The sequence below is a fragment of the Prionailurus viverrinus genome, chromosome B2 (assembly GCF_022837055.1).
Source record: "Prionailurus viverrinus isolate Anna chromosome B2, UM_Priviv_1.0, whole genome shotgun sequence".
NCBI lineage: Eukaryota > Metazoa > Chordata > Mammalia > Carnivora > Felidae > Prionailurus > Prionailurus viverrinus.
The window spans coordinates 5,683,668-5,827,846 of NC_062565.1; positions in this window are offsets into that span (position 1 = coordinate 5,683,668).

Below are 144,179 nucleotides of genomic sequence, written 5' to 3' on the forward strand. Positions count from 1 at the left end.
TGTCTCCCTCTCTCTCTGCCCCTCCCCCGTTCATGCTCTGTCTCTCTCTGTCCCAAAAATAAATAAACGTTGAAAAAAAATTTTTTTTTAAAAATTTAAAAAAAGAATCATGTTGCCATTAGTTTCTTTTTTAAGTTTTTTTTTGTAAATAATCTTCATTAAATTGAGGAAATTCCTCTTTATTTCAGTGTTTGTGAGAGTTATCACGAATGTATGATGAAGATACTTTTTCTGTATTGATCATGATTTTTTTATTTTGTTGATATGGTGGATTAAATGGACTGATTTTCAAATATTAAACCAAGTTTGCATCCCTGGAATAACCCCACTTAGCCAGGGTGTATATTTTTCTATATAGATTATTCAATCCTAATTGCCATTTTTGTTGTTGTTGAGAATTTTTGTGTTTAAATTCATGAAAGATTTTGTTCTGTAATTTTTTGTATTTTCTTTATCTGATTTTGGTGTGGAGTAGTAATCAGTTCATAAAAGAAACCCCTCTTCTTCTGTTATTTGAAATAAGTTGTGTACAATTGATGTTAATTCCTCTTTACAAAGAATTCTCCAGTGAAGCCTTCTGGGCCTGCAAATTTCTAATTTCTAGTTTAGAATGATTTTTAATGAATAATTAATTCATTATTAATTCAATGTCTTTAATTTTTTTAATGTTTATTTACTTTTGAGAGAGAGCGAGAAAGAGAGAGAGAGCACACACAAGCAAGTAGGGGAGGAGCAGAGAGAGAGGGAGACCCAGAATCCGAACAGGCTCCAGGCTCTGAGCCTGATGTGGGGCTCGAACTCACAAACCGTAAGATCATGACCCAAGTGGAAGGCAGATACTTAACTGACTGAGCCTCCCAGGTACCCCTAATTCAATGTCTTTAATAGTTATAGGGCTATTCAAACGAACTATTTCATACTGGGTAAGTTGGAATAGTGTATGTTTTTTGGGGCAATTGTTCCATTTTGTCTAAGATGTCAAATTTCTGTGGTAGAGTTGTTTGTGATATTTTCTTCCTATCCTTTGACATTTTAGTGGTCCACGGTGGTGTCTCCTGTTACATTACTGAATTGGTAATTTGTGTCTCCTCTTTTCCTCTTTTTTTTTGGTCTTACTAGAGGCTTGTTAGTTTTATTCATCATTTTGTTCCTTGGGTCCTGAGTTCTCCAGCCAGCCTGCCTTCTTCTTGCTGACTTTTAGGTTTCTTTTAGTTGTTTTATGTATCATGCCTGGGGTTGACGGTTGTACCTAGTGGGAGAAATAAGAAGTCTATCTGTTGCATCTTCCCAGAAGTGGAATGACAAATTTGATTTTATGATGTATTTCTGACTCTTCGAAGTAGTGCAGGATACTGATGGTTTTCCACTTGCCACCGAAACAAGGATGAACACTTCATTTTCGTGGCTCAATAAAGAGAAGCCAAGAAGAAAAAGTGCTTGTCCTCAGTCCTTGTATTACTTTTGTAGCAGTTGTGGGGCTCTGAGTTTCACACCAGATCCTCTCTTGAACTGGGCAGCGAGAACTGCCTGAAATTATAGAGTGACTTCAGGAAGATTGTGGCCTTTCATATACCAGATATAAAGGACCACATGGCATCATTTCCAGAGGTAGGGCTAAGCAATCAAAGTCACAGTGCTGAAGGGACTGTGAGAGCCTACACAGGAAGTTTCCTCTCTACAATACCCACAATTCTCCTGAGCTCTCACACTAGGTAGAATTTTGTGATTAACATGTGAGTTTGCCTAAATTCTTATAAACAGACAAATTAAATAGATATTTAACAGTGAAGCAAGTGATTGAGAGGAGAAGGGAGAACACAGTGGAAAATTGTGAGTGACATTCAGGAGAGGTAGAAGATAGAGACAGGCCTTGATAGCAATGGCTGATGCATAACTGGAAGGCTCTAGGTTATGTGCTCTCGGAAGCTGCAGAGGAAGGAGGGGCAGGAGGTGGTACTTCAGTCTGGGGAAGAGTGAGACAGGACTCAGCAGAGAAGGAGTTGCTTAATGAGTAGAGAGGAGACATCCTAGTGGGGCAGAATGAAGGTTATGTCAGAGTGTCTAAGAAAGAATGACGAAATACGTTAACTTAGCAAGTATATAGGCTATCTAAGGAAATTGAGAGAAGAGCTGTTACACAAATGAACAACAAGAACAACCACAAAAAAACTTTGAAATGGAGTCATCGAAGTTGATTGCAGAAGACATTTGGGGTTATAAATAGGGAAAGAAAGCAGTTTGAAAGCAACTTAAAAAGAGCATGATGCCCCAGGACACTAGAAATTAGGCTAACAGAAACAACATAAAGGACAAAAGCAAGTTCTATGCCATTGAGCAACTCTGCATGTATGTGTTCAAATACGTGTAAGATACTGCTGGGGATGCAAAGGCGTCCTAGCTTCCTGAGCAAGAAATTTGTAACATGAGGAGAACTGAATAATTATAGAACAGGTGAATATGAAAGTATCACAAAAGAAATGAATAAAGGGAGAGAGAATTTTAGGAAGAGAGAAATGCAACCCAGTCGGAATTCACAAAGAAGGGGATGTTGGGGTTGGGTCTTTAGATGTGAGTAACTGTGAACAGGAGGAAAGAGGGATGAGTTGCCGTAGGCACTGGGGTGGGCAGGTGCAAGGGCACAGAGGTGGGAGGTTTGGGAGATGCTTAGGAAGTGATGATTAGTCAACTAGCACCAAAGTTCCTAAGGAGGAACTTTGGGGTCACTTTGCAGATGTCCTTGAGTGCCAGCACCCCATACAGCAGCCAGTGACCTGCATAAAATACAGATAGAGCCTTTGCCGATTAAAACGCTCAGTCTCCCCACAGCAGTTGTGAAAATGGCAGCTTTCTACCTTGGTCCACAAAGCCCCGGCATCTCGCCTCTGTCTTCCGTTGAAACTTACCTTGGTCTCTTCCTTTTCATTAAATTCTGGCCCGGCTGGCTTTATGTGTCTTCAGGGATGGTTTCCCAACCTTCAAATCAAGGTTAGGTCCCCCTGTGTCATACATATTCTTATAGCTCCTCTTTTTTCCCCCCTCATACCAAATGAATGTGCCCTGAAAGAAAATAAAGTAGTTTTTGTTTTACTACCTGTCTGATATCTGTCTCTCCCCCCTGGACCCATGAAAACAAACGCTGTGTCTATTTTGAATTTTGTCTTCCTCATTGCCGTATCCCTCACTCCTCACTTGGCATGCTGGCGGGCTCCAATAAAAAGCAATTAGGTGAATAAACGCCAGGTTAAAGAGATGTTCTTATTGAAGTAACTGATGAACAAACACACACAAAACCCTCTAATGAGGATGACAAAAAGTTGAAAGGTCGTTTCAGATACACTACAGGCACCCCAGAATTACAGACATCGGTTTACACGTGAGCCTCTTCCTAGCCCCACATTTCCTCCACCCCTTTCCCACTGAAAGTCATGCTCACTCTTGCCCTAAAGTTGCTGTGGCCCCCGCTGCTCCCAGCCCCCACGTTTGCTTATCCTGCCTACTGTTTCTCACATTGAGATTGAGGTTCAAAGACTTTAGGAATGTATTGTAGGAAGTGGTAAGTTTTATGAGAATTTTAAAATTTGTGCTCCATTTTTATATGTAATCTTACATATCGGAATACAAAATTCTAAAATTCTGATACTTCAGAGTACAAAATTTCTGTTTTGGGCTGTGGTCATTAAAAAATTGAAAGATAACTTTCTAGAATAGGAAGTAAAGTCCTTAAGCCAGCATTTCACAAACTAGAGTATACAGGTTTTTTCCTTTCTTTTTCTTCCTTCCTTCCTTCCTTCCTTCCTTCCTTCCTTCCTTCCTCCTTTCCCTTCCCTTCCCTTCCCTTCCCTTCCCTTCCCTTCCCTTCCCTTCCTTTCCTTTCTCCTTCCCTCCCTTCCTTCCCTCCCTTCCTTCCCTCACTTACCCAACCCACTCCTATCTTTCTCTTCTCTTCTCTTCTTATTTCTCTTTTGTTTCTCCTTCCTTCTTCCTCTCTCTCTCTCTTTCTTGCCCACCTGCCTGCCTTCCTTCCTCCCTCCCTCCTTCCCTTACTTCCCGATCCCCTTTCTTCCTTCCTTCCTTCCTTCCTTCCTTCTCTTTGATGGGTCTCCAGATGATTCACATTTTGAGAAATAATGCCTGCCCAACGGTCAAGCCAAAGAGTGACACTGAATGCACAGAGAGAACTATTATATGATACAACAGTGATCCATAACAGAAAAGCAAGTTGTAGTTTGGTGAATGACAACAACGGGAAGAATCTGAATCATGCCAAATTTTTTTTGAAAGATAAAATTGACAACCCACAGATAAATATATCAATTAAAATAGAGCAAAAATAAGACCAGTGCAAGAAATATAGAAGCACCAAAAAAATTGAATAGCACCTGGATTTTTAAGAGATGACTTTATCAAATTTAAAGCTTCCTTGGTCATCCATAAATGTCTCATACAAAAGAAATGACAAGAATCAATTTTCTTAGCATGTTAAAAAAAATAAAAAACAAGGCCAGAGATGAACTTATTCATAGAAAATATATGAATGAATCTCTAAAAAAAAAAAAAAAAAGGAAACAAGACATGTAAGTTGAAACCCTTCTTTTAGTAGGGAGTAGAGACCGTGTACAATGTTCCACTTACTTAAATATTAAAGATGTGTTCCCCCCCATACATGCATCAAGAGTGCATGAATTTCCGTTTGGCTTGTGACCCACCAGCTGTTCCCACTGTCCTCGTGGGTGTCTTGTTGGCTGGTTTCTGGTTGGCACATCTCACTGTCCTACTGTCACAAAAGTCCCCTAACTCTTTTGGAATCAGGTGCTGCAGCTGCAGTTTTCTGGGGTTCTTCAGCCGAGCGGGTCCCCATTGCTGAGAGCACGTGGCTTCCGCAAGAGCTCCTGGGGACTGTAGGAGGCGCTAGAAGGTAGGATAGACTCCAGAAGGGGCATGTTTGTCTCTCACCCTTGTATCCACTGAACGTCCTATTGAAGAGTAGAGTAAGAAACGCGTTTTTCTTTTTCCTCACATTGCTTCAAGATCCACCTCCTTTATTTTTACTTTGATAGTCTCTAAGCGAGGGTATTACAGAGATTTGGAAAAAACAGATTGCTGTCTGATTAGCAGGGGAGCAGGGAATATGGCTTTAAATTTCTTTTAACATCTTTACTCTCAAATTGGTAAGTATTTATGCAGCTTCTTGTCTCCAGAGGGCAGCCCCAAACATCAATCATCAGCATCTCTGTAACATTTGCCTTGTGCAGGCGGTGTCAGAGTGTGAGCGGCTGGAAATCTGTTACTATGGTTACCACCTATAAAAAGGTCACCTTCAGGAAATTCTTTCCGCGAGCAAGATAATACTGGCATAATGAAACTTCCTTTGGAGAGGATAAAGAACAGAGTTTGTCATGCGGGCCTATAATTACCTGGGTGGTTTTGAAAATCTGTATATCATATATTTTTATTTAATTTTTTTAAAGTTTATTTTTGAAAGAGAGAAAGAGACAGAGACAGAGCATGAGTGGGGGTGGTGGCAGAGAGAGAGGCAGACGCAGAATCTGAAGCAGGATCCAGGCTCTGAGCTGTCAGCACAGAACCCGATGTGGGGCTCGAACTCACAGAATGCGAGATCATGACCTGAGCTGAAGTCAGACACTTAAGCAACCCAGGCACCCCGGAAATCTGTATATTATAATTGGTGCTCTGTATTTCAATAGGAAGAACTATATCAATCAGGTATTACATATGGGAGGATTCCATGATTATACCAGCAATAATGTTCCGATAGGGTGAGGAAGCTGTGATGAGGGGGCCATGGTGTGTTCCTTCCATGCTAAGTTTATTTTCGCCCGTGCAAATCGCTTGATTGTTTTAAGTCAACTAATAAGTGTCTAAGGAAAGGAGCTCTTTACTGAGAAGGATTAGGTTTCCTATAACTACTGAAGAGTATTTGGCTGCGTGTGCAAAGTGCTCTTTCTCCGTCAGATGTGACTGAAGGTCTCTAAAGCAGCAGTAAAACTGGAGCTTGTAAAATCGGGGAACCTTTCACATTTTCATCCTGTCACATGCCTGTACAGTCTCTTACATGCCTCTCATCAGAGATTTAATCTAACATTCCACACACCGTGATACCGGGCAGAGAGCTTTCTTAACCACTTGGTAACTTCTTCCCAGCGTTCCCATCAGAGGTGCATTTGGCCCCAGTCACAAACCTGCTGTGGGTCAGTTTGGTATCTGTGAGTTCACCGACCGAGGGCAGGAGCTTTGAGTCCCCTGTGCATGGATGCAGGACATCTCCACTGAGCGGGCGCCTCTGCACTCTGCTGGGGCTGCCTCTCCAGTTTGTCCCTGTAAAGTACGTCCTCAGCAAAAGCTGCTCTTACTTTGAGCCTCCCCGTGGCATCATGGGAAGAGGCCCGAGTGATGCGAACAGGTGAAGGTGTCTCTGGGGGAATTAGTGATGAACCTGTGCCTTTTCTCTTTGCAACTATGGTTGAAGAAACATCAAAGTCACTTTGGGAGGACCGCTTGTCCCCCATGTCATGTTGTAGAAATCTTCAGTTGTCCCATATGAAAGATGCCATATTCGTAGGCAAATTCCTTTTACAGAGTTCCTTTTTTTAAAAAAATTTTTAACATTTATTTATTTTTGAGATAGAGACAGAGCATGAGCAGGGGGTGGGCAGAGAGAGAGGGAGACACAGAATTGGAAGCAGGCTCCAGGCTCTGAGCTGTCAGCACAGAGCCCAATGTGGGGCTCAAACCCACGAACCGCAAGATCATGACCTGAGCAGAAGTCAGACGCTCAACTCACTGAGCCACCAAGGTGCCCCCCTTTTGTGGAGTTTTAGGGCGATTCTGTTCTTGCCCAGAAAGCAATACAGACCTTGACAATTCTGGAAAGCGAGAGGCTGGTATCGGGATGCAAAACTGTGCATGCACTCTGATCTCTGGGCAGTGTTTCATGTACTGAGTAAACTTCCGAAATACATGAGGCATGCATATTATTTTACTGTTTTCTGACTCTAAAAGTTCAAAAAGCGCCTTTCTTCCCAGCATTAGTTCAAAGATTACTAGTTTTTAAACCATTTCTCATTTCCATGCCTCCAGGGATTCTACCCATGAATATCCTTGTAATCTGAGGACAGGCTAAATCCTTGGGGCCTGAATGTGGTCTCTGGGGACAAACACATTGGCAAAGACCTGCCACCAGCTGTCTTAGGCTTATGAGCTTGGGTAGCAGTAGGATGATATGAGGAGAGGAAAGAATCCCAGAAGAAGGACTTTACACCACATATCCTTAGAGGTTGACTCCAACGTTTGGACCAGCCATGTATTCCTAGAATCTTTCACACAACAGCTTGGTAATGCATCTGATGGATCAGCATTTCTTCGTACTCAGGGCTTGTCTGGAAAATTTTACAGTTCCTAATGTAATCATCACAATCCTTTGCTTTCTTCCCTTTCTTCATCATCACAGAGTTTCGTTCTAATTCAGTAGCCTTTTACTTGTTTAAAGGTCACTGGCTAGTCGTTTCAGCCATTTAGAACCACCAGGAACATAATTGAGAATGTATAAATAAGTTTAAAAATATGTATGGAAACATGGCCATTGTAAATCCCAGGCACTAAAGCAAACCTTTCAAGCTTCTGCTCAGACTCTGTTCTCCATTTATGTTTTCCAAAAACCCCAAGGCCCCTGTCATTTCAGATCAGAGGCGGACAGTTTACAGGCATGGAATGATAGCTTCTAGAAACAAATAGCTAGTAGAAGAAAGCAGTATCTAGGAAGCACTGATCTCTGAATAGTGAAGGAATAAAAGAAATGGTAAAGAAATAAACACAGGGGCAAGTTGAGGCCATTCAGTATAAGGAAAAGTGACTTGAAATGGTACAACATCTCTCAAGGACATTACTTTTACTTGCGTGGTATGATCGAGGACATATATCATGATGATTTCATAATGATAATTTTGCATTAAGAAAAAAATAATTCAGGGTGCCTGGGTGGCTCAGTCGGTTAAACATCTGACTCTTGGTTTCTGCTCAGGTCATGATCTCATGGTTTGTGAATTCAAGCCCTGCATTGGGTTCCGTGCTGACAGCACAGAGCCTGATTGGGATTGTCCCTCTCTCTCTCTCCCCCCCTCTCTCTGCCGCCCACCCCGGCTTGCACACATTCTCTCTCTCTCAAAACAAATAAACTTAAAAAAAAAGAAAGACGAAGAAAATAATTTATTACATTTCCTCTGTCTAAAACACCATTTCTTGTGTTTACCAGGTTCTACTGAAGAATGTAAGTAAAGAAATGCATAGAATTTATTTTTAAAATTCCATTAAAATTATAGTTTAAAACATCACACTCACAGAGATACATATTATTTATCAAAAAACATTTGCTCGTGTGAATTATTTGCCCATTTGTGCTGGGCATATGAGTTTTTACATAAGTCATAATGAGAGAGTATTAGTGAAGAACTAATTCTTTAAGAATATGGCGCTCTCTGCTCTCCCTGCCCTTCTAGTCCCTAAACAACGCAATCTCTTTTTCCATACTTTATGAGAGGTCAGATTCATTGTGATCAAGGCCCCTAAGAAGTGTCTGGGCAACAGCAGGATAGGTAGACTGGGCCCGAGCTCATACATTCCATCCACCTATCTTCTGTTTGCCCTCTCATCCCTCTCACCTGTCCACGTGGGTCTTTGTCATCAGTGAGGCCTCTCTCTCTTGCCAGGTGGGGCTGTGAGCGGGGCTGCACACACGGGCCTCAGGAGGGCAGCAGAGCCGTCAGCAGCGGCTCAGGGAGCCCTCAGCACCCCCACCCCCGCCAGCCTCCCTGCAACACGCAGGACCCAGCGTGTGGCGCCCCCGCGTTTCGGGATCCCAGCTGGCTTTCTAGCCTCTGGGCAGCTCTTAGACTCGCACCTGACTCCGCAGCTGCTGTTAGGCTCCCCCGTGTTGGTGCCAAGCTGGGCCACTCTATCCTTTCAGCTTTTGTGACCCAGGCTAGTACTCCGAGATTAAGTCCTCTACCTTCTTAAGTCTTCCTTCTTGTCCCAGTTCCCCTCTTACCTAACTGGTGCTGTGTTTTGGCTTCTGGCAGGGGTGGGGGAAGAGGCGGTCGACTCTTCAGAGTACTCCAAGGGCGCCTCCACTCTGGTAAGAATGGCAATAGCAGAAACAATAGAAAATCAACAGGAAAAATTCAGGAACAGAAGGAAAACACACGAAAGCCCTGATCAGTGCTGAACAGAACCGCCTGACCAGCGCACACGTCACTGTGTCTCTGGTTGTTGAATATCCATATCCATTGTCTCCCTTAATATCCCTGCGTCCCTACGAACTATTATCCTTATCATCGTCATCCTCTTCAGATGATCTAGAAGCTTTTCGAAGAGAGGCTCAGCGACTTTCCCAAGGTTGTGTGACTACATAGCAGAATCAGGACTGCAAGCACTGCGTACCTGACTCCAGAACTCATGCTGTGGGTGTAGTGCTGTGTTGCCTGTCCTTTCCGGATGCTGTACATAGGATAGAGGCTGTCGTGTGCACACGACATTCCTTCTATAGTAGACTCTAAGTTCTTTGAAAGGACTTGTGGTCTACTGTAGGGACTATGTGATTTCCTATATCCTGTTTATACTTTGCTAAGTGAGTTATTGAGAAAAACATGCTAACACACTTAGCTGTTTTCTTGAATGTTTATTCATTTTTGATAGAGAGAGACAGAGCCTGTGCAGGGGAGGGGCAGAGAGAGAGGGAGACACAGAATCCGAAGCAGGCTCCAGGCTCTGAGCTGTCAGCACAGAGCCCGATGTGGGGCTTGAACCCACAAACTGTGAGATCATGACCTGAGCCAAAGTCGGACGCTGAACCGACTGACCCACCCAGGTGCCTCAGCTATATTTTTAATGTTTATTTATTTTTGAGAAGGAGAGCACGAGTGGGAAAGGCACAGAGAGAGAGGGAGGGACAGAGGATCTGAAGCAGGCTCTGCGTTGACAGCAGTGACCCTGATGCGGGGCTCGAACCCACGAACCGTGAGATTATGACCTGAGCTGAAGTCAGATGCTCAACCGACTAAGCCACTCAGGTGCCCCCACTTAGCTATTTTAATGTTTGAGAGAAGTTAACGGCCGAATAAATATGCTCTGATATCATACAGAACAAGGTTTGAATGAGTTTCTACCATTCAATAACCTGTATCCTTTGGCAAGATACTTAACCTGAGACATGATTTTTTTTTCAGTTTGATAATGGAGATGATAATTTGTACTTCACAGACTTTGCAAAATAACATGCAGAGGTTAGTGCGACGCTTGGCACATAGAAGCGCTCAGATTGTTGTAGTTACACCTGTGCTTATAATGCTTCAAAGTGCTATTGCAAACGTGTGTGTTACTTGTGAGTTTCTTTTTCATCGTTTAATTGTATTAATGATCTATTATGACCATAAAAAATAAAGCAAGTTTATTGTGGAAATGATAGACGGGTATAAAGAAGATGCAAATCATCCATGATTTCTATACCCAGAGATAACAAGGGAACCCTCACAGACACACACTGTCAAAGAAAAAACATATCTGGGCTATTCCAATAGAGGAAAAATATCTCTGTTTAGAGTGGAACTCAATTCTGAATATAGTGTGGGCAGGTGGGAACTTACAGCCAAGGAGCAGGGTGGGTCACTGGGTGAGAAATCACTAAGAGGGAACATCGGGAGTGAAGGGGAGTCTGGCTGTATCTGCCTGACAGACCAAGGTGATGAGCCATCTGCTGGGGGTGGTGGAGGATGAGGACATTAATCCGAAATCAATGGCGATCAGATATAGAGGGTGGGGGTCCATTTAACTTAGCGGAGTTCTTATTAAAATTGGATTTACCAGAAAATGGCCATATGAGTGAGGCCTACAAAGAAGGTTCAGGAGCTGATTCAAGTGTGGTCAAGCAAAAACACACACACATGCACACGAACGCATGTACATACCCATCTATTTATAAGTATAATGTGTATTTATAATGGTACTGTAAATGCAATTTTCTCTGGCTTTTCTTGCTCACTATTATATCAGATACTTTTGATAGTATCACTAATTTTCAGTGATGTGATTTTAATCATTGCTTGATTGAATTGGACTTAATTTATCATTTTAAAAATTTTGGTTAAATTACTTAAGTTGGTTATTTCCACATTTATCTACTTGTTTCGTTGTTTTGCTATTTATTGTTGGCAAATTATGTACACGTGTGGTCATGTCTTTGATTATTTCTTCAGATTAGAATCTCAGTGGAGTAAAGGGCGCAGGATATGTTTAAGGCACTTGCTTTTTATTTATTTATTTATTTACTTACTTACTTACTTATTTATTTATCTGGTGGCTCCCACAACCCCTGGTATTTCTTGGCTTTACAGACTCCAATCTCAGCCTTCATCTTTACATGGCCTTCTTTCCTGTGTGTTTCTATCTGAATGTCTCTTTCATCTTTATAAAGACACCAGTCATTGGGTTTGGGGCCCACCCTAAAGTATGACTTCATTTTATTTATTTATTTACTTATTTTTTATTATGAAATTTATTGTCAAATTGCTTTCCATACAACACCCAGTGCTCATCCCAACACGTGCCCTCAATACCCATCCCCCACCCACCTTGCCCTCCCACCCCCCATAAACCCTCAGTTTGTTCTCAGTTTTTAGGAGTCTCTTATGTTTTGGCTCCCTCCCTCTCTAACCATTTTTTTTCTTCCCCTCCCCCATGGTCTTCTGTTAAGTTTCTCAGGATCCACATACGAGTGAAAACATGTGGAATCTGTCCTTCTCTGTATGACTTATTTCACTTAGGAGAACACTCTTCAGTTCCATCCATGTTGCTACAAAAGGTATATAAACCACAATTTCTTTATCCATTCATCAGTTGATGGTCATTTAGGCTCTTTCCATAATTTAGCTATTGTTGAGAGTGCTGCTATAAACATTGGGGTACAAGTGCCCCTATGCATCAGTACTCCTGCATCCTGCGTCATAGTGTAGGTCTATTTTTAATTTTTTGAGGAACCTCCACACTGTTTTCCAGAGCAGCTGCACCAGTTTGCATTCCCACCAACAGGGCAAGAGAGTTCCCGTTTCTCCACATCCTCTCCAGCATCTATAGTCTCCTGTTTTGTTCATTTTAGCCACTCTGACTGGCGTGAGGTGATATCTGAGTGTGGCTTTGATTTGTATTTCCCTGGTGAGGAGCAACGTTGAACATCTTTTCATGTGCCTGTTGGCCATCTGGATGTCTTTAGAAAAGTGTCTATTCATGTTTCCTGCCCATTTCTTCACTGGATTATTTGTTTTTCAGGTGTGGAGTTTGGTGAGTTCTTTATAGATTTTGGATACTAGCCCTTTGTCTGATATGTCATTTGCAAATATCTTTTCGCATTCCATTGGTTGCCTTTTAGTTTTGTTGACTGTTTCCTTTGCTGTGCAGAAGCTTTTTATTTTCATGAGGTCCCAAAAGTTCATTTCTGCTTTTAATTCCCTTGCCTTTGGGGGTGTGTCAAGTAAGAAATTGCTGCGGCTGAGGTCAGAGAGGTTTTCCCCTGCTTTCTCCTCTAGGGTTTTGATGGTTTCCTGTCTCACATTCAGGTCCTTTATCCATTTTGAGTTTGTTTTTGTGAATGGTGTAAGAAAGTGGTCAGTTTCATCCTTATGCATGTTGCTGTCCAGTTCTCCCAGCACCATTTGTTAAAGAGACTCTCATTTTTCCATTGGATATTCTTTCCTGCTTTGTCAAAGATTAGTTGGCTATACTTTTGTGGGTCTAATTTTGGGGTTTCTATTCTATTCCATTGGTCTTTGTGTCTGTTTTTGTGCCAATACCATGCTGTCTTGATGATGACAGCTTTGTAGTAGAGGCTAAAGTCTGGGATTGTGATGCCTCCTGGTTTGGTCTTCTTCTTCAAAATTACTTTGGCTATTCGAAGCCTTTTGTGGTTCCATATGAATTTTAGGATTGCTTGTTCTAGCTTCGAGAAGAATGATGGTGCAATTTTGATTGGGATTGCATTGAATGTGTAGATAGCTTTGGGTAGTATTGACATTTTAACAATATTTATTCTTCCAACCCATGAGCACAGAATGTTGTTTCATTTCTTTATATCTTCTTCAAGTTCCTTCATAAGCTTTCTATATTTTTCAGCATACAGATCTTTTACATCTTTGGTCAGGTTTATTCCTAGGTATTTTATGCTTCTTGGTGCAGTTGTGAATGGGATCAGTTTCTTTATTTGTCTTTCTGTTGCTTCATTATTAGTGTATAAGAACGCAACTGATTTCTGTACATTGATTTTGTATCCTGCAACTTGGCTGAATTCATGTATCAGTTCTAGCAGACTTTTGGTGGAGTCTGTCAGGTTTTCCATGTATAATATCATGTCATCTGCAAAAAGTGAAAGCTTAACTTCATCTTTGCCAATTTTGATGCCTTTGATTTCCTTTTGTTGTCTGATTGGTGATGCTAGAACTTCCAACACTATGTTAAACAACAACGGTGAGAGTGGACATCCCTGTCGTGTTCCTGATCTCAGGGAAAAAGCTCTCAGTTTTTCCCCATTGAGGATGATGTTAGCTGTGGGCTTTTCATAAGTGGCTTTTATGATGTTTAAGTATGTTCCTTCTATCGCGACTTTCTCGAGGGTTTTTATTAAGAAAGGATGCTGAATTTTGTCAAATGCTTTTTCTGCATCGATTGACAGGATCATATGGTTCTTATCTTTTCTTTTATTAATGTGATGTATCACATTGATTGATTTGCGAATGTTGAACCAGCCCTGCATCCCAGGAATGAATCCCACTCGATCATGGTGAATAATTCTTTTTATATGCTGTTGAATTCGATTTTCTTATTGAGAATTTCTGCATCCATATTCATCAGGGATATTGGCCTGTAGTTCACTTTTTTTACTGGGTCTCTGTCTGGTTTAGGAATCAAAGTAATATTGGCTTCATAGAATGAGTCTGGAAGTTTTCCTTCCCTTTCTGTTGTTTGGAATAGCTTGAGAAGGATAGGTATTATCTCTGCTTTAAATGTCTGGTAGAACTCCCCAGGGAAGCCATCTGGTCCTGGACTCTTCTTTGTTGGGAGATTTTTGATAACTAATTCAATTTCTTCTCTGGTTATGGGCCTGTTCAAGCTTTCTATTTCTTCCTGTTTGAATTTTGGAAGTGTGTGGGTGTTTAGGAATTTGTCCATTTCTTCCAGGTTGTCCAGTTTGTTGGCATATAATTTTTCATAGTATTCCCTGGTAATTGCTTGTATTTTTGAGTTACTGGATGCAATAATTCCATTTTCATTCATGATTTTATCTATTTCGGTCATCTCCCTTTTCTTTTTGAGAAGCCTGGCTAGAGGTTTATCAAATTTTTTTTTTCAAAAAACCAACTCTTGGTTTCATTGATCTGCTCTACAGTTTTTTTAGATTCTATAGTTTATTTCTGCTCTGATCTTTATTATTTCTCTTCTTCTGCTGGGCTTAGGGTGTCTTTGCTGTTCTGCTTCTGTTTCCTTTAGGTGTGCTGTTATATTTTGTATTTGGGATTTTTCTTGTTTCTGGAGATAGGCCTGGATTGCAATGTATTTTCCTCTCAGTACTGCCTTCGCTGCATCCCAAAGCGTTTGGATTGTTGTATTTTCATTTTCGTTTGTTTCCATATATTTTTTAAATTTCTTCTCTAATTGCCTGGTTGACCCATTCATTCTTTAGTAGGGTGTTCTTCAACCTCCATGCTTTTGGAGGTTTTCCAGACTTTTTCCTGTGGTTGATTTCAAGCTTCATAGCATTGTGTTCTGAAAGTGTGCATGGTATGATCTCAATTCTTTTATGAAGGGCTGTTTTGTGACCCAGTGTGTGATGTATCTTGGAGAATGTTCCATGTGCACTCGAGAAGAAAGTCTATTCTGTTGCTTTGGGATACAGACTTCTAAATATATCTGTCAAGTCCATCTGATCCAATATATCATTCAGGGCCCTTGTTTCTTTATTGACCGTGTGTCTAGATGATCTATCCAATGTTGTAAGTGGGGTATTAAAGTCCTCTGCAATTACCACATTCTTATCAATAAGGTTGCTTATGTTTGTGAGTAATTCTTTTATATATTTGGGGGCTCTCGTATTTGGTGCATAGACATTTATAATTGTTAGCTCTTCCTGATGGATAGACCCTGTAATTATTATATAATGCCCTTCTTCATCTCTTGTTACAACCTTTAATTTGAAGTCTAATTTGTCTGATATAAGTATGGCTACTCCGGCTTTCTTTTGACTTCCAATAGCATGATAAATAGTTCTCCATCCCCTCACTTTCAATCTGAAGGTGTCCTCAGATCTAAAAGGAGTCTCTTGTAGACAGCAAATAGATGGGTCTTGTTTTTTTATCCATTCTGATACCCTATGTCTTTTGGTTGGAGCATTTAGTCCATTTACATTCAGTGTTATTATTGAAAGATACGGGTTTAGAGTCATTGTGATGTCTGTAGGTTTCATACTTGCAGTGATGCCTCTGGTACTTTGTCTCACAGGATCCCCCTTAGGATCTCTTGTAGGGCTGGTTTAGTGGTGACGAATTCCTTCAGTTTTTGTTTGTTTGGGAAGACCTTTATCTCTCCTATTCTAAATGACAGACTTACTGGATAAAGGATTCTCGGCTGCATATTTTTTCTGTTCATCACATGGAAGATCTCCTGCCATTTCTTTCTGGCCTGCCAAGTCAGTAGAGAGATGGGTCATGAGTCTTATCGGTCTCCCTTTATATGTTAGAGCATGTTTATCCCTAGCTGCTTTCAGAATTTTCTCTTTATCCTTGTATTTTGCCAGTTTCACTATGATATGTCGTGCAGAAGATCGATTCAAGTTACGTCTGAAGGGAGTTCTCTGTGCCTCTTGGATTTCAATGCCTTTTTCCTTCCCCAGATCAGGGAAGTTCTCAACTATTATTTCTTCAAGTACCCCTTCAGCACCTTTCCCTCTCTCTTCCTCCTCTGGAATCCCAATTATGCATACATTATTTTGCTTAATTATGTCACTTAGTTCTCTAAGTCTTCCCTCATACCCCTTGATTTTTTTTATCTCTCTTTTTCTCAGCTTCTTCTTTTTCCATAATTTCATCTTCTAATTCACCTGTTCTCTCCTCTGCCTCTTCAATCTGAGCTATGGTAGCCTGCATCTTATTTTTCAGTTCATTTATAGCATTTTTTAGCTCCTCCTGACTGCTTCTTAGTCCCTTGATCTCTGTAGCAACAGATTCTCTGCTGTTCTCTATACTTTTTTCAAGCCCAGTGATTACTTTTATGACTATTATTTTAAATTCATTTTCTGCTATATTGCTTAAATCGTTTTTGATCAGTTCGTTAGCTGTTGCTATTTCCTGGCATTTCTTTTGAGGAGAATTCCTCCATTTCGTTATTTTGGGAAGTCCCTTGAGTGGCAGGGAACTGCAGGGCTCTTCCTCTGTGCTGTCTGGAGTAACTTGTGTTGGTGGGCGGGGCCACAGTCAGACCCGATGTCTGTCCCCAGCCCACTGCTGGGGCCACAGTCAGACTGGTATGTATCTTGTCTTCCCCTCTCCCAGGGGCAGTACTCAGTGGAGTGGTGTGGCCCCTGTCTGCTACTTGCACACTGCCAGGCTTGGGGTGCTGCTTTGATGGGATCTGGTGTCTTAGCCCGGGTGGATCTGCAAGGTGCACAGGGGCAGGAGGGGTAGGCTCAGCTCACTTTGCCTTCAGTGGTCTGCTTCAGGAGGGGCCCTGTGGCACTGGGAGGGAGGCAGACCGGTGGGATGGATGGATCCACAGAAGCACAGTGTTGGGTGTTTGCGCAGTGCAAGCAAGTTCGCTTTATATTTAAAATCACTTTTTCTATAGGTTATACCGTCTAACATTTCTACGATTCATGTTTACAGGATCAAAACTACTACTTTGTGTTCTGTGTTTTACAAAGTACTTTCATAGCTATTATCAAATTTATTCTCTCAACAATGTTTTGAAGAATGTTAGCAATATTCTTCTCCATGCTACAGAAGAGATTTTATAAAGTAATAAAAACAAACATGAAGTTAAGTGTCTTAGACAAACTAGCAGACACAAGACTGGAACCATGATTCCCAAACTTCTATAAGGCACAGGGGAGGCATTAAGAATTTCCATAAATCTCATTTAGTGTCTGACGCTCTATAGTATAAGATCTTATTTCATGTAAAGCCTAAACAATGGCACTTTTGCCCTGGGTTTTACTGCTAACTAACAGCAAAGGGAAGCAAGCCAGAGTGGGACTTGAGCATTTTGTAAGACTGATTATTCTAGAAGTAACTGAGTTTGAAGACCACTTGGCTAGGTTCAATGACAAGAAGCTAAGAGAACACCTTTCCCACTTCTGTAGACACTTCTATGAATCCAGATCTTGATAGCAAATTTCTATCCCCAGCTGATATTCAGACTCTGTGTTTCACTATGAAGCCTTTACAAATAGAATCTTTTAATATACTTTCTGATTTAAGAAATATTAAAATATTTTTGGGTGCCTGGGTGGCTCAGTTGGTTGAGCATCCAACTTCGATCAGGTCATGATCTCATAGTTTGTGAGTTTGAGCCCCACATTGGGCTCTCTGCTGTCAGCACAGAGCCTACTTCACATCCTCTGTCTCCCTCTCTCTCTCTCCCTCCCCTGCTCATGCTCTCTCTCAAAAATAAAAATAAACTTAAAAGAAATATTAAAATATTTTAAAACTAATTAAGATACAAATATAAAAATATTAAAACTTGAATTATTATGTTAAAATATTAAAATTTGAATTATTAAAGAGAACAATTTCATAAGGAAAAATAAGCGTACATAATTTGTCTTTACATTTTTTTAATGCTTTTATTTTATTTTTGAGAGAGAGAGAGAGAGACAGAGTGTGAGTGGGGGGAGGGGCAGAGAGTGGGAGACACAGAATCCAAAGCAGGCTCCGGGCTCTGAGCTGTCAGCAGAGAGCCTGATGTGGGGCTCGAACCCATGGACAGTGAGATCATGACCTGAGCTGAAGTCGGATACCCAACCCACTGAGCCACCAAGACATCCCTCTTTACAGTTTTAACTAACAGTTGTTCTTATGGTTCCTGAAGGAATGACTTTCCATGTGGTTTGACCTGCCTTCCAGTATGAATCATCCATGTCAGTTTTCTTAGTGTAGTCATGAAGTACTCTTCTCCTAGGAAGCCCATCACAGCTAGTTCTTTTATATATTTTATGATATATATTTATATCTATTGTATCTATATATTTATATCTATATTATATCTATATATATATCTATATATTTATAGAAATAAATGGGGAGGTACATGCCACCGCACCACCCAACAAAAAGCTAAAGCTTGGAGAATTCTTGTTTTCTAGTTTTTGGTTGTGATGCAGGAGAAACATTTTTATCTAAAGAGAAATAAAACATCAGGGCCCATTGGCATGATGCTCATCTGAGTAGAGCCTGAAGGCATCAGGATTACAGGCAGCTGAATACACACTGTCTGTGTTGATAGAAAGCATTCAGTGAAGGAAAGAAGAAAGGGACGTTGATGTTTATGCCTGCTTCTATAGAAACAAGTGTTTGGATAGCACGCCAAGTTGTCACGCACAGATTGCAAATGTTCTAGAATATATGTGAATGTCTGAAGCACTCTTTGTAACCATTCATCATCAACTCTTGTGGAGAAAGGACAGGGCAGGGTTCCTAAGAACTGGATTCTGGTCCTGTTCTGTGTCTCCCACAGGCTGCTTAAGGAACTACAGGCAAATCTTAGACTTTTATGGCCTCATTTTTCTTGTTGGTAAAACTAGGGATAGATTAGTCTTGCAAATCCATTCTTGCTCTGTAATTCTACAGCTAAAGAAAAAAAAAAAGATAACTTCAAATTTTTGCTCAGACTAAGACAATTCAGCTGGTGCAACTAGAGCAGCAGCAAAAGCATTTTAAAAACTCACTTTAAGATGCTGCTGTTTTGGAAAAAACTCTAAAATCTTCTATGTAGTGAACGTCAGTGTAGGCAGGAGGAAGAAACATAGCATTGTTCTCAATGTTACAGCTTTTGGGGGCAGACAGCCCTGAGTTTTTCTACCCTGACTCAGTGCTTCGACAGCTATGTGACTTTGGAAAATGCAATTTTTCTAAGCTTTAGTAAAATATGGAGATGATGCCCTTCTGTCTGCGTAGAGAGGAATGATGGAGACACACCGATTAAGCCTCATGACTTTCCCACGTGTTAATTCAGTCTATTCTTATTCTGTTCCTTTCATGCTGTAGATCAAAATTATTTTTACAAAATGATGACCTGTGTTTTCCAGGTAGAAATGGCCATGACAATGAAGATGCCAATAACCATACTTCCTTTTGATTCCTTCCACAAGGTGCTTGTGTGTGTCACGTGCACAGGGATCCAGTGTGTATTACAAGTAGGATGTTTTCAGAGTAATTGGTGTTGATGGATGGCACTTAGAGTTATGACTCATATAACAAGAAGTGTTGTGTCCACGAAATTCTAGCCAACCCCAACAAGTCTAAGTACAATCAGTTGAATGGCAACATTCAGAATTGTTTTCTCCCTTTGAAAGAAGAACATAATCATATTTTCAAAAGACAGCCATCAAGTAAACAATATTTGTCTCCCTTGAAAATATGAGGTTGACAGCTCTGAAGGCTAGTATCGCAGTTCTCACCAGAACAACTGAGGTCTGGTAAGAATAAGCATCACTATTGCTTTCCTAATACACCTTACACTTGAATGACTAAGTGCTGTAAATCACTAAAATGAGCCAAGGTCTGGGAGTGTTTTCCTTTTCTGGAAGATTTCTATTTGTCTTTTCTTGTGAAAATACACTGTTTGTACAAAGGTCACTAGGTCGTTGGACTGCCTTAGACAACCATTTCATTCTATGAGAAGTCTTAACGTTTGCCTACTAAAACATCAATGCTTCCATTTTTAAAATGCACAGATTGGCCAAGAAGTCCTAAATAGGTGAGTTCCATTTCTCGTGGAACTTTTAAATTTCAAAGTGTCTATGCAAATATGTTTATCTTGATATGGAATTTTTGTGCATTGATGTTGCCTTTATCTTACCTGCTTGTTTAAATTCTAATTCTGAAATCTTTGGAGGAACTAAAATGGTATTAATTCACTCAAACAACGTATGCAGAAGTGTGTGAAGCTCTGTACTTGAAAAGTTATAATCTGTGCATCCAACTCAATCTAGACCCAGTCAGGGTCAAAATGAAAATTTATTTTTATTTTCATCATTTAGTCCTTTTATATATTTATTTGTGTCCTTTTATATTTAATTTTGTATCTATTACTATAACTGGTCTTATTCATGTCAGTTCATTTTATTTTTCCTTTGTAGTATTTTCTCAATCTTTATTTTTTGTTAACTGTGTTTTCTTTGATGTTTTTCAATATTTTGGATTGTCTGTGTGCTATTCTTAAAATCTTCCTTTAGTCTACATTTTTATCATTGCCAGCCAAAAATAAAATTACATATTTTTTGAATCTTCACTCTTGAAAGCAAGAAATTTCATGTGCTTTCCTTCCCCCTTTCCATTCACACTGTTTTATTTTTTATCTGGTTTTAAAATTCATATTATTCCTCCTCAGTGAAATATTTTACTTAGGAATTTTTCTTTTTTAAAAATCATTTTTGATATTTTCATTCCATTGAGTCACAAGATTAAAATAATTTTTAAAAAACTTTTTTTAATGTTCATATTTATTTTTGATACAGAGAGAGACAGAGCATGAGTGGAGGAGGAGTAGAGAGAGAGGGAGATACAAAATCCGAAGCAGGCTCCAGACTCTGAGCTGTCAGCACAGAGCCTGACACGGGGCTCGAACTCATCCACTGTAAGATCATGACCTGAGCTGAAGTCAGAAGCTCAACTGACTGAGCCACCCAGGCACCCCTAAAATAATCATTTTGACTCAATTTGATGTCTGGCCAGCTTGAGTGCTCAAGATCCTTTCATGCCGTCCCTGTCTTGAATGAAAGTGTCTTCATTCCAAGATCAAAGCACATATTCAATTTCAAAAGTTTCCATGGGTGAATATTTTATGAATCTTAAAAATACCTCCCTTTGCCTTTATACACTGGATGTGCAGTCTGTTGACCGCCATCTTTCCTTTGGGAATTCCAAGGAAGTTGTTCCATTGTTTGTAGACACTTACTTTTACTTGCTTGGTTGCCCATAGTACATTTTCTACATCCATGCTATTTCAAACATTTGTCTAAGAAGTAGCTAATTATTTGGAGCAAGGATTTCTAGTGTATGTTTTTATAGATCTTTTCTTTTTATTTTCTCTATTAAGAATATTTAACATTGGAAATTATTTTAATGTAACTCATAGGTGATAACATGATTTTTGTCATGTCAGAGTCCCATAAATGACTTGATAAAATTATCACCCATTTCTTTTTTATCTTATATTGCATATATTTTATTTCAAAAATGTTGTATTATCCAATGTTTGTTACCATATTTTATTTTATTTGTAATTAATTAATTAAATTCAAGTTAGTTAATATACAGTGTAGTATTAGTTTCAGGAGTAGAACACAGTGATTCATCACTTACATACATACATACATACATACATACATACATACATTCATCACTTACATACAACACCCAGTGCTCATCCCAAGTGCCTAAATGCAGGGAGGCTTTTTCCTTTGTACAGATCGCAGCTTTCTGAGTCAGAAGGGAGATATGGTTCTTAAATCTTGATGGACTCTTTTGAGGTCTTGTGACTACTTTAGGTAGGTTTCTTTCTATCTGGCTCCATTTGTTTATGGAATTTATTTATTTGTATTTATTTATTTATTTATTTATATTTTAATTAACATTAAAAAATAAGATAAAATAAGTTAATATATTATTTATTCATCTTGATTATCTGTGGATTTATAAACTCTCTTGTGTTTATTGTGTTTTCATAAGCATTTCTGTGGGCTTCTAGAAGACTCTGTATTGGTAGCTGATAGACTGATATTGTTTTCTGGAAAGGAAGCCTACACATAATGAATATGAGTGAGCTGTAGACAGAAGGGCAATCAGAGTAAAGCAAATGGAAATTTTTGCATTTTCTGGTTTCTTCTTCTTCTTCTTCTTCTTCTTCTTCTTCTTCTTTGCATTTTCTTATTTCAAGATGTCAGCTTTCAAATAGAAGATTCAATATTCATCCAAGGTTAGAATAAGCTTAATGTAAATGTTATACTGAGCCAATTGAACAGCAGAAGAATGCAAATGTAAAATTAATTCTTCCCTCTATTCTTGTGTATCCTGAATAGAACCACATGGGAGACCTCCCTCTATTCACTTCTATCTGAATCAATGTAGGTTTTCACATTCCCATCAAACCAAACTACTCCTACTATTTCCACCAGGGACTGGTAAACTTTTTTATTTTTTATTTAAGAGACAGAGACAGGGAGGGAGGGAGGGAGGGAGAGAGACAGAGACAGAGAGAGAGAGAGAGAGAGAGAGAGAGAGAGAGAGAGAATCTTAAGTAGGCTCCATGCTCAGCACAGAGACCAACACAGGGCTCGAACCTACTATCTGTGAGATCATGACCTGAGCCAAAGTCAAGAGTCAGTTGCTTAACTGAGACACCCAGGTGCCCCTAAACTTTTAAGAGTCATTAAAAAGTTAGAAATAATTTTATTTCTTATTGATCCCAAATGGACAATAATATTTTACTTTTTATTATAATACATTTTCTTAGAAGATTGAAAACTTTCAATGCAAAAACTTCTTTTTTTGACTAAAAAAATAAATAGCTGAATATTCCATAATATCATCACTTAAGGAACTTCTTCAGATTTATAGTCATGCCAAGAATAATAAAATGCTTTGGTAAAACAACTAATCTCACATAAATTATAATCTGTATTATAATTCTTATTCCTAGAGTTAGTCCTGAATCTTCGAAGGTAGCCTTTCTGGATCCTCAGCCAAAAGCCCAGATGTTGATGCAGTGCTCTCCTAGCTTGGCTGAGTCTGAACTCCAACCTTCCTCAGGCACCGTGTGGCATCTCAGATCTCTTTCCTCCCAGGCTCTGGTGTTCAAAGTCCTTTGGCTTCTGCACTTCTTTGTTTGAGAGACGTGGGAAGTATGGATCCCCCTACCTTTCTGCCATGTCGGCCAACTCACATCTCAGGTCTGCTCCCCAGGCTCCCAGGTACTGTTTTCTGCTGCTCCATGAGAGTCTTTTCCTGCTCATGTGCAGCTTAGATGGTGCTCTAGGACCTGAGGGAAATTTTTATGCTGATATTAATGGCTCCTTTTCTGCAGTTCTTTCCCTCTAATACCCCATCTCTCAAATCTCAGATGCATGGCGGCCCCTAACTCTGATCTATATTTCTTTCACTGAGTGAGAATATCTTTCTCTGCCCTCAGGGAGAAAGCTGGGGGAATGAGACTTGGGAATCACCTCCCTTATGTCCCTTCTCTTAAGGATCGTAGTCCTGCGCAATGCCTACAAATGATTTTTTTGTATATATTGCCCAGTTTTTATGGTTGTTTATGGCAGTAGTTAAGCTCTATATCAGCTATTTCTGAAAGACTTTCTTTGAGCATGGATTTGGAATATTACTCTAATCCTGCCTGACATTTTCCATCTTCCTGCTAGCATATTATTCTGGTTTATATTCTAATAAACCACACCACTATCTGAAGTTATCTCAATTATTTGTTTGTTGGTTTGTTTCCTCATTCATTTTCTGCCTTCCCCACTGGAATGTAAGTTCCATGAGCTACATCTCCATGGATTATGTCCTCTTACCTATCCTGTTAAATGCTATAGCTCCAGCAGCTAACAGCACACCTGGCAGGTAGGAGACACTAAAGAAATAGTAGTTGAATGAATGATTGTTTATTCTTTTTATGACTACTCAAGTACTATCCAAGTTGCACAGACTAAATCTGAGTTACAAACTGGATAAATAGCTAGCTTCATTATTTATCATATTTATGTGTTGAAGACAAAGCAAAAAAACCCTTATTTTTTTTTTTTACCTCCTTCCCAGTCCTTATTAAAGCATAACATTTTATCTGAGGAATTAAATGTTGAAATACGTAAATACTGATATTTTTATTTTTAAAAATCTGAGTAAAGGTCATTTCCTTGCAGAGCTAGTCTGTATCTCTTTTATAACAGGAAGTAGCTCTTTAACTTTACAACTAATACTTTGTATTTTGATTTTCCATACTCTCCTCCAATTTGGGGGTATATGAAAGTAGCTTTGTCAGGACCATTTGGATCCACTGTCATGATTTCTGCCTGTGCTGTGTTTGTTGTATCTCTGCACATGTGGAAAGATTTGTAGATGAAACCCTATATGGAGAGTTTGGCTGGAAACGTATACCTCACTGGCAGGCAGAGGGAAAGAATAAATCAGTGATATTAAAATCTTCTTACAATGTGTTTCTTATGTCAGAAAGATGAGACCCAGAATAAAGACCTTTTGCATTGAGAGAATGCTCCCAGACCAGTATTCAGCTAGAAATTTTAATAGGGAACATGCTCCTTTGGTAATGGCAGTTGTTGATAAAGAACAAGAGAGCACAGATTGGTGTGTTCTGTTCTGTTTCTGGAAGAAGAAAGTTCCTGGAACAGAGTCCCTATGAATGGGCTGGATGGAATTGCTGATAAATGCTGGATAAGTGGAAATAAATGTGACCAAGTACAAACCTCCTGTTAGAGGAGCAGTTTATCAATCTGAAGGCGACCGTGGACACGGAATGGAGGACGAGCTACTGGGATATCATGTCATGATTATAAATTATAGACTGGTATGGAATGGATAATTGTGATGGTGCTGAAGAACCTAAAAAAGAAAAAGATGGGCTAGGTCTTGAACTTTCAACTCAGTAGTAAGATTTTGAAAAACAAAAATCTTTATGGTGATCTTAAAGGAAAGGGCAGACTTAAGAGATAAGAAAGGCCTGATTTTATGTTTTCTTTTTAACCATGTGTTAAGTTAGGGCATTGCTTGGCAAGAATGGGACCTTATGATGGAACACATGGGAATATACAGATAAGATTGAGACATTTAAGCCCATTGCTGTCTGATGCCGGTGGTGGAAACATTGCTTTCTTACCCTTCCCTGGAATCAACCATTTTTTATATAAAATATTGGGACAGTTGACTCATAAGCAAAATGACACCTGTTCTACTAAAGATCCTCACTCACAATGCCATTTCCCCTAAAGTGTCAGTTTATGTAGCCCCTTGAAAGTGGTATTGAGCCATACAGTAGTCATTTCCTGCAGCCTTTTCCCAAAGGCACAAAATACAAACACAAAGACAGTAATCATTGTGATTACCAGAAAGTTAGATTTTCCTTCTTGCAAAAAATTTTTTGAAATTTGTCAAAAATATGAAGTTATTTTCAAAGAAAATTATATAGTTGTAGTGATCATCTCAACTCTGACCCCAGGCGGATAGTCTATCTTCTTTTGAATTTAATGCATTTAATTTAGAATTCAGCTTCTTTTGAATGGCTATGAATAACCTGATCCAAGGCAGATTTTTCCAGGAGCAGCAGAGAGCAGCAGCTACTTGAAATATTGCCTAATGATCTGCAGTTTGGGGATCCCCTTGGTTTATTTTGTGTAATATTTCAGCCATACACTGTAGGTACACAGAGTAGAATTTCCTTATGAAATACTTACAAGGTATCTTTCATACTATAAATAAATAAGTTGGAGACCAAATTCATGAGATGATAAATTATTGTAGATGTCTTTGTGTAAGAAACTTTCTTACTGATTAAATTTATTTTTGAAATACCAACGTATAATGTCAGTTCTTAGTTTAAGACTATTTTATTTTCTGATGTGTACAAGAAATAGAGTTTTGTTATCCCAATGTAAACAAGCAAGAAAGAATATATTAGAATTAATAAACGTGTGCTGCCTTGAGCTCTTTTGGAAAGCCTCTGTAAAGCTGATAAAGCATATGCTTATTAATTCATATTTTTCCCCTTAACAAAACACTTCTGGAGCTCTTTCCGTATATCTTGGAGAAGTTTAGAAATGACAAAAGCTTGAAGACTCAACCATCAAGGATGTTTAAGATAGTAAAGAAGACAACATGGGAGCATGTGAAATGAGTGGAGTAGTAAGTGATGTGAAGGGAGTGGAAGAAACTACTTATCTTATTTCTCTGAATTTTGCATCATTCTTTTACCTGTTTTTGAGGGAGTTAGGTTATGACCCCTTGGATGAGAAGAACATGGATTTCAAAAGGAAAGGCAGGTAGACTTGTCTCCCTAAAATAAAAACCTCTGTAAATCAAATAACAAAGAAATAGAAGGAAATTAAAAAACTTGGAAACTGTTTACAATGAATCTTACTATAGACTTTATAACAATAATATAAAAACATCCTTTATTATTCCTAAGCAGACACTAAAACATTACTAGAAGTTCAATAGAAGACGTAAAGAAAAATTCACTGATCAGTTTCAGCCTATACCATTACACTTAGTCAACTTATTAACATAACAATGGAATACAGGTTTTTGCTTATGAAATCAATATAGATGTTTTTAAACATTTTTTAAAGATCATTTATTTATTTTGAGAGAGAGAGAAAGCATGAGTTGGGGAGGGGCAGAGAGAGAGGGAGAGAGAGAATCCCAAGCAGGCTCCACACTGTGAGTGCAGAACCCAATGCTGGGTTCGAACTCATGAACTGTGAGATCATGACCTGAACAGAAGTCAGACGCTTAACTGACTAAGCCACCTAGGCACCCCTATTTTAAAACATTTTTTAAGTTTATTTATTTATTTTGAGAGAGAGAGAAAGAGAGAGAAAGTATGAGTTGGGGAGGGGCAGAGTAGATATTTTTGATAAAAAATTGCACTCAGTATTGACAAAGATGGGGTTAGGTAAGTACCTCTGGGTGGGGGGAGAATTCCTATAACATTTTAGGAGATATTTTGAATATCTACTTAGAGTATAAAATTTTCATTTCCAGTAATTATGCTTTTTTCTCACGTACCCTAAGGAATGAATCATGAATATGGTAAGATTTATACATAAACATGTTTAAAGCAGGGGTGTTTATAATAGGGAGTGATTACAGAAAGCATAAGTGTTCAACAGTAGAGGAAGTGCTTAGCTAAAATGTCAGACAGTCATTCATAATGCATGTGTGTGTGTTTGTGTGTTATATACACACATAGAAAGCAAAGAATAAACCATACATAACTGATGCATCTTCATTGTATTTTGCCATAAGGCCCTAATATGCTTATAGTTTCTTCTTCCACCACTTGTGTTATGTTCCCATCACCCTCAACAAGAACCTCAGCTAATTGGTATTCTTTACTCAGTTGTGTGACCCAGACTTCACTACTGAAGGGTCTGAATCCTCAGGGGACATTCCTCTTTTGGTTGGTGTGGGGGGAGTTGTTGTAATTCCTCATTATCTTTTACTTGTGGATATGGAAGTAGTAAGAGGTACTCCATAGAAGACCTTGGCTTCCATACCTAGTTCTCTTGCCCAATTTCCTTGGTTATTGGGGTCAGCCATCCTAGCCACCAGTAATGTGATCCCTCTTAATGTAAAGTTCAGTTGCATGTTTAACCCAAATGACCAGGTAGCAGCCCTAACTGGTAGACGCCTTCTGGACTTCTTTCTGTGTCATGGAGGGAACATTGCATTCTTAGAATAATAGACAAACTCTCCAAAGTAGGAGAGTTACAAAATTCCAGGAGAGGAATCAGAAACTCTCTGAATGGGGTTGTAGGTATAAGGGTGAAAGGAGCCACTCTCATCCCTTGATTCTTGGACCCATGCATACCAGAAATGGGAGAGACACCAGACTTCCAATAATTAGAGTTCTTAAGGAATAAAGCAATCTATTTGGAGTGTGTGGGCATCACTGCTCACAACACCTGTACCACCTGAAGCTTCCTCATGTGGAGAGGTGGCCATCTCTGTGCAGAATAATTTCAATAGTTTTGATAAAAAATAGGAGATAGGTTTTGATAGGAATACATACATAAGGAGAAAGCCTTCATTTCTATAAGAGTGATTTTTGAATCCCCTTCTCAGTACTCAGATATAAAAACTTCCACCCAGGTTAAATCTATGTCCTTTTCCTGACTCAAGAAGTAATGCTCACATCTGTTCTAAATTCACCTTTCTATATTCTTTCACCCAAATATTAAACGCTCTCTTTTTTAAGTATGTGGGCCACCATTCAGAGTTGCTAGGATTAGCTCTACTGTCAAGAGACCAGATAATTTTTGTGTCATAGTTGAACCGTAGGTGTCTACACAATCTCTGGGATAAAGTACTACCTTTCCCTTGGCAACTCCTTCCTGTTGTGAAGTGACACTATAACAAGGTAAAAATCCTACTTCTGTTTCCACTGTACAGTGGAATTTACCTGATCTGGTACCTCAGTCTTTCTCTTGTGGTGGTACTAAATTCTGAACCTAGTTCTGATATAGCTGAGCAACTGCCAGGCTTCATCCAAAGTATTGGATCCAATGTTCCATTTCTCTCTAGCTAGAGTGCTGCCCTGAAGGAACCGGTCTATCGAACCCTGGTCGTAGCCTGCTTCACTTCCAGCAGGGCTTATAACCTGGGATTTCCCAGTGCTGTCTGCATCAGCTAGATCCATCTTTTTGGGATCAGTGTTCGCCTTTCCTGAACTTGAGCTTAGCATATCAACAAAACATTTCATATGAGAAATTTACTTTCCATAACATGCCTATTTCACTGGTCTGAGGTTGCTTCCCAAATGGAAGTAAAATACAATTAGCCAAAGAAATACTTTACCTGATGTACAACTCATTCTTTACCTAGCCTTTCTTATTAAATAGTTTATCTTCTTTCAAAACTAAAGAATCCTACTTCCTGTCATAATTTCTTCCCAAGTCTTGATTTCCAACTCTTAAATTTTCTCAACAATTTAGGTTCTCCTTTGCCCAAATATAGTTATGCCATATGACTTCACATAATGTCTCTTTTCAACACAACCTGTGAAATTATGTTTTCTGGCTGGCACTGGCACACAATCAGTGTTTCCATCATTTGTGAGATATAATACAGAGCTGCTAAAGCTAATTCTCTGTTAGGTGATGTCTCACTGCCTGCTTGAAAAGTGCAAAAAGATTAGCATGTTTAAATTAAACTAGATCTACTCATAGAAGATTAATTATTTGGCTTGCCAACAAGAAGTCATCACATTATTAATGTAATGAACAAAGAAAATTGCTTCTATAAGAGAGAATGATAATAAACGGTACTTTGCTAAAACATCAGAATATAGTAGAGGTGAGTGATGGCAACATTCATAGATGTTATCCAGGTATAATTTTTTTAAAGAGTTGGTCTCAATTATTATCCAATTATCCTGCTATTATTTTTAATAATTCTGGAAAGAGCTCATATTCAGAGATCATTGATAGATGTAAATGATGTCAGAAGACTAAGTGTATATTGAGAGTACTCCAGACACTTGTCATCACTTTCATTAGAATACTGTGCAGGCTGTCAGTTGTCATGGCCCAGAAAGCTTGGTGCTCATAACCTTTGCAAGAGCTTAAATATTCATCATGGGCTCATCCCTGTGGCCGTACCCAGAGATATGAAAAGATATAAGATGCATCAGAACCAACTTCTCTCAAGAAAATGTTGTGACAATCTGACAGCCATAACAACAAATGAGTCAGCAGCACAGGTGAACATAAAGAGAAAAAGGACTGTCACAACTATACTGGAGAAAGGAATAGTGGAACAAATTGTTCTTTCATCAAGCACACACAAAAGATTTACAAAGTCACTCTTCTTTTAGTTGAAATTTACCTTTTCAGTTACATTATGATTGGTTTCTTCACTAAGTTTTTAGTGCAGAAATTTTAGGAAACTATAAAGAAGAAAATCAAATTTCTGTATTCTCACATCTTCAAGAATGTTTTCTATTTTTCTTTGTAATGTGCTATGGATAAATAATTTTATCTTAGAAGGTAGCTATATAAAATATATTTATCATGAAATTTCATTTCATATTAAATTGTGAACACTTTATTAGGTTATAAAAGTTACTGGAAAATATCACTAATAATGACTATATGACATTCCAACAAATTGATGCATTCTTCTCTGCTTGTGGAACATTAGATTTTCTCCAAATGTTTTTTTTTTAATTTTTAATATTTATTTATTTTTGAGAGTGAGAGAGAGGGAGGGAGAGAATGAATGAGAGCAGGGGAGGAACAGAGAGAGAGGGAGACACAGAATCCAAAGCAGGCTCCAGACTCTGAGCTGTCAGCACAGGGCCCAATGTGGGGCTCAAACTCATGAACTGTGAGTTCATGACCGTAGCCATGTTGGATGCTTAACCAATTGTGCCACCCAGGCTCCCCTCTCCAAACTTTTTCTATTACAAGTTACTTTGCTTTGAACATCTTTGTGTCTAAATTTGTCTATGTTCATATTATTTCCTTATGATAGATGCCCAGAAGTATAATGACATTAAATACCATGGCTCTTGATAAATATGAATTTTAGGCCAAGATCTAGAGCAGATGGAAACCCAGGAATTTGAAGACTGTCATTGGGGTTGTATTTTTACTGGGGATATTTGGTGATTATGGGAGAGGTAACTGAGAGCCAGAGGAGTTGAAAAGTGATGCGACAGCCTCTCCAGGATAGAGAAAGATAAAAGACAATATTGAGAAACGTAGCAGGGAAATAGTATCTCAGAAAAAAGGGACAAAATATATTTGAGTAAGAAAGTATCAAATTTTAGAACTGAAAAAAATAGAAATTAAAAACACAATGGGTAAGCTTAACAGTAGATTACAAACAGCTGAAGAAATTGTACATGAAAAGAAAACTCAGTCTAAGAAAATATCCAGAATGAAATAGACACAGTGAAAAGACAGGCAGATGGAAAATACAGAAGAGAATACAGATCTTCCTCCACTATGATGGGTTCATGTCCCAATAAACCCATCATAAGCTGAAAATCTCATAAGTTGAAAATGCATGTAATACACCTAACTTATGAAACACCGTAGGCTAGCTTATTTTAAATGTGCTCAGAAAACTTACATTAGCCTATAGTTGAGCAAAATCATCTAACACAAAGTTTACTTTATACTAAAGTATTGAATATCTCAGGTAATTTATTGAATTTTGTACTGAAAGTGAAAAACAGACTTGTTCTATGGGCACAGAAAAGTTATAAGTGTATCAGTTGTTCACTCTTGTAATCCCGTGGCTGACTGGGAGCTGTGGCTTGCTGTCACTGTCCAGCATCATGGGAAAGAATAGTATTAAATATCACTAGTCTAGAAAAAGATCTGAATATCAAAACTTGAAATATGGCTTCTACTGAATGTGTATTTCTTTCTTACCATCATAAAGTTTAAAAATTATAGGCTGAACCATTGTAAGTGGAGACTGTCTGCATAAGACTTATTGATTCAAACTCTTTAAGGAGATCTCTGTCGAATACATTAACTGACCACTCAGCTGAAAAGAGACTTCAGTGAGTGCACATGACAAAGAATAAAGTCTTAACAGAATTCATAGAGAATTCACTAAAATAAACACTATTATGTTATTATTTTTTTTAAATAATCAAGTAGAAATTCTGAAGTTGAAAAGTACAGTAACTGAAATGAAAAAAAATTCACTAGGGAGAGCAAATATGTTAGCAACCTCTCCTGTAAGAAGTACTAAAGATAGTCCTTTAGGCTAAAACAAAAGGACATCAGGCAATAACTTGAATAAAAATAGAGTAATTGGTAAAAAAGTAATTACATAGTTAAATATAAAAGATATTAGAAAGGTATTTTTGTTTGTAGCTTATTCTTCTTATTTACAAAACAGCTGCATAAAGCAATAATTTAAAATGCAGGTTGATGTACTTATAATGTTAAAGCTGTAATTTTTATGACAGAGAATGAGGGTGGAGGAAGAAATTGAGCTGTATTGGCACAAAGTTTTTTATATATTAGTAATTTAGGTTGGTATTAAAGCTAGATTATTTTAAGATACTAATTGAAACTCCCAAGAAAATAACTGGATAATAACTCAAAAATATAGAAAAAATGGACAGTAATAGAATTAAAACAGCATAATATAAAATATCAATTTAACATGAAAAGGAGAGGTAGTGAGAATTGAGAGAAAAATGCATAAGACATACAGTAAAAAAAAATGTGAAAATTACAGACATAAATCCACTTTTTTTTGCATCGATTCAACATTATACTAGAGGTTCTAGCAATGGAAATTAGACAAGAAAAAGAAATTAAGGGCTTCTAATTTGGAATGGAATAAATAAAACTATATTTATTTATAGATTACATACCCTTGTTTATAGAAAATACTAAAGATACCATAAAAGTAGCTAATAAACAGGTTCAGCAAGAGTTCAGAATACAAGATCAACATAATCAATTGCATTTTATATGATAGCATAAAAAGTCTGAAAACAGAAGAGCATGGGGGAAGGGAAGGGGGAAGAAAGTTACAGAGAGGGAGGCAAACCATAAGAGACTCTTAAATACTGAGAACAAACTGAGGATTGATGTGGGTTGGGGGAGAGGGGAAAGTGGGTGATGGGTATTGAGGAGGGCACTTGTTGGGATGGGCACTGGGTGTTGTATGGAAACCAATTTGACAATAAATTATATTAAAAAATTAATTAAATGATTGCATTTACAATAATATTTTAATATCTTTTAAGAATAAAAACTTAGGAATAAGTTTAATTTAAAATTTCAAGGCATGCATAATTGAAAACTACAAAACATACCTGAAAGAAACTAAAGAAAATTTAAATGGAGGAATATACCGTGCTCATGGATTGAGAGAATTAACAGTTTAAGACAGCCATGCTTCCCAAACTGATCTACAGATTCAGTGCATCCCTGTCAAAGTTCCAGTTTTTTTTTTTTTTGAAAATTTACACTAAAATTAATGTGACAATACAAAAGACCTAGAGTAGCCAAAATAATCTTGAAAAAGAAGAACAAAATTGGAGGATTCACACTCTCAAACTTCACAACTTACAGCAAAGTGACAGTAAGTAAGATAGTGTGATATTGACATAAAGGTAGACATACGGATCAATGGAATAGAATTGAGAATCCAGAAATATACACTTAAGTTTATAATTACTTGCTTTTAGATAAGTGTTCCATGATACTTCAATGGAGAAAAATAGTCATTCAACAAACAATAACGGGATACCTAGACAGACACATGTAAAAGAATGATGTTGGATCCATACCTCACACCATAGACAGACATTACTTGAGAATGGATCATAGAACTCAATTAAAAGGCTAAAGAATGGATCATAGAACTCAATTATTCCATTCCAAATTAGAAGCCCTTAATTTCTTTTTCTTGTCTAATTTCCATTGCTAGAACTTCTAGTATAATGTTGAATCGATGCGAAAAAAGTGGATTTATGTCTGTAATTTTCACATTTTTTTACTGTATGTCTTATGCATTTTTCTCTCAAAATTGTTAGAAAAAATCATAGGAGTAAATAAATCTTCATGACTTTCAAGTTAGCAAAAATTTCTTGATATAATGTCAAAGTACAAGCAACAAAACAGAAGTAGATAAATTGGATTTGATAAAAATTAACTCTTTTGTTTCCAAAGGACATCATCAAGAAAGTGAAAAGACAACCCATGGAATGAAAAAAATGTATTTGTAAAGAATATATTTGATAAAGGAATATATTCAGAATACATAAGGAATTCTTACAATTAAAAAATGAACAAAGAATTCAAATAGACATTTCTCTTAAATTATATTAAAGTGGCCAGTGCACACATGAAAAGATGCTAACATCTTTAGCTACTATGAGAATGCAAACCAGAACTACAATAAAGGAGGCTGGAAACATGGCAGAGTAAGAGGACCCTAAGCTTACCTAGTCCCATGGATGCATCTCACATCAGTGTAAATAACCCAGAAAATGACTCAGAGACTGGAAGAACAAACTTCTCTACTGAAAGTAGAGGGGAGTCCACATTGCAGAAGGTAGGCAAGATGGTGATGTGGTTTGGGGGCAAAGGGGACCACAGCAATCTCGTGAGGAGTAAGCTGAAGGCACAGTAAAGGGTGAGAAATAGACTATTACACCTGGTAGCCTACATGGGGAAGATGAATTCCCACAATAGTTGGCCCTTAAGACTAGAGTGGCTGATTTTCATGCATTCTTGCAAACAGTGACACTTAAAACCTAGAGAGACAGCATTACAAATAGTTCATGGAGATAGAGCATAGAAGTAGCAGTTTGAAAAACCCCTGGAGCACACAGGAGGGAGAGTTATTTAATCTTCTCAGAGCATGGCCTGGAGATACAGGGATTGCAGGGAGACCCCTCCAGGAACAAAGGAGCTAGCAGGCACCATTTTCCCCACACATATCCCAGCATAAATACACAGCTACCTGTGAGAACCAGCATGGCACAGGCACTCACTATCTAACGCCAAGCCCTGCTGCCTTGTGCTTTGGTGGATCCACCCTTTCCAGTTACACATGCCCTAGTCCTGGCACTGCAGATCCCCTCACCCAGAAGACCAGCTCAAATCCTGCCAACACCATGTCTCTGGAGCCAGGGCATCAGTTCTGGGAACATTGGTGGTGGCAGGTCTCATTTCACAGGAGACCAGGACACCTTTGTTAAAATGTGCTCCACCAAACTGAGGACCAAATGCTGCCCACTACAGGCAGAGAGCCTCTCCAGATGACTGAAGGAAGAAGGGGCCAGGACACAATAGCAGGGCACACACAAGACACATAGACACTTCCTGAAGCAACAGGTCTTGGGGGACAGAAGACCCTTCACTGAAGGGCAGTAGAGGACCTCTTCATCATAAGGCCATTACCTTCAATAGTAGGAGACATAGTTAACTTTCCTGATGTACAGACAAAGATACAGACACAGAAGAGTTAGATGAAAAGGGGACACAGGAATATGTCCCAAATGAAAGAACAAGACCAAACCACAGCAAGAGACCTAACTGAAAGGATATAAGTAATATGCCTAATAGAGAATTTAAAGTAATGATCATAAAGATACTCACTGGACTTGAGAAAAGAGTGGAGGATATCAGTGACATCCTTAACAAAAAAGATAAAAAAGAACCAATCATAAGAACACAATAGGTGAAATTAAAAATACACTTGATGGAACAAATAGCAAGCTAGAGGAAGTAGAATGAATTAATGATTTGGAAGACAGAATAATGGAAAGTAATCAAGCTGAACAAATGAAAGAAAAAAATGTGCAGAATGAGAATAGATTTAGGGAACTCAGTTAATCCATAAAGCATAATAATATTTGCATCATAGGTATCTCAGAAGAAGAGAGAGAAAAGAGATAAAATTTATTTGAGAAATAATAGCTGAAAACTTTAATCTGGAGAAGGAAACAGATATTCAGATCCAGGAGGTATATAGATCCTCTAATAAAATCAACCCAAGGAGATTCACACCAAGACACCTAGTAATTAAAATGACAAAAAGTGGTGATAAAGAAAAGCACTTTTTTTCAATATATGAAGTTTATTGTCAAATTGGTTTCCATACAACACCCAGTGCTCATCCCAAAAGATGTCCTCCTCAATACCCATCACCCACCCTCCCCTCCCTCCCACCCCCCATCAACCCTCAGTTTGTTCTCAGTTTTTAAGAGCTTCTTATGCTTTGGCTCTCTCCCACTCTAACCTCCTTTTTTTTTTTCCTTCCCCTCCCCCATGGGTTTCTGTTAAGTTTCTCAGGATCCACATAAGAGTGAAAACATATGGTATGTTTTCTCTGTATGGCTTATTTCACTTAGCATCACACTGTCCAGTTCCATCCATGTTGCTACAAAGGACCATATTTCATTCTTTCTCATTGCCACGTAGTACTCCATTGTGTATATAAACCACAATTTCTTTATCCATTCATCAGTTGATGGACATTTAGGCCCTTTCCATAATTTAGCTATTGTTGAGAGTGCTGCTATAAACATTGGGATACAAGTGCCCCTATGCATCAGTACTCCTGTATCCCTTGGGTAAATTCCTAGCAGTACTATTGCTGGGTCATAGGGTAGGTCTATTTTTAATTTTTTGAGGAACCTCCACACTGTTTTCCAGAGTGGCTGCACCAATTTGCATTCCCACCAACAGTGCAAGAGGGTTCCCATTTCTCCACATCCTCTCCAGCATCTATAGTCTCCTGATTTGTTCATTTTGGCCACTCTGACTGGCGTGAGGTGATAATCTGAGTGTGGTTTTGATTTGTATTTCCCTGATGAGGAGCGACATTGAGCATCTTTTCATGTGCCTGTTGGCCATCTGGATGTCTTCTATTGAGAAGTGTCTATTCATGTTTTCTGCCCATTTCTTCACTGGGTTTTTTGTTTTGCGGGTGTGGAGTTTGGTGAGCTCTTTATAGATTTTGGATACTAGCCCTTTGTCTGATATGTCATTTGCAAATATGTTTTCCCATTCCGTTGGTTGCCTTTTAGTTTTGTTGGTTGTTTCCTTTGCTGAGCAGAAGCTTTTTATCTTCATAAAGTCCCAGTAGTTAATTTTTGCTTTTAATTCCCTTGCCTTTGGGGATGGAAAAGCACTTTTTAAAGCAGCAAGAGAAAAGAAGACAGTTACACACAAGGGAAACCCCATAAATCTGTCAGCAGATTTTTCTGCAGAAACTTAGCAATCCAGGAGGGAGTGGCATGATATATTCAAAAGGCTGAGTGGGAAAATTCTGCAGACAAGAATACTCTATCCAGCAAGACCATCATTCAGAATAGAAGAAGAAATAGTTATCAGACAAACAAAAACTAAATGAGTTCATGTCCACTAAACCAGCCCTACAAGAAATTTATTTGAGTGGAAATGAAACACCATAACTGAGATATGAAAAGTAAGAAACACAAAAGCAGTAAAAGAATGTTTATCTGTAAAATCCAGTCAAGGGACTCACAAAATAAAAGGTTGTACAATATGACACCATATACCTAAAACAAGAGGAGAGAGTAATAAAGAATGGGTACATTAAATGACCATCAGCTTAATATAGACTGCTATATGAGGAGGATGTTATATACAAACCTAATGGTAACCACAAATCAAAAACCAGTAGTAGATATGCAAAGAATAAAGAGAAAGGAGTCCAAGTATATCACTAAATAAAGCCAGGGAAACATGAAAGAGAGCAAGAGAAGGATCAGAGAAAGTCTATAGAAATAACCGCAAGTAACAAAATGGCAGTAAATGATTACTTTGAATGATAATGAATTAAAGAAGCCAATCAAAAGAGGTAGGGTGATAGAGTGGATGAAAGGGCAAGACACTTCTGTATATTGCCTATAAGAAACTCATTTTAGACCTAAAGACATCTGCAGATTGAAGGTGAGGGGATGGAGAAACACTTATCATGCAAATGGATGTCAAAAGAAAGCTGATGTAGCAATACTTATATAAGACAAAATAGATTTTAAGACAAAGACTGTAACAAGAGACAAAGAAGGACACTATATTAAGGGAACAATCCAATCAGAAGATAGAACGGTTGTAAATATGTATGCACCTAACATGGGAGAACCCTAATACATAATGCAGTTAATCACAAATATAAAGGAACTACTCAATAGTAATACAATAATAGTAGAGGACTTTAACACCTCAGTTACATCAATGGACAGATCATCCAAACAGAAAATCAACAAAGAAACAATGGGTTTGAATGACACAATGGACCAGATGGATTTAACAGATATATTCAGAACCTTCCATCCTACAACAGAATACACATTCTTTCCAAGTGCACATGGAACATTCTCCAGAATAGATCACATATTAGACCACTAAACAAGCCTCAACAAATTCAAAAAAATCAAAGTCATACCATGCTTCCTCTCTGACCACTACACTGTGAAACTAGAAATCAACCACAAGAAAAAAATCTGGAAATAACACAAATACATGAATGTTAAATACATGCTACTAAATAATGAATGGGTTAACCAGGAAATAAAAGAAGAAATAAAAAAGTAAATAGAAATGAATGAAAATGAAAACACAATGGTCCAAAACCTTTGAGATGCAGCAAAAGCTATTTTAAGAGGGAAGTTTATAGCAATACAGGCCTACATCAAGAAGCAAGAAAAATCTCAAATAGACAACCTTATACCTAATGGAACTCGAAAAAGAATAACAAACAAGACCCCAAGTGAGCAGAAGGAAGGAAACAATAAAGATTAGAGTGGCAATAAATGATCTAGAAACTAAAAAGCCCAGTAGAATAGATCAATGAAACCAGAAGTTGGTTCTTGAAAAGATCAACAAAATTGATAAACCTCTAGCCAGAGTTGTTAAAAAAAGAGAAATGACTCACGGGGCACCTGGGTTGCTCAGTAGGTTTTGTGTCCAACTTCGGCTCAGGTCGTGATCTCATGGTTTGTGGGTTTAAGCCCTGTGTTGAGGTCTGTGCCGATAGCTTGGAGCCTGGAGCCTGCTTTAGAGTCTGTCTCTCTATCCCTCTCCAGCTCACACTCTGTCTCTCTCTCAATCTCTATCTCTCAAAATAAACACAATAAAAAATTTTAAACAAAGAGAAATGACTCAAATAAAATCATAAATGAAAGAGGTGAAATAACAACCAATACCACAGAAATACAAACAATTCTAAGAGAATATTATGAAAAATTATGTGCCAAAAATTGGACAATCTAGAAGAGATGGGTAAATTATTAGAAACCTATAACTGATAAAAACTGAAGCGAAAGGAAACTGAAAGTGTGTAAAGATCAATTACCAGCAATAAAATTGAATCACTAAGCAAAAAACTTAAATTAAACAAAAGTCCAGTACCATATGGCTTCACAGACAAATTTTACCAAGCATTTGAAGAAGAGTTAATACCTATTCTTCTCAAACTATTCCAAAAATTAGAAGAGGAAGGAAAATTTCCAAATTCATTCTGATGCCAGTGTCACCCTGTTAGTAAAACCAGATAAAGACAACACAAATAAATAGAACTACAGGTCAGTATTCCTGATGAACATAGATACAAAATTCCTCAACAAAACACTAGCAAGCTGAAATAAAAAATACATGAAAACAGTCATTCACCATGAACACATGAGATTTATTCCTGGGATGCAAGGGTGATTCAATATTTACAAATCAACATGATATGTCAGATCAATAAAAGAAAGGATAAAAAGCATGTAATCATTTCAATAGATGCAGAAAAAGCATTTGACAAAGTACAAAATCCATTCTTGACAAGAAATTCTCACAAGGTATGTCTAGAGGGAACATACCTCAACAAAATAAAAATCATATGAAAAAACCACAGCCAACATCATACTCAATGGTGAAAAACAGAGAGCTTTCCCCCTAAGGCCATGAACACGACAAGAATGTCCACTTTCACCACTTTTATTCAACATAGTACTGGAAGTCCTAGCCATAGCAGTCACACAACAAAAAGAAATAGAGGGCATCCAAATTCGTAAGGAAGAAGTAAAACTTTTACCATTTACAGATGACATGATACAATATATACAAAACCCTAAAGCCTGTACTAAAACACTACTAGAACTGATAAATGATTTCAGTAAAGTCAAAGGATACAAAATCAATGTACAGAAATCTGTTGCATTTCTATACACCAATGATGAAGCAGCAAAAAGATAAATTAAGAAAACAATCCCATTTATAATTTTACCCAAAATAATAAGATACCTAGGAATAAATTTAACCAAAGACATGAAAGACCTGCACTCTGAAAACTATAAAACATGAATGAAAGAAATTGAAGACCACACCAAGAAATGGAAGGACATTCCATGCTCATGGATTGGAAGAAAAATATTGTTAAAATGTCTATACTATCCAAGGCAATCTATAGATTCAATGCAATCCCTATCAAAATACCAACAACGTTTTTCACAAAACTAGAACAAACAATCCTAAAATTTGTATGGAACCACAAAAGACCTTGAAAAGCCAAAGCAATCTTGAAAAAGAAAAGTAAAGCTGGAGGCATCACAATTCTGGACTTCAAGTTATATTACCAAGTTGTAGTAATCAAAACAGTATGGTACTGGTACAAAAATAGGCACACAGATCAATGGAACAGAATAGAAATCCCATAAGTAAACCCATAATTGTGTGGTCAATTAGTTTTTTACAAAAGAGGAAAGAATATCCAATGGGAAAAAGACAATCTCTTCAACAAAGGGTGTTGGGAAAACTGGACAGCAACATGCAAAAAAATGAAACTGAACACTTTCATCATACATAAAAATAAATTCAAAACTGATTAAAGACCTAAATGTGAGGCCTGAAATCATAAAAATCCTAGAAGACAATACAGGCAGTAATTTCTTTGGCTTTGACAATAACAACATTTTTCTAGGTGTGTGTCTCCTGAGGTAAGGGAAATAAAAGCAAAAATAAACTATTGGGACTACATCAAAATAAAAAATCTTCTGCCCATCAGAGGAAACAATCAACAAAACTAAAAGGCAACCTACTGGATGGAAGAAGGTATTTGCAAATGACACATTCAATAAAGTGTTAGTATCCAAAATATAGAAAGAGCTGATAGAACTTAACACCCCAAAAACAAATAGCCCAATTAAAAATGGGCAGAAGACATGAACAGACACTTCTTCAAAGAAGACCTACAGATGGCCAACAGATACATGAAAAGATGCTCGACATTATTCATCATCAGGGAAACACAAATCAAAATTACAATGAGATATCACTTCACAACTGTTAGAATGGCTAAAATCAAAACCACAAAGAAACAACAAGTGTTGGTGAGAATGTGGAAGATAAGGAAACCTCATGCACTTTTGGTGGGAAGCAAACTGGTGCAGCCACTGTGGAAAACAATATGGAGCAAAACCACCAATTCAAGGGGATGGTATATGTGTATATATATATGATATATATCGTATATATATGATGTATATCATATATATAAAGATATAATATATTTTATATATAACTACATATATAATATATATTGACACATATATAATTATATAATATATGTGTGTGTGTGTGTGTGTGTATATATATATATATATATATATATATATATATATATATAGGATATTATTCACCCATAAAAAGGAATGAAATTTTACCATTTGCAATGACATGGATGGAGCTAGAGAGTATAATGCTAAGTGAAATAAATTAGAGAAAGACAAATACCATGTGATTTCACCCATATGTGGAACTTAAGAAACAAAAGAAATGAACAAAGTAAAAAGAGAGAGAGAGAGAGAGACAAACCAAGAAACAGACTCAACTACAGAGAACACACTCATGGTTACCAGAAGGAGATGGTGGGGGTGGGTGAAATAGGTGATGGAGATTGAAGAGTGCACTTGTGATGAGCACCAGGTGATGTATGAATCACTGTTGTCCAACTGAAACTGATATAACACTGTATTTTAACTATACCGGAATTAAAATGTAAAACTTAGTAAAAACTACAATGAAATAATTTTTACATACACTAGGATAGCTAAAATTAAAAAAGATAGACATTAACAGGTATTGGTGAGAATGTAGAGAAATTGAACCATCGTCATACATTAGAACAACCATAAAATGATGGAATCACTTTGGGAATCAGTTTGTTACTTCCTCAAAAATTCAACAAAGACTTACTGTATGACTCTGTAATTGCACTCTTCACCATATGTCCAAGAGAATTGAAAGGGTGTGTCTAAAAAAATTGAACTCAGATGCTCATAGCAGCGTAATTAATAGTAGTCAAAAAGTGCTAACAACCCAAATGTCCACCAACTAAAGAATAGTTAAGTAAAATGGAATATTTTTATAAAAAGAAATGAAATGCTCATATAGATGCCCTAGCATGAAAGATTGAGTCTTAAAACCATTATGCAAAGTGAAAGAAGCTAGATACAAATGGCCATAATGTGTCATTCCATTTATAGGAAATGTCAGGATAGGCACATCACAGAGAATGAAATAGATTTCTGTTTACCATGCACTGTGGAAAAAGGAGGGTGTGAAGTGAGGACTAATGGGCGTGGTGTTTCTTTGGGGGATGATGAAGTAATGCTACATTTCATACTGGTCATCACGGCCCAACCCTAGGAATATAAGCCTTACTCAATTGTGCATTTTAACTGGGTGAATGTTAAGGTATGTGAATCAGAACTTAATAAAGCTGTCACAGGGGCTCCTAGGAGGCTCAGTCGGTTGAGCGACTGACATGGGCTCAGGTCATTTTCTCAGGGCTTGTGAGTTCCAGCCCTGTGTCCGTCTGTGTAGGGACAGCTCAGAGCCTGGAGTCTGCTTCAGATTCTGTGTCTCCCTCTCTCTCTGCCCCTCCCCCACTCACATTCTCTCTCTCTCTCTGTCTCTCTCAAAAATGAATAAATATTTTAAAAAATATTTTAAAAATAAAGCTTTCATAAAAATAAACATGAAACAAAGATTTTCAAATATCAGCTGAAAGCACCAATTATAAATAACAGGTGGTGATCAGATAAAAATAAAATGCTCCTAATGGAAGCATTGATATGCAAAAAATAATAAAGAGCAATGAACAGAGTAATTGCTTAGTTGTCTAAACTATATGAAACAAAAATTTCCTTAGGCAATTCAGTTGTATACGACAATAGTATGCTAAACAATCATATTTTTAAATTTAATCAAGAGGATAAGGGTAAATGTTTATTTATGTAAGTCTAATTTGGCATAAAACAATAGAAGGTCTTGAAGATAAATCACATTTTATAATAGAAATTTTTTTGAGTTTCAGATTGAATTTATAAGGTAAAAATTATGTGTAAATTGGGAGGGTTTAATGTATCATTTCTAAAAACATGTATCATAGGAGGAATGCAAAAGTATCAATAAACATTATTTTGTAAGTCTAGGAATATCTGAATTTTCAAAATTGGCATAAACTGATAAACAAGGGAACATAGCAGTAAAGTTATTGAACTTCCAAGATGAAGACCCTATGAGGGTCTAGGCAAATACATATCACTCATAAAAGAGTGAAAAATCAGAATGGCTCTGTAATTTATACAGTTTCATTTAACTCCAATATTTTGCCAAACAAATGTAACAGCCATCCGAGAGAAAAGGAGAAAAGAGGGCCTGAGAAAACAGGACCTATGACACAGATTTAGTATCCAGTTTTAAGGCAATAAAGTAAACATTCTCCATGGATACATCATTCATTATAACTTTATCATTTAAAGATTTCGATGACACATTCAGACGGTTGATACCTGACTCAAAACAAAAATAACAAGATGTGTGCATCGGTTTTGAAGTGTCAATGCCACGCAGCTGTTGAGATGGTCAGAGGATAAATCTAAGTGTGTATACAGTTACTTTAATATTAAAACACAACGTTACGAAAATCAGATGGGTAAGAGGTTAGACAGGTGCCAGAAGGTTTGAACATGCTAAATTCTTTCTTTACTAAATAGAAGAAACAGTGGATTTTAAGTTTCCCAGCTGAAAAAGTGAAAGTGAATGCACTTCTGCTTTCATAATTTCTAAAGGTAAATTAGAAAAGCTAGGCCATATATATGCTTTCAAATTACTATTAGGAAAAAAACCCACAAAACCCACAAAACAAAACACACCACACCATGTAGACATCTTTATTTATTTAAAAAATTTTCTAATGTTTATTGTTTTATTTTTGAGAGAGAGACAGAGCATGAATGGGGGAGGGACAGAAAGAGAGGGAGACACAGAATCCGAAGTAGGCTCCAGGCTCTGAGCTGTCAGCGCAGAGCTGGAAGCGGGGCTTGAACCCACCAACTGTGAGATCATGACCTGAGCCTAAGGCAGACCCTTAACCGACTGAGCCACCCAGGTGTCCCTAATTATCTTTTTTTTTTTAATTTTAAGTTTATTTATTTATTATGAGAGAGAGAGAAAAAGTGAAAGTGGGGAGGGGCAGAGAGAGAGAGGGAGGCACAGAATCCGAAGCAAGCTCCAGGCTCTGAGCTGTCAGAGCAGAGCCCAAAGTGGGGCTTGAACCCACGAACTGTGAGATCATGACCCAAGCCCAAGTCGGCTGCTTAACCAACTGAGCCACTCAGGTGGCCCTAGAAATCTTTCTTTAAAACAGAAAGCAAAGTATAAAGTAAAAAATGCTTTGATATTATATACATAAATTTAACTAGGAAAAAAATTAGATTCGGTCAAACAAATTTCACACTCCATTAAACAGCCTTATAAACTCTAAATCAATATGGTTCCAAAATGCCAGATTTCAAGTATGAGAGAAAAAGAAAGCAATCCAGAGAAACAAAAAGGAAGCAGAAATCAGATTAACACAAGGCAAGTTTGAATGGATGTGAGGGATCAGCAAAATGAATAGTGAACTAGAGAGGCACTTCTGAGTGAATGAAGAATACAGCCCAAACTGAAAATCTGATTGTCCTGTGTCTTCGTACAACAAATAACACAGCATCAAAATACTATTGCCAAAATGATAGGACAGTCAATACAAAATTTTAATAAAATCTGACTCTGTTTTTGATATGTGACTCCCAAGAGGTCTCAAGTCCCTCATTTCCCTTTCCCCTTCTGTCCCAAATCCAGGCACACTGATCAGAAAGCCTGGTGCCCTCTCCTTCAGTGCTAGTGGACAACTCACTGCAGGCAAGCCCCAGCTCATGCCTGTAGGAACCCACACCCCAGCCCCAGCCCCTAACCACGTTAAAAAACAAGCTGGTTTCCTGCCTTTGAAGTCATTTTTGGGCCTGCTAGGGATCCTGCCCTGCTCTCCCAAGAGTGCCTCATTATGTGAGATGTGAACCTTTTTATACCCATTGATACGGTACCACTAGTCTTACTTAACATCTGACCAGAAGTTTGAATTCGTGTGTTACTACAGGATGGTTACAGCAGAAATAGACAATTGTGTTAGAATAATTTAAGTTGTATCTCTCAGCCCAGACAAGGAACAAATGAATGTGTAGAGGGAATAAGTGGTATAAATCGATATATTAAATGAAATGCATACACATCTACTTGATTATATGTTCATATTTTATGGAATTAGCCATAAATAGATATAAAATGTACATAGATATGCAACATACAGATATACTCTCATATACAATGTGTATGTATGTATATATTGGTGTGTGTGTGTGTATATATGTCAACATACATATATATGCATGCAAAAAGGAACCTTATAGAGAGTATAACTTCTTTCAAGTATCCAAGGAACATTTAAAAATGACTCTGTAGTAAGGCAAGTCTGCAAAACAGAACAAAACAAAACAAAATCAAGAACAGATATGTATTGTCTGATGATTAACAAAGACTGGAAATTGATAAGGAAAATAGCAACTGGAAACCACAAACCACTGGGAAATTGACTTCATTTCTTCTTCTCCCCCATTATTTTCTACAAAAATTGGACTGTGATTAAATTTGAAGAGTAATTCTATGCCCAAGAGCTATTGGGATTTTCCACCTCCTTGTTTTGGGAAGAGGGTTAGAGTGTAAAAGCCCAAGTATACATTTTTGTTGTTGAATGGGCATTCAACAATTTGTACGAGGGCAGGTATAGTACTGAATTGTCAAATGGGTGAGCTCTGCCAGTATTGTACTTTTGTCTCTCAGCTCCAAATCTGCTCTTCTCTGTTTTGTTTTATGATTCTGGGGCTGGTCCTCCCCAAGCCACATCTCTCTCTCTCTCTCTCTTTCTTTCTTTCTTTCTTTCTTTCTTTCTTTCTTTTTCTTTTTTTCTTTCTTTCTTTCTTTCCTCTTTCTTTCTTCCTTTCTTTTTCTTTCTTTCTCTTTCTCTTTCTTTCTTTCTTTCTTTCTTTCTTTCCTCTTTCTTTCTTTCTTTCTTTCTTTCTTTTTCTTTCTTCTCTTTCTTTTCTTTTTCTTTCTTTTTTTCTTTCTTTCTTTCTTTCCTCTTTCTTTCTTTCTTTTTCTTTCTTTCTCTTTTTCTTTCTTTCCTCCTCTTTCTTTCTTTCTTTCTTTCTTTCTTTTTCTTTCTTTCTTTCTTTCCTCTGTCTTTCTTTTTCTTTCTTTCTCTTTCTCTTTCTTTCTTTCTTTCTTTCTTTCCTCTTTCTTTTTCTTTCTTCTTTCTTTCTTTCTTTCTTTCTTTCTTTCCTCTTTCTTTCTTTCTTTCTTTCTCTCTTTCTTTCTTTCTTTCTCTTTCTCTTTCTTTCTTTCTTTTTCTTTTTTTCTTTCTTTCTTTCTTTCCTCTTTCTTTCTTTTTCTTTCTTTCTCTTTCTTTTTCTTTCTTTCTTTCTTTCCTCTTTCTTTCTTTCTTTCTTTTTCTTTCTTTCTCTCTTTCTTTCTTTCTTTCTTTCCTCTTTCTTTCTTTTTCTTTCTTTCTTTCTTTCCTCTTTCTTTCTTTCTTTTTCTTTCTTTCTTTCTTTCCTCTTTCTTTCTTTCTTTTTCTTTCTTTCTCTTTCTCTTTCTCTCTTTCTTTCCTCTTTCTTTCTTTCTCTTTCTTCTTTCTTTCCTCTTTCTTTCTTTCTTTCCTCTTTCTCTTTCTTTCTTTCTTTCTTTCTTTCTTTCTTCCTTTCTTTCGTTGGTTGGTCTCCAGTTAAGCTCTGACGACTAAGCTCTGACGATACAGACCACGAAACTACTTGATTGACAAAAGGATACTTCTTACTTCCTGTTTTCTTCCTTTGCCTGTCATTGTATCACATCAGTGGTTCTTTATGTTGGCAGTGGTTGATTTCAGGTTGCGGGTGTTTTACCTTCTGGAACAAGCCTCTGTGTACCCCCTGAGAGAGGCCAGTACCAGATGGTTGAAGCTCCTTAGAGGTCTGGGTCCCAGCTCCATGGGACCCAGACCCCATCTCCTGAGGTACCAGATAATTAATAGACAGCATCTCTGCCCCAGAGGTATGAGTCCTAGTTCCTCTGCTCCACTCCCCCATTCATCCCCTTACCCCTTTGGGTTATAGCTTCATCATACAGTGACTACTTTTGTGATTTCTCAGTGTCTTTAATTGTTATTAGTAGTAGTAGCAGCAGGAGTGGTACGTTTTCTGTTCTCTGATACCTAGCTGAGAAATGTTAGTATTAAATTCTCTTTGTTAAAGTGATCGCACTAGCTTCTATCTCTGGCAAGACCCTGACTGATAACAGAAATCCCTTCTTGCTCCTCCAGATACTTAATCCCCTAAACATAAGAAGCCAGTTTCCTAAGTGTATCAAACACGTCTACTAGTTCCTGGGATTTTACATGCAAATTACTCTGAAGCTTATAATCACGGATTCCCCAATCACTTTCCCCAGGGAGGCGTTGCATTTAATCATGTCATTGTCTCTTATTGTAAAAGTCAGAGCTCATGTGACATGTCTTATGTACTTAGATAATTTCTGAACACCAAAATAAATTTGATTAACCAAATGCCCTTTCCCTGATTATAGTAGAAGACAGAGAGCTGTAATAAGTTCCTGAAACCATTTCCCCTGAAAGCAATACTCATTCCTGTGGTTCACTTTTGGCCTAAAAGCTATTATACTAGATAAATAGATGCTTTTGTGGTTAAGAATCATTAATTATTTTTTTCTTGTTTTTGTGCTTATGAAGGCCACCATAGGTTTTTTAAAACCTCAGAAAAATATTTAGTATTTACATTTTAAAAAGTAAGATTCTTGAACTACTCTTTGATATTATCAAAAGAAAATGTGGGCAAAATGTAATTATGGAAGAACATTTAAGCATGATGATATTGGCTTCCATTTTCTTTTATGAGTTGTCATCTTGGACCATCAATGTTGAAATAAAAAATAGTTTAGTAGAAGGGATTTTAAATAGTTACCTGTGTCATTTAAACAAATCTGTGTCCCACTTATATTGATTTGGCCAAAGTTTGAGGGTTAGAGTTTATGATCCTCAAAATTTCACCTCTCCTATATCATTAATGGAAGGTTCCCTAAAGTTTATTTTTATCATTGACACAAATTGTATACAATTAATTCTTAATATTTTTTTAAAAAAGAGTAGTTATTATTCAGGCTTCAGTTCACTTTCAATTGATTCTCAGCAAAGTGGGACAATTTTACTCTAATTTAATATATACAGCTGAACTGAAATAAACACAGATTTTTGGGAACTTCATGTATTTTGATACATGATCCTTCTGGGATGGAGATTAGCATAGACCTCTGTGGTCAGTTTTATTTTCAATCTTCCCAGTTTTTGCTGTTGAGAGAGCCCTGAGGAATTTCATTTTGTGGCTTGTCAAAAACATGATAAACAAACATCTCTAGATTTTTAAATATAGCAATGAGTATTCCACATACTTTAATTTTTCTTAAAAAGGGAAATGCTATCTGCTGGATTTGAATCATTTAATGACATATAAGAAATATGGAAGCTTTTCTACATGCTTAACTTCCTAGAGAAAATACATGGACTTTAATTTCATGGCTAATGATCTTCAGTAGATAAAATAGTCACGAAATATATGCTTACAGAATATATTATATGTGCTTACAAAAGCTGAAGGAATTTGACCTTCAAACAAATTTGTCTTTCAAGATATGAGACCCAACCTCTTTAAAAATCTAAAGTGTATATTTTGCATTACTGTGAGTAAACAGAATTTGGATGAATTCCCCCTTGTTAGTAATCTGTAGTCCAGAATAAGAGAACACTAATTTGAATCATTTGACTTTATACTTCCTTGTATTATAAAAATAATACAAAATTATGGTGTGATATTATGTGTGTGTTCATGTATAGGTATATGGTATGTCTATGGTGTGTATACACACACACACACACACACACACACACACACACACAAATTTTCTACAGTGAAGTTTATTTGGTTTAGTATTCCAGTGTATATATTATATTGATATAATTCTCTATGAAATTTAATTGTTTCTCATCTTTTTCCTATTTAAATGCTGTAATTAAATATTTTTGCCACTGGTAAGGTTATCTCTGAAGATAAATTTCAGAATTGGTATTGCTAGGTCACAATTTAAATTATGATGAATTGCCATAGCTTTCCATACAATTATGTGTTAATGTCTCTATCTGTGCATATCCTATGACAGTCCATCAGTTTACTGGATATTTTTCATGTACAGAGCATTGGAATTGAAAGAAATTGGAAAACCTTCTCCAAGAAAGTCATTCATTGTTTGAACTTTGTTCATGATATTTTTCACCATAAATTTTCCACTAGAATTTGGGATTGACTTTGTATAAGGCATAAACATACAAATCTAGCTTCGTTTTTCTTCTAAATGACTAGGATCCTACCCAAATCATGCATTTAAATAATATATTTTTCCCACTGATTTTGAAATGCCATGTTTATTGTATACTGGATTTTCTATATCTTTGAGTTTGGGTTCTCTCTTTTGTTTTGCTGATGTCCTTACCTGTTGCCCTGCTAGTGTAACACTAAATAAATATAGTTTTATGGAAGTATTTTCATGCTTTCCAAGCCTTGTTCTTCCTTCTTCTTCATTTCCAGAATTTCCTTGTCTACATTTCCATGCTTATTTTTCCATGAAAATATTTCCCCCCTCTACTACTGAGTAGTTTAAATAACACTGGAAATACATGGTATCTGAAAGTCTGAAAATTATCAGCTTTGAAATTATGTAGGTCTGGTGCTATTCTTTGATAACATTATTTAGCACACTTCCTTTTTATGGTTGTTTTAAAGTAAATTTTGGTTATTTATGTCTTTCTTACATATATCCAATTCATCCACATTTTCAAAGAGGAGTATGTAAAATTGAGGAAATATTCTTTTTTCATATAATTTATTTTTTAAAAGTTATTTTAATTCCAGTTAGTTAACACAGTGCTATATTAATATTAGGTATACAATAGAGTAATTCAATACTTCCATACATAACCCAGTGCTCATCACAACAGGTGCTCTCCTTAATCCCCATCATCTGTTTCCTCCATTCCCCCACCCACCTCCCTTCTGGTAACCATCAGTTTGCTCTCTAGAGCTAAGGGTCTGTTTCTTGGTTTGTCTCTCTCTTTTTTCCCCTTTACTCATTTGTTTTGTTTCTTAAATTTCATATATGAGTAAAATCATATAATATTTGTCTTTCTCTGACTGTCCTATTTCACTGAGCATTGTGCTCACTAGCTCCATCTATGTCATTGAAAATGGCAAGATTGCATTCTTTTTTATGGCTGACTGATATTCCATTGTGTGTGTGTGTATGTGTATATATGTATCTCCACATCTTCTTTATCCACTCATGTATTGATGGACCCTTGGGCTGCTTCCTTAATTTGGCCATTTTAAATAATGCTGCTGTTGACATAGGGGTGCATGTATCCCTTTGAATTAGTGTTTTTGTATTCTTTGGGTAAATACTTAGTGCTTAGTAACTGAGTAAATACTTAGTTCTTTGATCATAAGTGATGATGAGCATCTTCTCATGTTTCTGTTGGCCATCTGTAGAGAGATGTCGCTTAGTGTTTTCTGCCCATTTTATAATTGGGTTTTTGTTTTTCTGAGTGTCGAGTTTTATATGTTATTTATATATTTTGGATACTAACACTTTATCAGATATGCCATTTGCAAATATCTTCACCCATTCTGTAGGTTCCCTTTTGTTTTTGTTGATTGTTTCCTTCGCTGTGCAGGGCTTTTTATTTTGATGTAGTCCCAATAGTTTATTATTGCTTTTCTTTCCTTTGCCTCAGGAGACATATCTAGAAAAATGTTGCTATGGCTAAAAAGAAATTACTGCCTGTGTTCTCTTCTAGGATTTTTATGGTTTCATGTCTCACATTTAGGTCTTTAATCCATTTTGAATTTATTATTGTATATGGTGAAAAAAAGTAGTTTTATTCTTTTGCATGTAACTATCCAATTTTTCCCACACCATTTGTTGAAGAGACTGTCTTTTTCCCTTTGGATATTCTTTCCTGCTTTGTCGAAGACTAATTGATTTTGATCTGTGTGTCTACTTTTGTGTCAGTACCATGCTATTTTGTTTATTACAACTTTATAACATAACTTGAAGTCCAGAATTGTGATGCCTCCAGTTTTGCTTTTCTTTTTCAAGATTGCTTTAGCTATTCAGGGTCTTTTGTGGTTCCATACAAATTTTAGGATTGTTTGTTCTAGTTCTGTGAAAAATGCAGTTGGCATTTTGGTAGGGATTGCATTAAGTGCTTAGATTGTTTTGGGTAGTATAGACAGACAATGTTCTTCCAATCCTTGAGCATGGAATGTCTTTCCAGTTCTTGGTGTCATCTTCAATTTCTTTCATCTGTTTTATAGTTTTCAGAGTAGAGGTCTTTTACCTCTTGATTAAATTTATTCCTAGGTATCTTATTATTTTTGTTGCAATTATGAATGAGATTGTTTTCTTCAATTCTCTTTCTACTGCTTCCTTATTGGTGCAACAGATTTCTGTACATTGATTTTGTATCCTGTGACTTTACTGAAATCATTGATCAGTTCTAGTAGTGTTTTAGCGGAGTCTGTAGGGTTGTCTATATATAGTATCATTAAGTTATTAACTCTTTGTTTATTCTTTCCTTATTTGACTTTATTTTCTCTTGATTATGCTAATCCCTTTAAATTGAGGGCATTTTGAAGAGGTGCTCTTTATCAAACCAATTGTTTCCTAAATCTCATATAATTTTTTTTTATTTTATATCAATTATATATTACTATATTATTTTATATAAAATAATTATATATAATATATTTTTCTCCTCTACTTATTTCATGTTATTGTTCCTTTCTAATTTCTGGGGTTCAATGTATAATTCATTTTACTTTTAACTTTAGAAATTTTTAGTAAATATTCTATGTATACTTGAAAAAATATATAATTGCTATTATTATGGGCATGATTTCACAAATGTCTGTTGACAAATGTGTTTGATATTATTTGGGTCTCTATTTTCTTACCGATTTTCTGCCTGCTTTTTCTACTATTACTTAGAAATGTTGAAGTCTTCAATTATAATTGTGGATTTGTTTATTTCTTTAGTCATTTCTATCAGTTTTTGTTTGATTACTTTGAAGCTCGACTGTTAAACACAACTTGCACCATTAAGATTGTTATGTCTTCTAACAAGTTAACCCTGTTAAAAGCTCTAGTTCTTTTTTTAAAATTTTATGTTTATTTTTGAGAGAGAGAGAGAGAGAGAGAGAGCGAGCGAGCGCATGAGCAGTGGAGGGGCAGACAGAGAGAGAGACACAGAATCTGAAGCAGGCTCCAGGCTCTGAGCTGTCAGCACAGAGCCCGACATGGGGCTCGAACTCACAAACCGTGAGATCATGAGCTGAGCTGCAGTCGGACACTCAACCGAGCCACCCAAGTGCCCCTAAAAGCCCTAGTTCTAAAGTATTCTTTGCCTAATATATTGTTACTTCACCTTTGTTATATTTATTGTTTGCACGTTACAGCTTTTCTCACAATTTTACTTTTAGTATATCTGTCTTTATATTTAAAACATGTTGTTGCAGACAACCTTTAAAAAATCAATCTAACCTACTCTGCCTTTGTATTGGAGTTTTAAATATTTATATTTGGGGCGCCTGGGTGGCGCAGTCGGTTAAGCGTCCGACTTCAGCCAGGTCACGATCTCGCGGTCCGGGAGTTCAAGCCCCGCGTCAGGCTCTGGGCTGATGGCTCGGAGCCTGGAGCCTGTTTCTGATTCTGTGTCTCCCTCTCTCTCTGCCCCTCCCCCGTTCATGCTCTGTCTCTCTCTCTCTCAAAAATAAAAAAAAAACAAAAAAAACAAAAAAAAATAAATATTTATATTTAATTTTATTGTCAATATGGTTGCTATTATGTGTATTGCTTTGCTGTTTGTTTCATGATTACCCATCTGTTCTTTGTTCCATTTTTCTGTTTTCCTCGTATTTTAACTATTTTATTTTTTTTTGTATCCTTCCTTATCACCAATGTTGGCTTATTAGCTATGCCTCTGTGTTTCTACTTTTAGTGGTGTCTCTAGCATTTATATCTCCAACTTATCATAGTCTGCCTACAAATAACATAACACTACTTCTCATATAATATAAGGACCTTACAATATTGTGGTTCTGCCCCCCATCCTTTGTCTTATTTTTGTCATACATTTTACTTTTATGTATATGCAATGCCCTTAATAGTTGTTATTATGCTTTTAGACCCTTGGTTGTATTTTAGAGAAATTAAAATAAGGAAAAAAGTATTTTATATTTATTTTTATTTTTACCATTTCTGGAGCTCTTTATTTCCTCATGTAATTCCAAGCTACTGTCTGATGCCATACTTCCTCTGCCTCAAGAAGTTTCTTCAATGTCTCTAATCCAGGTTTTCTGGCAGCAAATTCTCTCAGCTCTTAAACTTTTATTTTTCTGTGAAACCTGTATTTTCCCTGCATTTTTGAAAGATGTTTTTGTTGAATATCAAATTCCACGTTATCAGATGTTCCCACCCCTACTTTTAGTACTTTAACATGCCACCCCAGTGCTTTCCGGTTTGTGTGTTTTCAGGTGTAAAGTTTGTAGTTGTTCTTATTTTTGGTCTTCTGCACAAATGTCACTCCCCTTCACGTCCGCTGGACAGTCTTTCAAGCTTTACTTTTTGTCACTAGGTTTTAGAAAGTTTGTCATGATATGTTTCAGCATGATTTGATTATGATCTATTGAGCTTTAGATCTGCTGATTCATAGTTTTTATCATATTTCTAATTTTTTAAGCCATTACGTATTCAAATACTGTTTTCTTTTTACCTCTCTTTTCCTCCTGGGACACCAATATACATATATTAGACTGTGTGGTTTGTCTCTCTATGGTTTATTTTTGATAGTTTCTATTGCTGTATTTATATATTTTGATCTTCTGTCATGTCTAATCTGCTATTAACCTCATCCAGTGAAATTTTCATTTAATCTATTTGTTTTTTTAATTGTAGAGGTTCTATTTGGTACACATAATTTCCATTTCTTTTCTCTTCAAGATGATGTTTTATATTAAACCAGGAGCACATTTACAATAGCTTTTCTACAATTCTCTTATGTGTCATTTTCTGCATCTGTTTCTTTGGCTTATGTATCTTCTGCTTATGGATCAAAATTTCCTGCTTTTTTTCATCTGGGAATTTTTGTTTGTTTGTTTGTTTGTTTTGACGCTGAAATTATTTATTTTACTTATTTGATTGCTAGGGTTTGAGGTATGTTATGGATTGAATTCTGGGCCTTCCTCCCCCAAATTCATATGTTGAGGTCTTAACCTCCAGCACTTCAGAATGTGAACTTCTTTGGGAATAGGGTCATTACAGGTGTAATTATGTAAGTTAAGGTGAGGTCCTGCTGAAGTAGAATAAATCCCTAATTCAGTATGACTCTTGTTCTTATCAAAGGAGGAGATTCGGATCCAGGCACACATACAGAATATCATGTGAGCATGAAGATGACCATCTACAAGTTTAGGCAAGAGTCCAGGGAACAGATCCCTCCCTCAGAGCCTTTGGTTGGAACCAAGCCTTACAACACCTTGATCTAGGACTTCCAGACTCCAGAAAAGTAAGACAATGTATTCTAGTTGTTTAAGTCACCCACATTCTAGTACTTTGTTATCAGAGCACTAGCACACTAAGGCAATGTATTCTATTAGAAATCATTGGCTTTTATTTTAGAAGTTACTTAAGTTACTTGTGAATCAGTTTGATCATTTTCAAGAATGTTTTTCATCTCCGGTAGGGTAGATTTGGAATAAGCTTTACTCTAGGGCTAGTTGAGCCCTATTACTGAGGCATGGCTTCTTGGTCGATTCCATTGTGTATTCTGTGTATTAAAGAAGACTCCACTCTGGCTTGTTCGGACTCATATATATCTTGGATCTGTGTGGCTCTGGTAACTGTCCAGCTCACAACTCATCAACCCTTCATGTGGCTGTAAACATGGAGTTTACTCTTTGCCGATGCAGCCTCGTATTCAGCAACAAATGCATGGGGAACTGAACTCACGTTCCTGGGGCTCTTTATCCAGTTTTAATGCTGGCATTTCATATTGCAAGTTCTATCTGCCTCAGCCTTCACACACTCTTAGATTTGTCTATCACTCACTGAGAAGTTTTAAAGTATCCGAGACAGTTGCAGCTTAGATTTGAAAGCTTATTGACCATGAACTAACTACAATTTATCCTTATTGTCTTATTGCTTAACTAAAAATAATCTTAGGGCATAATAAATGTAAAATGTATAGCTCTGGATAGCTAATAGTTCCACTGCACTTTTTAAAGTTCATATCTTTTCTGATGTATATTTTTTTCCTGTTGTCAACCATATTTTGAGAGAGGTAATAACCAAGTAGTATACTAAAATGGAATGGCTGCATTAACAGTCAGTGAAACTGTCTATGTGACATTAAAGGTAAAGAATACTAAAAAGTTTACTTAATTGGAAAGCATGATTTAAGGTAAGTAAATGGAACATAAAAAGGAATTTTTAAAATGCAAAAATGTGTTGTCAAAGGCATGGATTTGCAGGTCATTTCTTTAGCTGTATTGACAATCTTAACTTCATATATATATATATATGTGTGTGTGTGTGTGTGTGTGTGTGTGTGTGTGTATATACATACATATACACACATATGAGTTAGAGTTAACAGCAACATCACAAAACTTTAATTCCTTGTTAAAGGATTCATGTTTTTAATTCTCAATTGTTTGCTTTTTTTTTTTTGCTATTTATTTTACTCTGTGCTTAAAATTCATCTTGAATACTTGTGGATTTGTGGTAGTAAGTAGTGTGAAACTGTGCTATCTAGAGAAGTCTCGTAATTTCTTTTTCTGGTAGTTTTATGAACATAGGAGAACTGCTGTTAATGGCTCAGACACTTCATTTCTTCCTCCACTTAAACAGTTTTCATTATTTTTTAGCTACTGCAAATGATTTTGGTTGATTAGTATTCTTAGTGGCAAACAGCAGGAACTTCTCAGGCTAATGTAAGCAGAGCCGTTTCTTACTGGAGTATATTCAGTAGCTCCCAAATTCATCAGTGATGGGGAGGGGAGCTGAGGAAATTGATTTGTGGTTAAAGGTCTAGGAAAAATGTCCCACATCTGAAGAAAAGCAGCCACCATTGCTACTGGCACCAGTAGAAAACCCAAATGGCAGGAGTTCACCTTTATTGCAATTGTTTCTGCCACACATCAGAGATCCAGCCTCGCGACTACAGCTTTCTCCAAAGGTGTTATCTATCTCTTTGCCATCTATAGAGAAAAATTAAATGTCTACATCAAATCTGTTTCTGCATACCACCCATTTCAGAGTCAAAGTCTTTTGTGGAGGATTTTGATTGGGGGGGGGGTTCCCCACCTCCCCCAAGAAAAAAGCAAGACACAAGATTTGAATTTTAAATTCTAATTTGAGGAGGCACAACTCAAAATGTAGAATCTTACCAACAGAGAAAAGCTAATCAAAAAATGACTGGCAGCCATGAAAGTGATGAATGAGCTAACCCTGTGACAGCTCTCTTTTAGGACTGACTCAGGTGCATGTCTTCTTATATCAAAAGGGAGGGAATGGTGACCCTGTAAATGTGCCTGCAGATATTTTCATAATTAGCTAGGAGCCTCTGTTTTACAATATTCTTGGAGGTGTTCAATGATCGGTTGAAAGATCCCTGTCAATCTCAGGGGTTTTTTTAGCTGATTTTCTTTTTTTTTTTCAACGTTTATTTATTTTTGGGACAGAGAGAGACAGAGCATGAACGGGGGAGGGGCAGAGAGAGAGGGAGACACAGAATCGGAAACAGGCTCCAGGCTCCGAGCCATCAGCCCAGAGCCCGACGCGGGGCTCGAACTCATGGACCCGCGAGATCGTGACCTGGCTGAAGTCGGACGCTTAACCGACTGCGCCACCCAGGCGCCCCTAGCTGATTTTCTTTTTAACGTTTTATTAATGTTTATTTATTTTTGAGAGAGAGAGAGAGGGAGGGAGCAAATGAGCAGGGGCGGGGGAGGGGCAGAGAGAGAGGGAGACCCAGAACTTGAAGTGGACTCCAGGCTCCACGATGTCAGTGCAGAGTCCGACATGGGGCTCAAACTCACGAACCGTGAGATCATGTCCTGAGCTGAAGTCAGGCACTTAACCGACTGAGTCACCTAGGCGCCCCTTAGCTGGTTTTCTTTCGTGTTTTACGTGCCAGTGATAAAGATAAATCATTGTTCCTACTCAATTCTAGGGCATTTGTTTCAAGCAATGATGGTTTGATCCAAGTTTCACTTCCTGGAGTTTCCAGTTTTCCTCTATTTCATCTCGTGAGAATACAGCTCAACTTTTGCTGCTGCATTTCAGGTTTGGCATTCAAAATGTAAAGAGCTGATAAATGGAGGCAACCTGGCAAACAGCAGAGAGAGTGATTAGGACACTGACGTGCTGGAGTGGCTGTCAAGGCACACATTCGGTGCCATTCCTAAAGTGGTGCGGACTAGGGACAGGAGGTGAGGTAGAACATGCCAAGATGTATAAAAACTAGGAATTGAAGGAGTTAAGCAGAACTGTGAAAGGGAATAAAACAAAAATCACCAGGCTGAAACTTAGAAAGATGTGAATTTGGATAGAAAAATCCCAGGGGCCAGGGAGAAATGTTTTCTTGGGTTGAAGATTTGTAAGTCTAAGAGTTTCACACGTGAACCAGTAGGGCAAAGAATAAATAAATGTGGATTATTAGTGTCTGTGTTCTGATTTCTACTAATGGGCTAGTGAGACCTTAAAGTGCTGATTAAATATCACTGATTACATTATTGCCAACCAGGAGGGATGTGATGTGATACCTTACACATGAGCAGAGAGATCTCCCAAATTCATCCCATTTAAGGACTGTGATACCATAGACCCTCCAAGTCTCCAAAGGAATCTGCTTTTCCTCTATAAAGAGAAAATCTTTTTTTTTTCAACATTTTAAAAAATTTTTTTGATTTAAATTCAAGATAGTTGACGTACAGTGTAGTCTTGGCTTCAGGCGTAGAATCCAGTGATTCAGCTCTTATCTATGATACCCGGTGCTTATCATAACAAGTGCCTTCCCTGATACCCATCACCCCCTTCCCCATGCCCCCTTCCCCTCCAGGAACCCTCAGCTTGTTCTCTGTATTTAAGAGTCTCTTATGGTTTGCCTCCCTCTTTGTTTTTATTTTACTTTTCCTTTCCTTCCCTTATGTTCATCTGTTGTGTTTCTTAAAGTTCACATATGAATGAAGTCATATGAAATTTATCTTTCTCTGAGTAACTTATTATACTTAGCATAATACACTCTAGTTCCATCCATGTTGTTTCAAATGGCAAGATTTCATTTATTTCATCGCTGAGTAGTATTCCATTGTGTGTGTGTGTGTGTGTGTATATGTGTGTGTATATATATATATATATATGCGCATATATATATATACACACACATATATGTATATATCTACCACATCTTCTGTATCCATTCATCAAGAGAAAATCTTTTTTTAACTTTGCTTAACTGCAAATAATTGTATTAAATATTAGATGATTTCATTGATTAATTTATAGATATAAATTTATATCTATAGATCTATATTAATTTCTAGATATAAAATTTATAGATATAATTTATAGATATAGATATATATTTGTTATAGAGATGACAGAATCATGAATGAAAAGACCACAGAGATGACCTAGTTAAATCTTATTCCATAATTTAATAAATTAAAAAATAAGAAAGTGGGAGCCCATTGGTAACAGTGACATACCTAGTGGGGGGCAGGACCAGGTCTTGTCCGAGGTCAACAGACTTCTAGTTACTTCCAATGCACTTTACTGCTAAGATATATATTAACTACCTAAAAGATCAAAGAATTGGATTGCACATATATATCACTGATGTTATTGTTCAGTTGGAAAGCTATGGCTAAATTTACCGAAGCATTATAGATCATACTGTAAGTTACAGTAGTGTGTCATAGTTAATAGTTGTCACTCTTGTCGATACTGTCTACCTGGCTTCTGAGGGTGCTACTCATTGTCTCCTCTGCTGTCAGAATCATTTCTTTAAGTGGAAAAACCAGTTTTCTGGCAACTACATGCTGAATTGATACACTGGTTGTACCAAAGCTTCGAGATGCTGCCATACTGCTAGAAGCTTTTCCCTGAGACCCACTGAGGGGTGCAAGACTCTGCCTTCTTCATGCGACCCTCTGTGTCAGTGTTTTTTGGGGGGAATAGCTATGCTTAATTATAAGGCTCTTATTCATTCCCTACATTTGTCCAGTTCTGAAGAACTATTTTTTATTCACAAAGCATTTTTGGGGTGTATAGAATGATTAGTTTTCACTCTTTCCTTTTCAGAAGTCCCATCTCATCTTTTATGCTATATGCTTTTAAATTATGCTGATAAAATCACTGAAAATTTGGCTGCAGAATGTTGAGGCAGAGCCAATACCAGCCCAGACTTTCAGCGAGATATCTTTGACCTGGGGGAGGACTTTGAAAGTTAATAAAATCACCTAGGGCCCTTTATTTTACAGTGAAGTTTGTAAAATATTCTCCTATCACCTTGGTGGTAGATTTAACCCATTTTATTCAAACTGGATCCAGATTTCATAAAATTCAATATGGGAAAGCAAACCTAATTATGAAACACATAAATTAAGAAGTAATTATTTGCATGACAAATCCATTATTAGACTCTCGATGTGAAGTCCATCTATGACAGAGGGATTCTTTTATGTAAATATTAGCACTTTTGAATTTACTTTCAGATTATGAATTGTTTGTCAGGCTGATTAGTTGGTTATTCGGGAGACGATTGCAAACTTGAGAAAAACTTAACATAAGACTTCAGTGCTAAACTGATAGAAGAATAATTATATGTAAAAAAAGAGATCCTCTGAAATTTTCACATGTCAGTGGGAAACTGACATGGTCCCTGGATATTATTTAATAGATCATAATGTGTTTGGGGAGTGAGATTAAAACAGTATCCATAAAATTCCATAACCCTTGGCAAGCTACTGGAGAATGAGATATGGGGGAAGAAGGTACATACACAAACACCTCAGGGAGTACAGATAAATATAGACTAAAGGGAAAGCAGTTAGAAACAGCATGCTTCATTTGCTGAGTACTCACTAATAAGCAAATACATAAACATGAGAGTACTGGATCATATACTCTGTTTTGGGGGAAAGGTAAGATTCTGGTAATCTTTCAAGGATTGTTACTTTCTAGCAACCTTTAGACTCAGGTGCTTTCTGAATCACCTGGGCGATGGCTCTGTTTCCACGTTGCTACTCAGGGAAAAATATGTTTTTCATATTGCTCATCTCTTCACTATAATGAAAAAATGCAGAAACTGTGTCTGAACGTGGACAGAAAGTACTGACTTCATTTATACTAAATATTTACATGGCACAGAATGGAAAATGGTAACTGCATGGCTCATATTATTAAATTATCAGAACATATTGTATTTAAATTAATTGGGTAAATTCTTGAAGTGGGTAATTTCTTAAGGTGAATTCATCCAGTTTGACTGTAGACACTTAAGTATATGGTTGCTTTTCTTAGAGCGGAGGTCTCTTGAGGCAGTAAATAACAAGAGCGTGCTAGCTTTGAAAATGTGGATAAGTCAGGGATTTTGTTTGTTTGTTTTTACTTATTTTGCCTATTTAAAAAAGGGGGCAGTGTTATCCATTTGTCATGTTACAAGTTTTTCAAAAATAGTGCATTAAGATACTTAACACATTAGAGATTTACAGTATACATATCATGTAAATGATTATATTATTATCACATGCTGATATAATAGTTACCATTACTATGAAACCAGTAGTTCTCAACCTTGTCATCTTTAAGGAACCATTGAATTAATTTTTCCTTGTAGACTCTACGATTTAGGATTTTGTCAATAAAAGCTACTTATATGAAGTAACAATTGATTCCTTTTTAATATTTAAAAGTCACTGCTATTCACAATTGTTAACTAGAGATTTCAATAAGCATTAATTAGCCAGATTGTCAGAGTGAGTTAACATAATCTTAGTACAAAGAAATCCAGTGCTGTGTGGAGCCTCTATAGCTTTATCTTTTCTAAAAGTACAATTTCTCTTAAGTCTTTTAAATTTTGAAAAAAGCACTCCAAATTCTTTTGATACCTTGATGAATCTCTAGTGGCTCAGAGACCCCATATTGGGAACTAGTGAATAAGGTGGAATGCCTTTAGGGTACTGTAAGGATTTTTGAGAGTACATAATAGTTCAGGAAACTCATCAGTATGTATTAAAACTACACAGGGAGAACTGTCAGGCTTCTAGAAGCCAATAACATATCAAAGAGACAAACTATCTGCTGCTAGGGTACAGGCTGACGTGAATAAATTTCAGACTGTGGGAAATATGGGCAGACCTAACAGTAAGAAGGTTGCTGAGCATACACAATGCATGACTGATTGCAGGAGCCAATTGGTGTGCCTCCTGATAGCCAAGACAGCAGGTCCCAGGACACTGGCATATGTGATAAATCTGACTTCTTCAGAGAGCATAAAATGCCTGCTCTCATTCTTAGACTGAAAAGAGTAAATCTTTAAACATCATTTGCATTCAAGTGAAAACCCTAAAGGATCTCTCAGAGGTGTTTCAGAGAATGGCACAGAGCAGTACACGTTGTTTTGTGCTGCCAGTATCAGAGAAAAGACAAGAAAATGCCCCATCAGAGAAAAGAGACGAGCCCGGCTTAGTTAGATGTGCAAGACTAAATTTCCAGTGATGGAGGGGACGATAGCTTATCGTGGAAATCCATAGCACTAATCCCTGAGCTTGGACTAACTCCAGGTTAGTTTAAATCCTTCATTCGGCAGCTTATTGAGTATCAGTACTCTCTGTGTGTACTTGGGCAATTTACTTACACTCTCGGAACCTTAGTTTTCTCATTGTTAACTTAGCATTATACTATACACTTAGAGAGTTACCATGAGTATTACAAGATGTCTAATACAGACTGGGTGCTCAATGATAATGAAGATTACAAAGATTATTTGTATGTAACGAAACTAGCAAAGTGTAACCAGTCTCTTTTGCTATGCATTGGGATAATTACCTAATACTTGACTTTTTATTTCTTTGGCTGAGATATTCATCTCTTTCGTTCCAAAACTGAAATCTCTAAATTGTGGAAAAAGTTGTGTTTTTTTAGTTTTTTTTTTTAAATTTATCGAACTGAGAGATAGGTGGTCTAATTCCAGCATTAAGAGAGAGAGTTTTTTTTTTAATTTTTTTAAATGTTTATTTATTTTTGAGACAGAGACAGACAGAGCATGAACGGGGGAGGGTAAGAGAGAGAGGGAGACACAGAATCCGAAGCAGGCTCCAGGCTCTGAGCTGTCAGCACAGAGCCTGACACGGGGCTCGGACTCATCAACCGTGAGATCGTGACCTGAGCCAAAGTCAGAGGCTCAACCAATTGAGCCACCCAGGTGCCCCAAGAGAGAGAGAAATTTAAGAGCAAGATAAGGAAAGTGTGTAGTTTCAAATTTTGATCCAGTAACATATTAGCAATATATGATTGACTATGTCTTATTATGCATTTTTTAGAATTCCAGATACTCTTAAGCTGAGATTTATCTGGTATTTAATATTACCCTCAATCACGTTCCTATTAGTGCAGATAATAGAAGCTTACTGTATACCACTTCAAAACGAAAGATGAGTATTTCGTATATTCTTAAAAATACTTGGAAAATCGCAGCAATGCAACATTTTGTGCATCATGGTTGGTTGTAAATTGTCAGTTACAGGCACTATATCAGAAAAAAAAGAGCTGAAGCAGTCTCTTATTAGCAAATGGAACAAAAAGAACTTAAGCATAATAGAAATAGCTCTAATATTTTTGTAAGAGATGCTTATTATTTTCTTCAAGAAAAGAAAAATCACGGCTGGCATTGGTAACCATGAGCTACTTAAATCAGCACAATAAAAAATGGACCTGAGATTCTGTGCACTACAAAGATTGTAGATTTTAAATCTGGATAAACAAAGAAAACCAGAGATTATGGTGTTTTAGAGAAAAATGTATTAAACAGCACGGATCTAAAGGATTGTCTTTAGGGACATGCTGCATAAAAGCTCAGACGATTGAATGTCTTTGAGAAGATAGAACATAAAGACAAGTATCTAACAGGGTTTCCCATAAGAATTCTCAAAGACTTATAGCTTAAGAAAAATTTAAAGTGGAAATAGTAGGAAAAGAAGAAAAATTAACTATTTAATAGGTACACTGTTCAATGTTGGTAAGAGCAACAAACATAAAATTAGGAGAAAATTAGAATACTATAAAAATGAAAGTAAAATATTTATATGAAATTTTGTATTTATAATTTATAAAACATTTCCCCATATCTCCAAAAGTGGGTGTTATTTCCATCAATATATAGAGGGGAAAACACATTGTGAAGAAAATGTGCATTTGGTTAAATAAATTGTTATGTAAAACCTCTTACCAGATTAAAAAAAAAAAAGACTCGAAAAGAGCCTTGCTCATGATTATTAAAAAGAGGCAAAACAGAAAACATACAAGCTGTAATTGTTTGAAAATTCAGACAGGCTAAGTATCTAGGCAGCACGTCTTTACAGTTGTGTGACTTCAAGCAAGTCCATGCAAAGGTGGTTTGCACAAATAATAAAAAGGTTCAAGTGACCTATTGACAATTTCTCCTTTTGTTTTGGGGGGAAAACAGTAGCATTCAGAACAAAAGGTGAAAAATATAATGGCCACAATGCTGTTATTGCTAATCCACGTTCCCAATACTGTCTACTCAATGGAAACGAATACTTTGCGCGTAAACGGAAAACTTAGGAATGCCATTCAGTTTAACTTGAAAAGTTGGTTATGATTAGCCTCGCTAAAAATTTGATTAACTCTATATGTCCATAGAAGGGAGCATTAGCATGAAGGATAATTTTAGGGAGGGTGGAGGGTAAATGCTTACAATATTTACTTTTTTATTATTTAAAACATTTTTTGATGTTTATTTATTTTTGAGACAGAGGATGAGCAGGGGAAGGAGCAGAGAGAGAGGGAGACACAGAATCCGAAGCAGGCTCCAGGCTCCGAGCTGTCAGCACAGAGCCTGACACGGGGCTTGAACTCACAAATGGTGAGATCATGACCTGAGCTGAAGTCAGACACTTAACCAACTGAGCCACCCAGGCACCCCTATACTTAGGATATTTAAAGGGCTGCTTGTTGGATTTATACAGGTTTTCTGGTAGTTTAGGGCTAAGGTAAAGGTGAGGTGATTGTGAGAAGAAGTTAACCCCATACAAGGGTGGACTTTCTATACTTAATGTGCTCAAGTAATAGAAGAGAAAATTTTAGCAAGTCTGCTAATATTGGGAGTATTTTACCAGAATCTGGATTACTATCTGCTGGGGAGACTTCAGATGGAATGCTTCCATTGTGAGGAAGTGCAGTTGATTTATCTATGAACTTATTCCAAAAATAATAGCTTAAATTCTGGAGTACCATGTTCTAGATAGCCTAAGCACATCAATCTCATTGAAGCAAAAATCTTTTCACTTAGGTGACATTGCCTACATTTTGCAGTTGCTACATTTGAGGCAATTTCTTAGCATTGCTTAATGTAACAGACTTGTTAGGTTGAAAACTGAGAATATAATCCAGGTGTTGGCGTACCACTAAGGTACTTGACCACTGTGCCATGTGATCCTGCTTCCAAGATCCTCTGTGCCATCATAAATAGTACATCTATTTGGGGACACACACTGCAGCTGAGCTTTTTGGATTTGTCAAAAGTAGTTGAAATAGAAAGTCAGTATTTGAATGTACATAGAGAGTGAAAAACACTCTCATATCTGTGTTGTCAATAACAGGTGTCATATATATCTCTGTAAGCAGAACCATATTCCAATGGGATATGTTACATAGTTTCTTATTGTCCTTGTTGAAAGTAAGAGGCAGTGTAAAGACAGGGGAAAGTTAATTATCGTATGCTTTTGGAGTATATCTTATCTCTTTTATGGGAAGAGTTACAATATTAATAAAAGACGTATCACTTGTAGGGCACAAATATATTTTGCTTACGACTATGTTAAAACGACTTATCTGCACATATCCGTCATTTAAAGAGTAGCAGCTGAGGAGTGTTTGGTGACAGGTGGTTATCAATCTGGAACTAAAAATTAACTGTGGGTGAGTAATTCTCAAATAGATAATAATCATGTAGCTCATTGAAAATTTACATGATATAAATACATATTACTATATCTGCCTATCTGTAAAGATAAGAAAAGCAAACCTTTATAATGGTGAAACTAAAAATACTGTTTATAGATTTAGATCAGAACTACAAAAGTAATCGCAGAATATAGATCATTATACTGAAAAGTGCTACCAGTATAGAGAAGTCTTAACATTTTTTTTTAGAGATTTTGGTTGGCTTTTATTATCTCTGGAGTTATTGATGAAGCTAAAGAAAAAATTTAATTAATTCACTAGCTCATTCAATAAACAAATGATGCAGGCTGTTGTGTGGACAAAGAAATGATCAGCAGTTAGGACAACTGGTTTCTATCACAGAATCTCTCACTAACTAGTTTATGTTTGTGGCAAGGATGTTTATTTCTCAGTTCTTAGGCCCTTTGATTCTAAAATTAGCAAGTTTACTTTAGTGCCTGTTACATGCAAAGCAAGTTAATTGCTGTGTACATTGCCAGTCACATTTAGGAGAAAATTTCTGTGTATGTATTAATACCAGGCAAAGTCTTGCATATGAGTAAAAAGATGTGTCTAGGTTTTTTTTTTCTTCACCAGGAGATACACAGATGGTCACATCAGTGTAAAGTGTTTATTTCTTATTTACTATCAGGCTGTAGGAGTTGTGGATAGATAGCTAGGCCAGTCTATGACTGTTTTATGGCTATCCAGAAGCAATTATATGAACATGGGTATATGACACAATGGGTATGTTCTTTTGTGGAATCTGCAAGTCATTTTAATAGGAAAATAAGACACCTGGAAGTACATTAAGTCCATTAGACCAACTTGGGTGCCGAAGTGTGCCACCACACATCCGGTGTACCCAAATGGAAACAGAAGATCATCTGCTGACCACTGAACAGAGCATCGGCTGTAATTTGAGAATGTTGCTGACTTTTAAAATGTGTCTAGCAACTGCATTAGACACCACATTGGCCTCTAAGGGAATGTTAATACGACACAAGCTGCATATGAAACTCTTCCCTCTGTGAAAGAACTTTCTGAGTACATCTAGAGGAAAGGCATTTTCCCCCCTATCAAATGAAATAGCCTGACTTAGTCAAAAAGGGGAAAAGAAAGCTTTTGGACACAGCCAAACATTTCTAGAACAGCTCTTTCACGTCACACTGAGATGGGGATGGCAGAGCAATGGAAGAGAGAAAACTTAACACAATATGGTGGTGGCCAGGAGCCAGGAAAGCACATTTTGCCACCCCTTCTTCATTATTGCTCCCCTAAACACACCAGATGGGGCGGCTTCATCAATGTCAGACCTGCTGTTATCATCAGAGAATTTCCTTATCAGTGGGTTTGGAATGGACACCTCAGCCCCCTCTGAGTAGCAGACAGGCAGATTCATCCATTTCAAATATCACTAGCTTCACACATTAGGGAGGAATGCTCCAGTTAGGACCCAGGTGGGAGGTCAGCAGGCTCATATGGATGGGGTGGGAGCTCTCTGCTCATCTGAGGGTCCTTTGCCTCCTATGTGAACATTTGGTTCAGAAATATGCATACAATTGGTATTAGTAGATTTATCTTGGAGAGAGGAAAGCATGACAACATTTGGGGACTGTAAAAGGGCTATTCAGGATTGTATTCTATCTAGAGTATAATCGAATCATTAAATATATGTGCATTTCTAAGTAAGTTTTGTATAAAACAATAAAGGATTCATGTTCTACCTTGGAGTCCACCTATGGGTTCATTCATGGGTGCTCATATATTCATTAAATGTATACACCTGTCAGAGCTGCTTTAGTTGCTGAAGACATGATAATGCAAAGAAGAGGTCGCTGTCCTCATTGTACAAGAGGAAGCACAAGATACTTTGAAACTAACAATAGAGAAGCCTAAGATGTTTGAGACACCCTAGGGAATTGGATTTTACCTTGGTACTGTACAACATTCAGGTGTTCTGGGGAAAAACATTCCAGACAGAAAAATACAGCAAGTTCAAGGGTCTCAAAGTGACAAAGAATGCTGTAATTTGTGAAATGCAGAAAAGACCCTTATATTTGAAATCTAGAATGGGAATCTAGAATTGAAATGTAGAAATAATCTGTTTGTGGCCAGATGTGTAGGTAGGGGCCAGGCTATTACAAGGCTTTGGGATCAAGTTTAAGATTTTGTGATGTTTTTCCAACAGGAATGCTAAGTAACTGTAGGTATTTTTTTTTTAATGTTTATTTATTTTGTGAGAGAGAGCGAGAGTGAGCTGTGTGTGGGAACAGGGGAGAAGCAGAGAGAGAGGGAGAGCAAGAATCCCAAGCCGGTGCAGAGCCTGATGTGGGGGCTCAATTCCTCGAACTGTGAGATCATGACCTGAGCTGGAACCAAGAGTCAGACACTCAACCAACTGAGTCACCCAGGTGCCCCAACTATAAGGGTTTAAGTGGGAGAGATACAATGTGTGTCTTCAACAGAAGGTATCTTGCCTGCACAATAGAAGGATGGACTGAGCAGAGCAAGGGCGCATAGTGAAAGGCCAGGAGGAGATGGTTCCAATGGTCTTGATTAGAAATGATGATGGTTTGGACTAGGGAGCCACAGTGTGGATGGAAAGAAGTGACAGATTCTGGACATGATTGGATTGTAGAATTGAACTGAAGCTGGTTATAGTCTAGTAGGACACAAGATGTATGAACAATTAATTTAATTTAATTTAATTTAGTTTAGTTTAATTTAATTTAATTTAATTTTTTTTAACGTTTATTTATTTTTGAGACAGAGAGAGACAGAGCATGAACAGGGGAAGGGCAGAGAGAGAGGGAGACACAGAATCTGAAACGGGCTCCAGGCTCTGAGCTGTCAGCACAGAGCCTGACGCGGGGCTCGAACTCACGGATCGTGAGATCATGACCTGAGCCGAAGTCGGACACTTAACCGACTGAGCCACCCAGGCGCCCCTGAACAATTAATTTAAAATAGTGTGATGTGTACAAGTCAACAAGTAACAAGAACAATATAATCTTAGATGTGTGTGTTGTTAATTTGCATACTATCCCCTGATGCCTCAGGGTTGTGAACTGAAGAAACTCAAAGTGAATTGCAAACAGCAGGAAATCTAGGGTTTGGTCTCTGCTGAAGAAGGAAAAGGAATGAAGATTTGCATTTATTGAGCTCCTATTATGTGACAGTCACTGTAGTCAGTGTTCTCAAAACAATCTCAACTAAGTTTCATATTCCTGAAAAGAAAGTCTTCTTATTCACACTTGACAGATGATAAAACAGATGCAAGTAAGTCAACAGTGTAAGTTACAGCCACTTGGTGGCCAAGCCAGGATGAAAACCCACATCTGATTTTAAATCGAATTCTTTCCCCTATACCTTGTCTCAAATTCTAATAGGGAAGATTGGAGAGATCAACAGAGCCGAGGCCAGGTGTATACAACAGGGCTTTTTCCAAAGTGTCATACATTTTACACCAGTGCTAAATAAGCAAATTTTCAGTGGGAGAAGGATAGATAAATGATTTAAAATTTTTAAAAATTGTGTATTTATTTTAAATATGTTATAAACAGTGGAACTAGCATATATAGCTAGCTCATGATTCTGCAAACGTTAACACCTAAGATGAGTCTGATGCTTTTAAGGTGAACACACTGAGTCAATTAAAAGAAAAAATATTAAGTAAATAATAATAGTAATGGTATGTTGATAGGACAAAAATTCTGAGGGTGGCAGGTCACACGAAGGGCTACATTAACCAGGATTAATCCACCACAATTTGTTTCAGTTGGCATTTGTTTCCAAAATACTGTAAAGAACCTATTACATATATATATTTTATTGTCTCCCAACAGTATGACCCTTGCAAGGATCTCCTTCTTTTTGAGATAGAATGAGTGAGCCATACTGTAGACGGGCATTTGGTTGGTGTCCCTCAAAGTCCCCACTGGTGTTACAGATGCTTCAATGACTTTATACTCTCCTTGCCCTTGACCAAGAATGCCATCTGTCACCAAAATCAGAAGTGTACCTTCAGAAAGGAAGGTTTTCTTCCTCTGGTTGGTCACAAAGGACTAGTGTATGTGGCGGAAGTCCCATGAGGAGGACACCAAGGCTGTCCTTAGACCTGACAGTCCTAAGCCGAACACAGCCTTGGCCACTTCCTTAGCCTGCTGGACTTGATGTTAGGCATCAAGAGGTTAAGAAGGTTCACTTCCAAAATGTATTTGGCAGACACGACAGGTGCTCACAGCTGCATGTCCTGGAATTTTCCACTTAATTTTTTCTTAAACCACTCAGGATGATACATCAAATAAAGTGATATGTATCAAATGACCTGAGGCTATTATTCAGGGAAGCAGATAGCCATGATGTCCTGAGATAATAATTCTGGATGCCTCACATCTGCCAGATGGAACAGTGGTGCCTCAGGATGTGCAATGGGGCTGCTGTTGGGCTGCTTGGCCTTGGATCTCGGCAGAAGGTGTTGGGAAGTCCACTCACTGCCCGGCCCTTGCCTCCTAAAAGGCAGTGGATTTTCTGCTTTTCACTTCTGGTTCTGGCCTGGGAACCATACCTGGTTCCATAGCTTCTGGCTGGGTCCCTGGAATGTGGTGCTACAGACTGTGACTCAAGAGTGGTGCAGGGCAACCCATGGAAGTCATCCCATAGCCATATTTTTATGAGCCCAGGGAACACAGAACCCTACCATACACTCTCTAAGACAATCTGGAATGTTTATATTTGCGTGAGATGTCAGATAATAGATGTGGCTACTAAAAAAGCTGAAGAACACCAGAAATTGGCAAATATTTACACTAGGGTGGTTGAAAACCAAATCAAGTGTCACCCAAGAATTATGGAACCAGATGCTGCTATTGTATTGTTTATAAGCATATCTCTCTGGTAAAGTGCCCTTTGGCTTTCCAGTGAGTTCAGAAACACACCTGGGAAATTGCCACTATCATGTACTAATTGGTACCAGAGTTTGCTAAGAGAGTTAATTGAATCGTATGTGTTACTCTCAAAAGGACACATTCAGAAGGTACGGGTACAGATATACTGCAAAACAGAACGTTTTTCTGTTTTTCAGCAATCAGCCTTCCCAGTGCTCTTCCTAGGGAAAGATGTATTTATTCAGTCTGGCCTATCTTGAGAACAGTTTTTAGAAATAGAGAAGTAAAATATGACCAAAGACAAATAGAATGTTAACTGCAAGAGTAATTTAGGTCAGAATAACAGAAAGAATTATTGCTAAGTCAAATATTAGGTAATATCCTGAAAGCCATTTATCTTGAGTGCCCAATAGTCCCCCTCATTTTAACAGTGACATAAATCCCAATAAATCCAGGTGAAGTTGTTAGGTTATTCATTTCTTAGTACCTGCTCCCATTACCTTTTCTCTCTGGTGGCTGTAAATCCTCAAAACAAGATTCATCGATCTGTTCATTCATACATTAATTCTTCAACAACATTTGTGGAGTGCCTCTATTTATAATTTTTATATAAGTTTTTAATGCAGTAAAACTTACATGTATAGATGGACATAAATCATAAAATGTGACTCTGAATTCTTGTAAAATAAATATGCTCATGGACCCACCCTGACCCAACTCAGGAAACAGAAAATTTTCAGCATCCCCAAACCTCTTGGTACATATTTCTAATCACTGTCTCCTCCCAAAGGCAACTTCTGATTTCTAACCTGTTTTGGACTTTATATGCATAGAATCATCCTTGATGCATTTTTTGTGTGTCTGGATTCTCACTCACTGTTATCTTTGGAGATTTATGAAAGTTGTATAAAACAGAATGTCATGGGTTTTTATTGCTGTATTATTGCATTGTCTGAGTAAGCCAGAATGTATTCAACCATTTCACAGTGGATATTTCCATTATTTGGATATAAGAATAATGCCACTCTGAACATTCTTGTATATGTGTTTGGTGCACTATTTATGTATTTAAGTAGAGTCTGCACCTACAAAGGATATTGTAAAATAGATATATGTTAACAAAAAAGCCCATTGCATTGCCTGGATGGCTCAGTTGGTTAAGCGTCCGACTTTGGCTCGGGTCATGATCTCATGGTTTGTGAGTTCAAGCCATATATGGGGCTTTCTGCTGTCAGCATGGAGCCTCCTTTGGATCCTCTGCCCCGCTTTCTCTGCCCCTCCTCTACTTGTGCTCTCTCTCTGTCTCAAAAGTAAATAAACATTTTTAAAAATTAAAAAAAAAAAAACGTTGAATTTTTGTCTATGCATGTACTTATATAATTACCACCAAGATCAAAATCACTCCTAGAAAATGCCCCCACGGTCTTTCCATATGCTAAAAATCTTTAAAATAGTTTCCGATCATCTGTCATCATGCACCTTCTCATAAGTGCATGAGAAGCCTGTTATTTGTCATTATTTTAAAGTTTTTGTCTGATAACTCTATTTTATTTATCTTCTAAGAGTCTAAACCTATTGTCTGTTCTCTTAATTTTCCTATAAATTCTTATATTCTCATATGCCTGGTTATTTTTGATTGAGGGCTAAGCATTGCATATGGAAATGCATAGATTGGAGGCTATCCTCCTCCACAGATGATTTACTTTTGCTTCAGATGGCAGTGCTGCTGTTGATCAATCACCGTAACTCAGTCAGAATGAGGTGATTTATTAGTGGGCCTCAGACGTTGTGAGAGCTGCGTATTTTTAGTCTACTCTTACTCCTGGCATCTAATCCTGCTGCCTTCTAATCCCATACTGGGAAGGTTTACCTGGCCTTCCTATCACTGGGAGGCCATGCATTCAAATGTCTGTCCCCAATCTCTGTAAATGATGACAACTCTCACAGATTCCCAAACCCTCAGACACTTTGGTAATCAGCCATTCCTTGCCAGAGGCAAATGGTCTTCCAAGTACTGGGCTCGCCTTTCTGGACTTCCTGCTTGTCTTGATCCTAGGCCCTGGAAATTCTTATTGTCTTAGTGGTGGTAAAGAACAAAAATTCAACTGGGTAAATTTGAAGATCTAATTGATGATGTGAGTGAGTCATGAGTCAGGCAGCATCCTTCTAGTAAACGGGCTCTCTGAGGAGCTGTATGGAAGATTTTTATAAGCAGAGGGGAGTGTGGGACAAGGAAGTTCTTATTAGTAAAAGAAAAGAGGGGATTGATTCAGAGGGGGACATCTCTTTTTGGGAGACGGGCAGGGCAGGGGTCTCATGCAGAAGACCACACTAGTACTGGTCAGGAAATCTCCGATTGACTGTATAAAGTCACATTTCTGGGAGAGGTTGAAACTGCAGTGTAGTCTTGGTTTGCTGTCTTGGAGGCAGATGACTCCATTTGGAGCTGGCTGTTTCTTTTCCAACAGTATTCCAGTGCATTCTAACATAAAAAAAATTTTTTTTGTTTTCTTTTTCTAGCTTTCTGATGGACTTTTGCTCCAAAAAAAAATTAGCCTGCCTTTGCCAGGAGCCCAATTCTTCAGTTCTTTTCTTTAAATGCAAGTTCTGCATAAGGGGTTGCAGACACCTAGTTGCAACAAGAAACAGTCTCTGCCCTCAAGCATCAGTCAGTGTTCTAGGAAAGGTAGAAATACAGAGAACAAAACCAACTCTAGACCTTAGAGCCTAGAGTCTCGACTGCCATGTGGTTGGTGCTATCACAGAGGTAAGTATTCGGGACAGCAGTGGCTGGAAGAAGCAATGATTAACTCTGTGTTGTATACCAGAAAGTGTTTTGCAGACTAGGAAATTCTTGGCTGGGAATTAAAAATAAAAAATGAAAGGTCTTTTCTTGTTAGACAGAATAAATGGAAGATATTGGAAAGAGTGCCCGGTAAGTCAAGCAGAAGATAACCCTTGAGTTGAGTTTTAAAGTAGGACCCTGGCTGTGGGTCAGGAAAGGACTGAAGGTAGGACAGTTCAGGCAGTTGGAAAATACACAGGAAGTCAAGGATGACTTCCGGGTCTCCCTTCCAGCCTCCTCCCTCCCAGGTGAATATTTACTATTTGCGAGGGCACAGAGAAGGCGTTGCCATAGGACTCCCCTCATCTGCCTCATGTATTTCCAAACATTTGACTTTCCCTGTAGTCACTCAGGTTCCTGGTAGAAATCTAAAGCGTGTCTGTTTCTACAAACTAAGCATCTTTGTCTTCTTTTACAAAAGCTGTATTCATAAACACAACTGGTTTCACTTTTAAAATGATCGTCAGTTAAACTATAACAATGAGAATCCCAAAACAAAAAATAAAATAAAATATAATTAGTCAGATCTAGGAATATAAGCAAAAAACCCAGAGCACACAAGAACAGGACTTTGGCCATCTGTTTCATATAAGCTGACTTCTAAATCATGCCATGTGATTGGACTGGATCTATCTAAACATCTGGTTCTACCTTCACAACAGGCAAATTTTCTCTCTTGGTTTGACTTATTTTTACTGGACTTGGCCACCATAATGGGCTCATCAGTTTAGTTTGCAGACATAGCCTGTAGATGTATATTGTTATTTTTTAAAGCAATGTGGCATAATTCAGGAGCTGGTTTATGGGAAACAGACTGATAACCTAGGGCACATTGGGACGGGACTTTCTTTCTGCTTACATCTATGGATTTTTACTTCAGCTTTTCTGGAATCTCTTGACACAATAGAGGGAGGATTTCCAAGAAGTTGTTATGTCTTGCTATTATTGTGGGGGTAAGGATTTCATTAAAACAGATTAGTCAAAGAAAATATACAGACGGTGATTCCAGGCAAAACAATGTGTTATTTTAGCAGTCTGTTCATATCAGAAGTCCTCTTGCATTAACTGTGATAGAAATCTGGTTCATATATGCTCTTTCTTTTCCTTTTACGTTGGCCCTATTTTGCTTTTTGGTACTTTCTCCAGGGAAGAACTACTCTCAATTATATTAACTAATGTCTGGGCTCTTAAAAGACAAAGTCTTTAGTGATATCTTCAGAGTGCTTTTTAATACAGTAGGTCTTACGTGAAATTCATTCGAGGCATGGTTAATGATGACACAGGCCAAAATCATCTTCTTTTCATCTGCCTGACTCAAAAGCTGAAGACTTTTTGTAGGGTCTTATTTTTGGAGTACTGGTGTGGCCTCTGGGAGAAGGTGTGAGAATGAGGTTAGGGTTTCAGGCTAGGGCAGAAGGAGGAGTTGACAGGTCAGATGAAATGACTGTTTTGCTACCTTTGCAAGTGTATCCTCCCATTGGATTATATTCTTTTTTGAAGCGTTGTTTTTCAATTCTAAAGAATATTTTTCCTTTCCATTTTTAGTTTGATAACTCAGGAAATTATTATGCTCCTACACAATTCTCAAGGAAATTGGACCAAAACTTTCTCTATGGTTGAAAAGTTTTCTCTCTCTTCCATCAGATTAAATTTAATGATGATTTCTCATGGCTTGTCAGCCAGAAAGCATTATCACAAATAACATAGCATATGTAAATATATAGAGAAGAGACTATGTCTTATGTATCATTTTATACCCAGTACCTGGGTTGGGCTTAAGGTAGAGCAAGTGATGAGAAAGCCAATGTTATTGAAGGTCAAGTCTGTGCTGTGTGCTTTACATAAAGTATCTGACTTACTACTGATAATTACTCTTGTGAAGAAGGTGTTCTCAACAGCTTAAAGCTGAGAACAGTCTGGCATGTGACATGTAAGCAATAAATCTTTGTTATTAGGTGTTGGTTGAAAGAGTTTCATGATCTGAAATTTTGGGTTAATTGTCTAAGAGAAATCATTAAGCATTTATTCATCTTGGAGGCTTTGCTTTCTTGGGATTTAGCATAATGGTCTAGGCTGAAAAAATAGGAAACCTGACTTTCTAGCTGTTTTGATCACCTTAGTAAAGAAAAAAGGGAAAAGTTACTTGCTTCTTTAATGTCAAAACTGAGTATTTACTTTAGGAATAAGAACCATTAAAATTTCATGTGCATGTGATTGTCTTTTTTAAAAGTTTTTGCTTATTTATTTTTGAGAGGGAGAGCGAGAGAGAGCGAGAGCGAGAGCGAGAGAGAGAGAGAGAATGCAAGCAGGGGGAGGGGCAGAGAGAGGGAGAGAGAAAATCTCAAACAGGCTCTGTGTTGTCAACGCAGAGCCTGACATAGGGCTCAATTTCACCAGCCGTGAAGTCACGACCTGAGCCAAAATCAAGAGTCAAACACTTAACAGACTGAGCCATCCAGGTGCCCTGGGACTGTGTCTTAAACTCTAACATTTTGGCTACTTAGGTCTTGAAGTTGTTTTGGAGCAAATATGTGTTCCACAATATCAGTAATGAATTAAAATTGAAATATTTCTTTTTATTTCTAGATTATTTGTTTTATCGTTTTGCTCTACCAGAACATTTCCTTATATTTTACTTTTGGTAACAGGGGTTTGAGATGGGATCTCTGCTTTCATCAGAACTTCAGATCCATATATTATATAGTATATGTTTTTTAAGTAGCCTTCACACCTAGTGCCAAGCCCATGCAAGGCTTGAACTCATGACCCTGAGATCAAGACCTGAGCTGAGATTGAGTAGGAGGTCTAACGGACTGAGCCATCTAGGTGCCCCCAGGTCTGTATAATTTTTGAGGCAGAATCTATCACTATTCATCAGTGACTGGCTCTCCTGATGTTTTGTGCTTATTCCCAGGCATGTAGGCCAGTGGTTTGTTTGATTTTGCTGTCTTCAGATGCTCTGCAGAGTAGGACTTCCCAGGCCTGAGATTGAAAGGCTGTTATAGGATAGGAACAGAGCAGTGTTCTTAAGCATCATTTTGTGCCAGAGAGAGAGTGGCCAGATTTAGCAAATGAAAACACAGGTAATCTAGTTAAATTTGAACTTAAGATAAACGAATATTGTATGGGACAAACATTAAAAAATATTCATTGGGGGCGCCTGGGTGGCTCAGTCGGTTAAGCGGCCGACTTCGGCTCAGGTCATGATCTTGCGGTCCGTGAGTTCGAGCCCCGCGTCGGGCTCTGTGCTGACAGCTCAGAGCCTGGAGCCTGTTTCAGATTCTGTGTCTCCCTCTCTCTCTGACCTTCCCCCATTCATGCTCTGTCTCTCTCTCTCTCAAAAATAAACGTTAAAAAAAATTTAAAAAAATTCATTGTTCATTTGGCAACCACAGTCAAGCACCATGCTAGGCCCTTTAAAAGTTTACCTATTTTAACCCTAATGTCACTTCTCTGGGGGGAAAAGTACTGTATTGCTTCTTCACAGATAGGCAAACTGAGGCTGGGATACCAGGTGTGAAGGTTCCTGCTAACAGCATTGCCGCTGTGATTCTGAAGCTCCGACGTGTCTTTCCAGTCTCCCATCACTGGTCTATTCCCTGTGCATCAAGTCCAAGGGCGTGTCCATTTATTTAAAAAAGGCAAGAGCAATGCTAAAATAAATACAGGTATCTCCTGCTTTTTGAAAGTTCAAGTTATGCCACTTTTCTTTTACAAAAGTCCTACATTAGTCCTCGTTTTTGATAACCAAAAGGAATCTAAAGAGGATATTTGCTTTTAGGTAAAAGGACAAAAATTGCAGTCCGTGTCTGTTTTGCAGTGTGTGGAGGCAGTATGTGTGCCTCGGAGCCCCTCCCCCACAACCACACCCAGCATCTCAACATCAAGCCATCATAGCTTTGAACTTCTGTGAATGCCTGGACTTTATCTTGGTTTATCTGTGCATCCATTAGCAATTTGTGTCCCAAGGTATGAGAAAAGTGTAAGAGAGGTTGTTTTGGGGGTCTGAGAACACTCAAAATTTTTTCTCATATAAATTACTGGTAATTGCTTCTCCACTTTACCACATTTTTGGTTGAACAAAACGTTTCATGGGAAGGCTCAATTTTTGATAGTGGGAAACCTGTAACAAAAAATAGCAACTAGAGCTCAGTTCCCCAGAATAAAGCCTGTTTTGTTTCATTCTTTCAATTAGATCTTACCATTCTGAGAAGTTTATGCATTACAAATTCAAGATATATGAAGTCATCACAACTCTTACCCCAAATGCTGCTTGAGAGCCTGACCCTTAAAGTCTTTATCATATACCTTAAAAAAAAGCCATCTCCATAGAGAGCCCTTGATCCATCTCCTCCTATGTGTGGATGTTTGGATGATTTGATCCTCAGAATCTGATACTTATACTTGATCTTTAAATGTCTATAGAGGATGTTACTCTTCATTTTAAGGGGGCAATCAAAAAACATTAAGCGGAAGATAACTCTCTTCAGAAAACAGAAAACCTGATGTCCATCCTTAGCTCTATTAATTTTGAATTCTCTTCTTTGAAAGTGAGAGCTGCTATCAGACTTACAGGATTAGAAAGTAAATACAAAAATGATTATTCAAAATTAAGGCACTTAGTGGACATACAATATTCTGTTATTCTCCATTCTGCCACGTGTGCAGTTGAAAACTTTCGGTAGTGATAGGCTCTTTTTTCACTTGAGATAAAGTATGAACTAGATCAGCCCTTGATCATGTTCACAAACACAAGAAGTTAATGTAATGTCTGGATAGATGAGGAATGTCTATGAAGAAAATTTCACTGTAACATCAGTTTGGCTTTCTGGATGATCTAGCATATGAAGCTTTTTTTTTTTCTTCCCCTATTCACTTATTCCAAAGACTGGCTATTCTTTTGCTGAAAACATTGTGCTTTGACATCTGTTTCCAATATGCTTCTCTTTGTTCCAATGTCTCTTATACACTCTGCAGCTCTTCAGTCTGACCTGGAATGACACTATCTACCCATTTCAGATCTTGCTGTACAACTGCATTTTGGGATATCTTAGGAGCTTTCTCCAAATACTCCTCCATAATTTATTTGTTTTATATGAATGTCTTTTCTTGGTCTTAGAAGTAATTAAATTTACCATTTTAAAATTTGTGTTGGACGGGATAAGCCCCTGAGCATGATCTTATAAGGAATAGCCACTGGTCCATATCTTTTAAAATATTTTCTTGTACTCAGTCAGGACTGTTTTTACTGGAGCCACATCTGACATTTAAATTTTTGTTTGTTCCCTTTCTTGTTTTATTTTTAGACATTGAAAACATTTGTTCGCTTTGGGGGAGGTATTTTTAATAATTTATTTCCACAAATGTCTAAGCATGTTTCCATAACTTCATTTTTAATGAAAAAAATGAAAAAAAAAACCAAAACTTATAATTGGAAGAAAGTTCCTACCTTCATTTAAGTTGCTGAGGTAGTAATACAAGGATCTGCGGAACATTATTTATTCCCTCCAATTCATCAGTTCTTCTTGTTCTCCTATCTCCTGCATGTCTGTGTAAATATATATATGTGTGTGCCTTCTTATCAACTCTTTATTTCTCTATCTAAAATTGCAGTGTGTGTGTGTGTGTGTGTGTGTGTGTGTGTGTGTGTCTTGGGAGTGTGGTTCTCACCAGCAAGCAATGTTCCAACACCAGTTGGATGTTCCATCATTCAACTCAGTTTTGAGGCTACCAACAAATAGCATGAGATCTCACAGGGTAAGGGCTCAGTTCTATGAGACAGCCCTCCTTCCACCACTTCAGATGCCAGTGGAAAGTTCATGTTATCCTCTATGCTTCTGAGGGCATTTTATGGACTGGAAGTTTTAATGGCCTCCTCTTTGGGTTCAGTTATTTGCCAGAGTGACTCACAGAGCTCAGAGAAACGTTTTACTTACTATATTATCATTTTATTATAAAAGGATAGAACTCAAGAACAGGCAAATGGATAGGGCATAGGGCAAGAGATGCATAAGGCCAGATGTGGGGAAAGGGCATGGAGTTTCCATGTTCTCTGAGCATGCTATTCTCTCTAATATTTGTGTGTTCACCAACCTGGAAGCTCTTGGAACACCATTGTTTTAGGTTTTAATGGGGCTTTGTTACAGAGATATGCTGGATCACTTCACTGGCCATTGGCATATGGACTCAATCTCTAGCCCCTTGTCCCTTCAGTGAGGTGGAGGATGGGACTGATAGTGCTGACCCTCTAATCATATAGTTGGTTCACTACCCTGGCAACTAGCCCCCATCCTTAGGGGCTTCCTAAAGTCACCTCATTAAGATAACAAAAAACACCTTGCTGCTTTCTTCACTTAGGGAAGTCCAAGGCTTTTAGGAACTGTGTGCCAGAAATGAGACCGGACCAAATATATATTTCTTATTATAAATCACAATACCACACTATCAATCATTATCATTATCTTTTCTTTGCATTTTACTGAGAATGGAAAATAGTTTTTTTTTTAAAGAGAAAACTTGCAATGTTATACTTTGTTTTATTTTTTCACAGTTCCATTTGTTTTTGCTCTTCATTCTTTCATCAGCTACATGTTATTACACTTTTGTTTTTTCACTCTACTTAAATGTGCATTGAAAAATAGCTTTGCGGGGGGCACCTGGGTGGTCAGTCGGTTAAGCGTCAGACTTCGGCTCGGTCATGATCTCATGGTTTGTGAGTTTGAGCCCCGTGTCCGGCTCTGTGCTGACAGCTCAGAGCCTGGAGCCTGCTTTGTATTCTGTGTCTACCTCTCTTTTTGTCCTTCCTCACCTTGCCCTCTGTCTCTCTTTCTCTCTCAAAAATAAGCATTAAAAAATTAAAAAAAAATAGCTTTCTAGATTTAATGTTTATCCAGTAAACAGAGGGTGCAGTTATGCTTTGTTCCACCTTGTGTTGGTCAAAGCTGTGTAATAGATAAAGTTGAATAATGTTATCTAATCCTTAGTTTCAAGAAGGCTTCTACTGGTGATGTTCTCTAAATTTTAAGTTGGATCGATACATTCCACTGTTGGGGTTCTGACATGCATGCAACAAAGAACTTGTGATGTTTTCATTCTTAGCTAGCTCTGCACCTCCAGCTCGTCTGCTTATACCCCCAGCAGAGCACTTCATCTCGGGAGAGGACACATCTCAGAATGAAATATACCACCATCGACCTCCCAGATTTTTTCCCTAAATGTTTTTCTGAGGACTGATGTTTCCAAATCAATAAGGAAAGGAATTGATGGTGGAGAAATTCCACTCTGGCTACCACAGGAAGGAACAGTCATGTATTTTAGGGATAGAGCTTAATGTTGTGGTGGGTCCCTTCCTAAGAATGGAATAAAGAGTTATTTCTATCTACTTCTGGATGTACTGGCTGGCTTCTGTTTGTGCTGACTTGGATGCTACCTTGATTGGCTTTTCAATACAGTGTCATCACTTTTGAATTTAGTGACAACTAATCTAAAATTTGAGGTAGCTGGCTCTCAGTTCTACTTAACAGCATGAGAATGGAAAGAAATAGTCCTGCTATTTCTGGGTTGAACCATTCATGGCTCATAATATTTTAAGTGTTTTAAATTATTGATCAGGTAATATTTATTATTTTGATAGTTACATTCAAGGCACAGTTTATTTTTTCTGGCTCTAATCCTGTAGGTCATATAAGGTACAAGACATTTAGTAGACATTAATATGTGATAGATATGACTCATTCATTCATGTTAAAGGACTGAAGAGTATAGAGGGTAAGAGTATCAACTTTGCGGAGTGCCTGGATGGCTCAGTCAGTTGGGTGTTTGACTTTGGCTCCGGTCATGATCTCACTGCTTGTGAATTCGAGCCCCACATTGGGCTCTGTGCTGACAGCTCAGAGCCTGGAGCCTGCTTTGGATTCTGTGTCTCCCTCTCTCTGCCACCCACCCCGACTCGCACTGTGTGTGTGTGTGTGTGTGTGTGTGTGTGTGTGTCTCAAAAATAAACAAACATTAAAAAATTAAAAAAAAAGAGTATCAACTTCAGATTTTAATCATAAGGTTAGATTCAAATCGTGGGTCTAATTCTGATGTGTGTGTGTTTTTATTTTTATTTATCTACTTATTTATTTTTAACATTGACAGGTGTTTCACTTTCTTAGTTTCCATTTGCTAGCTCTATGTTAGTGACCTCTGGTCGCTGAAAAATGACTCCAAGAATGAAAATAATATTGAAATATAAATTCCGTGGCATTGTATGTGACTCACAACAGGTGCCTCGTATATGCCGTTATTCCTGTTTTTATATGACGTAACGTTTGATCCCATGATTTGTCTATGCAGCGGGGCTAGCGGCCACTGTTAACTGATGGCAACTACTTCACTTTGCAGGTGAAACCTCTAGAGCATGCAAACCTATGAAGGAACATCATAAACGGGTGACAAGCCTTCATGTTTTACAGTCACTTATGTGTGCAGTTGACTATGGATCTAAATGAAAGACATTATATATTTCAGACCTAGGCTGCACATAGTGATAAGTGACATAGACACTGGCTGCAATCATCCTGGTATTACTTACTACTCTCATGATAGCAGGGCCACACAGCCTTTACTTGTCCCAGTCTGCATGGTTAATTCCAATTTTACATGGCGACGATTTCAACACCTGCGTTGGCCTCCGCCGTAGGATGTAACATAAAGTCACCTTTCACAGCTGCTGCAGTTCCAGCATGGGCTTCAGGCTTGCTCTGTGCTCTGGGTCACATAACTGGGTTTCATCCTTCGAACTCTGTCTCCGTTGCTTCTCCTAGTAATGCCAGTAAGTCAATTTCTAAAATAAAGTCAGTGCTGACGGCGTGTGTACTGGCATTTGCTTAATCTGCTCTTGTATCCCTTAGCTGTGATACCTGTACAAGTACATGCCCACTGCACTGGGAACCAAATGACTTTACGTGAAATTTCTGACACTCATTGCACTCTGTAGTGTCCGGTGAACACACTCCTTTTTGCCAGTGTGGACTTCCCCTCAGAGTGTCTCCGGATCTGCCTCTCCGACGGGCTGGGACAGTCCCAGGTGCTGGCTTTTAACTGCGCTATGCTTAGCCAAGGTCCAAGCTGTGACTAATCCATTTTTAGTATTTAGACAATGGAAAATTGTTCTAAGTTTATTGTAGATTTTATTGGGGATAAAATATTTATTCTTATTCAGTTGGTTTATTTGAGAGAAGCAAAGTGCTTATTTTACTTAAATGCTGTTTCATAGGAAATTTGATTTTCTTAGGGGGAGTAAGAAAATCATTTCATTTATTTATTTTTGTTCATATTCACAATGGAAAGACAGATTATGTTCTATAGCACAAATAAATAAAAACTGTGTTTAACAGCTTGTCAGCTTGAACAATTACATGGAAAATGTAAAATTAAATTTTAATGTATTTTTGAAATATGGGGAAAGGATAACCATACAAAAAGTTATATTATGAGCCCAGGAAGCATTAACCATTTTTATAAGAACATTAATAATTTACCATTAAGAAAAGGTGAAATGAAAAATCTTTGCAAACACTCTGAAGCAAACATCTTAAAAAAGAAGTTAGTGATTTTTAACTAGATTGTCAAATAGAGTCTGGTAGGTTTATGTGAACATACATTTTATTTTTAGAGGCAATTAGGTTGTACAACATATCTTTAAAAGATGAAAGAATTTTACAAAAGTAAATACCTTTATATTTGTGGTAACAAGTAACATTCATTTTAAAAGCCTAAACGTCTGCACATTCCTTATTTCCTCTCTCCAATCTTAATTCCAATGAGAATGGAATGTGGCCATTGATGTGGTTTATTTTCCTAGACAGAACATATAGCAGAGCAAGAGGGACACCCAAGGATTTCATAGACAAATAGATATGGTGTCCATTTGTTGCTTAAAATAATAACTATGCCATTTGTCTGCAATCACTCAGATTCCTGTTTTTGCTGGAGCATGGGGGGATTGCTATGTTGTGTGGGCTTTTCTGCAAATGTTGACTATGTAAAATGCTTTTAGACAGTTACCCCAAAAGCCCAATAATCACTTTGCAAGATGAATTATAAATTGTGTGCCTTCAGGGTGAAATGAACTTTGTTCCTGGAATTTGATACTACTTAATGAAGGCTCCATTTTCTGTGATACCACATGGAGTATCATATTTCAAGAGCAAACTCTTAAAAAAACCTCAAAACTGCTATATTATTTCCTTGAATCTCAATAGATATATTAGCTAGGATTTTCCATGTTTAAGTTTTTAAAGAAACTGAATCCTTTGCTGTGGTTATGGAGTTATTAATATATTTTACCTTAAAAACATATGTATTATCCTTTCCTGGACATCCCAAACACTTAACATTTTTCTTGCACAAAACAATAGTTACCTGTAGTGGCCACTTCCAGCCAGGTTGCAGTAACTGGTATCACTCTGACTCGTCTTCTTAAACATCTAGAAAAACATCTGAAATAATAATAATAATAATACGTCTAGAGAATGTAGCAATATATATGAACCAGCTATTGTTCGATACTGGACACCAGGCAGTTCCATTGGAGAAGGTTGAGGAGGGCAGAGTAGTGAAGAGGAGGGGGGCTATGAAGACAAAATGTTCCAGAATACCAAGCTGTGCATCTGTAGGCTGAAATTCCACAAAGTCATCCAAGCAACCTCAAAAGGTATAAGTTGAAACATTCGTAGGGCTTACGTAGGGCTGCAAGATGCTTGAGTTTTAACTGGCCAGAATACAGAGACCTCACTGAACACTTGGAGCATTCAGTCGAGACAACGGAGGATCACACCTTGGTCACGGGGCCAATCTACCCCTGGAGTAAAGTTACCCTTACCTTATTCTAACCAATGTTAAAAATCTGACTGCCAAAACAAATCATGAATATAAGGCTTAAAAATGGATAACCAAGACAAAGTGCATTTTTTTAAAAAGAAGAAAACAAAGTTCAAACAATACAATGTTCATGATTTCCAGTGTCCAAGGAAAATTCAGACATGCAATGAAACCTGAAAAGGTGTCCATTAACCAGAAGAGAAACCAGCCAATAGAAACGGACCTGGACATAAAACAGATGGCTTAGCATTAAAATAGCTATTCTAATTAAGTGCGTGTGTGTGTGTGTGTGTGTGTGTGTGTGTGTGTGTGTGTGTGTATGGTCAAACATAGATATAATGTGTGTGTATGTGTGTATATATATATATGTATATATGTGTGTGTGTGTGTGTGTGTATATATGGTCAAACATAGATATAATGGAGGAATTGAAAATCTTAAAATACCCAGTTGGAATTTCTAGAAATAAAAATGCAATATTTAAAATGAATAATTCACCGGATGGTCTTAAGGGAAGATTGGATACTAAAAAGAAAAAAAGATCAGTGAATTTGAAGACACTGTAATGGAAAACATGCAAAATGGTGAGCGGGGAGAATAAAAGGGTAAAAAAAAATAGAGCTCAGTAATGTATGGAAAAATGGGAAAGAAGCCAAAATAACATATAATTGGCATTGCAGAAGGAGAAGAGGGTCAAAATAATTTTTTTTTTTTTAAATTTTTTTTCAACGTTTTTTATTTATTTTTGGGACAGAGAGAGACAGAGCATGAACGGGGGAGGGGCAGAGAGAGAGGGAGACACAGAATCAGAAGCAGGCTCCAGGCTCTGAGCCATCAGCCCAGAGCCCGACGCGGGGCTAGAACTCACAGACTGCAAGATCGTGACCTGGCTGAAGTCGGACGCTTAACCGACTGCGCCACCCAGGTGCCCCAAAATAATTTTTAAACAATGGCTTAAAATCACTCTAAATTTGATTTAATTATCAAGCCACTCACCTGAGGAACTCAACAAACCTAAGCAGTATAAACACAAAGAAAACCAAGGGCATATAATAATTAAATTGCTGAAATAAGGAGAAATTCTTAAAAGCAGTCAGGGAGAATAAACTCCATAACTTACAAGGGAAATAGGTAAGAAAGATTGTAAACTTTTATTTAAAAATGCAAGCCATAAAATAGGAGAATGGTATCATTAGAGCTCTGAAAAAGGGGGGGGGGGAAGGCCGATCTGTAATTTTCTATTTCAGTGAAAATAGCCCTGCAGAGTGAAGTTAAATAAAAACTTTTCAGAAAAACAAAAGCTCAGAGAATCTGTCACCAGTAGATGTATGCATTACAAAGAAATATTAGGGAAGATTCTTCTGGCTGAAGGAAGATGATATATAGAAACCCAAACCCACATAAAAGAATGAAGTACGTCAACATACGTAAACATAAAAGAACTTTTTCCTCTCCCTTTTTATTTCTTTTGTTATTATATATTTTTTTATTTAAAAAATGATTTTTATGAATACTCTTAGGACCTGAGGCTAGGCAGAGTGCTTAGATGTGGCATCCAAAGCATGACCGATAAAAAGTTGAAAAATAAGCAGAAAATATGAATAGACACTCCACTAAAGAGGATACAAAGATGGGCAACTGACATATGAAAAGACGTTCAATATCATTAGCCATTTGGGAAATCCAAGCTGAAACCATGATGAAACACTACTCTGTGTGTGTTAGAATGTTTAAACTAGAAAATACTGGTACTACCAGATGCTGGCAAGTATAAGAACACCTGTAACTCTTGTACCTTACTGGTAGAAACAGTGAATGGTACAGTCACTAGCCTATCACTTGACGGTTTCTTACAAGGTTAAACCCATCACTCCCCCTTCTGGGTCTCTGCCTTAGGGAACTAAAAACTTACACTCACACAAAAACTTACACACAAATGTGCATAGCATTTATATGCATGACGGCTTAAAAATGGAAAGCACTCAAATGCTCTTCCCCACTGGGGAATGAGTAAACAAACTTTTATGTCCATAAAATAAAAAAAAAATATGAACAATATAAAGGTACAAACTACTGATATATGCAACAATTTGCTTAAATTTCACATGCATTATTTTACACAAAATAAGGCAATCTCAAAAGATGATATGTGCTATTGTTTCATGTACTGTGTATGACATTCTCAAAAAGATAAAACTATAGTGATAGAGAACAGATCAGGGGTTTATAGGGATGAGAGGTTGGGTGTATGCTTTAGGGTTCTCCAGAGAAACAGAAGCGATATCCTATTGCCAATCATATGAGTTGGCTCATATGATTACGGAGGCTGGGAAGTCCCAAGACCTGTAGGATATGTTGACAAGCTGGAGACCCAGGAGATCTGGTGGGGTAGCCTGAAGACTGAAGCAAGCCCAAGACCCTAGAAGCAATGAGGTGTCAGTTTGAGTCCAAAGATAGGAAAAGGCTGACATTCCAGTTTAAAAGCCACTAGACAGGAGAAATTTCTCTCTTACTAAGACAAATGTCAGCCTTTGTGTTCTTCACAGGTCTTCAACTGATAGCATGAGTCCCACTCACATTAGGGAGGGCGAGTTGATTTACATGGTCTATTGAGGTACGTGTTAAACTCATTGAAGACACTTTCACAGAAACACCTAGGATAATGTTTGACCAAACATCTGGGCACCTGGTCCAGTTGACACATGAAATTAACCATCACAGGATACATTTACAACATGGTAGTGCAGTGGTTTTTGGGGGGAGTTTGGAACGTTTCTGTGTTCTGATTATTCTGTATTCTGTGGTGGTTACACAAATACATACATGTATTCAAACCCAAAGAACTACACACAAAAATTAAAATGAAGTCAGGTCTCATATAGGATAATTAAAAAGTAAAAGTAAAAAATGTTGACTAAAATAAAGATAATAAGATACTGTCCGGAGCTTGTAGCATATACATATCACAGTGAGTGCGTGAAGTCTGGAACAGGGTGAGTTCAGTGTATTATTTTTACATTATCCATGGAGAGGCAGAATATTTAAAGATACACCGTGATAACTTATGGATGCTCCTGTAAACTCCAGCACAAACAGCGAAAATAAAAATAAACAAAGAAGCACATCAATGTATCAAAAGAGTAGATTAAAAATACTCAATTCAGCTAAATGGATGCCTGAGAAGAGGGTAGGGGGGAAAAACAAAGAACAGATGAAATAAATTTTTAAATACTAACACACTACACCAAGATACAACTGTATCAACACTTACCTTGAGTGTAAATGAACTAAACCCTCCACTAAAAAAGCAGAAATTGTCAGAATGGATAAAAAAGGAAACCACCCAAACTCAACTGTATGCTGCCTACGAGAAATACACTTTAAACATAATAACACAATAGGCTGAAAGCAAGAGGATAAAAAATTATATAATCTCCAAATATTAATCATTATAATGTTTGGTAAACAAATTACACTCCAGTACAAAAATCTTTTCGAGGATAAAGAGTAAAGTATAAAAATGATACAAAGGAACAATTTATTAAAAAACATAACAATCCTAAATAAATAAGCCCCATAGCCCAGCTTGTAAATGTGTGAATTCAGCACTGAGAGAGCTGAAAGAAAAAAATAGATGAAACTACAATTGTGTATGGAGATTGAAATGCTCCTTCTCAATAACTCAGAGGTTCTGAGTCAACAGAAAAATCAGTAAGGGTATGGCAAATTTAAACAACACTACCCACATGACCTGATGGACATTTTATGCAACAGTACAAAAAGAGAAGAAAACATGTTCTTTTCAAGTGGCCTGGGACATTAAGATAACTAGACTCTGTTTGGGGCAAAAAAAAGTAGTAAATTTATAAGAACTTAAATCATACGGAGCATATACTCTGTCCACAAGAGATTGAAAGTAGAAATGTAAAACAGAAAGCCATCTGGAAAACCACAACATATTGGGAATGCAAAAAACACTCTTCCAAATCAACCATGGGTTGAAGAGGAAATGAATTGAATGGAATTAAATCACAACCCAACAAAATAATTGGGGTGAAGTGCAATCTGTGCTTTGAAGGAAATTTATATCATGAGTATACACATTGTCAAATTTCATTGAACTATGTGCTTAACATGAGTGGATTTTATTTCAAGTAAAGTATGCCTCAATTAATTAAGAAATATAGCGATTATTTATTGGGGGAAACATTCATTCCACCAGCTTGAAGACTTAAGAATATTTTCCTGAATACCACACTTTTGTTGACTAGATATAAGATTATTGTTATGCATAAGAGAATAATTAACAGCATTTGTGAATGCCTATATTTTATAACCACTGTGTCAATTGTCAAGGACGTCAATATGATTAAGACCATTCTCTGCTGTCTTACTGCTTGACATGTCACCTTGCACGGCTGGAGCTGTGTTTGGCCCTGCAATGCCAGATGGTACCAAAACCCAAAATGTGTACTGCTCAAGAGTAATGTCATTTATAAGTAAAATTGTGCACCAAGTGGTAGGCGAGTGTTTGTTGTCACAAAAGTTAAAAAAGTCTTCAGATAGATACACATTCATTTGGCAAATTTTCAATTTTTATTCATTCTAAGTTCTTTGAGGATCCTGAGAATAAGCACATACCCTTCGTTTTGGTCATTCCATGTAGAAAAGTGGAATCTTAGTGGTTTTGAAATGATGCTTGGAGGAAACAACTGTGAGCTCACAAGTCCGATGCCCTAGTAAGTTAATTCTAAGTTTGGGCTTGGCTCGTACAGCCATGATACACTCTGCGGAAACTAACTAAGGTTGGTAAATGTAAGGGATGACCCAGATTATTATGAACATTTCTTTCCACTCTTAAATAATGATCCACTAAAGAACAGGAAGTAGAAATGTAAGTTTATTCATGGTCAACATCAGACACCAGTCAGAAAAATACTGATGTGTTTCTCATGTCAATACTTATTGACCTGAGTTTTTATATTTAGTCAAGTAAATCACTATTTCTGTATTTAAATACTTACCTAAAGCAAGTATTTGGGGGGGGGCAGCAAGCTTGGGAGGGCAGTGAGAAATTTTAAAATATTTTAATTAAATGTTACTGGAATACAGATTAAAACGAGAGTTGGAGATAAATGCATAAATTTAGTGAGGTGATTCTTTTTATATGAATTAGGAAAAAATGGAACATGTTAACACCTAGATAAGAGGCAAAAAGCATTTATTTCAAAATTAAGATTAATGTTCAAGGAAATATTTGAGAGCTTATCTGTGGCTAAAGTGTTCTTCAGTAATCACTTGGTTTATTAGGAAAAATGTGAGGAAAAAGGCAGTGAGTTTAAATTATCTATGTACCTAGTTAAGCCATTTCTTTTTTTAACTATTTTTTATGCTTATTTATTTATCTCAAGAGAGAGAGGTCCTGCAAGCAGGGGTGGAACAGAAAGAGAGGCAGAGAGAGAATCCCAAGCAGGTTCTGTGCTGTTAATGCAAAGCCTGACGTGGGGCTTGATCTAACCAACTGTGAGATCAAGACCTGAGCCTAAATCAAGAGCTGGATGCCCAACCAACTGAACCACCGAGGTGCCCCTATTGAAGATATTTCTAAGATGAGGATATTTGAAAGAGAAAGTACAGAGGATGCGATGAAAGCAGCTAGCAAATACTGTACCCACTTCATTTGCTTTTTCTTTATTTTTACTTCGTGTAATTCAGGCTAATGTTTACAAAATCTCTATCAATAACAAAAAGTATATTCAAGAAAAAAAGTGAATATTAGCCAGATGAGTATAGCCAAATATGAATATATTTTTGTATTTCAATGCATGAACACCTATTATTAAATTAATATTAAAAATGTGCTGTGACCAGAATATACACACTATTCTATCATGTGAATGAACTCTATTTCATTTAAATATTTCCTTATTTTTATTATACAAAGTATTATAATATGGCTCTAAAATAAATAGTACGGCAACTATGTCAATCTGATCATTTCCTTATAAGCACCTCCTAGCAGTAAAGTTAATTGGTTAAAAGGAGCCAATATTTAAAAAACAATTTTTTTAAGTTTGTTTATTTTGAGAGACAGAGAGGCAGACAGAGCACAGTCAGGGGAGGGGCAGAGGCAGAGGGAGAGAATCCCAAGCAGGCTGCACGTTGCCAGCGCAGAGCCCGGTGTGGGGCTCGAACTCATGAACTGTGAGATCATGACCTGAGAGCTAAAGTCAGATGGTTAACCAACTGCGCCACCCAGGCACCCCCAAAAGGAGCCAATATTTTAAAAGCTTTTAAATGCAGTTCCAGTTTTTCTTAAGAAAGATTTTATCGTTTATAAATTTATTCATATAAAACTTATATACATTTATTTAATATAAATTTATATAATTAATAAAATTAACTTATAACCTCATCAGCAATATATGTTAGCATGCTTATCTTATCGTGTCCTTGCTGATAATATGCATTAACATCTTAAAATACCTTGCTGACTTGAAACCTAATAGGTAAGTTTTCATTAGTTTGATTAGCTATGAAGATAAATGTTTTTTCATGTTATACTATTTTAATTCTTACTTTATAAGTTAACTATTCCAGTGCTGTTCTACAGAGATAAAAATAGAGGCACATATTTAATTTTAAATTTTCCAGTAGTCACATTAAAAACATATAAAGAAATGTAGGGGATTCGTTTTAGTAATACAGCCTATTTAGCACCATTACATCTCAACATGAAATCAGCATAAAAATACTAAGCCTGAAATCTGGTGTGTATTTGACACATACATCTCTTAGGACTGTCTGCATTGGAAGGCTTAATAATCACATGGGCTTTGGGATGCCTGTTGGACAGGACAGTCTTTGATGTGTGATCTATTCTTTTCTGAGAGTTCTCATCTCAGGTGTATTTCTGAGACAACAAAATTCATTTAGAAGTTTCAAGAGAGGAATAAGAAAATAAAGTCAATTTCTATTGGGTGTGGCCCTAGGATTTCTTTACCTGATTACACCTTTATTTTTGCAAATAAGGCAAGAGTGGATTCCTCTGTCAGTAATGCAAGGACAAAGGTGAGGACCACCTCATACAGGAAGTTGAACATGGAATCAGTGCCATAGGAAGTTGAACTTGACCTCAGTCATGGCACAGGAAGACCCCTTGGAAACGTAGTTATGCATCTTTAGTATGCAAGCAATTCTACTCCCCCTAGTGTCTAACCTACCCTGGACCCCCCCAATCATCCTGAATTAGGGAGTGCAGAGAGATCTTCCCTAACATAATTCATTCTCTCACCAAAGCATTTGGAATTGTATACAGAAATAACTTTTGCTTCTTGTGAATCAGATGGCTGGGAATTCTTGATTTTTTCCCATCTACTTTGTCACATTTCATTAAAATTCTTATTGGCTTCTCTACATTTAAAAAAATAATTTAATGAAGTTCTTTTTGTTGTATACACATACACACCATATTTGAAATCTCTCTCTCACTTGCATAGTATATTAATTTACATAGTATTAATATAGTATTCATATACCATGTATATAAATAGTGTTATGACAAGCATTTATAAATGTATATGTAAATAGTGTTATGACACTATTTGTAAACATAATATATTACTTGTTTTACATAGAAGACACAGAAATAATTTTTTAAGTTTTTTTAATGCTTATGTTTGAGAGAGAGGGAGAGAGGGAGAGAGAGAGAGAGAGAGAGAGAGACATCATGAGCCGGGGAGGGGCAAAGAGACAGAGAGAGAGGGAGACACAGAATCTGAAGCAGCCTCCCGGCTCTGAGCTGTCAGCACAGAGCCTGACATGGGGCTGGAACTCCCAAACCGTGAGACCTGAGCCAAAGTCAGAAGCTTAACCAACTGAGCCATCCAGGCGCCCCGATTTTAAAATATTTAAGCCCTTTTATTTTTCATTTTTTTTAACGTTTATTTATTTTTGAGACAGAGAGAGACAGAGCATGAATGGGGGAGGGTCAGAGAGAGGGAGACACAGAATCTGAAGCAGGCTCCAGGCTCTGAGCTGTCAGCACAGAGCCTGATGTGGGGCTCAAACCCCCGAACGGTGAGATCATGACCTGAGCTGAAGTCTGATGCTTAACCGATTGTGCCACCCAGGCACCCTAAGAAATAAAACATTTCTAAATATTTTATAATTAAATATGCATGGCCATCTAAATTGAGCTATGTATATTTTATACATATACACAGAATATTCTTGTTAGCCTGTCATGTAACAAACAGCTCTGATGCTTAAAGCTTAATTATTAAAAGGATAAACTACTGAAACTGAGCATTGTATCATTTAATTACATGAGAGATAATATGTTTTCTCAGCATGGACTACATTTTTTCTTAGAGAAAAATGTTGCTCCCTGGAAGGGCTTGAGAAGTGTTTTCTGAATGGAAGAGACACCCCTTCAAGGCAACAATGGAACAGGGCTAAGGTGGGCTGCAGGGATTTAGTGTGCTTGCCCTATGCTGCCGGAAACATGGGGCGTAAAGGGGAGACACTTGGATGTATTTGCTGATCCTCAAATCTTAACAATTTCCCGGGGATGTGTGTCCCTGTCTCTGCCCCTGTTTGTATGACTGTGGCCATCAGGGACAGTTAATTGGAAATCCCATCTTGAACCTCTCCAATTCCACAGTTTTTGAAAGTCATAATTCTCCTTGGATTTCTTTTCTTACTGTTAATTCCCAGAGATTTACACTTCAGCATCTCCTGGGCCTCAGCTTCAGCTTTCCCACGTGGTATGTTTTTGCCTTAAATTAACCCTTGTAATTACCCCTTGAAGAATCCATATCGATGAAAAAGAATTAGTGAGCAATGTCACATTCACTAAAACATTTAAGACTGGAAAAGAGACAGGTGCCTAGAAACACCATGGTAAGTGGCCTAAAAATCCCTGCTTAGTGTCCTTGTCGTGTCCCAAAGTCCTTTAGGGATGCTCTGTCCTTGAGGGCTCTTACATCGCTCCCTTGCACCTGCGCACGGAGGGCCTCATCTCTCCCATCCTTCCCACCTCTTTCCCAAAGTCATCTTCATGATGATTCTTCCAGCTAACTTTTACATTTCTTCTCGACTGCGTGAACAGAGCGAGTCAGCTCTCCCAAATCTCTAGCTCAACCTGCACTCCCCAAACCGTCCTCCCTTGAGAAAAAGGTCCTCTTTTTTTCCTGCAGATTTATTATTTTTTATTTTTATGTATTATTTTACTGCAATTTTAGTAAGATATTACTTATATAGCATAGAATTCACCCTTGGAAAATAGACAATTGAGTGGGTTTTGGTATATTAACAGAGTGGTGCAAATGCCATTTATTTTTAATGTAGTCCAACCCTTTATGATAGTAGATAGAATCATGTATAGCAACATATACAATACATTTTGTTTGGTTCAGATCACACCTATTGTTACCCTACAAAAAATCCTCATTTTTTCCTTCTACTTCCTCACTTTTCAAAGAAATTCCTGTTGTCCTTTCTATACTATTAAAATGATTAATGATACCATTTTCATGATGAATTCTATGTATCTGTTTTATCTCCTTATAGAAGCCAGGCATATAGCATATCTGTAGTACCTTTTTTTCAGTTCATTTATATATTTAGAGAGAAAGAGATAAAGAGAGAGAGAGAGAGCCTGCAAGCAGGTACAGGTAGAAAGACAGGGAGAGAGAGAATCCCAAGCAGACTCTGTGCTGACACGGGGCTTGAACTCATAAACCCGGTATCATGACCTGAGCCCAAATCAAGAGTCAGATGCTTAACTGGCTGAGACACCCTGGCACCCCTAGGGCTGTAGTAATTATAGCTTCATTATTAAGATGATAAACTGTTGAGATTAAGTCCTGTATGATTTCCTTGCTTTGTTTCCTTCCACCAGAGCACTCAATGCTTCCTATCCATATAATGAGGCTTTATGAGATCTCATGGCTCCTCTCTGCCTGTCTTCTACATCAATAGCTACTCCACAGTCTTGCAGGACCTCAGCGGATACACTTGAAGTCCATACTCTTGCTCTCTGTTCTTCCCTGACTTTGGCAGTTCTCTGTCTTCAGAGATGTCCCTTGTATCTCTTGCAACCTCCTTTATGGGCTGGTTGCCCACTTGATTGGTATTAAGTTGTCAGGATTCACGGGAATAAAAACATCCTACAAACTTGGTCCAAACAGAAGTTCCAGAAAAGAATTTGCAGGTGAGGAAAGGAGCTGTAAAAATGACCCACCAAATATATTCTCCAAAAATATGAATGTCACAAAGAGAAGACTGAGATTAGGGAACATTAAAGATAAAATGGCCCCTAACTACAGTACGTGATTCTAGACCTGCACTGTCCAATATGGCAGGAACTGATCACATGTGGCTATTACAACTGATAGAAATTAAAATTAAATGGAATTTAAAATTCAATTTCTTAGTTGCAGTAGCCACATTTCAAGTACTCAATATCTATCTGTGGCTAGTGGTTACTGGATTGGACAGGGCAGGCAAATTCATATGCTTTTCACTTTTACTCTTAGAGTATGTAAGTCTTTTGGAAGAATTCTTGTGTTTCAGTGCCAGCTACCTCGTAAACACGTTAGTAAATCTCTAGTCCTCAAACATTTATTCCTGTATCTGATAAATTCATAAAGTCTAACCTCGTATATACTGGAGATAAGAATGACTTTATGTTTATCTCAATATTCAGAGTTTTCATGACAGTAAAATGCAATTTGCACCCCCCCCCCTTTTAACAGAAATTCTTGCTTTAAACAATGAAAGTAATGGCTAATAAGAATGCACGCCACTGTCAGTTCAGCAGTGTTATGGGAGTTTGTAGTGTGGTTACCAACAGAAGTGGATTTTAAGGTTATCCTTTTTTAATTTAAATTTTGAACCCTTTTAACATTTTTTAAAGTAAATGTGTATTTCAGAATATCAATTTTTATGTAAAGATCTTGTTTTAGCCAAGAAAACCAAAGAGTGCACTTAACAGAAATGTGCAAAAATCCTTTCTCAGCACCAAGGTCTTGTCTATGAGCTTTGGTTCTCATTAATAAACAGCATTAGGTTCAATATTCATTGTGCATGAAAGACCCTGATAATATTTCATTTATAAAGAGTGCAGATGCCTAATTTGTAGAGAAATGCTTTTGCTCTATGATCCATACATCAGAATTAAACCCAGTTCATTTTTCTGGCATTTGGTAATAGTAAAGTCACATATCTAAAAATAGTATTATTATTATTATTATTATTATTAATTTTTTAATGTTTACTTATGTATTTATTTTTGAGAGAGAGAGTGAGAGAGAGAGAGCGAGCTGTCAGCACAGACCCTGATGTGGGACTCGAAGTCATGAGCCATGAGATCATGATCTGACATTATCTGAGCTGAAGTTGGACACTTAACAGTCTGAGCCACCCAGGTGCCCTTGTAAAAAATATTATTTTTAAATGCTTGGAGGTGCTGGAGGAAAAATTAAGAAGAAATCAAACCCGGTGTTGGTTTGGGTTTTAGTGTCAGTAAATGCCTTTTGGAAGGTGTAGCTCTGTTGGGTTTTGTAGGCATTTCCTGACCAAATGTACTCTGAGAGAGGAATGGAAAAGGGCCCCATTATTGGGGTAATATGTCATCCAGGTACAGCAGTCAACTAGCCTTGTCCTAGTTCTGATTAAACAAACTTTTTAGGGAGTTCAAACTACCACAAATCAGGTATTTTAATTAAAATAATCTGATGGGGCATTGAATGGGAATGTATTAATCAATATCTTGGGGTCAGCCATCTTTATTTTTGACGTGTAGATTTTAACACAGGTGTGAATAGATTACAGTATTGATTTTGAATTTTTTTGTTGGCCACCTTGTATTATGACCACCATATATCTTCTCAACAAATGTTAAATGAGTGAATAAAGTAATGGATGTTTAAAAATTTGCTTTTGGGTAGGAAAATACACTTAAACCTAATATGCCTGGAGGAGCAGTTTCAGCAATATACCACATGATGGGGTTGCTATTCTATGAACAAAGACTTATAAAGAGAAAGAACCCTTGCTACATTTCTGGTTAAGGTGCAATAATTTAGAAATAGATGGACAACAATTAAAAAGTTCTCAAAAAAGGCCATCTTACCTTTTTTGGGGGATTAAATCTTGTATAATTGTTTTAAAGCAGTTGCCTTAAAACACACACACACACACACACACACACACAACACCCCATAGAGCATAGATCTCAAATGTGGATCAAATCTGAATTATCCAGTAAGTTTTAAACAAACAAGACTTTTGTCTTACTTTGGACCTTCTAAATCAGAAATATGTGGAGTAGGCAGGAGGATCCAGATTGAGAAACAAACCAAAAACCCCAAAACTGTCTCAACTGATTCTCTTTCTTAAGTTACAAGTGACACTTCATTATAGTGAGATATATAATTAAATTTGTTAAACTTTTACCTATTAAAATGGTACATTACAAGGAAATGGGAGAAATGGACTTCCAACAGGATGAGAGACAAGAGATAGGCAAAGTCAATGTGATATTCAGAAGTTACATAATCAGGGGACCGTTCAGTGCAGGGACAGTCATTTCTGTAACTGCCTGTGGTCCTTAAGATTATAACTCTTTTAATGAACATTACAGCCATCGACATTCATAATTATTCCACTGAGTCATCTGTTTCTAGAATACTTCATAATGCATTTTCAAAGATCCCTATAAAAACAAAACCACCGCCAGCAATAAAAAAGAAAACAAACCTTCAGAGACTCATCCTTTCTATTCCCCAACGTTGCAATTACTATGCAGCTACTTTATCTCCTATTGTTTGGCGAAACTTCAGGGATAAATTCTGTCCACTTCCTACTTGGAATATTTGTTTGTGCATCTCTGAATTCTAAGGGCAGGGTCTGTCTCTTATTTATCTTTTTCCTTTTCGTGTATTTAACCCAATGCTTTACCAAAAATAGACATTGGATTTATTAGATTTCAAATTATGCTCAGATAGCTAGAAAATTCATTCATATCTAATTCTCCTGACATGTCCAAGAATCGAGGCCTAGCTGATTATTTTACTTGTTATTTTCATTATGTAAAAAGGGAAGACATTTGTGTGGAATGACTTCTCTGGAAGTTGTCTAGTTAGGAGTCGTTTCTGTAGGGTTATGACAGTGATGTAACTCTATTCCTTGATATTCCTTGCCAAACAAAAACAGTAAAATATCTTTAGGATATATAAAATAGTGCTTTAATTTATTAGATTTCATACCAGTACCATAACATGGAGATAAATATTTCCAAAACGTGCCAGAGTAAATTGAATTTTTTAAACAAGGTGACTTCCTAAACATATTACAAGCATGCATATGAGCCTCTAAAAGGAGATACATTATAATGTTCCTGAGGATAGAATGATAGTTTCATTTCCAATTTTTGAGTAAAGCATTTTGGCAAAGGATCTGCACCCAGAGAGAGAAGAGAATACAAAATATTTATTTTTATGATGTTTTCCTCTCAATTTTGGTTCCAATGATATTAAAGTTGCATGGATGGATAAGTCAGATTTAGCTTCTGTTAAGAACTAGGCAGTGTAGGATTTATGCATGATTCATATTTTGCTACAATAGAATTAGCAAGGGAGGAAGACAATGTGCATGTGGCAGAAGGAAATCATCCCGTCGACTTATCATTGGTTTTTCCAGATAATACTGGGCAGTTGATATATTTTAGTAAAAAGAAATTTCAATTTGGGGCGCCTGGGTGGCTCAGTCGGTTGAGCATCCGACTTCAGCTCAGGTCAATATCTCACCATTGGTGGGTTCGAGCACCGCATAGGGCTCTGTGCTGACAGCTCAGAGCCTGGAGCCTGTTTCAGATTCTGTTCCTCCCTCTCTCTGCCCCTCCCCCGTTCATGCTCTGTCTCTCTCTGTCTCAAAAATAAATAAATGTTAAAAAAAAAGAAATTTCAATTTACAAATTGAATTCCACCAATCTATTATGATGTAATCCTAAAATGTGATTTGTTCAAATATTTTGTCTCATTATCTTTAATTAGATTTTACTCTATGATAGTCAATTTTTCATGACCCTAGTAAGTATGAGGCAAAAACGTTAGTGGTTTTAATTTTCATGCTTATAAAATCAACAGGGCTGATGAAGGGCCTCCTATCATTTATTTCACTGACAATTTAATTAGAACTTGAAGAAATACTTTAAAAAATTTTTTTAATGTTTATTTTTGAGAGAGAGAAAGTGGGGGTGTTGGGAGGGGGAGAGAAAAGGGAGAAACAGTATATGGCACAGAGTCTGACACAGGGCTCAAACTCACGAACCGCAAACCATTACCTGAGCTGAAGTTGGATGCTTAACTGACTGAGCCACTCAGGTGCCCCTGAAGAAATACTTTTGAGCAAACTTTAATGCATGTAATAGTTAGGATAATGTAACATTGAGAGGCTCTGCAAATACCTTCAAATATGACCATTTATTCTTTATCATAATCTAAATGTTTATTCTAATTGTTTAAGGAATGCTAATAAGGCATCCCCTGTCAAACTTCATTAAAAAATTTTTTTAATGTTTATTTATTTTTGAGAGAGACAGAGACAGAATGTGAGTGGGTTAGGGACAGAGAGAGAGGGAGACACAGAATCCAAAGCAGGCTCCAAGCTCTGAGCTGTCAGCACAGAGCCCGATGTGGGGCTCGAACTCATGAGCTGTGAGATCATGACCTGAGCCAAAGTCAGGCGCTTTAACCGACTGAGCCACCCAGGCGCCCCCAGACTTCATTTTCAGTATTGAAATGTTTGGCCTCCTATTATTTGTGACTTGAAAGTGGTTTTTTAAGTATAGTGCTGCTTTGTTTAGAATTGTTTCTCTAGCAACTGAACCCATCTATTTATTAGAAGACCTAATCTGAAGGCACCAGGGTGTCTCAGTTGGCTAAGCATCTGACTTCGGCTCAGGTCATGATCTCATAGTTCGTGAGTGTGAGCCCCGCATCTGGCTCTGTGCTGGTAGCTCAGATCCTGGAGCCTGCTTCAGATTCTGTGTCTCCCTCTCTCTCTCCGCCTTCCCTGCTCGTGCTCTGTCTCTCAAAAATAAATAAGCATTAAAAAAATGAAAAAAAAAAATAAACATTAAAAAAAATTAGAACCCTTATTCTGGTAATTTGAAGAAGTTGAGCCAGAACTCAGACTCAGAATGCCCCTTTAATATGCATCTGCATAATAGAATGCAATAATAATATAATATAATATAATATAATATAATATAATATAATATAGTATGTGCATATGTGTGGTGTCTGTGACAGAATTTTCAAAAAGTTAGTGCAGTTTTTTTAAGCATTTTTCTTTCTCTTTTTGGAAGAAATGTTCATTATTAAAGAAAATACCCAACTAAAACTTTGAGATAGAGGCTGAGACCCTGAGGCAAATATTAGGGAATAAATAACCAATATTTTAACAGCTTTCTCTTAGAAATACATGAAAAGCTGAATGTGGATGAAGTCATGAGCAAGACAGCAGAGCATTACAGGGATTGGCTCAAGGACTTTAATGTAAAACTTAATTGAAACTGTCTGTATTTCTGGATAAACAATCACTGCCTCCCTAAGTATTCAAGTCTACTATTCATTCCAGTTTGCTGCAAGCTTTATCCCTATGCATATGGTGTGTAATTTAAAAATGAAGCTTTTCTGGGATGTACAAGTTATAAACTGAATTATTTTAGTAGAGGGAGAATTTAGAACTACAGGTAAAGCAATCACGAGTGTATAGAAAGCCAGGAAAGAGATTGTACTCTCAAAATGCCTAGAATGTGACCTTGTGTAGCTTTTAATTATCAGATAGACTGCAGTTTACATTTGGGCTATAATACTACACAGTCACTAAGATGTGTATGTACTCTCCTTCTCATTGGGGGCTTTATTTAGTATCTCTCTAGATATTTGCAAAAGCCTAGAAAGTAGGTATGATTTCCTTTTATAGACATGGTTGAAAAACGTGAAGACATTTGTTCAAAATCGCACAGCTACTGACTGTTAAGACCCAAATTCAGGTCTTTCTGATTTCTGAGGTCTTCTTTTCTCTACACCACATGTATGCATTTATGTAGAGAAGAGATGAATACATGTAGTTTAACTATAAGTTACACATAGCAGTAGATACTAAGAAAAACAGTAAACTGTGTAGTGCAAGGTTCAGTAACAAAGGGGGACCTCCTGGGTGCACTGGCATAGGAGGGGTCTTAGAAATGGGGGGCTTACCTGACACCTGGTGAAAAGGAGCCACCTGTGGTCACACAAGTGTACAAGGACACTTGGAGCAAGGAGGATGAGAGGTTAAGTTCAATGGCATGAACTGAAAATGACATTCAGCTTAATAATTTTGCCTAGGATCCAACCCCGTCTAGGTCTTACAGTTTATGTTAATACTGTATCTGGTCAAAGGACTGATGCACTAGGTGACCTTCTCTTCTCAGGAGGCCTTCAATCAAATTCATCATGGGGAACGTGAACCATAAAACATAGAGATGTTTTTTTAAATCTCATTTATTTTTCCCCAAACTGACAAAAAGTCTGAGGTACAAAGGTCAGCCTTTATTGGAGCAGTAAAAATGCTCCTATTTGTTTTCAATTAGTTGGCTCAGAGACTGTGGGTGGTGATGAATGGTTGCCCTAGAGGAGAAGGAGACTTTTTGACTCCAGACTGTCCAGCCTGAGCCCATTTGGATGGACGTGCCTTGGAGGTGATGCCTATAGGCTGGGGTCATGACCGCTCACAGACCCTTTAAAAGAGTATTGGTTTCAATGGACGGTGAGAGAGAATCATGCTTTGCAACTTTGCAGCCCATCATCTATTTCCAAGGTTCTATTTTAGGAGAAAGGAAAGATGTAGAAAGAAGAGGCAGCACATGAAATGATTGAAAAGTTGCTCAAAATTAGTTTGAAGGGCTAATTAAATGTAATTGAGTGAGTTGCTAGACATAAATCAAAATCAAAATCTTTCCTTTCTTCTTCTCTCTAAACATCCTCAGAGATTCTCCTCCAATTTGGACTCGCTGCGGCCACGGGAGCTGTGTAGTTGAATATAATTTAATATTGCACTCCCTAGGCAATCTGTCTCTGGGTCGGGCAGCAATGGTAGTCGCACAATCACAAAACCATAATGAAGGCACTTTGGGAGGCTATCCTTGTGTTCTTAGCTAAACCATCCCCAAAATGATTATGGGTTGCTTTTAAATTCAGTCAAGTCCTATCACATGCTGACTTTCCTCTGCGGTAAAGCAAGTGCTTTAACCATTCTATCACTAGGAATATGTTCACTGTGTTTTTATCATTAGCTTCATACCTGCTACTCATTTGCCCATGCACTTGTTGTCTGTCTCCTCTTGTTAAGGCCCTGTAAGACATGGTTTATAGCTGTTCATTTCCCCTTTACAACATATAATGAAGCATTTTTTATACAAGCACTTCTCTATGGAGTGGTTATGTGGGAAAATAAGCCCTTCAGCCGTTTGGTTAGCTCTTGCCACAATAATGTGATGTAACAAACTATCCCCAAATCAGAGACTGAAAATGATCACTCACTCTGCTCTTCTGTCTGTGGTGCAAGTGAGGACAGACTGATTCAGCCCTGGCTTAGCTTGCTGGGCTCCCTAGCTTATGTTGGGGTCAGGTCTTTTCCATGTAGCCCTTACCTTCCTTAGACCAGTGGGCAAACCAGGGAGTATTCTTATCATAGTGATGGAAGAATCACAAGTGGTCAAGTCAAATGATTCAAGTAAACTTCCCTAACATTTTACTGTCAACACTTCAAACATATGGAAAAGGTAAAACAATTGGACAGTTGGTAACCCATTCAGTACCACCTAGACTCTACTCTTAATATTTTGCTCTATTTGCTTTACCACAGATATATCCAACTCTATGTCTCTCTGTCTCTTTCTTCATCCATAATTCATCCTGTTTTTGTGTATGTCAAAGTTACAGACAACAGATTTTCTCACATCTAAACATAGAAGAATGCATATCATTATCAAGAATTTAGTATTTGTTTACATTTTAAGTACAACTTACGTGCAGTGAAATACGAAAATATTGAGCATCCTTTTCTATGGGTTTAGATAGATGTAGACACTGGTGTAACATACTCTTATCAAGTTACAGAGCATGGTAATGACCACAGAAAATTCCCTCATGGCACCCCACGTTATGTCCTCCTTTTCCAGTCCTCAAAAGCAACCACTGCTCTGATTTTGCTCATGTAGTACAGCTTAGCCTGTTTCAGAACTTCATATATGTGATTCGTAAAAAATCAAAAGGGTAAGGCTTATTTTACTTAGCATAATATTTTTGAACGTTCTTATATATTTGCACAAAGTTTCTTTTTATTGCTGAGTAGTGTTACATTGTGTGAATATACAAGGGTGTTTCTCCATTCTCCTGTTGATGGATATGTGAACTCTACAATTTTTACAATTTTGAATGAAACTGCTATGATCATTCTTTTTGTGAACATATGCTTTCTTTCATTTGAGTAAATATATAAGAGTAGAATTATGTTATGATTTAAAATATTACCACAAACTTATTGACACTTTTCAAAAGTGGGAGCCTAATTCCATGCCCTGTCAGTGTGGGCAAGACTTAGATTTTTGCTTCTAACAAATAGAATATGGCAGACATGATGGTACATGGTTTCAAAGACTAAGTTATAAAAGGCATTTTGACGTTCCCCTCACTTTATGTCTTGGGTCACTCATTCTAGGCAAAGCCAGTAGATATATTAAGAGAAAAATCAAGCAGACCTAGGGAAACAGTCATGTAGTGAGAAAATAAGTTCTTTTTCCTACAGTGTGCAAGCCAGCCATCCCTTTGTGTGAGCCATCTTGGAGGTAGGTACAGCCCCAATCAGGCCTTCAGATGACAGAAGCCCTTGTCCGTACCTGACCAAAACTTCATGAGAGACCTAGCTAAGCTGCCTCTGAACTTCTGACCCACAGAAACTGTGTGAGATAATACACCATTATCAATTTAGGTTTAAGACATTATCCTTTCTTTTAAGTTTATTTATTTTGAGAGAGAGGGAGAGTGCAAGCAGGGACGGGGGAGATAGAGAGAAGGGGAGAGAAAGAATCCTAAGCTGTCAATGCAGAGCCCAACAGAGGGCTCGATCCCACAAACCATGAGATCATGACCTGAGCCAAAATTAAGAGTCAGATGCTTAACTGACTGAGCCACCCAGGCACCCCTAAGCCATTAGCTTTTGGGTAATTTTATATGGAGCAATAAATAACTACCACAGATTTTATTCCTTGTGGGTTCCAACTTGTCCTTCTTCTCCATTTTACATTCATCTTCCCTTCTTGATTATCTGCCTTGTAGACTTAAGCTTGAAGACAAAAGCATTATAGAGATTGTTTGACCAGCTCCCACAGTTGCATAGGGTCAGAAAGTTCTATTGATTTCTTTCTCTAATTGTACCCTGACTGATACATCATGAACAACAGTGGTTCCACGGAAGAAGAATCTGAAGCATGTGCTCAATAAATTGTTTCTGGGTTATTTGAGGTTTTTTAAAATCAAATTTAGACATTAATGACTATTTATCAATAGATGAAAGGGGCAGTGCTAGCCCATGGTGTTCAATGGCAATGTAGTTATCTAAATTATTATTACCCATACATACTATAATCAAGTGTGTGTTGAAGACAAATTTTGAACCAAGAGCATACTGTACACGCTGTATGTTAGCCAATTTGACAGTAAATTATATTAAAAAAAATTAAGACATTTGGATTAGGCATTTACTGTTACAGAATATTTGTGTGTGTGTGAAGAGTATGATAATCTAAGTTGGTTGATTTCTAAGTGTGCTGGAAAACTTACAGAGGAATTGTGAGCTGGGTGCTTATAATTTTCAGTTCAAGATCCCTATAAAAGACTTGAAAGCATCTGTGACTGCCGTAAAAGAAACCTTGTTCCTCTATAATCACAGGGCCGAAATTTCTGAAAACCAAACCCAAAGACTGTTCCTACAGATAACTATATATCACACAAAATTGACCTAATCAGTTTATCAATGAACCAATCCTTGCCTAAATAACTTGTAATGACCTCCCCATCGTAGTTGTCTCACAAGGTACTGGTGATTCTCCTCAGTACCTACCTTCATTTTTTTCCTCCTTGCTTGTAGACACATCAGTAGACTGAAGGCCCAACAGGGCCTAGAAAGTGAGATAAAAAATATATATATAAGAGGCATACATACCAAAATAATTGCATGGTTTTTCCAATTTGTATCAACAAAATCTGGGTGGGGGGGATAGGTGTGTGAGTGGATATCAAGGAAGTGAGAATCACTGTAAAGTGTTTTGTCTAATATATTTTAACAATGGATTTTTTGCATGTCATCCTTATACCCTGCAACTTTGACAAATTCACTTATTAGTTCTAATAATTGTTTGAGCCAGTTCACCCCTCAGAACTCCTTGAATGAAAGAGAGGCCGAGCCCCATTGAGGAAGGACCTCACTACACTGCTGGAAAATTGTACTGTTTCTCTTACTCCTAACCATCCACAAAGGGACCTGTGGCTACTTCCTAGGGTATAGGGAAAATAATCCAACTTTTCAGTAATTACTGGAAATCGCTGTGTTACACCAGTCACAGTAGTGACTTATGGAGGTCAAGTGATCATTGGAGTTTTGGCTCAGTTCTGTCTCAGAGTGGGTCCAGTGACTCCCCTGATCTACCCTGTGGTCACTTCTCCAGTTCCAGAATGCATGATTGAGATAGTCCTACTCAGCAACTGGCAGAATCCCCACATTGGTTCCCTGATGTGTGGAATGTGGGCTGTTTTTGGTGGGAAAGACCAAGTGGAAGCAACTAGAACTGCTTCTATTTTTGAAAAGACTAAACTCAAAAGCGCATTCCTGCAGGGATTGCCAAGGTTTTGCTACCATCAGGAGATACTAGTAGCGATCCCCATCACATCCCCATTCAACTCACCTTTTTGGACTTTGGAAAAAGAAAAAAGATTGAGCTTCGAAAATAATGGTGGATTGGGGTAAACAATTCAGGTGGTGACTTCAATGTGGTTTCATTGTTGGATCAAATCAGCATATCCCCTTGCATGTGGTATGCAGCTCTTGATCTTTTGAGTGATCATCTCTATATATGTGTTAGTAAAGATGATGATGAGGGGATTGTTTCCAGCTGACAGGCATCGTTTTCCAAGGTGGTCAGTCATTCACGTACTGGGAGCTTAGTTACATTGCACTGTGTCCATCATAGAACGGACAGTGTTTTGTTTTCACTGGAATAGTCACTTTCTCTAGACATGAATTTTCCTTCCCTGGCTTCTGCCGAGATATAATTTGTGAAATTATGAAATTTCTTACCCACCATTATTGCATTCCATACAGCATTGCATCTGACCAAGGAACTCACTTTGAAGCAAATGACATAAGAGAGTGAGACCATATCTAAGGAATTCACTACTTTGACCATGGTCCTCTTCATCTTGAATCAGCTAGCTTGACAAAACAGTGGGATGGTCCTTTGAAGTCTCAGTTATAGAACCAGCTAGGTGGAAACACCTTTCTAGGCAGGGGTGGTCCTGCAGGATATGGTATATGCTCTAAATCAGAAGCCTTTCCATAAGTACAGCCCATGACTTTAGACTCTGCTGCTCTAGAGGTCTTAGTTAGTTTCAAAGGGAAAAATATTTCCACTAGGGGAAACAACAATGATTCCATTAACGTGGAAGTTGAGACTACCCCCTGTTCACTTTGGGCTCCTCATGCCAGTGAACCAACAGACAAAATGTGACTTACTATCCTGAATAGATCTTGACTATCAAAGGGAAATTGGTTGTTAGTACACAATGGCCTTATATTAGTTCTCTTGGGTTACCCTAATAAAGTACCACAAACTACGTGGCTTAAAACAATAGAACTTTATTTTCTCATAATACTGGAGTCTAGACGTCTGAAATCAAGTTGTCAGCAGGACTAAGCTTTCTCTGAAGGCTCTAAAGGAGGATTAATCTTTCCTTATCTCTTTCTAGTAATTCTTTATGGTGATTGCTTGCAGTTCTTGGCATTCCTTGGTTTATAGCTGTGTCACTTCAATCTCTGCCTCCATTGTCATATGGCCTTCTGCTGTGTGACCTGTGTCCAAATCTCCCTCTTCTTATAAGAGCCACATTCATATTGGATTTAGGGTCCATCCTAGTTCAGTATGACCTCATCTTAACTTGATTACATCTACAAATACTGTATTTCCAAGTAAGATTATATTCCGTGGTTCTAGGTAGAAATCAATTTGGGGGATCACTATTTAGTAAAGGGGGTAAAGAGGAATATGTCTGTATATTCTGTGGGATGCCTCTTAGTACTCACGTGTCCTGTGATATTATAGCAACTCAATTCAGTTAGAAACTGAAATCCAAAACCACAGAAACTCACTTCTGTCAGGACTGCTAAAGGCCCAGGTCATTTATGAATGAACAAATCGTGGGCCATCCACCAGGCAAGGTGCTACAACCAACTGTAATACTTTCTGAACATAAAGAGAATATGGAATGATTTTTGGAAGAATATATTTATAAATACCACCTACATGACCACGTGAAGAAATGAGAAGTATAATAATTATAAATATTTCTTCATTATTTTGATATGAAAGTTTTATTATATATTAACCAAATATTTTTGCTTTCTTTTCCTCTCATTTTTTTAAATTTATTTTTTATTATGTTTCTTTATTTTTGAGAGGCAGAGAGAGACAGAGCATGAGTGGGAGAGGGGCAGAGAGAGAGGGAGACAAAGAATCCAAAGCAGGCTCCAGGCTCTGAGCTGTCAGCCCAACAAACCGTGAGATCATGACCTGAGCCCAAGTCGGACACTCAACCGACTGAGCCACCCGGGCACCCCCATTTTCCTCTCATTTTCTTACCATCAGACATATGATGTGTTAATAGTAGATATCCCATTTGATTTTATCCCAGTATTTTAGTCACAGAGTGTGAATCAAAAAGAAGAAGAACAAATATCAAAAGACAAAAAGAAACTTCACATTCTCTTTTGGAGTTAGTGTTAGCACAATTTTTTTTATAGTAGGCAACACAACTGTAAAATGCTAGGCAGAAACAAGACTATATTTGGAAGTTAAGTAGAGTTTAAGATACATGTGTGGATGCCAGTGACGAGGAGTGGGCCGCATTGGTTTTGTAATGTGTCAACTTAGCTAGTCGGAGCCATGTTTATCTTCCCCGTACCTTTCCAGTTACAGTGAGTGTCAGGAGGCATTTTTGTGCAAAATTTGGAGAATAGAGGCAAATCGCCATATGTGGTTAGCCCCTGAAATATCGAGACACCATCAACGGGCACTTTTGTACCATATGTGTATTGTAGTTGTTTGGAAGGCTTATCTTGTTGGCATGGAGTAGCAGCTGGGCCTGAAATTACTCGACATCCCCCTGGATCCTTTTCAACTTCTCTGACTCCTGGGAAAGATGGACACTGAGGTGTGTGAAGAAGTGGCCAGCTTCTCCAGCAGGAAATCCTTATTATTAAGATTAGAGACAGTGAGAAGTGACGCAGAGGCCAGTGGAGTTTATGGATCCATCTCACGCATGAGCTAAATTCCAGCCATTATTTCTTTAAATATTTGTTTGTCCTGTTCCCTTTCTTATGTTCTTCTGGGACTCCAATAGCTAGCTTGTGAAACTTTTTGATATATGGGGTACTTTTTAAAGGCATTCTACAATGTACAATCAGGGCTTTATCTTTGTTCTCCCTGTTGGGTAACTTCTAATAGTCTGTCTTTATATTCTTTTCTTTGTCATCTACAATCTGCTGTTAAGCCATCCAGAGATTATTTTAGTTGCGATATTTTTCAGTTCTAAAATTTTTACAGTTTATGTTTCTCTTCTGAGATTTCCTATTAGTGTATTCATTAAGAACATATTTTTCTTTACATTTTTGAATAGCGTTAGAATAGCTTCTTTAAAATCTTTAAATATCTTTTCCCACTTGTGTTGTCTTAGGGTCAGTCTCTTTTAATTGACACATATCTTGATTATGAGTCACATTTTCGTATTCTTTTAAGGTTTAGTAATTTTGGATTGAAACCTGGGCTTTTTGAATGATACATTGTAGGAATTTTGGATGTTTTTAATGTTCTCATTGGTTGGACTCAAACTTCAAATACTGTCGTATCTGGCATAAGTGTAAGCTAAAAATCTCTCTTCAACTCTTTTATCCTTCATTTGGCTGCTTGAAGTATTTCCTGCTCATGCATAATGCAAGGGTCAGCAGAGTTTGGCAGTTCAAATGTACCATTAGGGCTTCACATCTGAGCTCTTTCCTTTTTGGATTTATTCCTTTACTCTCCACCTACTATGTCTGCCTGAACTCTGTCCCCTGATCCTTCAAACCCATAAGGTTGCAGCTTTTCTATCTGAAATTTAACTACCTTGCAGGCTCTAACTGTGTCCTGTCCTCATGGAAAATAAACAAAACAAAACAAAACAAAACAGACCATAAAAAGGAGAGAGTCGCTCAAGTCCTTTGGCTTCTTTTACATATAGATTTCCTTTAAGTTTTTTTCCTACTTTTGGTTGCTCTCCAGCATTTTCAAGGTGGTGGGTTTTTGTTTGTTTTGTATTTTGTCTAGTGTTTATAGTTATCTATGGTCTATGGAGGAGTTGATCCAATAAGAGATATTCTCCATTACTGGAATCTACAATTCAAATGCAGTTAAAAGTCCATTTGCGTCATTACTTTAACACCATCTGGTCAATGCAACTTGCATATCCAAGCCCCAAATCAAAGGACAAGGATATGTGTTCTATTCGCCAAGAGGCCATGACAAGGATCTGAATTTATAATACAACTACAAGGAGTAAGAATTAGGATTAAGTTTAAATTTACCATACTGATCAGGCAAAAACTATATACAATGGCCTCATATCTACTGTGTTTTTTAAGTCTTGTCAACTGAATTATCTTAAATACTAATATAATTACATATACATCAGCAATCAATTCTATATTATTTATTGTGTTGCTATATTAACTTAACAATTATCAAGTATTTACTATAATCTAGAATTTTTGTCAGATACTGCGAATGAGGCTGTAAACTAATGAAGGAAATAAACATCAACACAATTAAAATGTATTGGGACAAACTTTGAGGTAATATGCAATTATTAGGAGCAATATTGCTAATACCTAGATGCAGTTGGATGCTTGCCATGAGTCCTCATATCCTACTTATCTTTGGGTACAGCTCAAGGGTTTGGGGGTAAAGATAATACTGCATATAAACCAGTTGATATGTAATATTTATATCCCATTGCAAAACTGACCTTCACTCTCGGGATAAAGGCCGAGAAGGGTGGAATCCTGAAAGAAAAGCTTCTTCCACTCTGTGGCAACATGAGAGAGTGGAAACAGCTGCATGGTGTTATTGGACAGATGTTGAGACACCCTTGTCCACACACATACACACACATACTCAGGTAACACTGGCAGCCTTCACAATTTTCTGCATTATTGAGAAACAGATGCCAAGAGGGAGCTCCAGAATAGTCCGCGCAGAACATGTGGAACTGTGGCAGGTACAAGGGGACTAGCAGTTGCTACAGAAAGAGCCAATGAAATGAACCACTTCACCAAGAAGGTGAAGGAGACCTCCTCCACCGTCCATACCCGAATAGGAGATAGGCCTCCTAGAGTTAGGTCACAGGCATAAGAGAAGATGAAAGAGGGGAAACAGGCCTGAGGATTGATGTAAAGAGACAGAGACTTTGGTTTCTCTGGATATTATTAGGCTAAGTTTTCTGCAGTGAATCAAAGCAGAGCTCAAGAGCTAAGTAGAGTTCAATCACTGAAACATTTAAAAGGCTCCAAAGTTTATTTACAATTTTTAAAAAGTATTACGAGAAGGTGTTCAGTGAGTTTAAAGCAGAATGTATTGGGGCGCCTGGGTGGCGCAGTCGGTTAAGCGTCCGACTTCAGCCAGGTCACGATCTCGCGGTCCGTGAGTTCGAGCCCCGCGTCAGGCTCTGGGCTGATGGCTCGGAGCCTGGAGCCTGTTTCCGATTCTGTGTCTCCCTCTCTCTCTGCCCCTCCCCCGTTCATGCTCTGTCTCTCTCTGTCCCAAAAATAAATAAACGTTGAAAAAAAAAATTTAAAGCAGAATGTATTGTGGTGAGAGAGGGCTTCTCCACAGCATGGGTTGGTATTAAAACACAAATAATGAGTAGAGGTTATTCGACTTTAAGGGTGGGTGGACATAGTTCAGGCCAAGGGGAAAACATTGCAAAGGCACTGATTCTGGAAGCAGCTTTCCCCACGGGTGGTCCCAAAAAAGGTCAGCAAGGCTCAGGATTTGTAATAGAGTGGTAGGCTACATTAAGGAACTCAGTGTTTCATTTTTCTTAGAAAATGGTCACTGTCCTAGTCTATCCAGGCTGCTATAACATAATGCCACAGACTGGGTGGAGGGCTGGGCAGTCCAAGATCAAGGCATCTGCAGATTTAGTTCACAGACTAAACCAACTAAACCAACTTTAGTTGGTTCACAGACGCCAGTGTCCTCACATGGTAGAAGGGCTGAGGAAATCTCCCTGGGTGTTTTTTAAAAAGACTCTAGCTTTATTCATGATGACTCCACCTTTATGACCTAATCACCTTCCCCCAAACCCCACCTCCAGATACCATTACTTTGGAGATGAGGCTTCCACATATGAATTTTGGGGAGGACACAAAATTCAGTTTATAACGGTCACCGATGGTCTTTAAGCAGATCAGAGGTATAACTGGGTTTTGATTTTAAGGAAATAGTGCTGTCTTCTCTATAAAGAATGGACTGAAGGTTTGGGTAGATATGAGAACTGGTTGCTCTATGAAAAATAGACTGAACAGAGGGAATAAAAATTATAGGTTATTTCTGTAGTCTAGATAGCAGATTATGGTGTCTGGATGTTTTGGGGCTAAAGATTAGAAAGTCCAAGGCTAAGGTGTTTGTTTGTTTTTTTAATGGAGATTAAATCACTTTGCTCTTGGTAGAGACAGCTTTAGCAGTTTTCAGAGATTTAACCAGCTGGGACTGATACAACTCCCATTGTCTTCCATTCTGGACTCTGCAAAATTCTGTGAAGTCATTAATGCATGTTCAGTTCGTGAGAACAATATACCAGAACATGCAACCTTCTCATTTTCATTATACAAGGAGTTACCTTCTTCTGTAATGATTTATATGAAAATAGTGCAGTAATGAAGACAGTCTCATATGTATCTGCTATAAAGTAGGGATGTGTAGCTGAAATGTTATAGTGGAGGAAGTGTTATTATTATTATTTTTTTTAGCCAGGAAAATTCTTTTTTTTTTAAAATAATTTGGCATCAGAATTTTGAACTGAATTTGAACTTAGTGGTGTATGAATTAGTTTCCCCTTGGTTATATGTGACTACATTTTGTCCAAGAAAAACAATTTGAAAGCCTTGGAAAAAAGCTCAAAAAGCCTCTTAATATATCAAATAACTCTTACAAAACTATTCTTTGATGTTAAGTGTGAAAGTATCAGAAACATGGAGATTAAATTTCCTCTGGGACCTTTCTACATGAACAGAAAAAGTGCTTAGTAAAACACCTTTTGGGTTTTGCCTATTCCCAAAAGTATTTTAAAAGGAAAACAGGCGTTTAACAAATCCAAGGGCAGCTAAAATTTTACATCTTTTACAGAGACATATTGTGTTACTTAACTTCTTTTCCAGTTCCTTTAGTTTGATTCTTTTAATATATTTGGATTCTCTAAATTTTGTCAACTTGGTTTTAGCTTTGGATGAATATTTTCTAATGGGACCAACAGAACGCCCAGAAATAACTGGCAACAAAGACGCTGCTCTGAAAAAAATTCTGAATTTGAGGTATAATCTTTGCTCTGTTTACAAGCACACCTTCCTCATTAAACATGACTTTCATTCGGTGAGGTCAAAGCTAGCCTTGAGAAAATGGGGATACAGTCAGAATTTGTCGGCTATGAGAAAGTCGCTCTGGCGTTAAGTGCACCATGGGAATACCATGCCTCTCTTAAAGGATCAATGTTGTTTTCCTGACTTCTACTATTATTCAGTGACTTAAAAAAAATTCTATATTGGTTTCCATGACTCACTTTCCTTTTTAAGGAAATAAGTGTTCATGAGGAAGGAAACTAACACCTAGTGAGTGTTCACTTTGTACAATGAACTGAGCTAAGCCCTTTACTTGCACTACATTAATATTATCTTTGAGATGGTGAAGTTAGAATTCATTTCCCTTGCTCACAGAAGAGCAAATCGAATCAAAGGATTGATGTTCCTTCTCTAGGAATGGTGGCTGGTGGCACTGAGGTTTCCATTTTGATTCTTCATTCCGCTCTCAAAGTTATTGCTCTTTCTGCTTTTCTGTGATTTTTTTTCCTCCTGTCACTTAAAGATGGATTTTCCTAAGGGTCTGTGCTTGGTGTACTTCTACCTTGGTTCCCCCTGTACGATGACATCCGACCCAAGGTTCACCCTTAATAGTCTGTGTAGAGGTTCCCTGTGCACCTGCACCCTTTCTATCATTGCTAATCTGTCAGGTCCTAACTGAATTCAAATTTAACTTTACACAAAAAATTACATAAGTATGTATATTCCTTTGAAGAATTTTGAATCTTAAAATTTATATCCCCAGTAGGGAAGGCAGAAGGTACATTATAGGAATACTCGTATTTAAAATGGTCTTATATTCAGATTTGTGTGAAAGTTTGGATATTTGTCTGGCATACAATTAATAGTAGATATAATAAATCTTGTTAGAGCAGAGGTGCTAAAGTCTTGATTTCACATTTTTGTATGGGAGCATTTTATTTTTAGGGTCTAATATCCCTATGACACACACACACAATCTGGAGATGGAAGTGTTCTGAGTTTATGCTTTCACTTTAATGTTTGTCCCGTTATATTGCATACATACATGCACACTTTAAGGGAAGTGTATTTTGATCTCTTTCACGGAAACCAAATCCTACAGAGCATCTTTTCTTTGACATGTGAGATTCTCTGGCAAGGGTACAACTGGATTTTCTCAGCTTGCTGTATCTCCTATGAGATCAGCAGGAGAGAAAACTGGTTGGCAACTCATTTTCCCAGTTAGCATGCTTCCCTTTCAATATTTTAAATGTGTGGTCTCTTGTAAAATCTTATGCTGAACTTTATGTTCTTGAAATATTTAGTTCCTCTGCTGTACAAGATTCTCACACATACACAAGGTTCAATTATAAAAAAAAATGTTTCCATTATGGACTGTAATAAAATATAACGTTATGATTATATGAGCACTCACACCTCAACCAGTGATAATAGAAACCATTGCGCACCATGTGGTAAGCTTCACACATAACTGTTCATGAAGCTAATCCGAAACCTTTGGATAACTTGGCCAAATTTCTCTAATTATCTTCGAGGTTATATCACTGCTGTCATTGTTAACTTTATTTATAAATTCAGTAGCTTCTTCATAGAATTTAATAAAACAATAAATAAATACTTATGAAGCCATCATGAACCCTTTTGGGTTTTTAACAGGAGTCATGGATATCCATAAAACTCAAAGTTATTTCACTTTTAGTGGTCTAAGTATTTAAATTATTTTTAAGTAATAGTTTATTTAAGGCTGTTAGTTAAATTTTAAAATAAACTTTTCACTAAAAATATTTTAAATTTACATAAAATTGCAAAGATAGTACAGAGTTCTCATACACTCTGTACTCCGTTTCCCCTATTATTAATATCTTACAACCATGGCACATTTGTCACAGTTAAAGAAACTATATTGATACATTACTGTTAGATAAAGTCCATACTGTATTCAGATTTCCTTACTTTTTATCTGATGTCCTTTTTCTGCATCAGGAACCTGTCCAATATACCACATTACATTTAATCATCATGTGTCCTTAGTAAACTTTTTTCTCAGTTTTTCCATGTTTTGATAACCTTGACAGTTTTGAAGAGTATTGGTCAGGTTTTTGCAGAACGTCCTTCAATTGGAATATTGTTTTTTTCATGGTTAGAGTCGTGATGGTTGGGAGTTTTTAGAGGAAGAACGTGGAGATGAAGTGCCATTCTCATGACATCGCATCAAAGGTACATACTATCCGCACGACTTAATAATGATACTAACCTTGAGCACCTGGCCGTGGTTATGTATGCTGAATTTCTCCAGTGTAAAGTTACTCTTTTTTTCCCCTTTTCCACACTTTGCTCTTTGGAAGGAAGTTACTTACACAGCCACACTGCAGGAGTGGGGAATTAAGCTCCGCCTCTTTAAGGGCAGAGTGTCTCCATAAATGATTTGGAATTCTTCTGCATGGGATATTTGTCTACTTTCCCTCTTTTATTTAGCTAATCACAAGCTGCAATCTGCTGTCCAGGCCTCTGTTCGTGTATGTGTATATATATATATATATATATATATATATATATATATATATATCTTTATATCACAATTATAATAATATCACAATTATGACATCATATCATATTATTATATCATATATACTGTTATAAATAAATAAATAAATAAATAAATAGCTAAAGGAACTGGAGCTCCATTGGAGCTAGGTGGGATCATATCACTGCCCGATGCAATATAAATGTGTGATTCTAGAAAGCACATTCTATTCCCTGCATCCTTCCCATTGGCTAGAATGTGCATATGATTGCTAAACTCTAAACAGCCATCTTGGTTCTTGAGGTCATGCACTAAGTACAGTATTGTAGCAAGATCAGGAAGCCTGACTCTCCAATGGATGCACAGACCATTGCCGTGCAACTGACTACCTTCATTCACATGAGAGCGAAATACATTTCTCTCTTGTTTACTTCACTTTTCTCTGAGGTCTCTGTTACATGCAGCAAAAAGGATCTGCCCCTCAGCCTGTGGCTTTGGTTCGTTGTACCTTCTATGTGTCCTCTTAGCACACTGTGTTTCCCTATTGTGACACTTCTCATGTTTTCTGCAAATTTCTCATTTCATCATTTGTTCTCTCTCACTGAAACATAAGTTCTATGAAGACAGGCATCCTTCTTGTCATGTGTGTGTTGTCAGATCTCACAGTGCCTGGTTAGTATTTTCTAAAATTTTATTGGATGAATCAATGACTTACTAAATGACCATCATATGATTAGAAATTTTATGTGAACATCTAAAACGTTCTTCTGTACACATTCTATGTTTTCAATTATTTTAAGAGCCTCAAAGGAAGAGATCATGAGTTATAGCACAGAGATTAATGTAGATTTCCAATAAATACCTGACAATAGCTCAGCACCACTAAACCAAATCAATCAAAATGAATTAAAAACTGGCGTGAAGTGTAGTTCTGAGTGAGAAAACTCTAAGTGCAAACACACAGGTTCTTAATCTTTATAGTAGGCGAGGATGCAACATTAGTAAAGACAAGGTCCTTGACCTCAGAGCGAGCGACATTTGAGAGAGGACTTCAGCATAGTCAGTGTGACCCCGGGCTGCACATGCTGTAAGTGGAGTGGACAGGAATGTGAGCATGTGACATATCTGGGAGATGCTGGACTGAATTATAAGCAGTTTTCGGCATACCAAGGCCAGGTGAAGAACAGGCCTTTTGATGATGCAGAGAAAGGTTCGAAAGGCAAGTCTTTGAGACATGTTCTTGTTTATGTTTCGCTCATTAGTTCTACTCCTATCGTTGTCCTATATCCTGTTTCACAGTTGTTTCAAATTTCCCATTCACAACTTACTGTAATTCTTCATCCACCATGAGAGCTCATTGTTCATGATACTGCTGTTCTTTTGGCTTCAAAATGCGAAAATGATTCATAGCATTTAGAATTGCTTTTACATGTTTTTGATGTATTTTATAGCCTTTGGATACATTAAAATATCTTCCTTTTAGGCAAAATAAGATGTTTGCTTCTCTCCTGTTTCACACTTGTCTATAACAAGATAATCAATAGTTTTTATAGCCTTTGGGTACATTAAAGTATATATATTCCTTTTAGGCTACATAAAATGTTTGCTTCTGTCTTGTTTTACACTCATCTATAAGGTAATCAATAGTAGTGATCATTAGTAATCTGTCAAAATATAGTCTCAAGCATCTTAGGATAATTGTAAGTGAGTGAATTTAACTTCATTCCTTTTTGACTCTGGATCTCCAGGCATATACTGCTTTGCCAAATTAAATTGCTGGTTTTTTAATATACTTTTTCCACATTAAGAATAGTATGCTGGTATCACCACCATTATCTCTCCCCAAAATATTGACTGAATGATTACTCTTAGGTGGTCTTCTGAATGCTTTGGATAGGTACCTACACGTTGAATCATAACAATCCCAGCAGCTAGGTTTAGTTGTTACTTCCATTTTAGAGAGGAGAGAACTGAGACATAGAAAAGTTACTTATTGGTGGTTGCATTCAGCTAGTGATTGCCAGAATGAGAATAATAATTAAGATAATCTAATTTGGGGGCAGATTCTTAGAATTTAAAGGAGTCTGGATCTTAAGCACTGCATTGTACTACGTCTCTGGTAGCTTCAGAGATGTATGTTGCTATTTTAGGTATGTATCTAGAGTTGCTAGTTATTCTTTTTTTGTTTTTAGTTTTTTTTGTTTTTGTTTTTGTTTTAATTTTTGAGAGAGAGAGCAGGGGAGGAGCAGAGAGAGAGATACAGACACAGAATCCCAAGCAGGCTCCAGGCTCTGTGCTGTCAGTGCAGATCCTGATGTAGAGCTCGAACTCACAAACCTTGAGATCATGATCTGAGCTAAAGTCAGACGCTTAACCGACTAAGCCATCCAGGGGCCCCATTGTTGCTAGTTTTTCTTAAATTATTCTTGGAGGCTGATGCCTGTTCATAGATTAATGGAAAGTTTTTTCTGGAGAAAAATCCATGCTTTGATCACTTTGTTCTACATAGTTGTTTCCCAAATCCCTAAAAATGGAGCTTCTTCTAGAACTTCACACTTTGTATATCAGAATGTGATAGGAATTAAAGAAACTTCACTGTGAGAGTAGAGTTCCAAATTTTGACTCAAGAGGCCAGATGAGACTCCTATTCATATTTACAATGGAAATGATTTTAGTAATACAGTGAACACAAAACACTCATCCGGACATTCTATCAGTAAACCTTCACTGAGTACTCTTTTCTAGGTACTCTAATATGCTTTGAGAATACCAAGAATCTTCCCTGAAGGAATTCACAGTGGAGAAGACTCACAAAGAGGTCACTGTGATTCGTTGTGGTTACACGCTTTCATGGAGATTATGTATATATAAAGCATGTAGTCATGGGTGTGAGAGAGCAACATCTAATTGCAATCCAGAATGCAGTAGGGAAGGTCAGAGGATATCAAGGCTAAGATGAACTCCAAAAGATGAATTGATCAATGGCAGTTAGAGAAGTAGAGAATAGAGAGATTAAAAACGGGAGTATCTTTTATCTTAGGAAAGATGAGTTGTTCAGTAGGAGCTAAACACATAAAGAACGTCAGTGGGGAAGGACATTTTAGGTAAATGGATGAACAGGATGTTATGTATGGAGGAGAAAGAATCTAGAAGAGTATGTAGTGAATTATAAGTGGTTTGGTATTGTTAGGTGCAAAGTTTAAGGTAGGAAGTGTCCAGAATTTAGATTCGCCATTTGCTTTTGGCAGGTAAATGGTGAATTGAAAAAAATCACTTCTAAGACTTTTGTTAAAGCATTAATATATTTAAACATAGGGCACAGAAAATCAAGATTCTAGCAAGGGGGTCTTCCAACAATGCAAGGAGGTATAGTCAAAAGGTGCTGAGAATCCATTAAGGTCAAGTTCTAAAGCTCATGATCCAAAGACTAGCAATCTGGATATTCTGTTTCCCAAGCTATACATTTGTCTTGAATTCTTTAGAATTGAGATGGTTGTGACATTTCAGTCCCAGAGGCATGAACATACTCAATGGTTGTCCGTGAAGATTTGAGCAACTCATAAGTTTAACTTATCCCACTCTAGATTTAGGGAAAATAAGGTGTCCTAGAAATACCCATGAAGTTGCTGGATAATCTCGAGTGGTATCTGTCATCCGTGTAGCAGCTGTCTGTACGGTATTTCATTACTTTCCTCTTTATTGTCCCTTTATCTAATTTTAAAACTTTTTTCTAATGTTTATTTATTTTTGAGAGACAGACAGACAGAGTGTGAGGGTGGGGGGAGGAGAGAGGGAGAAAGAATCTGAAGGAGGCACCAGGCCCTGAGCTGCCACAATAGAGCCCCACAGGGTGCTCGAACCCACAAACTGCGAGATCATAACCTGAGCCGAAGTCAGATGCCTAACCAACTGAGCCACCCAGGTGCCCCCCTTTATCTAATTTTAAACTCTACTGTGGATCCAAGTTATGTTATGCCTAAATTATCCCAATAAATTTAAATTTCCATAAATTCAGGTTTCATTTTCCATAAACATTATTTATGTCATTTTGCTCCCTGAAATCAAGCACTCAGCATATATGCATTTTTTTCCTGACTCAATCTAAACTGTTGCCTGGCAATTAGCATTGTCCCCTATGTGGCTTCATGTATTCTATTAAACCTGCTCTCTATTCCATCCCAATGTATACTATTTGCTTTAATTAGATATCCTTTACTACCTGGAAACACCTGCTTTTCCACTTACCTAGAACTCGTCACATGTTCCTTCCCTAGTTGGGTCCTCTGAAATCTTTTTTTTTTAATTTAATTTTTTATTTTTTAAAATTTACATCCAAATTAGTTAGCATATAGTGAAACAATGATTTCAGGAGTAGATTCCTTAATTCCCCTTACCCATTTAGCCCATCCCCCCCTCCCACAACCCCTCCAGCAACCCTCAGTTTGTTCTCCATATTTATGAGTCTGTTTTGTCCCCCTCCCTGTTTTTATATTATTTTTATTTCCCTTCCCTTATGTTCATCTGATTTGTCTCTTAAAGTCCTCTTATGAGTGAAGTCATATGATTTTTGTGTTTCTCTGACTGACTAATTTCACTTAGCATAATACCCTCCAGTTCCATCCATGTAGTTGCAAATGGCAAGATTTCATTCTTTTTGATTGCCAAGTAATACTCCACTGTGTGGTAATACTCCACTTCTTCTTTATCTTTATGATATATATATATATATATATATATATATATATGTATATATATATATACATATATATATATATATATCACTTCTTCTTTATCTATTCATCCATCAATGGACATTTGGGCTCTTCTATTGTTGCTAGTGCTGCTATAAACATGGGGGTGCATGTGTCCCTTCCAAACAGCACACCTGTGTCCCATGGATAAATGCCTAGCAGTGCAATTGCTGGGTCATAGGGTAGTTCTATTTTTAGTTTTTTGAGGAACCTCCATACTGTTTTCCAGAGTGCATTCCTACCAGCAGGCAAAAGACATCCACTTTCTCCTCATCCTCCCCAACATCTGTTGTTGCCTGAGTTGTTAATGTTAGCCATTCTGACAGGTGTAAGGTGGTATTTCATTGTGGTTTTGACTTGTATTTCCCTGATGATGAGTGATGTTGAGCATTTTTTCATGTGTCGGTTGGCCATCTGGATGTCTTCCTTGGAGAAGTGTCTATTCATGTCTTTTGTCCATTTCTTCACTGGGTTATTTGTTTTTTGGGTGTTGAGTTTGATAAGTTCTTTATAGATTTTGGATACTAACCTTTATCTGATTTGTGATATGTCATTTGCAAATATCTTCTCCCATTCCGTCGGTTGCCTTTTAGTTTTGCTGATTGTTTCCTTTGCTGTACAGAAGCTTTTTTATTTTGGTGAGGTCCCAGTAGTTCATGTTTGCTTTTGTTTCCCTTCCCTCCGGAGATGTGTTGAGTAAGAAGTTGCTGTGGCCAAGATCAAAGGTTTTTGCCTGCTTTCTCCTCAAGGATTTTGATGGCTTCCTGTCTCACATGTAGGTCTTTCATCCATTTTGAGTTTATTTTTGTGTATGGTGTAAGAAAGTGGTCCAGGTTCATGAAATATCATTTAATTTTGTTTTTTGGTTTGTTTCAAATGTTTATTTAAATTCTAGTTAGTTAATATATAGTGTAATATTAGTTTCAAGAGTAGACTTCAGTGATTCATCACTTACATACAGCACCCAATGCTCATCACAAGTACCCTTCTTAATCCCCATCACCTATTTTAACTCATCTCGCACTCACCTCCCTCCAGCAACCCTCAGTTTGTTCTCTGTAGTTAAGAATGTCTTATGGTTTGCCTCCCCCTTTCTTTTTTCCCTTCCTATATGCTCATCTGTTTTGTTTCTTAAATTCCACATATGAGTGAAACCATATGGTATATGTCTTTCTCTGGCTGACTTATTTTGGTTAGCGTAATACTCTCTAGGTCCATCCAGGTCTTTGCAAATGGCAAGATTTCATTCTTTTTTATGGCTGAGTAATATTCTTTATCCATCTTACTTATTTTTTAAGGCTTAGTCAAAGTTCTGCCTCTTTCCTGAAGCCTTTCTTGACTATTACAGGTGTTGGAAAGTAAAATGGTGAGCAGTAACATTGTTGATAAAATATATGATTATGTTCAAGTTCAAGTCATATTCTAAAAATAGACTTCCTTCTAAAAATCCAGGGGAATTTTTTACCCCATAAAAATGAAAGTACATAAGAAAGGCCAGTTTAAACCAATCAACAAATGAAAAGTAAATATCAGGCTTTCCTTTTGCATAATTTTAACAGTATTACATTTTGATCACTTAGAAGGAAACCAGTTAGTATTGGTATTATCGTCAAAGAAGGGCTGTTAAGATGCCAAGCTAGGTTGACTAATGCTATCAAATCTCCTTTTTTATGAAAATATGACCTGGAATGTGAAAGTGTCCCAAGATCAGCCCCAAGTGGAAGCGTGGGTGGATTCAGGAAGGTAACAAAACAATGTAGAGCCTTTTAAATAAATAAATAAATAAATAAATAAATAAATAAATAAATAAATAAATAAACGTGTGTGTGTGTGTGTGTGTGTGTGTGTGTGTGTGTGTGTGTGAAAGAGAGAGAGAGAGAGAAAAAGAGAGAATTGGAAAAATAAAACCCTGTAGCTTTCCACTGCCTTGGGGCAGGTCTATATGATCAATAAATTATATAGTAGCATATCAATGTTGCCTCATGGATTCCCCAGATGTTGCCACAGGCAAGACAAAACACAGTGTGGAAAGATGGCAGCACGTCCCCCTTGTACTCTGTGAACTGGCCTGGGAATTGAGAAATCACGGTAGTTGGTGGCTTGGATTGGTCTCCCTCCTCCTCAGGCCCCGCCCATAGTGAGGTGTGGAACAGGAGCCAACACCAGACCTCACTGATCTCACTTGCCTCTGATCCGGTATAATAATTAATGTGCTATCACCTGAATTAGCAGCTAATTATATTCTCCCTTATTTTTTTTCCCCTCTCTCTTTCAACTGTATTGGAGATCCTTGAGGTCAAAGACCATACTGTAAACCTGGTTCTCTTCTCTCAGCGTTTTACATGATACTGAACACAAAGAAAGCACACTGTATATTAACTGATCCTACTTTGTGTATAAAGACATGAGAAGTCCAGTGTGTTTAAGAATGTATTTTACTACGACATGATTTTAATAGTTTCATCGTTGGTAATTCAGATTTCATCTGAGGCAGTTAACTTTTCACTGTATAAAAATACTACTAATTGTACACTTATGTGTATAGTGTTCTCACATATGTTATTTAACTTAATTATCACAACCAGAGCCAGGTTAAGCAGCAGACCATCTGTGCCATTCGCTCAGAATGTCATTCTGATAGGCCCCCAAAAATCTATAGATACTTAACTGGAAAACACATTTTAATTTATTAGAAGTATTCTCAGGTCTTGTGACTCAAGGTATAGCTCAAAATCTAGCAGCACAGGCATTATCTGCAGAATCTCAGACCCCATCCAGAGTTTCTGAACCAGAATTCATTTGTATTTTAACAAGATACCAAGGGCCACATTGAATTTTGAAAAACAGTCTTAGGAATAGTATGTGGTTAGAGGTATGACTTTCATGAACTGCATAGGAGGAGTTCTACCTCAAGAGAGATGCTCATATAGTTGCTCACTAAACTAACTCTGAACTGGTGAGTCTAGTAAATTTCAGGGCTTGTGTTTTGCTAAGCGAAGTATGCTAGGTTAGAGCCAGAGCTTCATTGCTCATAATGTAACAGACACTGAGTATCCCGAGTAATACTAGCAAACCTGACTTTCAAGTCATGATGAGCACAGACGATAGTCTACATATAACCCAAAACAAACATTTAGAAAATGTGGATACTGAAGAGCACCTTTGCTCACTATGCATTAGGCACATGGCCTTCTCAGAGCTCTTCAGACCTACCTACCCAGTGTACCTGGGACCCTTGGCACTTGCTGCTTCTTCATGGGATGCCCTTCCTCTAGGTCTTTGCTTGGCTGACTGTTATGTTGTGTAGGTTTGCAGTTGGGAGAACTTTTCTTTAGGCACTCTCATTAAAGTAGACTTGTGGTCTTTACCCCTTTACTTTACTATTACTAATAGCATTTATCACTCTGTTAACTCCCTTCCTCCCTCCCTCCCTTTATCTTCTCCCCCAGACTGTTAGCTACATGAGAGGAGGAATTTTGTTACCATCATACTCCTCCTCTGGTACCTGGTAGATGCTCAATAAATACTTGCTGAATGAATCAGTCAACAGATAGTGAGATCAAAACAGTTGTGCAGATCAATATGCTTAACACGTACTGTATTAATAACGAACTATCTAGTAATCATCCCCAATTTCACATCTAACTTTGCATTACATTTTAAGGGTCTCTCCTGAGTAGATGATTTGTTACAAACACAGAGCATAGATGAAGAGGGTTAGGAACCTTTGTCATGTTTTCAGCAACTGTTGGTTGAGTGCTTTCAGTAGACTCATGACAAGCACTGCCCTGACCACCTAGTTCTGCCACATACTAGTGCATAACTTTGCTCAAGTTACTAAGCCTATTTAAACTTCAGTTTCCTCATGTGTCCAGTGGCACAAATAATAGTACCTGTACCTACTTCATGGGTTGCTGAGGCTATAAATTGTGGTAATGCATTGAAAATGCTTATTGTAGAGTCTGAAATACACTAAGCACTCAATATATCAATATTAGTTTCAGAACATTTAGATAGTTGGTGCTTGGGAGGATGAATTATCTTTCTAACAGAAATACCATTTGCATTGTGATAACTGTGATAATAGATGGTATTCCCAAATAATTTAAAATATTTTTCAAAGCACTCTCATCACATTCGCTTCTGTTATTGTGATGTATTTCCTTCATTTTATCTTTGGAGAGAAAATAAATGTATGTTTACCGAGTTCTTTTTATCTTCTTTTAATCTTTCCCTGTTGAATGCCTGTATTGGATCACAATATATTAAAATAGGATATTTTATATGGTTTAATCTCAATTTTTGTTGCCATTTTTATTAAAATATAGTTTGAAAGATAGGAGCAGATTTTAAATGTACAGCTTGATTAAATTTTGCATATGTGTACACCCACATAATAAACATCTAGATAAGAATATGGGACGAGACCAGATCCCAGAAGTCATCTTTTCCTCTCCCATATATCACCACTAATCAGACTTACCTTATTGTGGGTTGGTTTTGCCTATTTTTCAGTTTAGATAAATGCAATCATTTACATTCTTTTTTGTTTGGCTTCTTTTACTCTACATTATGTCTGTAAGAGTTATCCAGATTGTTGTATATAGCAGTACATTGCTCATTTTAGTTGCCGCATAATATTTTGCTGCATAAGTAGGCCGTCATTTATTTATCCATTCAAGGGTTCTGATGGGTGTAGGTTGTGGTATCATACTGCAGTTTTAATTTGCATTTTCTCAATGACTAATGATGGGGATGATATTTTCTTCATTTATTGGGCAATCCTGTATTCTCTTTAGTGACGTGCCTATTCAGATCCTTTGCCTATGTACGAAAGATGGCTGGTTTTCTTTTTTATTGTTGATCTGAGAACTTTACATACTGGGGATGAAAATGTTGAGTAAATGTGTTAGAAATACTTTCTCCTCTTTCATGTCTTGCATTTTTACTCATTAATGGCATCCTAAGATGAACAGAAGTCTTCGTTTTCATGTAGCCCGATTCATAAGTCTTTCCATTAATGGTTAGTGCCTGCAGTCCTCTTTAACATATTTTTACTTACCCAAGAACACGATGATTTTATTCTGTTTTATTCTGCAGACTTTGTTTTGCCTTTTCCATTTCCTCTCTTTTAAAGGACATGTATTTGCTGATAAGGAATTCTCTTTTGATAATGTTTCATTACAGCACTTTAACAATACCATGCTATTGTGTTTGGGCTTCCTTGGTTTCATGTGAAGAGGCTACTCTGTGCCTGATAAGTAACCCTTTGAAGGAAATATGTCCTTTATTACTTGTGGTACGTTAATTTCTTTCTTTCTTTTTATTTTTTATCAGTCTGAGCATGATATGGCTAGACACTGTTCCTCTTGTATTTTTCCTACTTGAGATCTGATGTTGTGACTTAATATCTTCAATGGTTTAGAAAAAACAGCTAGTATTTCTTCATATACTGCACCCTTTTACCTCTTCAGTTAAACATTTTTTCCTGTATGACTTCTGTCTTTTGTACTCAACATGTATGTTTTTTAAAAAATATTTTAATGTTTATTATTTTTGAGAGAGAGGCAGAGAGACAGAGAGCCAGCAGGGAAGGGGCAGAGAGACAGGGGGACACAGAATCGGAAGCAGGCTCCAGGCTCTGAGCGCTCAGGACAGAGCCTGACGTGGGGCTCAAACTTACAGACTGTGAGATCATGACCTGAGCTGTAGTCAGCCGCCCAACTGACTGAGCCACCCAGGCGCCCCTCAACATGTATGTTTTTGAATCCGTATCTATATCTGTATCATCTATCATCTGTTTCCATACCTACATTATATCTATACAGTAGGGAACTTAACATGATAAAATACACTTTTGAAAAAACCTGTTATTAATATTTAATGTAAAAAAAATTAAACACTTTATCCCAAGAGTGGGTATAAAGCAAAGGTGTCAGCTGTCCTCACTTCCATTCAGTATTGTTCTGGAAGGCATTGCAATAATTTAAGAAAAATAAATGTATGATTTGTGTATCAAATTCTATGAAATACAGAAGATAGTATTGAACTGGTACATGAATTTGCAAGGCCTCAGTATACAAGAACAATGATAAAAATAAATTATATATTTTTGAGCTGAGGGAAGTCATGGGCTTCCCTCGAAAATAGGTGTGACCTTGAATTAAGCCATTTTCTTTAGCCTAAGTTCCACCCAACCTTTTGACTTGGTGAGTCAAATAAAAAGTAGTTCATGATGGATAGTGCTGGCTGTTCAGTCATTTGGAATTTTGTGGTCAAGTGATTTACCCCTTATTTAAGGAGAGACATTTGGTTAAGTATACTGGAATAAAGGCTAATTAATCCCATACATCCCCACAAAACCCACCAACCCAACAAAATGATGATAAACATTGAAGAAAATATTCTCCATGGGAATAGGACATGGTGAAAATCTTGAATGAAAACACAAAGCAAACACCAAATACTGTGGAATGTGGATCAAAATGAATAAGGAAGATTAAAACTCACAGAAACACTCAGATCTTGAGGAGGAAGCATATTTCTTCATATATAAGTGTGTTAACCCTAGGAGTTCTCTCCCATCATCCTGCATTAGATCAATGAGATACCAGGAATATGAGTATGCATCTGAGAGACCATTTTGCCAATTAAAGAGGTATAAACTGAACTTTGATAAGGGCTCCAAGCATACACAATGGGGAAACGAGTGTCTCTTTAACAAATGGTTTTGGGAAAACTGGATATCCATATGCAAAGAATGAAATGGGACCCTATCTTATACATAAAAATGAAGTTAAATGGATTAAAGACTTAAATGTAAGACCTGAAACTGTAAATCACCTAGAAGAAAACTTAGAGGAAAAGCTTCTTGACATTGGTCTTGGCAAAGTCTTCATGAAAATGACACCAAAAGTACAGACAACAAAAGCAAAAGGAGACGAGAAAGACTGTGTCAAGAGAAAAAAGAAAGAAAGAAAAAAAGGAAAGAAAGACTGTGTCAAACTACAAAGCTTCTACAGAGCAAAGGAAATAGTCAACAGAGTCAAGGGGCAACCTATGGAATGAGAGAAAATATTTGCCAACCATATATCTGAAAAAGAGTTAATTTACAAAATACATAAGGAACTGCTACACTAAATAGCAAAAATTTTAAAAATACTAAAAAAAATAAATTATACATTTATACATTAACAATGAAAAACTGGCAATTGAAATATAAAATATTTCTATTTACAATACCACCTAGAATAGATGGAATCTCTAGGGATATGTTTAAGCACATGTTTAAGAGCTCATCACTGGACTATATAAAGCAATGCTGAGAAAAATTAAAGATCCTAAATAAATAAAGGATATATATCATGGTGTTTGATTGGAAGATTCAATATCACTAAGGTATCAGTTCTTCTCAAATTAATTGATCGGTTATGTACAATTCCAATAACAATTTTAGTAGACTTTTTAAAATAGAAATTAAAATACTGATTCTAAAATTTATGTGGAAATATAAAGGACCTAGAATAGCCAAACAGTTTTGAAAAAGGAAAAAAAAAGGGTGATGGACATATGCTATGTGTTTTCAAGACTTACAGTAAAGACTATCAATTAAGACAATGTAGTATTGGCTTAATGATAGAGAAATGGATCAGTGCAATAGAATAGTAAGTCTAGAAATTGATGCACACATACATGGTAAGCTGAAATTCAACACAGAAACAGAGGTAATTAGGGGCACCTGGGTGGCTCAGTCGGTTGAGTGTCCAACTCTATTTTGGCTCAGGTCATGATCTCATGGTTCTTTAAGTTTGAGCCCCTCATCGGACTCTGTGCTGGCAGCACAGAGCCTGCTTGGGATTCTCTCTCTCTGCTCTTCCCCGGCTTGTGCGCGCTCTCTCTCTCTCTCTCTCTCTCTCAAAATAGATAAATAAACTTAAAAAAATAAATAAAAGAAACAGAGGCAATTAAATAGGAAAACAATAGGTTTCAACAATGGTGCTAGAACTACTGGATATTCATATGAAAAAAAAAACAAACCTTAATCCTTAACTCACACCATACACAAAAATTAAGTTGAAATGGATTATAAACCCTAAATAAAAGTTAAAAGAAATCTTTTTGAGGAAAACAAAGGAGAAAATGTGTGGCTTTGTTATAGGCAATGATTTTTTAGACAGAAACCATGAGTACTAACCAAACAAGAAAATATATTGATAAATTACACTTCATTAATGTTATAAAGTCCTGCTTTTTTGAATGACACACTAAGAAAATGAAAAGCAACAGATTGGGAGAACACATTCCCAATACATCTATCTGACAAGAAACTCTCACAACACAATCAAAATAGCCAAATAATCCAATAAAAAATGGCAAAGGCAGTTCTTCAAAAAAGCAGAGTTGTGAATGGCCAATTAGTCCGTGGTAAAATGCTCAGTATCATTAGTCATTGTGGAGATGCAAAGTATGACCACAATGAATAGCAGCATAAACTCATTACAATGACTGAGATAAAATACAAAAAAACCCAAAAAACCCAAAAAAAATTGAAATACCAACTTTTGGCAAGGATGTGGAACATCTGGATCTATCATCTGTTGCTATTTGGGAATACAAACTACTCTGGAAAACATTTTACTACTTTCTTATATACTTAAGCATATTCTCACCAGGCAATAGCAGTTCCACCCCCAAGCATTTACCCAAGAGAAATATATATGTGTAGATAGATAGATAGATAGATAGATAGATAGATAGATATGTACCCACAAAAAGGCTTGTATATGAATGTTTATTACAGCTTTACTTATAATATCTGCAATCTGTAAACCAAAGCATCCAACTACAATTGAATGGAAAACCAAATTGTGGGATACTCAGATAATGGATACTATTTCACAATAAAAAGGAACATAACAAAGATAGGACACAAAACAGTACATACTTTATTATTATATATTTATATATTCGCATACACACACAGTGTAAGTCTGTACACAATTCTAGAACACGTGAAATTAATCTGTAATGGCAGAAAGTATTTGGTTGCCTGGAATTGGAGGGTGGGTGGAATTTTCGCCAAAGCATCATGAAGGAACTTTTGAGGAAATGGAAATGTCTATTTCATAATTGTCATGATGTTTATATGGGAATCTTCATTTATAAATTCATCAAATGATATAATTTAAAGAATGTACTTATTGTAATTTAAAGTTTAGCTTAATGTAATTCTTGAATTTTCAATGATTGGACATTGAGAAAAGAAAATACTGGTAGTTCTGTGATAATGTTATCCTTCTCCAGAGGAATTCTAATATTTGTTTTCATCATCTCTTCCAGTAAGCTAGTCCTGGTATAAAATCCCCTTAATCCACCAACGTGGACGTTCAGGATTTGTCATGGCTGTTTTCTCTGGTCTGCCCTTCTTCTTAAGGCATAACCCTTAATTCTATGTTGTTGCTCTTTGGGAATGCTTCAATTTCGAGCCCTTTGTTTTTACCCTTCACCTTGGCTCCCCCAGAATTCCAACCTCCATCTCCAGGGCTGCCAATGTGCTGCTTCGCTCTTTGTTTCTCTGCTGTACTTTCTGCTGGATTCCCCATGCTTCCCTCATGTATGTACTTCTTAAGAATCTCAACATGCTAAGATGGGACACTGTAAGCAGAGGTTTACCTCTTTTCTCTGCAGTTCTTTTTTCTCCAGCATCGAGTTCCTGGAAGTTTGGACTCCTTTGGTTGCTTTCATCACATTTAAACAAACATTTGACTCCCTACTGTGTCTCTGGTATAGTAGCAAATGTTCAAAAGCAAATATATATATATATATTATTTGCTTAGATCTTTGCGTAGACTGTGTAGATCATTACGAGGAAGATAGAGTAAAAATCCAGGAAATGATTTCGGAAAGATTTAAAGAGGTTCATAGTAAAACATCGGATTTAACATGATCACATGCGGGAGGTGGTATGAAAGGGAAGAACATCACTGTTGCCTGGAATTAGAGAAGACTTCTTGGAGGTGGTGCTAGGTGAGCTAGACCTTGACTAAAGAACTGGGGCTCTGTAATTGGAGATAAGCCTGGATTATGATGGATGTTAAAGGAGTCTGAGAAGATGGGTCTGCTTCCAGCAGAAAGCTTGGGATGGGAAATAGTTAAGCCAGGATAGTCATGGAGTAGGCAGGGAAGCTGTCTTTATCCTCTCTATCCATGAGACATACACTAATTAGATATCTTGCCATAAGTCACATACTTAGAGGCAGATGTAGGACTAAACCAAAATTTTCTGATTTTCCTCTAGTGTCTCTTCCTTACAGACACATTTTTTTGGTGCTAAGGAAGAGCCATAAAAGAGCCATGACATCTCTTACCTGAAAATTTGAAAAGAAATATTGCCTGGGCTCTGAATCACTGGACTCATCTGGGAAATATATGAAGAAGAGCTGATAAATCTGGTTTTGTTCAGGTTTGATGTGGAATATGAACAGATGCTCATGGCCCGTTCATGGGAGTGTTGACAACAGAGTAGGATTGATATACTCAGGATGGAGTCACACAAGGCTGGAAGATACATCACCACTCAAATCCTATTAAAATAATTTGTTCACTAAACAAATATGTGTTCTGGTTGCACATTATTTCTGCCTCCTGAGTCTCTGGAGTTATCTGAGGCAAAATTATCCAGAGCTCCTGGAGAGTAGGCTGCGTGCCTTTCTTATTTGCCTTTGCATTTCTACAGTCTAGCAAAAGACTTGGCTAGTAGTTGGTTCTGAACAAACATTTGATGAATTAAGTTTATTTTTGTCTGCTGTGCTGTGGAAGAAAGAAAGGCACGCACAATGAACAATACATTTGCCATTTTCATATATTGCTATTTGTGATGTAAATTGGTTCAATACTTTTGGAAAGATATTTAGCAATAGATACAAAAGTTATAAAATTACATATGTTTATTAAAATCCAACTTCTAGATGCCTCTTCTAAGGAAATAATAAAAAAAGAGTAGTTTTGATGAATCTCTTCACCAAAGCTATTGAAAATTCTTTATAAAGCTGTAATGAATAGAAATAGTAATAATGTCTAACAATAGAGAAATATGAAAGAAAATATGCTAGTTTCAATACTTGGGAGTTATTAAAAAGATAACTATGGCTACCATGTAGAATGTGGAAAATGTATCCTCTATATTAAATTTAAAAATTAGAATACAATGAATGTATACTATACAGTTACAACCAAATAGAATAAATAAATATGCTAGAAAGGCATACATAAGATAATAGTTTTGTAGCATGGAGGGTTCATAAATTCAGATGGGCACTGAGCAGGTGCCCATGAAGGTGAGCCGTCTGAACAATCCCAGTGGGTGGTGGGTTTGAGAGGGGAGAGGGCATCAGTGAGGGCTGCTAGAGTTCAGCTCCAACTTTGCAACTCAGAACTCAGTAACCAGAGGAAAATCTCAATGTCTTTGGGAGCAAGATATGTACTATATCTTATCTAACTCACAGTGGTTTTTTGTGAAGCTCACATGAAAAAAAAGAAGGTGAAAAAGATCTTGAAACTAATGCATGATGCAAATACTGAATGGCTATCCTCATTCTTACTGGCATTTATACCAGTAATGATGATGCCACTGAATCTTGAAGGTTCTTAACATTAAGGAGTCCCTTATCAGCAAATACATAACCATGGAGGCGAAGACCTTAAATGTCAGGCTGGCAATATCAGTGGTAGGAACAAGAGCCAGGTTGAATGTTCCAGATTAGAGGAAAGGGTAGAGAGAACAGGAAATCTACTCTCTGCTGCTACAGCCATCATTCTCCGTATCAGAGGGTTCACCCTACACATGGGAGCACAACCCTGTAGATACACAACACAAATCTCCAGTTAGTATTTGCTAATTACTAACTTTCTCTCCTGAGAAATCATGTTCCCAGTGTTCAGTCTAAAAATAATTATATTTATGCTATTTGCTACTACATACCGATTCCATTCTCTTTCCCTGCATTATTCGTGCCTTCAGGTGCTACACTCATTGGAACAAGAGCTAATTCTTGTTTTGGCACGGTTTGTCCTACTTTTGTGCACTGCTTATAGAATTCTAGTGAAACGGAATGGTAAAAACAGGAATGCAGAATAGAAATAACCCCAAACATCCCAGGAGAACGTGAACTCGGTAATGTATATTGAAGGGGATAAAATTAGATTGTAGCAAAGGAAGGCTGAATGACATTTCCTGTTTTATCTTTGACTTTCTGCACGACCTTGGAAAAATTACTGTATTCAATGCCATAGTGCCACTCTGATTCAGCCTTCTGCTCATTCGACCCAGGCTTCTGCAGCTTGAATAGCTGTGGGAGGGCACTGGCTCTCCACTTACTCATGAACCATTAAGATTTACTAGGGTCAGCTACTCGTGGCTGTCATTTCATGATTCCGTCATTAGTAATTTCTTCTCAGCTTTCCTAAAGCAGTCATGTGGCCTTCCAGTTATCTTCTTCTATAATATGACTTCCGTATTACACCTAGAAAATGTTCCGAGACTGTTTTTTTTAATGATATTTCATCTGATTCATACTAAATATGTCATTCAAGTTCCTAGAATGCCCTCTCATGTCATCCGGGAAAGTAACAACGCAATGGAAGCTCATGTACAGGTTACTGAATAAGTGATTGCTTATCAAAACTTTGAGAAAGTCAAGGAGTGCCTGGGTGGCTCAGTCAGTTAAGCGTCCGACTCAGTTTTGGCTCAGGATGTCTCATGGTTTGTGAGTTCGAGCCCCACGTCTGGCTCTGTGCTGGCAACATGGAGCCTGCTTAGAATTCTCTGTGTCCCTCTCTCTGTGCCCCTCCCCTGCGTGTTCTCTCTCTCTCTCTCTCTCTCTCTCTCTCTCTCTCTCTCTCTCTCTCAAAAATAAATAAATAAAAACTTAAAAACCTTAAAAAAATAACTTTGAGAAGGTCTTTCATAGTCATGCATCATTAACACAATAATAAGGGGAAATGGTCTACCAAAGAGGCTAGTATCAATTCAATAAATGCTAGTGTCTATTCTTCCTTTCTTTACCTGCTTTTTAAGGATGCATTTGAGCTGTATGTAGGCCATTCATTACCTTTATTTTACAAATTTAAGAAAGTAAAAAGGTTCAGCGAGCCTAAAAGTCTAATTTTCCCAACACCTAATAACTACGAATTTGAGATGACTGGACTTGAGCCTGTTTATTTATTATTAGTTCATTAATTCATCAGCTCAATGACCGACATTTAAGAGTCAGCAATATTATTGCTACTGTTTCAGACACTGAAAGCTTATATTCAAGTGATTATAAAACTTCCCAGCATGCCATGTTCCCCCAAATGGGTCATGGTCTTCCTAATAAGGATCTTCTAATCTATGATGATTGGATGAATTAATAACATTATTTTTTCATATTAGTCAGTTGTTCACTCACCAAAAAGAAAAAAAACACTAATGAGCTGCTTTCTATATATAAAATACAGTGATAAATACGGTATCACAGTGTGTGTGTGTGTATGTGTATACGTATATACATACATATATACATATGTATATATTTCATCTAATTTTTTTCTTCATGAATTTGCAACAATCTGTATATTTAACAAGGTCATTGCTAATAGAGGTTAGGTGATATAAGAGAAGAAAATGGCATAATGGGTGTTAGAGAAATAACATAGACTGGGGCTCCTGATTGGCTCAGTTGGTTAAGCATCCAACTTTTCTTGATCTTGGTTCCGGTCTTGATCTCAGGGTCATGAGTTCAGGGACCACGTTGAGCTCTGTGCTAGATATAAAGCCTAATTAAACAAAAAACAAAAATAAAACAAAAACAACAAACAAACAACAACAACAACAACATGGACTTTGGCATTAGAGTCAAAATTGAATATCAGCTCTTCTGTTTATTGGTTATGTGCATCAGGACAAATTATTTAAATTTTCTGTTTTAATTGTCTCCTTTGGTAAATTGGAGATAATCCCACCTTCAGGGGATCTGAGAAATATATAACAGATCTAGAACATGACCTGAAGCACAGAAGTGTTCAATAAGCATTAGTTTTTCCCCTGTTCGTAATGGAAGCTGCCATATTCCGGATGCTCCTATACCACGGAGGAAAGCATTTAGGTCTGCGGTACTAAGGTACCCATCACAGTACCCATCATGAGGTCACGGATCATGTTCACCAAAATCTCCTCCAGAAGTGCCAAGCTTTCAGACTATTGACTAGCATCTGCATGCTCTCCCTTCTACAGTTCGGCATGATAGAATCTGATGCACTTCTCTGCCCATCCCCTCCACTCCTTGGCCATCCTCTCCTTGCCCTGTCTCAAGCATCAGGGATCAGCACAGCCCCCTGTATGGCCATTTACATCTTGAAATATTCTCTTTCTCCTTGCTGTCCTCTGGGTCTCTCCATGGAGTGGCCACTTGCTTTTGTCACACCCGTGTCTGTCAGGACCAGGAAACGGGGTTGGAGTCTGTCTTCAAATCTATGGCCACTTGGAGATCATCTCCTTGCTTGCAGTGAAGTTGCTGAATACAAAAAAGAAAACAAAACAGCCTTCCCTTAAGAAACTATAAATAACTACCAAAAAAAAAAAAACTACAGTGGAACTTAGATATCATTTCTGTCATCTGCTCCTCTCTCAACTCCTTCTCATAGCAAGATTAACAAAATGGTTGTCTGCATACATCTTCGCTTGATTACCCCTATTGATGATTCTATTTCTCTGTAGCCATTCTAGTCACATTGATGCCCCCACCCCAGGCCCCTCTGACAGGGGTGGTGGGATCAAAATCGGACCCAAAGTGAAAACGGTCTGATACATTCTACTATAGTCACTTCGGGTTTTCTTTGGTCCCTTCACATAGTTGCTCAGACTTCTAATTCGTCCCCTTGCCCTGCTCCTCTCTAGGATGGCAAACAGTTGTATGAAGGGCTTTACACATCTGTAAGGCTTGTGACACAAATACTATATATTCTCTGTGGAATCTAAAAAAACTAAGCTCATAGAAACAGAGGGTAGATTGGTGGTTGCTGGGGGAAGGGTGGGATAGGAGGGAAATGGGTCAAGGTGGTTAAGGGTTGTAGATTCCAATTATAAAATGTGTAGGTTCTGGAGATTTAATGTTATAGCCTGGCAACATAGTTAACAATGTTGTATTGTATAACTTGAAAGTTGCTAAGAGAATACGCATTAAAAGTTCTCAACACACGTGCACACGCACTAATTATAACTGCATGAGCTGACAGATATATTAACCTTATTATGGTATTTTGCAATATATACACATATCAATCATTATGCCATACACTTAAACTTACTCGATGTTATATGTCAGTTATATGTCAATAAAACTAGGAAAAATAATTCTTTTTCTAGGAAAAAAAATGATTTTATTCTAGAAAAAGTATTATTTTTCCCAATCACAGGGTCGTTGTAGAAAAATTGAACAATACGGAAATAAGTCTTATCCTCCAGAAAACAAACAAACCAAAAGTCTGCGTTGCCTTGGAGGCAAAAGGTCCCCAGACTCCAGTGCTGGTTCTCAAATGTGCCTGCCTGACAACTGCTAATATATGGGCTAAGCCATTCTCGTCTCTGATTGTTTTGCTGACATCTGCTACCGTCTGCAGTCAACGAATTCATGCTACAGTCAATTCTGCTCTAATGATTGTTTTGAAAACACGATTGATATATTAGGGAATAATTGAGCATAAATCCTGCCTTCATTTGCTTTGCTCATTTTCTCGAGCGGTAAACACAAGGGGAATGCTCACAACTGCCCCTGGCGGAGCCGACCCCTTGTGGGCACACAAAACGCACACAGGCACGCACCTCCGTCATCTCCTGCTGCCTCACTATACCCATGTGGCCGGACCCCTCCCTTCCCCATCCAGTGTTGTAACTTCCTGCCCTCCCACTGTCCCTGGAACTCCCAAGCTGCAACTCTTCTGCTGTCCGGTTCCACCTGCAAATCCCAGGTCTAACTAATTCAAGGTATACTGCCATGTTTTTGGAGTATTTATTAACCGTGTAGGATTTTTTAACCACTTACCATGTATAAGTTGTGCTTCCATTTTTATTAAGTCCCAGTACTTATTTTTATGTGTCACTCATCAAAATTTTTGAGTGTTTTGTCCAAGCCTCGTCTTTCCAGGAAGCCTTGAAGTTTTTATTGCTCCATTTGCCTAGTGTGGTGATTTTGGGGAATGCCTATGCCTCCTAGAGCAGCACTGACTATACAACCCATTTAGGCTAAGCCAGGGTCCAGCTGACCTTTTCTTATGACCTGCTTCTTTTCGGCGGTCACTGAGGCTACACCCCACCTAAACTTTCCACCTTCCCTTTTATACAAATCCTGGTCTAGAAGCTTGACCTTACACTATTCTCTGTTCCCTTTCCCACTCTTCACTGACCCCCTAGCAGGTTTGCAGGCCCTGAACTCATTTTGTCCAACATGGTGGGGCTGAAAAGGTCCAGGAGGCCACTACACCCTCTCTGTGTCACACCATCAATCATGCCCATGTAGATGGAACAGGTCACCTGTCACAGGGACCTTCTGGAAACCCAGACAGGGCAGGATAAGAGTCCCTCTATCCTGAGCCCTCCTCTCGGCTCCCCTGGGCACATCCTCCATCTGGGCTTTGGAGATGCAGGAGGAAGAGGTGAGGGAACGTGACTTCAGTGTGTCCTTCCTTCCGTGGTTCCCTTTCTGCCTTCCCTGGTCCCTGCTCCATACACCTCAATCTGTTTTCTGCTCTGACACTCACCAGAAACTGCTCTTAGTAACGTCTCCAAGACCTTCCCTTCACCGTGGGCAGTGAACAGCTCTCTGTCTTTATTTGATGGTATCTGTTACAAGACTTTGAAGCAGTTATCCTTCCTAATTTCAAAGTGGCCTGCTTGACTTCTGGCCTCCCTGGTGGTTCATCCCAAGTTTGCTTCTCAGACTCCGCTCCAGAGTGACTTCTCAATTTGGACTTCCTGGGGGTTCAGGCTGGAGACCTGCCTCTTCTCTTTTCTCTGTGTCCTCTCTTTTAATGGCTCCATCTACCGCTGTGGCCTTAGGTGTCATCCACATGCTGGCTTTCTCACATCTAACCCACACTTTCCTCTGAGCCCTACACATATGTCTGGCTGGTAATCTCTGCTAGGAAGTGACAAGGCATCTTAAACTCAACCTGTCCAAACTCATGCTGTACACTCACTGGATTTTATTCCCATCGCTCCATCTCAGATTTGGACAGAGCTCTTCCCATCCTTGCCAGAATGGGCTCTTTACATTATCTGCTCTTTATGTCACTAGATTCTCATTGAGAGTCTGGCTCACAGGTATGTGGTATATAGAGTCTGTTGTCTGAAGGTTTTCTGCATGTGAAGAAGGTGTAGATGGCCAGGAAGAATAATACATAATAGTGATGGTAGGAAGATATGCAAAGAGACTTTTATTCTCAGATATTGCTGATAGAAATGAGAGTTTTAATAGCTTTTCTGGGAAGAGATATGGAGCCATCACTTCCACTCCCGAGAATCTCTAACATTGAGATAAAAACACCAATGCAGGGGCGCCTGGGTGGCGCAGTCGGTTAGGTGTCCGACTTCAGCCAGGTCACGATCTCGCGGTCCGTGAGTTCGAGCCCCGCGTCAGGCTCTGGGCTGATGGCTCGGAGCCTGGAGCCTGTTTCCGATTCTGTGTCTCCCTCTCTCTCTGCCCCTCCCCCGTTCATGCTCTGTCTCTCTCTGTCCCAAAAATGAATAAACGTTGAAAAAAAAAATTAAAAAAAAAAACACCAATGCAGAGTAAAGATGTTTAAAAGAGCATCATTTATAGTGGCAAAGAGTGGCAGTGAGGATAAAACCCATCTACGGAGAGGGATAGATCAATGGCAATGCAGCCATGTCAGGCAATTATCATGTTCCCAAGTAAAAATGACTGAAACTTATACAAGGTAATTTGGATAGAGTTCCGCAATGACTGACTCAAGCTAGAAAAAGATGCGTCTAATATCTTGCGTGCTTGCAAACATTTTTATGTGATTGAGCCTGGAGAAAGGTATCCGATTGGAGGTGGGAGAATCTGGGGTATGTTTGCCCTTCTTTATTCTTTTATCGGACACACACACATGAAATGTTCACATAAATTTCCACAAAAGTTACTCTATTTATAAGAAACCAGAGCAGCCCCTCTCCTTCTCTGCTTGCCCTCCCCCCTCCCCCACTCCTCCCACGTTTTCCCCATCTCTGTCACCGCACCTTATCCAAGGCGACACAGATTGTCAGCACTACTGCAATAGCCTGAGACCTTTCCCGACCCATTCTGCACCGAGCTGCTAGAATAAACATGAAAACGTGACTTGTACCTTCTCACTTTCCAAATGAGTCTGCCTTGCACATAGTATACAGTCTAAACACCTGACCATGACCCTGGGTGATGGCCCCTGCCCGACTCATGTCACACTGCTGTCTTCATTTGTTCACTGTTCTGGCTGCACTGACTAATGGGATTTTTGAAAATGCCAAGCTCTTTTTTGTTTCTCCTGGAATGTTCCTTTTTGCACCCTTTGCTCCTTCATGTCAGTGCAGTTTTCTGCCTAAATATCGTCTTCTTGATATAGTAGGGAGCAGTCTGCAGAACAAATACATCAGGAAACAAACAATGCACAATGAGGCACCTGGCTGAAGTAGCCTCTCTTCCACAGGGATGTCTCTCGCTTTGTTCCTTCGTGACACATCGACTGTTTGTAGATCCTGTTCCCTCATTTGTTTATGCCTTGCTTATTCTCCCCTTGGCCCACGACAAACTCTGGAGGTCAGGGTGCGGTGTGTCCCTTACTCATTACCCGGGAACGAATGCAGTCCTGGGCATATAGTAGGTGAACTTTAAATAAGTATGGATTGGGAAAAAGGAACAAATTACTGGGTGAAGAAAGAAATATTTTCTTACAGAGCATAGGAATATTTTAAATGAATTGAGATCCCTGAAGCTACATGAATGTGTTTGTGTGTGTATATGTATTGTATATACACATAGTATACATACACATACACATGTATGTATATATACATACACATACACGCAAATATTCTATGTTCTGTGTGTATGGAGGTAATTCTAATAGATTTAATTTAAAACTGTGTTACAGGCAGATGTATTTTTCACAAAATGGGGATTTTTGTTGTTGTTTGGAAGATGAATGAGACATGGCATGGCTTGTCTGTGAGGTAAGACAGTAGGTTAGAGAAAATCAGATCAGAGCAGATTTTGATACGTGTCACTGCAGCTGTCATAGGTCAGAGGGAAGATACGTTACTTAACATTTTTGACTACTTCTTTCTGTCTGTAGGGTTGTATTTCCTAAATAATAGCAACTGACGAAAAGATCAAATTAAAATTAAATTGGATCTGAAATGCCAGATATCTGAACAAACCTCTGAGAAATCGATGAAATAGTCCTGTCTGAAGGCTGGGACCAAACGTGATCTCATCCATATCAGCAGAATCACTAATAAAATGCCAAGGTGCTTCCTGACCTCCAGGAGAGGTGAACAATGCTGAATCAATAAATATTTAGCTGAAGCAAATTTGGGCTAAGAATCTCTATAGGAGGTAATGTAAAATGTGACATCTCCTAGATGTTGTAACTTCCCTGTCAACAACACTAACCCTTGAAATACATGTTCACAGTCCTATGTCCTTTTCAACATAGAAATGCAAATAAATGAATCCTCTATTTACTATTTTATTATTCTGATAACTAGAATGGATACCACCACAACCCCAAATCAAGACACTAAGTAAAGCATCTTTCTTTCTTTTCTTTCTTTCTTTCTTTCTTTCTTTCTTTCTTTCTTTCTTTCTTTCTTTCTTTTGAAAGTATGGGTGTGTGAACAAGTGGAGGAGGGGCAGAGGGAGAGAGAGACAATCCCAAGCAGTCCCCATGCTCAGGACTCCCACAACCCTGGGATCATGACCTGAGCCAAAATCAAGAATTGGATGCTCAACCAACGGAGCCACCTAGGTGCCCTAAGGAAAGCATTTCTTTAGCCAAATAATTTAACTTGTAATGGAGTATGGAAGTTGAAAGACTCAGGGTTGAGAGACTAGGTATATCTGTCTTTGAACCACTAGGCTGCCAGCTATATAAGGTTAGAAGAGTGATATGACTTGTCTAACCCTGTCTTCGTTCATCTGTAAAATGGAGAACATCATGTCTGTTTGTCATACTGTGTGGTAACTAAATTAGGAAACATACATAAGTACCCTGTACATCTGCCTACTAACAGGCACATGGCAGAATCCTGCAAGTACACAATCAGATCTTTACCCTGAACTTAAATGTAGTCTCTTGTAACTGCAGGGTCATTGAGGACATAGATTCAGCTAGAGTTTTATTTTGTTTTTGTTGCTTTGTTTCACAAGCACAAAAAAAATCAGTGTGGATTTTTAAAAAAGGATTTATGCAAAAGGATAAAGTAACTTAGAGGATGGATAAGAACGCTGGGGAAACAGCCTTGGAAATAAGTCAGATACAACAGGAGCCAATTTGGCTCAAGGTTTCTGGCCTCAAGAAGCTGAGACTCAAGAGACTTAGTTGGCTTCCATCACCTGGATGAATGCGCTTTACCATCTTTTTTTTTTTCCCCCCTACCCTGTGCCACTCAGCTCAAAATTTGGAGATTCCAGAGAAATTCTGATCGGCTTACCTCGAGTTACCGGACCATCTTTGTTTGTTGGTTGGTTTGTTGTTTATTGTTTTTTTATCTGTGGGAGTCAGGCACCTCAATACTACTTTGCAAAGGAGAAAAGGTAATTCCTCAAATCACAGCTCAAGCTGTTCAGAAGGGCAGACTTTATCGAATTAATTAGTTAGAAGACAATTAAATATCAGAATTAAAAATTAATGAAAAGGAACACATCACTACAAATTTCTAAGCCCCCCGCATTGACTCTTGAACAGAATGGAAAAGCACTGAATAAAATTCTTTAGGTGACAAGGTGGTGCCAACATGGCCGACAGGGGCCAAGGGAGTTGTTCACCTGTGAAAGCCATGCCCCAGCAGTCCTCAGAAGTGCCAGCAGTACCTGGGGCAGGGCCAGCTCGAGGCTCTGGGCCTCTTCTCCTCCTTCAACTGGTTCAGTCTGTTTAATTCTTTTCTTAGGTAATGACTTTCCACGTAAGCTTCATGTAAAAATTGATAAGTTCTAAAACACACACCTAGGAACAGCAGCAACAAAACAATTTTTTATAACATTTGTATTCAATTTTGAGAGACAGAGAGAGAGACAGAGCTCAAGTGATGGTGGGACAGAGAGAGAGGGAGACACAGAATCCGAAGCAGGCTCCAGGCTCTGAGCTGTCAGCACAGAGCCTGATGCGGGGCTTGAACCCACAAACCGTGAGATCGTGACCTGAGCCGAAGTTGGATGCTTAACCGACTGAGCCACCCAGGAGCCCCAACAATTTTATTTTATTGTGTTTTACTGTATTTTATTTTTAAAATAAAATACTTTTTTTAACTTTTTTTAAAACTTTTTAAAAGTTTATTTATTTTGAGAGAGAGAGCACAAGCAGGAGAGGGGCAGAGAGAGAGAGAGGGAGAGAGAGAATCCTAAGCAGGCTCCAGGCTGTCAGTGCAGAGCCTGACACGGGTCTTGAACTCACACACCATGAGATGGTGACCTGAGCCCAAACCAAGAGGCAGATGCTCACTGACTGAGCCTCCCAGGCACCCCAAAAAAACAACCTTTTTAAAATTACCGAACAAAGGAAAAGAACAGCATCCTAGCCATGGGGGCCACTACAGCATCTCCGATGTCATGGAGGTGATGGGAGAAGGGTTAGCCTTCGCCTTGCCTTGGGGCAGCTTCTGTTAAGCAGGTGACCTATGGTCAGCTTAATGCTGCAAATACCGCACTTATATTGGCACAATATTTTCCAGTTTTGCAAAGATCTCAAAGGAACATGGCTCATTTGATCTTCACAGAGGGCAAGGGACCTGATGTTACCTCCATTGACAAGTGCAAAATGGAGGTGCAGTGATAGACTCTCTGTAACAGTCCTAGAAACCAGCCGTCCTGACTCTTAGTGTGGTACTTGTTATAATGGGTTTCCAATGAAAAAAAAAGGTGGAATCCTTCCCTCAGATACAAAGGATATGAGATCCCCGTATTTAAAAACAGAAAGAGTGGGGTGCTTGGGTGGCTCAGTCGGTTAAGCATCTGACTCTTGGTTTTTTTTTTTTTTTTTTTTTTTTTTTTTTTTTTTTGGCTCAGGTCATGATCTTGTGGTTTGGGAGTTTGAGACCCATATCGGGCTTTGTGGTGACAGCACAGAGGCTGCTTGGATTCTCTCTCTCTCTCTCTCTGCCCTCGCTGCCCCCCTGTCACAAAATAAACTTGAAGCAATTTTTTAAAAGTTCAAAAAATTAAGAAAAAAGAAAAGCAGAAAGAGTGGATTGGGGCAAAGGGCCTGGGGCTCCCCTCAGCCCGCCCTCCCACCTCTCAGCCTGGAACACGAGCAGGGCTCCAGAGGTCTGAGGAAAGTGGTGTTCTGCATCCCACAGTACAAACAGTCTTGCCAGCTTTACCGCCAGGGATTTAATTGTGTCTTTCTTCCTCCATTTTCTCCACATCATGTAGTTTTTTTTTTTTTTTTTTTCTGTGCGGCTTGGGTCCCAGGGGTCAGCTCCAGTGAAGGAGGCAGTGCAGGTGGCACTGTTGAGAAAACAGGCTGGGGACATGAAGGCAAGATGCTCCTTTGGTTTTGTTTTTCTGAAGTTGACATTGATTTATGGTGGTGCTCAAAGCAAAGGCATGGGACCGCCATGCCACTGTTTCTGTGTCATGAAAAGACACAGGGGGCCTTTTGTAGAGTTTTTCTGTGTTAACCGAGAATGTCCCTCAGGATCTGAAGTGCTCTTTTCCCGGCCATAATTATAGCCACCTTTGAAAGAATATCCGTGGTCCTGACCAAAGCTGGTTTTATTGTGCAGTAATATTTCCCAGGTTCGTCTTCCATGTGGATAGCCTCTAATGCAATTATGTAAGTGTTCCCATGTTTCCATGTCTGAACACCGCGTGTGATAATACCCCTTCCCCTCTCACTCATGATACAGAATTCAAGTCCACCGTGCATAGACCATGTCTGCTCTTTCTCTTCCTTCGCACACACTACTCAGTCAAACCAAACCCAGGCCTGAGGGGTCTTCAGCTGTATCAAAAATAGGGCCATCTCTAGGGACAGATGGAGCCTGGGGTTCAGGGCTCTCCAGTGCTGTGAAGAAAAAGGACACAGAGGAGGTGGCAAGACAATGGGGCTTGGTGACTTGTTGGCTGTAGAGAGGGAAGGTCATGGTCACTGGAGGTTGTGGCACAGGAGGGCATGATAAAGAGCCCTGTGGGTGGGAGAACTGGCTGGCAAGAGCGTGAAGGTAGAAACAGCAACATGATGAAGGAGAAAAATGGAAACGAGCTGAAAAACACCTTATTTTGCACTTGCGAGTGGGAATGACCTCACTGCTCATATGATATCAGTGATCTGATTACAAATTAAATTGATCAGATGTTCAGGTTTCTTGTCACGTATAAATGTCTGTGTGTGTGCTTGCGTTCACATTCAACTTTTTTTTTTTTAATTTTTTTTTTCAACGTTTATTCATTTTTGGGACAGAGAGAGACAGAGCATGAACGGGGGAGGGGCAGAGAGAGAGGGAGACACAGAATCGGAAACAGGCTCCAGGCTCTGAGTCATCAGCCCAGAGCCTGACGCGGGGCTCGAACTCATGGACCGCGAGATCATGACCTGGCTGAAGTCGGACGCTTAACCGACTGCGCCATCCAGGCGCCCCCACATTCAACTTTTATTACATGTTCTTTACCTTTCTTGTGATGAAACAGATCTTGCTACCCATGTGTTAAAAAAAAAAGGAAAAGGGAGGTTTTAGGAAGAATAATGAATTTGAAGTAATATGTTAGGTTTCTCCAGAGAAATGGAACAAATAGAAGGTATCTATGTATTGCAAAAGATTTATTGTAAGGAGTTGGCTCATGCAGTTATGGAGCCTAGCAAGTCCAAAGTCTGCGGTGTAGGCCAGCAGGCTCAGACCCAAGAGACCCAGTGGTGCACTTCCAGTTGGAAAGCCAGCAGCCTGGAGACCCAGGACACCCCATGGCTCAGTAAAGTCTGAAAGAAGTCTTCTATAAAATTCCTTCTGGCTCAGAAATTCAGTCGTTGGTTCTGTTTAGACCTTCAACTGATTGGATGAAGCCCGCCTACATTAGTAAGAGCAATCTGCCTTACTCAAAGTTTACCAATTTACATGTAAATCTCATCCCAAACACCCTCCAAGTTGACACATGAAATCAGCCACCACTGGTAGGAAGAATGCAGATATAAAAATGGAGACTATTTTAGGTTCCAGGAAAAATGATGAATACCTTGCAAATAGAACCATGTGTCCTATGCGTACATTATGAACGAAGCATCTTGGTTTGATGAAGCAAAGTCCTAAGGTAGAAAATTTTAACAAGCATGTCAGCACCTGGGGAATTCTCCATCTGATACAAGCTCTCTTCTGGATCTATCAAGTACTATACTTTGAATTCCAGTAACTTCACTTTTATGTTTTTAATACTAATCACAATAATGTACTTACCTTTCTTTCCACAAAGCCTAGAAGATTTTTTAAAAATTTTTTTAATGTTCATTTATTTTTGAGAGAAACAGAGACAGAATGTGAGTGGGTTGGGGCAGAGAAAGAGGGAGGGACAGAATCTGAAGCCGGCTCCAGGCTCTAGGCTGTCAGCACAGAACCCGATTCAGGGCTCGAACTCATGAACCATGAAATCATGACCTGAGCCAAAGTCAGATGCTCAACTGACTGAGCCTCCGAGGCACGCCCAAGACCTAGAAGTCCCCCTACCTTGGTAGGGACTCCATAAATACATGCTGGTTACATTTTGAAAAATCATAATTTACAATGTTTGACAGTTTGCTGACAAATTGTTGAGAATTT